Genomic DNA, 144,179 nt, shown 5'->3' on the forward strand with positions numbered 1-144,179 from the left:
CTCCAAGGGCGAATTGTAGAATGGCCATCAGTGTGTCTATGTGTTTACTCCTCTTCCATTTCACGTGCTCCTGTTTCTCCTTTCGACGGTGGTTAAGGCTCCTATTAATGGGGACGTGACAAGTGGACTCGAAGACCAGTTACCGAGTGATTTAGCAAAATCTACTTTCCTGCCCTTTATCTGCCACTTAATTTACATAGCCTTTAAACCACTTGCTTCCACACCGAGTCTCCTGCCTAGTCTCACTTATCCCTTGTTAATCGGCTACTTTCTAAAGACGTTGAGCCATTCGTTTCCTGTTGCTGCTAACCACTGCCAAGCAAAGCCTCTTCAGAACCCCGCCTCCGGGGGCCCCGCCCGCCAATTTGACATGGTGGATTAGTGCCGAGAATACTGAATTTTATTGGTGTAATGCTTTTGAATTTTTTAAGACCTCTTCATAGACCTGCCATTGCCTTCTCCAGAAGAATGTATACTGCTAAGTCACTTAAGTCGTGTCCGACTCTGTGAGACCCCATAGATGGTAGCCCACCAGGCTCCGCCGTCCCTGGGATTCTCCAGGCAAGAACACTGGAGTGGGTTGCCATTTCCTTCTTCAATGCATGAAAGTGAAAAGTGAAAGTGAAGTCGCTCAGTCGGGTCCGACTCTTGGCGACCCCATGGACTGCAGCCTACCAGGCTCCTCCGTCCGTGGGATTTTCCAGGCAAGAGTAGTGGAGTGGGGTGCCATTGCCTTCTCCAAGTAGGAGAGTAATACAACCCAGAGAGGCCTGGGGTTGCTACAGCTGAACTCTCAATTGGGGAACTCTCACCACCTAACTGGTTTGAGCAGGGCTTACTTACAGTACAGAGACCTGATACACTGAAAATTTTTCTCATTTATTTATTTTTTAAAAATAAAAATACAGGAGTCCTCTGCTGACTTAAGGTTCAGTCATCCTTAAGTCATCTAGTCAAAATTGTTAAATATAAAACTCTTATAAAATGTGCTTGCATTGCCTCTGCTATATTCATTTCTGTACTCTACATACAAATGCAAAGTGAAGTAGAAGAATGAGATCACTCTCCAAACAACATAAAACAAAAATATGTTTGGCTACTTAGAAGCTTCCATTAACTCAAATCTTCTTTCATTTTGTATGTGAAGTAAAGCCACACTACTTTTCCAAAATTGTCTTGCGTTAAAATAGTGATTGAAATAGAATCTTAAAAAAATTCTAATCCGAGTATAGAACAGGACTGATGAGGTTATCTACATCTCTTTTAGGAACAGGTATTTCTCAAAAAAGGAGTATGTCAAGGCTGTATATTGTCACCCTGCTTATTTAACTTATATGCAGAGTACATCATGAGAAACGCTGGACTGGAAGAAACACAAGCTGGAATCAAGATTGCCGGGAGAGATATCAATAACTTCAGATATGCAGATGACACCACCCTTATGGCAGAAAGTGAAGAGGAGCTAAAAAGCCTCTTGATGAAAGTGAAAGAGGAGAGCGAAAAAGTTGGCCTAAAGCTCAACATTCAGAAAACGAAGATCATGGCATCTGGTCCCATCACTTCATGGCAAATACATGGGGAAACAGTAGAAACAGTGTCAGACTTTATTTTTGGGGGCTCCAGAATCACTGCAGATGGTGACTGCAGCCATGAAATTAAAAGATGCTTATTCCTTGGAAGGAAAGTTATGACCAAGCTAGATAGCATATTCAAAAGCAGAGATATTACTTTGCTGACTAAGGTCCGTCTAGTCAAGGCTATGGTTTTTCCTGTGGTCATGTATGGATGTGAGAGTTGGACTGTGAAGAAGGCTGAGCAACGAAGAATTTATGCTTTTGAAGTGTGGTGTTGGAGAAGACTCTTGAGAGTCCCTTGGACTGCATGGAGATCCAACCAGTCCATTCTGAAGGAGATCAGCCCTGAGATTTCTTTGGAAGGAATGATGCTAAAGCTGAAACTCCAGTACTTTGGCCACCTCATGAGAAGAGTTGACTCATTGGAAAAAACTCTGATGCTGGGAGGGATTGGGGGCAGGAGGAGAAGGGGACAACCGAGGATGAGATGGCTGGATGGCATCACGGACTCGATGGATGTGAGTCTGAGTGAACTCCGGGAGTTGGTGATGGACAGGGAGGCCTGGCGTGCTGCAATTCATGGGGTCGCAAGGAGTCGGACACGACTGAGCAACTGAACTGAACTGAAACTCAACTTTGAATATTGTTTTAAGCACAGAACTGGGGGGAGCTACTTGACTCCAATCTCTCAGCTGAATTTTCAAAACAAGTCATTTCATGGACATACTTCATTACTTATAAAAGGTGCAAAAATGTAATAAGCAATAACCTTGTAAAATAATGTAAAGAATCCAACCAGAATTATATTCCCTCAATTATGTAAGCAATTTAAATAATATAAATAAGTGTACCTTTACTCCTGTAATGTGACACCAATGAGGAAACAGTGACTTGTCTAAGGATACATGGGTGAATTCTTTATTAATTCAAAACATTTTTAAAAAGTCAGTGTGTAATACATGTGTTTTACAGTAATGTCCATGGGTGTCCACAGTGTAGTCAGATGAAAACAGCTTTAGTTTGATTTACTTTGAAAAGTCAAAGATATATACTGTTTGAGATTTTTGAATTTTCTTACATTATTGTCATGCTCAACTTCTATTATATGTTGAAAATTCTAGCATTTTCAGGAAGTCTTCTTGTACATAGGTAAAAATAATAAAATAGATTCAAGGAAGGAGGAATAAAAACCCAAAACAACTTAAGTTAGAGGAAAAATAATCTGGATTATCTATTCAGTTTATAAGTACCTACAGTTATTTTGGCATTTCCAAATAACCAAGCATGGTATCTCAAGTTATTCATGCATTCAAAACTTCTTTATGGTCCATTAATAAATATTGATCAACTCCAAAATATGGATATAGATTATTAAGTACAATGAACATAGTAGCAAAAATTTACACGTTCAATATGATAAATTTTACAAGAATCGAATACATTGAAATTATTTTTAATATTTAGCAAACATCTGAAAATCATATACAAGAAACATTGTATTTATGACAAATAGGTTAAAGCAAGACAGAAAAAATCAAGTCTTTTACATTATTCCAGTATTCGGTGTTCATTGTTCAGTGAAAGGCAATATAGAAAAGTACTCACCAATATGACCATCAATTGAGATTACCTTTTAAGACAGCAAGACTAAAATCTTCACTACCCAAGAGACGTAGAGGATTAAGGTAATTATACACGTAATTCAAGAGAAGAAATTCACTTTCACCCCCATTAAGTGAATATTCAACTTAACACTATTTTGGAGTTTTACTTTCCTATATCAATTTCCAGCTCATTATATTTTCTTCATAGTGTTTGTTAGCAGTCATTTAGTGGAAACTAATAGCAGTGCAGAGGAATCTGCTCGGAGTATTATCTCAGTGTAAATGTCCAGTAAATTTACCTCCAAAATACCCTCTTAAAAAATGTATCACTTTACAGTGGGAAAATCTAACAGACACTACCTCAGTCAGACGATGAAGTTCAACATCAACAATAAGTCATGTTGATGATGGTATGTACCTTTGATATGGTGTGATATGAATGGCACTTCTGTGGTCTTTCCTCCAAAATCTGATAACACCTGTCTAATCTGGGAAAATGATCAGAAAAATTCTAGTTGAGGGACATCTTACAAAACACTAGGCCTGTAACTCCCCAGTACTGCCAAGGTTATCAAAAACAAGAGAAGTTTGAGAAAATATCATAGCTAAGAAGGTAACATGATGACTAAATATAATACCGTATCTTGAACAGAATCCTGGAACAGGAGAAAAAAAAAATTATGAAAAGCAAAGAAGGACAGGGAAGCCTGGCATGCTGCAGTCCATGGTGTCTCAAAGAGTCGGACATGGCTGAGCAACTGAACAACAAAGGAATCTGAATAAAGTGTGGACTTAATAATGCATTGATATTGGTTCACTGGAGAAGGAAATGGCAACCTACTCCAATAGTCTTGCCTGAAAAAAATCCCAAGGACAGAGGAGTGGTGGGCTACAGTCTTTGGGGTTGCAAAGAGTTGGACGGGACTTTGCAACTGAACATGCATGTATTGGTTCATTTATTGTGACAAATGTTTCATGGGCGTGACATGTATGGATCCTATCTGTACTATCTTTTCAATTTTTCTGTAAATCTAAAACTATTCTAAAATAAAAAGTTTAATAAAAATTTTTATGAACACACAACTACCTTTTATTCTCTTACTTTCATGATAAACTTATTTTAAAAATCATACTACCTTAATAGTAAAAAGCATGCTTTCTATTCCATGGCAGTGTCAATGTTTTCTACTGGCTGTCTTTTTCAACTTGGGTTTTAGCTCTAACTCCTATATATTTACTTGGCAAATTAACTGAAAAATTCTTCCTATGCTTGGGAATGATTATTTCCTGTGGAATTTAAATTTTCAAATGATTTCTCTTAAACTTTGATTTAAACCTACAATATTGTACACACACACACATCTGCATACACACATCTAAATATATCTCTGTGTGTGTCATTGAAAGAAATATATTTCTTGTTTGTAGATTGAGTGTGATGTTGGTGAACTGAGAACAGTGATTTTGAATCACATTACTGAACAAAGCAATAACATATTCATATATTCTTCTGTCTTAAAATGAGCTTGATTGTATTTTTTGAATGAATAATTCAATCAGATTTTTAAAGTACAGTTTCAAAAAAATCTGGGCAAGTGCATTGAAGGCACTTAATGCATACATTCTTGAAATGGGAATTACTGAGCTAGAGAACTTTGATAAACTAATAATATGTAACTGTTCACTCTTTCCATGTTTAATTCATTCTCATGGCAATCCTGTTAATTGTTATATTCTTCATTTGAAGAGAAAAAAACAGGTTCAGAGAGGATAAATGATTTGCCCAAAGTCACATGAGATAGAAGTATAACTGGAAGTCAAATTTATAATCAAAGCCTGGTATTTGGAAAGAAAATATATTCCTCTGTGGACTGTTGTGTGTTACAAGGATACTACTAAGAGTGCTGCAAGGAAGATCTGAAACAAGTTTTTGATATAAGTTTCACTGGTAAATATTTGCAGTTGTAGCAAGTAAGGAATAACTAAACTTTTTACGGATTGTTTTCTCAGAAGAACAAACATTTTATAGTGGCCAGAGATTTTAAAAAAAACTGAAAAGGGCATACAAAGTGTTTGCAAGTTATACTTTGAAAACTAAGGTCATAAACTGTCAGCATAAATATAGGTGAAAAAACAATTCTAGGAATATCTTTCCCACTTTTCAAAATAATTTGTCATCTAATGCAAAGTTTTCAAAGCTTGTGTTTGATAGGGCTCTATCCATAGGCTTTTTAGGTGGCTTATTTTCTATTTTCTGACTGTCTTTTAAATTTCTTCCTTGTTTACTTCTTCCTCAAAGCATCTGGTATATTGCCATTTTGTAAATGTAGTTTGTTACAACTTCAATTGTACAACATATTTTTTCAATATAAGCTGAAAGTATATAGAAAAAAAGGATACATTCAAAAATAAGAATCAGGTATTATTTTAAATCAGCTTAATGGAGTGAAAGTGTATTTTTGCCCCTAATAAATAAATACTATTTACCTATTTCTATAGTCCTTTTGCAAAACTGAACTCTCAGGTAAATACATGATACACATTTCATTCCACACTAACAACCTAGGCAGCATGAAAGGATACTAATAAACACCCCATGCACCATGACCAAATATCAACTGGTCATCTTATGTACATATTTTAAGATTAAAAAAAGTGACCACATTACGGCTTTAACTTTTGCACTTCATAGTGTTGACATCAAAATTGTGTTTTGCTATTGTTCTTTTGCCAGTGCACCTACTGTGCTTAGAGCTGCCCTATAACACTGTTGGGATATCTGTATTACCTTTGGGTAACATAGTAACAATTATTCAAAGTAAAGAAGTGTCATCCATTCATTTTTAATGTGATCTAAGTTCAAAATGCATCTCTGAACAAATCTCTCCAATTTATATAAATATAGATGTATATTTATATATGACCTATATCCTCTACTTTTCTTTCCATTATAGACACATCTGAACTTAGGCATTATTTAAAGAGCATTAACCTCTTTCTGTGTACATTAGCAGATTCTAACAGTATACAAAGATATCTTGGTAATGTAAAACATAAAGTGTACCTTCTAAAGTGCTAATTTTTCCTCAGGGAGGAACTTACTCTCTAGAAAAGATCAAACTCTACCAAAACAAATATTGTGCTCTTAGAATGGTAGCATAGACACCAGTTGAGGGCTATTTTTGTTTGTTTGTTTATTATAGCTCTGTAATTAAAACAGAAAGAATTACACCATACTTTAAAAATTGGTAGAGTTGCAGATACATAGACATACTGTTAGATACACTTAAAACATTTTGAAATTAAAAGAGATGCTCTCCCCTCCCCCCTGAAAATAGGAATTTAGCACAGAAGTCCTCACATAGTGTGGTTATCAATATTTGAAGTGTAAATCTACCCTAAACTCATTCTCAACACATTTCTAATCAGGTTTCAAAAGGGTATATCAGCTTCAAAATCTGTATTCTACAAATGCCCCGGGTTAGAGATTAGGACTCTTTATAAGGGCCCTATCTTTTACATTTGGTAAAATATTAAAAGTATTGTCAAACAGACAATTCATCTAATAGTCCAAAGTATCTTATAAAGATAACTTATGACTAGCAGGTCACCATCATATATAGTAACAACAAGAATATAAAGTCTACACTTAAAAAATTTGATTCATGCGGTGTATCTTAGTATATTACATGTTTTCTAGTCATGTATACCATACATTGTGCCTCAAACACAGGAACAAATATGATATTACAACATATATGTGTATACATCATTGTAGCATAACAAACTCAACTCTAATCAAGAAAAAAAGTAAATAATTTAGGAACAATAAACTTCACGATAGAAGTGATGATTCTTTTAGGTTTTTCTTCACTCGTTAGGAAAAAAATATGACTTTTTGTAAACGTCTTCGTAGCTCTCTTTTCCCACTATGTTACTGAAAACTATTATTCAAACAGTAAATATTTAATTGACATGGATAAAGCATGTCTTAACACTAACACTTTCAGACAAAAACAGGCATTTGTTAAAAGAAATGTTTATTATAAATATTTTCTATCTTTTATTTTAACTACATTTTCATAAAGAATGTATTTAAAAGTGCTGAATATGGTAGGATAGTCAGCAACGCCAGTGTAAACAGGATGCTTTGTTTTCTACTCTGCAAACGTGTTTTTTTAAATCCCATTTTGTCAAACACTGCAACAGTTAAAATATTTGCATAGGGAATAGATTATAGCCCTTTTAATCATATCTCCTGAATGCTATACAAATTAGAAAATCAAATTCACATAAAAAAATTCTTGAAATGTTTACCTTTATGGAAAAAGAAAATTACGATGCCAACCTTTCAAGTAAAGTAAATTTTAAAAAGAAAACCCCAAACTTGTTTTTCTTAAAAAAAAGTTTAATAAATTAAAAAAATGAGAGGTAGTTAAAAAATGACAAAGGAAACTTATAATTTTAATATCATCCTTAATATAAGGCCAGTATTCTTAATGGATATAAATATTTTTAAAACTTTCATTTTAGGTTACTCAATATTATACTTATTAAGTTTAAGATTAAAAAAATAGCCTCCAGGGGATATTAATATTCAAATGTAACACTTTGATATAAATATGACACTGTTGTTTGTGTGTGCAGGATAGGATACTGTTTCCTTGAATGTCAAAAGTACATGCCAAGGTCAGGCAAGTATTTTTTGTCTTAAAAGATTTAGTGGTACTTATACAAAAATAATATGGCAGCGAAAACGTTTGAGCACTGTTCTGCCTTTCAATTAGGGATGAGAATTAATAGTTTGGTTTTAACATATTTTAAATAAGTTATTTTTAAGATACTACATGAAAACAGTTAAGGTCTGAAGTAGAGAATTATCTTCTAAAGAACCCCTATAAAACTTTTCTTCATTAAAAACCTTAGCTTTTACTGGATTTCACTTTCAACGAAAATATGCCACAGTCCAGATGCTATTCATCCAAAGTTTTAAGATGCTACATATAGGCATTCCTTTATTAAATCTTTTCTTTATATTCCAAAACTAAGTTATCAAGCTTTTTTTTTCTTGCTAAAGTACATACTTATGCAACCATTTTAGAACTGGAGAGCCAGTCTTTAATAAATTAATTACAGTATTGGACATCTGATATATACATAGATTCATTTTCTTGTATTACAACTAAAAACAATATCACTCTGATTTGTCACTGAGATAGAATATCTTCAAATTGTTTTGTGCTTTTTTCTTTTTTCCTCATATATATATGTATATATTATTTTTTACATAGCAAACTCTTCTGTAATGAAAATGCCACAGTTTTGGCAGTGAACAACCAGTGGAATTCCCCATGAGGATCTTCCAACGAACAGAGATAAATAGCTCTTTTTTCATGTACAGAAATATTGGCTTCAAAATTAGTGTACTGAACACAGCATATAGCATGTTGACTATCAGAGTTACAATTTTAAAATTGGCTTTTTCTGTCTTAGAATATATTTTAAAATGCAAACCACAGCCAACTTTTGGGCAATTATTTCTATAAGACCATATTGCACAAAAGTCCTTAAATACAGATATAAGTTATGCCATTTGGATTTAAGTGTTGCGACAACTATATGGCAAATGAAGCAGGTTTACTTGGCACATGCAGTCTCTGGGTACACTAGGAGACTGTTCATAGGACTACAAATACAGTTTGCTTGCAAGTAGGATGAATGCGTGTTCAACAAAATAAACTTAATTTGGCAATTCATTGTTTTATGTGGTATTTTCTCCAAAGTAACCACGGATAAACCTTGATAAAAATGGAGACAAAGACCATATGGTTGTATTTTCACAGTAGCCTGAGGAATGCTAAACCGTAGTTCTCCAGGAACTCAGTTTCAGGTGTTACGTAACTACTTTTATTTCTCATCGCAGCCCTCCAAAATGATTTTCTTTAATAAAAGTTAAGATTCAGAAGTAGAGCTGGCAGTACTTTCAACAAATGACTTATAAATTTGAGAGTTCAAAAACCTGGGGAAAGAATCTCTGTGCATTAAGGTATATATCTGCAGTTGGGCATCTTCATACATGTGAGGATTAGGATCCAACAGATTTCTATTGATCACCTCTCTAACACGAGAATCGAGACTGACCTAAAAAGAAATAAGAGCAGATACATTAAATAATATTTTTTCAAAAGATCTCAATCAAGTAACTATACACTCACGACATTTCAGAGAAACCTTAAAGAATAAATCTAAAAATCATGAGGTTATGTTTTCAAAGCTTTCATAACCCTGCATACTTTTTTCCTTCAAAAACTGAATTAAACAAAAACCAACTTTTAAACCAAAATTTGAGTTCAGATATCTTGGCTTTCTTGGATGTACCTCTTCTATGCATTCATTCAGGAGTTTTTGACAATTTCTCTCATTGTTGCAGTGCTAGAGAGTCCCCTAGCTAGAATACAAAGTTGCGCGCGTTGTGTGTGTGTGTGTATGTGTGTGTGTTAGTCGCTCGGTTGTGTCCAACTCTTGCTGACCCCATGGACTGTAGTCCACCAGGCTCCTCTGTCCACAGAATTCTCCAGACAAGAATACTGGAGTGGGTTGCCATTCCCTTCTCCAGGAGACCTTCCTGACCTTCTTCTCCTGGGTTTCCTGAACTGCGGGCAGATTCTTTACGGTCTGAGCCACCTGGGAAGCCCCTAACCAGAATACAAAGTTACCTCCTATTATGCTGGGCTGACTCTCTTCATTGAACAAGATAAAAATCTAGCAGAGAGTAGTTCTCTGTCAAAACAACATGTAAATTACATACTGATACCTGAGAGTTTCACGTCCCAACAAGTCACATCAGGAGGACACCAGGAACGTGGAAGGGCTGAGCAAGCAGAACCAGAGCACGTACTCTTCAGGCCTTACAACTATAGACCTGTTCACATAGAACACGCTACAGTCCTTCCCTAGGAATACGTCCAAATGACTCTGTACTAAAGATTAGAAGAACAACTTTTTGAAATGCAGTCTTTGAAAGGAGAAATGTCAGTAGGAACTCAGAGCACCCATTAAAGTAGCCATACAGTGTTATCTGAAAAGTGTAAAGAAATTTTAAGAAATTAAATTCTGCAAGTGATTCGTTTTTTTGTTTTTGTTATTTCTCCCTGAATGCTAATCGTGTTGCAACTGGTAGGGTAAGTTGGAAAAGGAATGGGGAGGATTAAATAGCAATAAAGGCATGCTATGGGGAACAGAACTAAGCTCTTTTCCTGAAATGAAAGGAAAAAGCCCTCCAAGAGGCAAAACACCTCTGAGTCTGATTGGTGTCTAACGCTCTCACTGTTGAACAAAGACTAAGGCATGGTGATCCACAGTTACCCGCTTCATGATGTACTTCTATACAAACCCTTTACATTTATAGCTAAGGTTTTGTCACAAGCATCTTGCAAAAGCCTTTTTGGTTCTGGCTTCATTTTCCACCCATTCTTTGTATAAGCCTGGGATCTGAGACGGTCCCAGTGAGAGAAGCACTCATATCCTCTCTGGTGTTTCCGGATTCCTAAGCTTTATAGCCCATGTGGAGCTGAGTTCATAGAAACACCCCAGGATGACAGCGAGCAGGGGAAGATATATCAGGAAGTGGTGATCCAGACTAAATTTCTGTGGTTTTGCTAGACTAAGTTATACAAAGACAAAAGTAAACGTTTCTTGGCCGAACTATGTGTTATTCTCTCTGGATTCTAAAGAAAGAAAAATGTTCTCGAAATGGGTCAAGTTTTATTCTCTGTGTTATTGCCACGAGGGTCATCATCAAGTATAAAGTAAAAAAGTACACAATTTTTCACTAAACTTCTTATTAAAAAATATTTGTGTCTCACGCGCAACAGGAAAATGTTGACATTGAAGTTTAAACTGATAGGTCTTGTTTTGAAATGTGGTATTATGATAAAGTGAATCTTAACAAACATATTCTACTATTTTTTGCAGATGGTACTTTTACTTTCAAACTTGTGTACTTTTTGTTTCATTGGAGAAAGGAACACTAGATTAGTGATAAACAGATAAAGAGGTCTTTATTTCATAAATAATAGCATACTGAATATATGCTATTTAACACATATGTTCCCTAATATATATATTTAACATATGATAAACTGATAACAGTTTATCCATTGCTGGAATGATATTCATTATCTTAAGACAGAAAGTAAAATAATTTGAATTATTAAATGTGTTGAGTCTTCACTGTATAATTTAAATTTTATTTTCGAACTAAAAACAGTAGTGAAATATCATAGAGAAAGTAGTACCATTCAACATTTAGTAATCTGTAACAAAAACACATTTGCTATTTCCATTTAAAAAATAAAATATTTACCTTAATATCTGGTGGTTTGTTTGAAAAGGTTGTCTGTCAGTCAAAAGATGTGTAGAGAGGTCTAATAATAAGGATAAACCTCATGAGTATGACAATCTATAGTTTCACCTTGTGGCATCTTTGTGCTTCGACTGTGGAATATCTATAATACAAATTAGTGCGGGTGGATCCCAGCATGGGCCTGAGCCTAGGCCCCCTAGGATTCACCCCTGAGTAGTGCCATCTCATCTGGGGTCCAGTGCCTAAGGCACCAGGGAACTTCCTGTACAGACTTGGAAAAGAAAGCTGAGTAGCACTAAGACAACAGCTATTCTCAGGTAATGCAAATTCTTTTCTTAGTCTTCCCAGACTCCCGTTTAGGGGGTGAAGGAACCATGTGTGCACAGTCGAGCCCCACACTGTGCGACCCTTTGGACTGTAGGATGTTTCAGGCAAGAATACTGGAGTGGGTTGCCATTTCCTGCTCCAGGGAATCTTCCCAAGTCAGGATGGCTCAGACGGTAAAGTGTCTGCCTGCAATGCAGGCGACCGGGGTTCGATCCCTGGCTTGGGAAGACCCCCTGGAGAAGGAAATGGCAACCCACTCCAGTACTCTTGCCTGGAAAATTCCATGGACAGAGGAGCCTTGTAGGCTACAGTCCATGGGGTTGCAAAGAGTTGGACACGACTGAGCGACTTTACCTCACCTCAGGGATCAAACCCATGTTTTCTGCATCTCCTGAATTGCAGACAGATTCTTTACCACTGAGCCACAGGGAAAGGGAGCAAAGCAGTGTTGCAGTAATAGAGTTAAAAGACAACCTACTCCTGTGGGGCCGGGCACGAGACAGCCCTGACGGATTTGGCAGCCCTGACCAGCAGTCTCAGCAGTCCTGGAAAAGCTGGGAGTGTCGAGAGGTGGCAACTGAAACTAATGAACGCGGGACCGCCCATGCCCCAGGGAGGAGACAGGGAGGAAGAAAAGCACGCGGCTCACAGACATACAAATATCCACCAGCAACTCCACAAGGAGAAGGCGATGGCACCCCACTCCAGTACTCTTGCCTGGAAAATCCCATGGACAGAGGAGCCTGGTGGGCTGCAGTCCATGGGGTCGCTAAGAGTCGGGGACGACTGAGTGACTTCTCTTTCCCTTTTCACTTTCATGCATTGGAGAAGGAAATGGCAACCGACTCCAGTGTTCTTGCCTGGAGAATCCCAGGGATGCGGAAGCCTGGTGGGCTGCCGTCTATGGGGTCGCACAGAGTCGGACACGACTGAAGCGACTTAGCAGCAGCAGCAGCAGGAGCAGCAACTCCACAAACTAGCTGGGAGGAAAATGAAATGAACGCTAAAGGTTCAACAAGAGTGGGGGGTAAAATGGGGAGAATGAAAACAGAAATCTTGTTTGTGTGACTGGGGTAAACCTGGGTCAAACTGAATTATATACAATGCATGGAGCTAATTCACGTGAAGTAGGTGGATATGGCCAAAAGGCAGCCCACCAAGTTTTGAGCCTGACCTCCCCTTCTGGCCATAGAGATGCAATGAAAATTTTGATTCTTTGGACATTGTTTTGGTGGAATTATATTGAAAATGATGAATTACCACTGAAAGTCTTTTATCCTCATAAAGACCCTCTTAAGTTAATTCCTTGAACATTTTTTTAATATACCATGATTTAATTTTCCCACACTTTTTCATTTTATTTTTAGTTTTACTGAAGCCGCTTTATTTACTATTTTTTTTCTAAGTAAAATACTGATTAATTTTTTTTCCTTTGTAAGTTCATGTTAAATTTTTACCAACTATTGTTTCTGCTACTGGAGATGTTCTTTATAATTTTAACTAACTTTGGTTTTCTCATGTAAAATTTTGTATATTTGAAGACTATCTGATTCTCCTATCTGTTTTAATACACTTTTTACCACACACATTTTTAGCCATATGACTTTGTGTTGGTTATTTCTATGGAAAATAATTATACATTACAAATAAGACTGATTGTTGGAATGCATTATTTGAAGCAAAGATCGTTGTTACAATAAAGTGGAGTAACCATACTCCCGGTGGCATATAAACGGTGGGAAAGTTTATCTTGCTTCTGAGGGACAGTTCAGACATGTGATGAAGGTTGCTAGTTCTCACTGTGTCTCAAATTGTAAGTTTGGGTTCATAGAAGTCCAGAGTTGTGTCATGAATAGAATACTAGACAATGGAATACTAACAAGAATATTGTAGTTGGAAGAGCTGCACTTGGAAACAGAAGATCTTGGGCTTGTATTCCCTCTCTACCAGATATAATTCTACTGTCCTTGCTTTACTTCTTCGAGTATCAATTGGTTTTGCTATAAAATGGTGCCATCTGTCCTAGAGGCTAAAGGATTATTGTGATTTATATTTTAATAGTATCCATAGAGCATTTTATCAACAACAAACTTTAAGCCCAATATAAACTATGCCAAAGCCTTTGACTGTGTGGATCACAATAAACTGTGGAAAATTCTGAAAGAGATGGGAATACCAGACCACCTGACCTGCCTCTTGAGAAACCTGTATGCAGGTCAGGAAGCAACAGTTAGAACTGGACATGGAACAACAGACTGGTTCCAAATAGGAAAAGCAGTACGTCAAGGCTGTATATTGTCACCCTGCTTATTTAACTTATATGCAGAGTACATCATGAGAAACTCTGGGCTGGAAGAAGCACAAGCTGGAATCAAGATTGTCAGAAGAAATAGCAATCACCTCAGATATGCAGATGATACCACCCTTATGGCAGAAAGTGAAGAGGAACTAAAAAGCCTCTTGATGAAAGTGAAAGAGGAGAGTGAAAAAGCTGACTTAAAACTCAACATTCAGAAAACAAAGATCATGGTATCTGGTCCTATCACTTCATGGGAAATAGATGGGGAAACAGTGGAAACAGTGTCAGACTTTATTTTGGGGCTCCAAAATGACTGCAGATGGTGACTGCAGCCATGAAATTAAAAGACACTTACTCCTTGGAAGGAAAGTTATGACCAACCTAGATAGCCTGTTGAAAAGCAGAGACATTACTTTGCCAACAAAGGTCCATCTAGTCAAGGCTATGATTTTTCCTGTGGTCATGTATGGATGCGAGAGTTGGACTGTGAAGAAGGCTGAGTGCCGAAGAATTGATGCTTTTGAACTGTGGTGTTGGAGAAGACTCTTGAAAGACCCTTGGACTGCAGGGAGATCCAACCAGTCCATTCTGAAGGAGATCAGCCCTGAGATTTCTTTGGAAGGAATGATGCTAAAGCTGAAACTCCAGTACTTTGGCCACCTCATGTGAAGAGTTGACTCATTGGAAAAGACTCTGATGCTGGGAGGGATTGGGGGCAGGAGAAGAAGGGGACGACAGAGGATGAGATGGATGGATGGCACCACCGACTCGATGGATGTGATTCTGAGTGAACTCCGGTAGATGGTGATGGACAGGGAGGCCTGGCGTGCTGTGATTCATGGGGTCGCAGAGTCAGACACGACTGAGCGACTGAAGTGAACTGAACTGAACTTAACTGAAGGTAATAATAGTACTACTACTACTCATTGATCATGTGTATAACAACACCTTTTGGTCAGACCCAATGCGTGTAGATTTCATATCAGCTTGAATTTTCCCTTCTCAGAGTGACCTTATTGGACTAACTTTATTCTAATGACATCACTTTGACCTCCATGCCATCATAATGTTTATCACGATTTTTAATTACTTGTCTTTGACATGATTTGTCTGTCTTCCTAAGATGAAAGCTCCTTAAGGTTCACCATCATACCCCTAACATCTAGGCCAGTACCTGGCTCACAGGAAGTACTCAATGCACATTTTTGAATGATAATATGTACGCACAAAGAAAACTAGAAAGGTACAATCAAATGAGTCCTGTTAGGAAAAACTGATTTAAATCATCAAAACTGTTAAATTCACATAATTTTGCATGAAGAGGCATCTGTCTGTGTGCACACATGGGACCACATGTCTATCACATATACAATATTTTTAGATAATTCTGGTTTTTAAATAGGCTTTTTGCTTTCTCCTCCTAGATAGCAACTATGACTAGAGGGAGTTTAGGGTGAAATGAGAAGAAAACAGTAACTACTACTATAAAAACTATCATTCAGCAGAACCTGAAAGTCATAGATTTAGTGGGTTTTAGAGCTTTTCCCCGGAGAAGGTAATGGCACCCCACTCCAGTACTCCTGCCTGGAAAATCCCATGGACAGAGGAGCCTGGTGGGCTGCAATCCATGGGGTCGCTAAGAGTTGGGCATGACTGAGTGACTTCACTTTCACTTTTCACTTTCATGCATTGGAGAAGGAAATGGCAACCCACTCCAGTGTTCTTGCCTGGAGAATCCCAGGGACAATGGGCCCTCGTCTATGGGGTCGCACAGAGTCGGACACGACTGAAGTGACTTAGCAGCAGCAGCAGCAGCAGCAGCAGCAGCAGAGCTTTTCCCAGGCCATTATTCTATAAAATGAGGAAGCTGAGGCCTCAGAACACTGAATTGAGTTGCTTAGCGTTGGATGGTTGAGTGGCAGGCCTAGATTGCAGCCATGGTTAAGGACAACACCATCACCAGATATCCAACACACATGCTGCTGCTGCTAAGCCGCTTCAGTCGTGGCCTGCCGGGAGCCAGCATGAGGAGTCCCGCCCGTGGCAAAGGTCATGAGGTTAAGGGGCCGATTCTGTGCGACACCATAGACGGCAGCCCACCAGGCTCCCCCGTCCCTGGGGTTCTCCAGGCAAGAACACTGGAGTGGGTTTCCATTTCCTTCTCCAATGCATGAAAGTGAAGAGGGAAAGGGAAGTCGCTCAGTCGTGCTCGACTCTTTGGGACCCCATGGACTGCAGCCCACCAGGCTCCTCTGTCCATGGCGTTTTCCAGGCAAGAGTACTGGAGTGGGGTGCCATTGCTTTCTCCCCTGAACACACATAGTTTTCTGTAATTCTGATAAGTCTTACAGTTGTTGCAGGATTTACAATTATCTCTTTGTTCAATAGCTCAATGTTGCTTAAGCTGGTTACAACTTTTAATCAGACTGTTAAATTATTTTGCTGAGCTTATCTTTTCAGTACTTAATATGAGCTGTCACTGGCAACTGCAATGCATAGCAAGGCTACTGTTCATCTTAAATCCCTCTCTATGACTTCCATTTGAGCTACCTTTGAGGACCTCACATAAAAAGAAAACTTACTTTTGAAAGAAATGACATTTTTTGTTTTTAGATTTTTTAAAATTTAAAATGTGGTCATTTCCCCTCTTGAAATGGATGCTAAACCAAAAATGAGAGATATAGTGAGTCCCGATTGTCAACATCTATCTTATAAGATAATGTTTAAGTTGTCAAAAATGCATATAACATAATCTTAAAACAACGAAATGTAATTTTCAGCACACTGGCTTCATGAAGGAAATATGCTATGTTGATAACATTTTAAGAATGCGGACCTCCTCTACATTTAATAAGCTTTCCTGAAGACTCTTGAGAGTCCCTTGGACTGCAAGGAGATCCAACCAGTTCATCCTAAAGGAGGTCAGTCCTGAGTGTTCATTGGAAGGACTGGTGTTGAAGCTGAAACCAATACTTTGGCCACCTGATGCGAAGAACTGACTTATTGGAAAAGACCAGGATGCTGGAAAAGATTGAAGGCGGGAGGAGAAGGGGATGACAGAGGATGAGATGTTTGGATGGCATCACCAACTCAATGGAGATGAGTTTGGTTAAACTCCAGGAGTTGGTGATGGACAGGGAGGCCTGGCATGCTGCAGTCCATGGGGTTGCAAAGAGTCAGACACGACTGAGTGACTGAACTGAACTGATGGCTCAGTTGGTAAAGAAATGTCCGCAATGCAGGAGACCCAGGTTCTATCCCTGGGGTGAGAAGATCCCCTGGAGAAGGAGATGGTAACCCACTCCAATAATCCTGCCTGAAAAATTCCATCAACAGAAAAGCCTGGCAGGTTACTGTCTATGGGGTTGCAAAGAGTTGGATATGACTGTGCAGCTAACAGTTTTCTTCATTTGACAAAGGAGAACACGATGACCCAATCAAATTACAAATTACGGTAAAATGAAAGTCTGGTGAAGAAAACTGAGGTTCTGTTTAAGAATAAAGTCCTGACAACTTGCAGCTATTTAGTTACTACCATTTTACAAATGATTCAAATGTTTACTTTCTTTAAAAAATATTCTAAGTAGAAACCGTTTTAGAGTTTCAGAGGTAGAGCCTAATTATCTAGCTCCAAAGTAGGAAATAGATTCCCGACTCCATTTAGTTTGCAGTGGCTTCTGTGTAGACCGTGTTAAGAGAGATTGTAAGGTTGAATCTGGGTGCAAAAGGGAGGATCATGGTGTGTATGCATTAGTCTCACAGTCGTGTCCAACTCTTTGTGACCCCATGGACTGTAGTCCACCAGGCTCCTCTGTCCATGGGATTTCCCAGGCAAGAATACTGGAGTGGGCTGCCATTTCCATCTCCAGGGGATCTTCCTGACCCAGAGATCGAACCTGAGTCTCCTGGATTGCCGGCAGATTCATTACCACCTGAGCCACCAGGGATGCCCAAGATGATGAGTAACTGACCATGTCATTTGCTGGGACACAAGGGCCTTAACAGCTGTCATTTTGGATTTGGTTCACTATCCTCTGTGCCCCTTTATACTTTCAGTTTTGTAAACTAATCAGCTGAATACAGAGGCCCAGATAAAGGTGAATTAATTTATCCCAGGCCACACAATTAAGTTGGAGCTGAGTCAGGACTAGAATCCTATCCATCTGAGTGTTAATTTAGTGTTCTTACTACTATATAGTCAGGGATCTCTGAAGTTGAAATTAATACATTAGTAAAATTCAAGTAGAACTGATGAGATGCTGAGGTTCTAAAGAGACCAGAAACCTGAAGAATGTATTTTTAGGATGCAGAATTTTAATGGTGTTAGAAATACAAAGTGGCATCAGTAATACATGTATGGAGGCTATAGAAAAAAATCATCCCCACCTGGTTTCTATGACTACCTTTTTTTACCTTAATGCAGGAAATAAAAAAGTAAGACAATCTTTTGTGTATCCAATCCAAGGTTTCTCATTTTACAGAGACAATACTACTGGGGTAACTCTGGAATACCAACGGCACTTATAGAATGGCTGATACATTAAAAAAAAATTACTTAGGAATACTTGATGGGAAGTGAAATGGCTTATATAATATTCCAAATACAGTCAATAGACACAGTGAAAGTGAAAGTCACGCGGTCGTGTCCGACTGTTTGTGACCCCATGGACTATACAGTCCATGGAATTCTCTAGGCCAGAATACTGGAGTGGGTAGTATTTCCCTTCTCCAGGGGATCTTCCCAACCCAGGGACTGAACCAGGGCTTGCATTGCAGGCAGATTCTTTACCAACTGAGCTATGAGGGAAGCCCAGAGCAGACACAACTCATCTTACAGATTTCAAGGTAAGGAGTGTAAGACAGGTTGGGGCACATCAAGTGTGGTAGCAGGTCGATGCACACGGCCTGTTTCCAGGGAACATAATAAATGTCTGTGAGCAGGAGAGGGGAGAGAAGGATAGAGTCTGGGGGCAGAAAGTACCAGGTCAGAACATTTACATGGATGAGTGAAATCATAGTGGATTAAGAGAGACAGAAAAGACAAGAAGAGGGTGACATGCAGAAGAGAAGGCATTCCAGGAAACTAAATTCGCATTCTTAAAAGCCCTGGTGGAACTCACTTACTCAGCACTTCAGAGGCTGGGCAACTGTGAGCCACTCCCCCTCCAGGTGCTTGTAACTCTGGGAGCTGGATCCTTTCTCAGGAGCAAATTGATTTTTAAAAAGTTAATGGAAAGGTATTAAACTGGTTGTTTGAAATGTTCCCTATTTATTAGGAACATTCTAGCGATGGGAAGAACAGCTCGCACTTACCAGTAACAGGAAAGCTAGAACAAGTGAAATGATGACCATTACACATCTCTCCCCCAAGAAGAGTATCGGGGTGATGGATGCAGGCTCAGTCACTCGGTCTTGTCCGACTCTTTTCAACCCCATGGACTGTAGCCCGCCAGGCTCCTCTGCCCATGGGATTTCCCAGGCAAGAATACTGGAGTGGGTTGCCATTTCCTCCTCTAGGGGATCTTCTTGACCCAGGGACCAACCCTGCGTCTCCTATGCCTCCTCAATTGCAGGAGGATTCTTTACTGCTGAGCCACCAGGGAAGCCCAGTGGGTCACAAATGGTCATTTTTCAGTTCTATAAAAATTCTAATATAAGCATCAACATCAACATGCTTTTCTGAAGCATCAACATTCCCACCCCTCCCCAGACCTACTGTTTTCAAACAGTAGGTATGTGGGACACTAATTAAAGGCACAGATTTCTGGGCTCTATTTTCCAAAATTCAGGTTCAGAAGTTCTGACTCGGCCTCGTGAACTTGCTTTTCAAACAAATGCTCTAGGAGAGTCTCAGACAGGTGATCTGAGGATCACACTTTGAGAAACATTGCCCCAATGTAAGTTCTTCTTTTCCATTTTAGTTGAACTCTTGGCCAATTGTATTTACCAGGCTTCCCAAGGTTAGTTCTGAAAAGCAAGTCACTATCACAGGAGTCAGCCAGAGATAAACGATCAAAGCACAGTGGGAAAACCTAACCTTGAAACTCTTGCTCAGGTAGATTCTTAGAATGGAATCTAGATTTTCTACCCAGACAAATCTTCTAGCCTCTCCACACCCAATGCATTACTCAATTCAGACAGAGGTCCTTTTAGGTTCATCCTTGGTCTTAAGTAGCCCACATCAATCCTTTACAGATTTTTACCTCTTTTGGTGAGAGTATAGAAATGTAATCGTCATATATCATCCTGGCCTTTTCTTCAATTACTTTTTTGTTCTGCTCTTTCTTTAAGTCTTCACAGGCAAGCCAGAAAAGTAGGTTCTCCTCACTGTATTCCGTTCGCAGGAACTCCCTGAAGAGGTTTCTTCCTGCCGGGGCCTTCATCATCTTGTCAAAATTTTGAGACCAGGACAAGACTTCATCTGAAGTGGGGTTTTGGCTGCAGAGACAGAAGGGGGCCATTATCAAGAGCAACTTTGGTGCAGGAATGAGAAGTAGATAGAAATGCTGCCATCTAGTGGTCATATAGACTCAGTCTAGCTGGACCTGGCAAACATCTGCCAGGACTGGGCGAGCTATTTCTGGGTCTTGACAAAAATTATTGTAGGTATAAGCTCTGTGTTTGGGAGCCAAGCATTCAAATAGCAAAGATCGATACACACTGTGCACATGGTCAACATTAGTTCAGTTCAGTCTCTCAGTCGTGTCCGACTTTGCGACCCCATGGCCTGCAGCACGCCAAGATTCCCTGACTATCACCAACTCCCAGAGCTTGCTCAAACTCATGTCCATCGAGTCGGTGATGCCATCCAACCATCTCGTCCTCTGCCGTCCCCATCTCCTGCTGCCTTCAATCCTTCCCAGCATCAGGGTCTTTTCTAATGAGTCAGTTCTTCCCCTCAGGTGGCCCAAGTATTGGAGCTTCAGCTCCTGATTTCCTTTAGAATGGTCATCAAAGATTACTAATGAAGCCGGGACATTTTTGAACTGTAACAAACTACTGCAAATCTATTACATTACTTTGAAAGGCAAATTGAACTTTTTTGGTTGCATCTGATGTAGATCTTAGTTTCCAAGCCATAAGATATAGTTTCTCATCTCTGGTCACTGTATTTTCACTTTTCACTGAATCAAAAATAAGAACACATTGTGTGCCCTTTCACATATTTACCTAAACTTTAAGAATTATTCTGGTAAATATTATGAATGAATTGTTACCATTGAATGGAGTTACCACAGCTTTTGAGCCGTGGTGTTGGAGAAGACTCTTGACAGTCCCTTGGACAACAAGGAGATCAAACCAGCCAATGCTAAAGGAAATCAATCCTGAATATTCATTGGAAGGACTGATGCTGAAGCTGAAGCTCCAATACTTTGGCCACCTCATGTGAAGAGCTGACTCATTGGAAAAGACCCTGATGCTGGGAAAGATTGAAGGCAGGAGAAGAAGGGGATGGCAGAGGATGAGATGGTTGGATGGCATTACCAACTCAATGGACATGAGTTTGAGCAAGCTCCAAAAGATGGTGATAGACAGGGAGGCCTGGCATGCTGCAGCCCATGGGGTCTGCAAAGAGTCACACATGACTGAGTGACTGAATAACAGCAATGACAATTAAAAAGCATAGACCATTTACAATGACATCGGGGACTTTTTAGATATCTGTATTCAAGTTTTTTAGCAACTATTTCCCTGCAAAACCTCCTTTGCCTATACATCAAAGAAGTAAAGGAGAGAAGTAAAGATAATTCTATGGCTAATTGATCCCTATTTTGCTTTCCTATGCCTTGGTATATTTAATAATTTTCCAACCTAAAATACATTTGGTTAGAAAAGTAGTCATATTTATTTTTTCCTTACCTTTTGGACCACATATTTTAAGTTGATTTACTATTATTCCAAGATGTCTGAACTTTCTCATTTGTTTTAAAAAATTTAAAAGACAGAAAAATCACTATGATGCCTCAATATTAAAACCTTCTCCTGAGCAGCAGAAAAAGAAAGCACCTGTCATTATACAAACAATCTACTTGTGCTTCAATTCTGTTCTGTAGATGCTGTGTTTCGACTTCTCATTTTGGAGAAAATACTTGGTTGGAGTCTGTTCCAATGGAAATGGGACCAAGGACCACCTAGGTGCCTTTTCTGACTTAGGTAATTTCATATATCATTTTTGTTTTAGACTCTACACCTATAAAGAGAAGGACTTAAAAAATTCTTAGAAAAGAGAACTAAAGAATTAAGGCAATTTTGGGGGGGGCATGGTTAATTCATGTATCAATCATTATTTTTGGAAAGATAAGGATAAACTCAAGCAATGTTTTAGCCAATAGTTGAACAGAGCTAACAGAAAGAGTGATAAAAAGGGGTTGCAATCACAAAATAAGATCTGCCAGACGGAGCGGGCATGCATTTCCCAAAACCGTTTTGAGAAGTACCAGGAAGCAAGAGACGATGTTTAAGCCCTGGAAAGAGGTAAACAGCACAGACATGCAAGACACAATTACTGCACAAACCACTCACCATTCCTCTAGGACCTGGATACTCTCCATCTTTGTGGTATGCGTGGGTCTTCCTGCATTTTCCCCTCTTTCTTCATTCCTAACAGTGAGGCTGTAATGTAGTATAACACTTTATTTTGTCAAGGGAAAACCAATTATTTAAAGAAAAGAAAAGAAAAAGTTCTAGGACAACAGTTCATGGAATAATTTTATTGTCAACTATGTGAGCGTATTCAGAGTGCAAAAGGAGCAGCACCATTTTTAAATGACAGGCAAGCCCACGTCAACGAAGGGAAAGAGAATTATCATTTAATAAAGCAAGCCATAATCTCAAGAATGGGTGCTGTTACACCTTCTGACTTCATCCTTGCAAAATTTGAATTACTTAAAATCTTTGCGACATCCTAGGTGATTAGATGCCTCAAAATTCGATATGTGTCATTATGTTACTCTTTGGAGCAACGCTATTTTGATTTGTGGTTAGTTCTAGTCTTAATTTGATTTCAGCTGATTCTCCCCCCTTGATAGCTCTGCAGACCAGGCTTTCTGTGACTCTTCCCATCATTCCTCCACCCACTCAAGTCTGAGCGACAGCATTTGTATTTGACATTTTCTTTGCCCTTTTATCGCTTCAATCAAACCTACAATAATCCTAGAGGGAAAGCCAGTCACTCTGAGGGTCTGAATAGGAGAGCATTGGGTAGGAGGCCTTTCTGTGTCTCTGGGACATAAATTTGGGAATTCTATAGGATTATAGGAACTAGGTTATTAATATTTCTCCCAGCAATCTTGATTCCAGCTTGTGCTTCATCCAGCCTGGCATTTTGCATGATGTACTCTGCACATAAGTTAAATAAGCAGGGTGACAATATACAGCCTTGACGTACTCCTTTCCCAATTTGGAACCTGTCCGTTTTTCCATGTCTGGTCCTAACTGTTGCTTATTGACCCGCATACAGGTTTCTCAGGAGGCAGGTCAGGTATCCCATCTCTTTAAGAATTTTCCAGAGTTTGTTGTGATCCAAACAGTTAACTGAGGGACTGAACTGAACTGATAGGAACTAGGATAATCCCAGGGGCTTTAGTAACCCAGAACAAGAATAAGAATTCTCTGATTCAGGGAAACCAGCCAAGCAGCATCGTGGTTCTAGGTGTAGACAATGTGATAGGGAGGTTATGGGCAAACAGGAAGAAGCAGGGTGGACAGAATAACTCATTGGCCTTGGAAAAGTCAAGCTATTGAATCAGCCAGTTGATCCCCTCTGTCTAGAAGCCAAGAAGCTTCACAAGAGCCTATTAGAGAGCAAAGGAAGTTGGGACGAAATCTCGTTCAGTCGTTATTTATTCAACAAGGGGAAATAGAAACCATTATTTTCTAGTGCCTATTATGTGCCAGCCACTGTCGTTTAACCTTTAATTTTACTATCCCCATTTTATAGATGAGCAACGAGAGGCACAGGGCTGTCTGTTAGTCACTCCATTGTCTCCGACTCTTTGTGACCCCATGGACTGTAGCCCGCCAGGCTCCTCTGTCCATGGAATTCTCCAGGCAAGAATACTGGAGTGGGTTGCCATTCCCTTCTCTAGAGGATCTTCCTGACTCAGGGAACGAACCTGGGTCTCCTGCATTGCAGGCAAGCTCTTAGCCACCAGTGAAGTCCAGTTGGCCCAAAGGCAGGCACTAAATATTGCAGTGTGATTGGAATTTGAACTCAATTCTCCTGAACAACCCTGTAACTTATTGAGTGCCTGTGTCTGTTATTATGAACCATGCTCTCTGATAGACACTACGGCAATAGACTGCTTATGTGAACGCAGAAAAGTGCCACTAAATACGGTGGTAGCTGAGTGCATGAAGGCTTCCAGTAATTAGCTGTTGTTAATCTGGAACATCTGGGGAAGGAAACTGAGGCAGTATCTCATTAATTCATTCTCAGGTGCCAGGGTGAGGGTGGGAGAATGTAGCAAAGATTTGAAGGCAAAGGAGTCAATCTACAAATGAAAGTGAGACTAGATGGAAAATTCAGTCAGAGAGAACTTTCAATACCCGGAGATAAACGGTAATGGAAAAGAATACTAAAAAGAACGTGTATGTACGGGTTTACGTGCATGACCAGCCGCTCAGTCGTGTCCAGCTCTTTGCGACCTCACGGACTGTAGCCTGCCAGGCTCCTCTGTTGGTGGAATTCTCCAGGCAAGAATACTGGAGTGGGTTGCCATTTCCTTCTCCAGGGGATCTTCCTGACCTAGGGATTGAATCTATGTCTCCTGCATCTGTGTGTGTGTGTGTGTGTGTGTGTGTGTGTGTGTGTATAAATCACTTTGCTGTACAGCAGAAATCAGCACAACATTGTGGATCAAATACAATGAAAAAATGTAATCCTAAAAAAAAAAAACAAAAAAAAAGTGGACGATCTGGAGAAAAGAGAAACCTATAGGAATTAGAAAGAATGCTTCAGTCAGAAAAAGGACACCTCAGTGAAAACAGTCATAATGAAATAATTTCAGTTCTTCTCTATCAACTTCTAGGGAAAGTGGCAGATTTTATTGGTGTAGAAAATCTCTCACAAAGTGGTGTGGCCCGGGGAATTCTAGCCAAGTGTCACTCAAACATCCAGAAAAATGAGGCATGCCCTGCAGAGAGGCAGCAATTAATTCCTGACTGCTCTCAGCCTTCAATGTAGGGGAGCCTGAGGAAGTGGTGAGGTGGGATTCAGAGAGCCCCCCAGTGGGTTGGGGGGCTGCCTGTAGGCATTGTGAACTGGCTGCAGCTCAGGAATGTGTTGGAGGAGAGCATCATTAACTCCTCCAAGTGTCTTTGAGGAAGAGTGACTCTGGAATTTGACATATTTCCAGTAATGATGGGAAAGTGGGTGGGGAGGTAGGAATACACCACTGATAATATTACGTGAAATTTCCTGGAAGAAGCTAATGACGGGAAATGTATAAAATATGCAGTTTAGGGTGAAAGTGAAAGTTGCTCAGTTGTGTCTGACTCTGCCATCCCATGCACTATACAGTTCATGGAATTCTCCAGACTGGAATACAGGAGTGGGTAGCCTTTCCCTTCTCCAGGGGATCTTCTCAACCCAGGGATCGAACCCAGGTCTCCCGCCATTGCAGGCGGTTTCCTTACCAGCTGAGCCACAAGGGAAGCCTGCAATTTAGGAGGTAAATTCTAAATAGAAAGATCACATTTAAATAGAAAATTAGTACTCATTCTGCCAAGCTTCACTGAGCTCTTATGTGTGTGTGCACACACAGTGGGGGACTATAAAAATATTAGGACATGAGGTTGTTTTGCTGATTAAATAATAAACCCCTTAAGAATTTATTTTGGTTACATTTCCATACTGTGTCCTATGGAGTGTGCTACACCAATGCAGATATCCTTAATTTCCACATTTGTGAAAAAAAAAAAGTGTTTTCCATTGTGTCTTCGCTGTAGAGCAACAAGTCTGGACTCCACACACATGATTCACAAGTTTCTGAACATGAATTCTGGCTCCTGTATCTGTTTCTGTGATATTTACAAACATCCCAAATGCCAGCATACTAAAGTGATCATTATGAAATATTGGGTTGTGTGTGTATCTTTCATTTCTAAAGATGGCAAAATATGGACACATATTTGTACTAAAACTACTTATAACAGACATTCATTCAGTAAGTGCCTAACTGTTCACCGTTTGCTCCATTTCTTTTTTTCATTTTTATTTTAGTTTTGGCTGTGTCGGGCCTTAGTTGCAGCAAGTGGGATCTTTTGTTGCGGCACTTGGATTTAGATCCCTGACACATGGGATCCTAGTTCCCCGACCAGGGATCAAACCTATGTCCTCTACATTGCAAGGCGTATTTCTAACCCTGGACCACCAGGGAAGCCCCTTGCTCCATTTCTTGATCTGGTATTGAACACAACATAGTCCTGCAGACAGAAATTGACTTTAAGCAATCAATGTGTCTTTTTTAATCAACTCCCCTTTAGGACCATTCTCTAAAAATTGGTTTCAAAGTTTCAATTATCAAGAACTACCGATGATGTCATTTTAAAAGATGAAGAGAAATGGAGACAATGGTAGAAGACTTGATATTAGACTATTTTCTATCTATGTCTTAGACATGTCTGTCCCAAATTTCACTCGGTCTTGCTCTAAGTAATACAGTCAGTTTTTGTTTGTTTGTTTGGTTTTTTTAGCCTGGCTGATGATGGGTTTTTTTTTTTTAAGGTAATAAAATACAGGACATATTTGCTGTGAATCAACATATAAGTATAATATGTGCTTAAAAAAGCTCTAAAAGGGGGGAAAAAAAACAGTCATGAGGGGTCACGTGGAGACATGTTATTTTTCACTTTTACACTGTCCGTAACATTTTAAACTAACATTTCCACTTTTTAAACAACTAAAGCTATTGAAGAGAACAGAATTCATAAACAATGCTCACTGTGGGAGTCTTGATCAAAGCTTAAATATTTTATGGGAGAAAATGCCAGCAGTCTATGCTAAGAATATTAAAATAAGCATACAAAATCTCGTTAGAGATTTCTTCAAATAGTGACTTTAGGAAGAGAAATACATTTGGTATATTTTAGAAAATAAGGAAATAAGTCTGTCCTTTTTATGTGTGGGTGGGTTTCATGTTTGTTTACTGACGAGTGTGGATAGCGGGGTGGAGAAAATACTACATACTACTCTTGATTCAGTTTACCTTCTGGTTCTTCATCATGGCTATGTATGGGACCTATTTTGGAAGAAGGTCTACTTTTTAAAGAAAAACAACTGGTTCTTAGGGAAAATCCTTGAGATGGTTGTAAACAAGATGAAAACTTTATAGTAGCCCTGTTAACTCTGAGATAAAGGCTGAGGACAAAACCACATATGTCTTTACACAAACCATCAACTGAGGAATTTATTAGATGTTTTAACTTACTACAGAAAGAATCAGTCATTGGTAAAAGGAACTCATTATTTTGATATTCTCACATTTTACCATCAGCTTTTCCTTTATATGTAACAGTTCTACCTCAAATTTCCTAGTGCAAAATGGAATCAAGTTCCTCCAGGTTCTGGAAAAGAATTGGTAAGTTATTCTTTACATGTTTTATTTTTCTCAGTCAAAACATCATGGTAAATCAATACTACAGCTTTACTTAGGAGTCAAAGACAATTTACAAATGTGTATGAGACACTTGATTTATGCAAGAGCGTCTGAGTTGGAAAGTCAAGATGGACAAGACAGAGGCTCTGAAACTGAGGCATTCCGACAGGTAAATAGGCATCACAGAACACTGTACTGACAGTTAGATGTACTGTACTCAGATGACTGTACTGAGTTAGATGTGTTTGCCAGATGGAGACCGAGGCAAAGGGAATTCCAAGCAGAGGGGGAAGAGTTGTGTAGAGTTGTGAAAAGGCATGACATCAACATAGTGGACAGATCATATGTTTCAAGATGGGAGCGATAAATCAGAACAGGCAGTGAGGCGTGATTAGGTGATGAGCCAAGAAAACAGTGAGCTGGAATCCAAATCTCAGATAGATTTCCTTTGAGATGATCTTGGTTTTCCAAGCTTTAGTTTCCCTACTCACAATGGGAACAAAGACTAAACACATAGCAAAAAGGCAAATTATTACACATGCTTAATTCAGTTCAGTTCAGTTCAGTCGCTCAATTGCATCTGACTCTTTGTGTCCCCATGGATTGCAGCATGCCAGGATTCCCTGTCCATCAATGGAAAGCCAAACTGACTGCATACTTAAATGACAATTTAAATGACTGCATATTTAAATGACAAGTTTACCCAAGTTTTCCCTTTCAACTTGAGAGAATAAACCCTTACACCTTGCTGTCATCATACAACCCATTTCTTCTTCGCAACAGTCCTGGAAAGTAAGCAGGGTTTTTTGTTGTTTTTTTTTTTTAATTAATCATTCCAATGAGTCAAGAGGAAGTACTCGCTGAGGTTGACTTACTGACTACCCACAACTAAAACATATCAAGCCTAGCAGTGGAACTCCTGCCTTCCGCCTGGTTTCACACTCATTTTTGCTGTGCAGAGTTTCTTTTCTTGATACAGAGGAATGAATCGTGGTATTTTACCTTTTCAGGTATTGACAAAATGGGTTGCTCTTCAATGTTTGGAAAGGGTACAACCTCTTATTGCAAATCGTCTCATCACAGCTCTCAGTCTCTAGGAGGTATTGCCAGGAGGACTGAATATGCAATAGATATTGGTAAGGAACAACTTCTCAGCTCCCTGGGACTTGAGACTGCCAGGGAGAAAGGAGCTGTTCTAGAAGCTCTGACAAAGCCTGACAAGGGAAAGAAGGGGTGACGCCACTCGTCACTACAGAACAGGGGTCGCTACTGCAAGGAGCCTCCACGGGAGCCTTTGCTTCCACCAGCAAAGACAACTTTGGGGAGAAGCGGATTGGGAAAGGGGAGAAGCACTGATGCATTGCTTAGGAAACACTATACAAAGGAAGAAAAATGGGAGCCGAAGGGGCATAATCATTTCGGACAAATACAAATCCAGTTATAATCAAACGTATGACGTGAACCTCATCTCCTTGCTTTCTATACTCCGGTGAAACGACTTGGTTTTGAATGGGGTGTGGTGAGGATGGGAATGGCGGTTAGAAATGTGTCTGGAAAGGTTATACAAGACTTGTCCCCCAAAAACATTGCCCCTAGAATTACTCCTCCTATTTTTCATAATGAGGTATCAAATATTATAAAATAAATGTTCATCTGGCTTAAGCTTTTATTTCATTGAGTTAAAACCTGTCAAAAGTAAAATAATCTGCTACTAACACTCTGACCGGTAGAGGGCAGTGTTGCCTTTATAAACAATGTTTTCATCACCAGAATAAAGAAAAAAAATGAAAGTTTCTGAGTTTATCCTTATTTGGAAAAAAAAAAAAAACTATCCTTATATATATGGGGTTTATGTAATTACATCTTTCTAAGGACTTTGAAAAGAGTCAAATTTTCTGTGAGTGAAATAAACTCAAAAGCGATCAGTTTAATTTTGGGCTAAGTCGCTTCAGTCGTGTCCGACTCTGTGTGACCCCATAGACGGCAGTCCACCATGCTCCGCCGTCCCTGGGATTCTCCAGGCAAGAACACTGGAGTGGGTTGCCATTTCCTTCTCCAATGCATGAAAGTGAAAAGTGAAAAGTGAAAGTGAAGTCGCTCAGTCGTGTCCGACTCTTTGCGACCCCATGGATTGCAGCCTACCAGGCTCCTCTGTCCATGGGATTTTCCAGGCAAGAGTACTGGAGTGGGGTGCCATTGGGGTGTGTACTCAGACGGTAAAGCGTCCCGCCTGCAAGGCGGGAGGGATTCCATTCCTGGGTCGGGAAGATCCCCTGGAGAAGGAAATGGCAATCCACTCCAGCACTCTTGCCTGGAAAATCCCATGGATGGAGGAGCCTGATAGGCTAGTCCATGGGGTCGTAAAGAGACGGACACGACTGAGCGACTTCACTTTCCTTTTTGCTACTTAGGAAGTGTTCTGGATACTTCCCACTCTAAGTCACTTTAACTTAGGAGTATTTTAGTCCTAAAAAAGGGTCAGGCATAATCCTATTAACATTTGTAGGTATTCTTCCCAATGATAAGCTGTTTGAACTCTTAGTATGTCTCTTGCTGGGGTAATATGGCCTGAAGATACATTCTTAGAATAAATTAATTAGAAAAGATTTTAAACTACCAACAGGCAGGAAATTTTTTTTTTTTCCTTAAAATGTGTGTAAAGAGCCATTGTGAAACTGGATCCCAAAGGATTTCAATGCCAGTTTGGGCTGTATGTTAATTACTTCTTTCGCTGCGAGGTAAAGACAAAATCACTTCCTCTTCTCACACTCGGTCTCTTTGTTACCAATTTCTTTCTACACCTGCTTCTGTTTGAAAAGATAGGTTTCCAAAACTTTTTTTTTTCAAAACTCTCTTTTTCTATTGGTATTAAATTTTTGTTTCTATCGGTATTAAATATTTATTTCTATTAGTATTACATTTTTATTTTACTTTATTTATTTCTATTGGTATTACATTTTTATTTTTATTTCCATGTATTTTAGGGTTATGGACATTCAATTGGTTTAGGATGCCAACTGCATTTAACAAGTTATTACCTGGTTAAAATCTGGATCTACTATGTTAGCTTATGTTTAGTTAAATAACTGAAGCCTCCCATTTGGCATATATATAGTTTCTTTTTTTCCCCCTTGAAATTAAAAGAATTACAGAACTGAATATTTAGATGTATTTCAAATAATATATGCCAATCATCAGAATCCTCGACTTCAGTTCTCAGGTTTATTGAAACCCTATTTTAAGCTCTTCCTTCAGCCTACTGTAATTTTCGCTATAAGTCATAATTAAGTTAGTTGATGCATCTGTGGGAAAGCAAGTATCTAGGATGTGAAAAGACCAACTGGACTTTTATTGAGTTAGTAGACACTGTTATTAAAATGGCATGTGATCACCCATGTCCTTAAATGCTTCAGTTAAGTTGGAGTCAGGCTTCTCGTTTTAGTTAACGTGTGTCTATTATAAAAAGCAGAATGAAAAGGTTAAAACACCAGCAGTTAAAGGTTAAAACACCAGCAGTTGATACTCAGAAAAACATCTGCTAGCTGTCACTTACCCATCCATGGCATCCATTCCTTCCCAGGGATTTTCCAGTTACTGTGTGTGTGACTATGTGTGGGATTAACAACTATGATTGAAGGTGATAATCCTGATCTTTGGGGAGACTTACTTAATCTCAGGATATGATGAACTTAGAACACTCTGGGTATCAATGAGTGTGTGGGCCCTGCTCCATAGAACTCAGGGAATACTGAGTTCTATCTGTACTCCTTTATACGAGAGTTGGAGAGAAAGGACCAGGGATACCCAATGTAGAAAATAGGTTCTGTTGCATTAACTGAGATACAAATAGAACATGCTAAGCACACAGTGGCCAAATTCTACGAAATCGGAAAATCTCCTGTCAGCCTGAGACTTGCAACTAATATCTATCAATAAACGATTATTTAGGGATTCCCTAGAAAGTACTGAACCCTAAAGTAACAGGTATAGGTATGTTGTGAATCCCGTCTTAACAGATGAAGAAACTGAAGCTCAGAGAGATTGAAGTGAAAAGTCGCTCAGTCATGTCCGTCTCTTTGCGATGTTATGGACTATACAGTCCGTGGAATTCTCCAGGCCAGAATACTGGAGTGGGTAGCTTTTCTCTTCTCCAGGGGATCTTCCCAACCTAGGGATCAAATCCAGGTCTCCTACATTGCAGGTGGATTCTTTACCAGCTGAGCCACAAGGGAAGCCCCAGAGAGACTGAGAAACTTGCCAAATATTTCATAGTCATATGTTATAAAACCAGGATTCATCCAAGTCTAATTCCAGTGTGGTTTTCTTCCCTCTCCCATGCTGCTTCTTGAAAGTCGGCTTTATATGAGGAAGGGATGTTATTAGAATTTGTGTGTCATCTTTAAATATGGCCACACCACATCTATTTAGAATGAAACACACGGAGTTATTATTCGACTATTACTTATGATATTGGTCAATTAAAAGTTTCTGTGCTTTTTTTTTTTTTTAAATACAAAAAAGTAGCAGTGAAATATACTTTCTGCTTAGGAGCACATGCTCCCAGGCATGAAAGTGAAAGCGTTAGTCATTCAGTCCTGTCAGACTCTTCTAATTTCAATCAGATGTAGAGAAATTACGACATTTTCCAGATAAGCAAGGGGTAGCAAAAATGTCGTGACTTTAGTTTTCATATTATTATTGATTTGAAGAGGCTGGGAGGAGTGGAGGAGACAGTTCTTAAATATTGTTCAGGTAGCTAATATATTTGGCTAGGATTTACAAGGGCTGGATTTCATCTTGTTTTAGAAATTGAATAATTTGATTAAATCAGAAAGGGAACCCCAGCTTCCCTCATCTTGAGTCTTCACTCCAAAAGATCAGGGTGTCTCAGAGCCTTTGGAAAGGGGTGCACTCGGCAGCGTTTCTCTCCAAGTTTTTCCTCCTCGTGCACCTTAAGGAGAAGTTTGATTCTCCGAGTTCACTGGCCACCTCCCGGTGGACCAGACGACATGATGTTTTAGGATCCTTATCCCTTTGGACCTCCCTGGTGTGTTTGCAACACCCATCATTCCCCTCTGTGTGAAACTCTCCATTCTCCGGGCTGCTGTGCCGGCCCCGTGCTGTGTGTTGTATGTTACCTCCCAGACCATCTATTCTGTCTTCTGTGTTTGCAGAGCTGCACCACTCTTCCCTGAAAGGCTGGCTGGTATTTCCCGAGGTTTCAGCCTGTAGTTCACTGCTCTACATGCTAGGTCATCTTTATCTCCTGTCTACTGTGTGCTGATGACTCCCTGCTTGTTCTGTCTAATCAAGACCTGCCTGCAAGCTTCAGCATCATTTCCACAACTAATCCTTGGATACCACCAATGGAGCGAGTCCAGCCGGGCCTAACCGCATCCTCTGCCAACACGCTCCCCGCTCTCTGAAGGCTCCGTCTCTCTACACCAGCGAAGACAGCTCCTCCATACCGCCACCACGGGGCCAGGTCAGGGTTGGCAGCCCCCCCCACCACAAGCTCTGAGGCTTCTACCCTCTGACCTTTCCCTCCCCACCACCCCGCTTCATCCTCGCTCCCCTCCCAGGCTCTTCACACGTGGACTCTGCCCTCTCCATCTTCCCTTCCACGTCATGGGAACCATGACCCAGGTGGCCCCACAGGCATCCCCAAGACACCCAGCAGGATGCGTGTGTCCCTGGTTCCTCCCTGAGCTTAGGCTGTGAGGGCCTGACATTCCTGGCTGGCTCTTGCTTTCTTCTAGCTGGACTTAACTTAATCTTTCTCCATTCTTTTTTGGTTCATTCTTTCTACTCTTTTCAACAAGATTGGCTATAATGTTTTCACTGAGTATTTTATTTTCTCCATACCCATCTTTCCACTGATGGTCTAAGTGCTGCATATGTGACTCAGAAAAAATATATATACATTTACAGTAAACAAAGTGTTGAAAAGGAATGGATAAAGAAGATGTAGTTCATATATACAGTGGAATATTACTCGGCCACAGAAAAGAACAAAAGAATGCCATTTGTGGCAACATGGATAAACCTAGAGATTGCTATGCTAAGTAAAGTCAGACAGAGGAAGACAAATATTGTATGATACCACTCATTTGTAGAAATTAATTTTTAAAAATGATATAAATGAATTTATTTATAAAAGAGAAACAAACTCACAGAGTTTGAAAACAAACTTACCAAAGGGGGAATGAATGTTGGGGGAGGGAAAAATTAGAAGTTTAGGATTAACATACACACAACTACTATTAATATATATATAACAGATAATCAACCAGGATCTACCATATAGCACAGGGAACTCTATTCAATATTCCCTAATAACCTATATGGAAAAAGAATCTGAAAAAGAATGAACAAATGCATATGTATAAATGAATCACTAGGCTGTACACCTGAAACTAATACAAGGTTGTAAATTAACTATGCTCCAGTACAAAAAAAAAAAGAAAAAGAATGGAATGCCTTCAGTGGCAAAGGGTCAAGGAAGCCTGATTCTGGCAGTTTTCCAATAGATAGCACTCAGAGGTAACACAGACTCGGCAGAGGCAGCCTCAATACTAAATTTTTCTGGAGGGTGACCTGGGGAATAAAACCAAATATTCGCGTCTAGATTCAACTGCTTATTGAGAGTCTGTTCCCTGTCACACTGAAGCAGGGAAAATCCTGTGAAAGCTAATGACGTCAACAGCACCAGGCAATAATCAGCCTTCAACTTTAAATGAGTGAATGAACAAGGCATGACTTAGAGAAGGTCCATAACCCCAGTGGCCTCTTGTTGGTTTTGTGTATACGGCCTGGGAAACCTGGGTTCATTTTGGTCCAAGTCTTTTGACTGTGTGTGTTTAAAGATCATGATAAGTTATAGAAACTTACTGATGAAATTTACCCATGACATGGTGAGACAGAATTTTAAAACTAGAATTCTTTGCAAGTGGTGTTTTTGATCGTCTGGTTACAAGTCCTTTGGAAGTCCCATGTAGCAAACCTGTGCTCCCATGTGAGATCAATCAGGTCTCTGAGGGTGACAGGCAGAGAAAAGACTGCTTTTTCACTGGGGCCTCAGATGAAATGACTCAACTGGCATGTGTGAGTGGATTTATTTCCAGGGGGATGGTTTCTTTACCATGGAGCAGACATGGATTTTGTTTTCCTTTCAAAAAATATCCTTTGGCTTTTAAAGCATGCCTTTTAGTATTTCCACTGGCAAAGAGCTAACGTGTGACAGCGTCAGAGGATAAAATAGGACATTATTTTTGCACTGTTTTGAATTATACAGGCTGTGGTACTTGTTAAAAATGGAGGGAGGGGTGACCAAAAGTATGTTGATGAAGTGTTTATGGTTCACTTAGTCAGATCTGTTCCATGGTCTGGAAACCAGTGTGTGAAATGGGATATAATTTTAACTTTCACAAGGCTATTTAACAGATTCATATTTTGACCAGTTTCTCCTGAGAAGGATGAAGACTATCCAATGCAGTGGACCAAATACTGTAGGCAGCACACAGTAGTGAGTGGGACTGTGAGCTCCATCTGAAAAGTTTTAGTTAATATAATTCTTGAAGAGTTTACAAAGTAAAAAGCTTTGGAAACGGTTCATATCCGGCCTGTAAATGAAAAGTATGGAAGTGTCATCTTAAAGTGGACAAAACAATGGATTGGGATACTAAGAGACTGGCATTTTAGTCCCCTACTATCATCAAAATGGCTCTCTGAGGAGGCCTTACAAAGAGCTGTGAAAAGAGAAGTGAAGTCACTCAGTCATGTCCGACTCTTTGAGACCCCATGGACTGTAGCCTACCAAGATTCTCCATGGGATTTTCCAGGTAAGAGTACTGGAGTGGGTTGCCATTTCCTTCTCCAGGGGATCTTCCCAACCCAGAGATTGAACCCGGGTCTCCCGCATTGTAGGCAGATGCTTTACTCTCTGAGCCAGCAGGGAAGTAGAAAAGAAGAGAAGTGAAAAGCAAAGGAGAAAAGGAAAGATATAAGCATTTGAATGCAGAGTTCCAAAGAATAGCAAGAAGAGATAAGAAAGCCTTCCTCAGTGATCAATGCAAAGAAATAGAGGAAAACAACAGAATGGGAAAGACTAGAGATCTCTTCAAGAAAATTAGAGATACCAAGGGAACATGTCATGCAAAGATGGACTTGATAAAGGACAAAAATGGTATGGACCTAACAGAAGCAGAAGATATTAACAAGAGGTGGCAAGAATACACAGAAGAATTGTACAAAAAAGATCTTCATACCAAGATAATCATGATGGTGTGATCACTCATCTAGAGCCAGACATCCTGGAATATGAAGTCAAGTGGGCCTTTTTTTTTTTAAAGTGGGCCTTAGAAATCATCACTATGAACAAAGCTAGTGGAGGTGATGGAATTCCAGTTGAGCTATTTCAAATTCTAAAAGATGATGCTGTGAAAGTGCTGCACTCAATATGCCAGCAAATGTGGAAAACTCAGCAGTGGCCACAGGACTGAAAAAGGTCAGTTTTCATTCCAATCCCAAAGAAAGGCAATGCCAAAGAATGCTCAAACTACTGTACAATTGCACTCATCTCATATGCTAGTAAAGGAATGCTCAAAATTCTCCAAGCCAGGCTTCAGCAATATGTAAACCGTGAACTTCCAGATGTTCAAGCTGGTTTTAGAAAAGGTAGAGGAACCAGAGATCAAATTGCCAACATCCACTGGATCATCGAAAAAGCAGGAGTTCCAGAAAAACATCTATTTCTGCTTTATTGACTATGCCAAAGCCTTTGACTGTGTGGATCACAATAAACTGGAAAATTCTGAAAGAGATGGGAATACCAGACTACCTGACTTGCCTCTTGAGAAAACTATATGCAGGTCAGGAAGCAACAGTTAGAACTGGACTTGGAAAAACAGACTGGTTCCAAATAGGAAAAGGAGTACGTCAAGGCTGTATATTGTCACCCTGCTTATTTAAATTCTATGCAGAGTACATCATGAGAAACACTGGACTGGAAGAAACAAAAGCTGGAATCAAGATTGCCGGGAGAATATCAATAACCTCAGATATGCAGATGACACCACCCTTATGACAGAAAGTGAAGAGGAACTGAAGAGCCTCTTGATGAAAGTGAAAGAGGAGAGCGAAAAAGTTGGCCTAAAGCTCGACATTCAGGAAACTAAGATCATGGCATCTGGTCCCATCACTTCATGGCAAATAGATGGGGAAACAGTGGAAACAGAGTCAGACTTTATATTTTGGGGCTCTAAAATCACTGCAGATGGTGACTGCAGCCATGAAATTAAAAGGGGGCCTTATTCTAAGCTTACTCCTTGGAAGAAAAGTTATGACCAACCTAGATAGCATGTTGAAAAGCAGAGACATTACTTTGCCAACAAAGGTCCGTCTAGTCAAGGCTATGGTTTTTCCAGTGGTCATGTATGGATGTGAGAGTTGGACTGTGAAGAAAGCTGAGCACAGAAGAATTGATGCTTTTGAACTGTGGTGTTGGAGAAGACTCTTGAGAGTCCCTTGAACTGCATGGAGATCCAACCAGTCCATTCTGAAGGAGATCAGCCCTTAGATTTCTTTGGAAGGAATGATGCTAAAGCTGAAACTCCAGACTTTGGCCACCTCATACGAAGAGTTGACTCATTGGAAAAGACTCTGATGCTGGGGGGATTGGGGGCAGGAGGAGAAGGGGACGACAGAGGATGAGATGGCTGGATGGCATCACTGACTCAATGGATGTGAGTCTGAGTGAACTGCGGGAGTTGGTGATGGACAGGGAGACCTGGCGTGCTGTGATTCATGGGGTCGCAAAGAGTCGGACACAACTGAGCGACTGAACTGAACTCAACTGAACTGTCATCAAGGAGCTTAATAATAGCAGGCAAGTCTTCAGTTGCCTTATCTGTCAAATCAGACATGGAATTTTCCAAATACTAGTTTTTAGAAAAACCATTTTTCTTTCAAACAAAATCCTGTATCTTAATCTGATGAATGAAAAAGCTGAATAGAGAACCATTCCCTTGGATACTGTCAATGGGGAGCTTGGGACTGAAGCCAGTGACACTCCCCACCCAAACCCCCCAGAATCATCGTCTCACCATCACACAGCAGCAGGAGGAGTCAATGGAACATTCTGGGCACATGGTATCTGAAATCTGTGCAGTTCTCATCTTTTATGAGTAAACACAGAAATCAGTGTTGCTTGCTAGGACACCCCCAGCAGTAATGGAGAATTAAAACGGAAGTGGATTAGCACCTAGACTTCCTTGAAAAAAACACAGTCTGGGTTATTTTAGTGTAGCCTCTGAAGTTAAGGGAGAGTTCATGGAACAATTTGGAAATTAGGTTTAAGCTCTCAGTGCATTCTGAAAGCTCACCCCTTCTGCCTCCTTTTTGAGGCACCTTGTTTTGTTATTAGCACAAGGCAACACACTTTCACAGGTGTCTGAATGATCTCATGGATTCACACTGTGAGTGGTTTCGTAATGAGTCCAATCTTTAAAAGCATCCTTTCTCATAAAGGAAAGGGAAGGGGGTTAACTACCTGAAGAGGTTGGTCGCTCTTTTCGAGTCCTGATATAAGGGGAAACACTATTTTGACAAACCTGAAGCTCTAGTCATGTGGTCTTGACAACACTGTCCTGGTTGGGAACAGCTTGGTCCCCTGTGCAGAAGGGCCTCCAAGTTTATAGGCTGTCTGCTCAATGGCCAAGACTCGGACATCCGTGACTTACTTGTGTAACACAGGTTAAAGAGGCTAAACCTGATTCCTTTGCTTTCTTTTCTTGAAATGGAGGGCACTGGGGAGAAAAGGGAGACAGGTGGATTTGGGAAAGGAACTGAAGTGGTTCTTTGACAAGGACAGAGGACATCGTGAAGTAGTCCTAACTGTTGAGATTTTTGAAGGAAAATATGGGAATACTCAGTACTTATGTATTTATTCTCTTTATTATTGCCCCAAACAAAACATAGTGGTAATTTATAAGGACAGAAATAAATTTAAACATGAGAGAGGAGCTGACGATGAAGTGCAAAAGAGAAATGCAAATCTGAGGAAATACTAAGTTGTTTCAAAAAGCTATAACATGGGAGGCCCCAGTGAGATATTTATATTTATTACTAGACAGAGAAATTTATTTTCTTGGTACTCTATTTCCTTAAAAGGAGGTAAAATCAGCTACATGACAACTGTTCCTACTTAAGAATGACCGTTACGTCAGACTTTGATTGCTAACTTTTTTGTACCTAAATTGCATTTTTTGGTGTTTCTTCTTGTTCTACTCCTTTGACCTAGCCTGGAAATTTTGAAGAAAACTCCTTTCTTTTTATTTTCCCTCTTAATAAGCTTTGACAATTTCTTGCCCTAAACTCAAAGTATAAAAGTTATGATATTTAAAGAATGGATGGGTAAAGGACATCTCCATTTATGAAGAGATAACAGTTCCGATTAGCATCCAACTTAACTATCATTCTTTTTAAGTAGTTGCTTACATTAGAAACTACCTGTGTGAGCTCAGTCGCTCAGTTGTGTCCGACTCTTTGAGACCCCACGGACTGCAGCCACCAGGCTCCTCTGTCCGTGGAATATTTTAGGCAAGAGTCCTGGAGTGGGTTGGCATTTGCTGTTGGAGTGGGTTGCCATTTCCTACTCCAGGGGATCTTCCTGACATAGGGAATTAACCTGCGTCTCTTGCACTGGCAGGTGAATTCTTTACCACTGTGTCACCTGGGAAGCCTCCATACTATCTTGATCTTAGCCAAAAGGCTGAGAAGCGATTACATACTATTTATCAAAAGAAGACTTGTATGCTTGTGGACTGTGCATTTTATGACCTAGACTCGGGTATCCATGACTCACTGATAGCAAATACAGCTCTTGACAACAGTGCTCTCTTGTCTAAAACTAATACAATGCTCATCCAAGGCACCATATGTTTAGGGTCCAAATAGCAGGTTGGCCAAAAGATCACTCAGGTTTTCTGTAAAAACCCAAAAGAACTATTTGGCCAACCCAATACTTGTCACCCTAGAGGTGTGGAGAGTTATTGCAGCTTCCAAAAGCTAATCTGTTCTCCACCCACAGTCTGTGTTCTGAGACAATCTGATGCTCACGAGCTCTCATGGACTATTTTGCTTAATCTGCACCTGAAGAATTAATAAAAGCAAGTCTTGCTAAATATCTGAAGGACAGATAAAAACAAACTGCCCAAAACACCTGTTTGACAACAAAGATTACACAACAAAACTTCAGTGTTTGGTATTTTAATCCTGAAACAATTCAGAAATGAGTTCCTGCAGGCAAATACACTCATATCCTAATTACTGGAACATGGCATAGAGCAAGTGAGAAATAGAAGTCTAATTGTCAACAGGATGTAACAAAATATTTGCAATGTTTTATACAGACTTTAAAGTAAAACAGTTTTCCTTTCCAAAATAATTTTTTTATTATATCCACAAGCTGACAGTTTTTTAAAAAAATATGCATTATTTGAAGCTAGGTCTTCTGTAAAGAGTTTTTATTTTTCCAATATGAAATGTTCCATAGCCCAGTGACCAACTCTTATTTAATGTACACTATGGATCAGGCGCTATTCTCAGCTAGTACGTGTTTTATCTCATTGAATGTTTAAAATGACGTTATTACGTAGGGATTCTTATCACTGTCATCTGATAGATGAGAAATCTGAAGACACTAAGCAACTTGTTGAAGGTCAAACAGACAGTGACAGATGAAGAGTTTGAACCTAGGCAGTCTGACTTGGTGCTTTTGAACTGTGGTGCTGAAGAAGACTCTTGAGAGTCCCTTGGACAGCAAAAAGATCAAACTAGTCAATCCTAAAGGAAATCAATCTTGAATATTCATTGGAAGGACTGATGCTGAAACTGAAGCTCTAATACTTTGGTCACCTGATACAATGAGCCGACTCATTGGAAAAGACCCTGATGATGGGGAAGATTGAGGGAAGGAGAAGAAGGGGATGACAGGGAATGAGATGGCTGGATGGCACCTCCGACTCAATGGACATTAGTTTAAGCAAACTCTAGGAGATAGCGAAAGACAGGGAAGTCTGGTGTGCTGCAGTTCATGGGGTCTCAAAGAGTTGAACATGACTGAGCGACTGAACAACAACAAGTCTAACTTCAGAACCACCATATTAAGTTGTTCCCCCCTAATTCACGGATTAAGGCCAGAGCTAGATGATCTCCTGAAGAATGAGACAGAAAAAAAAATTTACACAATTGCACTGAAATACTTCCCTCTTCTAGAACTCTCTTCTTCCATCTGAAATACTTAATTTACAGCTTACGGTTGAAAGAAAAAGGAATTGTAGCATGACTTTTCCCAACAAGGGACCATCATCTGGGATGCAATTTTGATATTTACAAAAACTATTTTAAACCTTCTAGATTGCTACAGTATTGGATAGTTTTCTGGAAATGAAGTCTCCTAGAGAGTTGAGAGTGTGTTCAACACCAAAGCTGCTACTGGAGCATCACATGTTTCATCTTCTGTTTGGGCCACTGTGATGATGCCACTAGATTACAGGACCAACCTCCAAGGATGTTGGGAAACTGTAGCAATCATGCACAGGAAGATGACTCCAGCAGCTGGGCATTGCCTTATTTTTTTTTTTTAAACATTTATTTAAATTGGAGGCTAATTAATTTATAATATTGTAGTGGGTTTTGCCATACATTGACATGAATCAGCCGTGGGTGTACATGTGGGCACATGTGCTTTATGGTTTTGAAACAGGTCGGGGAGATCCAACACACCACTGCTAACCCAGAAGATCCACCTATGAACTGGATCTTACAGAACCCCGAAACGTGCGGTTCTACGGAAATTTCATTAAGTCTAGTTTGGCTCCTCCAACCTCCCAAGGGATCTCATCTTTGTAAATCTCGGAATTCTGGGTCCCACTGATTTTCTTTTCTTTTTTTTTTTTTTTTGGAGGTTTTAATATTTGTAGTTTTATTAATGTCTTCTCTCTCTGTTGCTCTTTCATAGTAATATCACTTCACAATGAAATGGAACAACATGGAATTCAAAAATGGAAGCTCTTGGAATCAAATATTTATCACAAAATGAACACTTTCAACTTTAAACATACAATCACTTTTCTCCATACTTAACTCAAAATTAGTAAACAGAATTTTATTCAAACTGTACAAATACCCTTTACATTTAGCCTGAGATTAAGCATGAGAAAGTTCAAGCTGAAGTTAGACTTCATTCCCCAAACACTTAAGCATATGAAAATAAAGCTGAGGATGAATATTCATTTGTCAAACATAATTTAAGCATTCCGATGAACTCTGACAATGAATAATGACCCAAACCAAACTTTAAACTTGCTCTGGTCTATATGATCTTCAAGAGTCTAAAAGTACTACTGTTTAATAATGACTTATAAAAGTCTTCAAATGACAAATTATGAAGATATGTCCAGATGCAGAATTTTAGTTCAACATTTGTATAGCTGCTGCTTTGACTAGTATTAAAAAAACAACTTCCCAATTCTTAATATTCAACATGTACTTGAAAAGATGTAGCAGCATGGTATAGTTTATTTTATTATAAATATTAGTACCTGTAGTAAAATATAAAATACAGAGTCTCCCTTTTTCAAATAGTAAGTCTCTGAATGCTTCATTCATCCTTTGGTTTCAAACCTATACAATGCGCTCCTGTGACATTGTAGATTTTGCATCTAGACAGAACACTGTACATCTGTTGGGAAGGAGGGGTGCTGTGGGAATACCAAAGCACCACATCATACAAAGTAAACGCTGAAGCAAAAATACTTTCTGAATATATACTGTACATCATGTAAACAAACATTCATAAGAAGAATCAACACAGGCCAAAATATCATTTTCTAGGAAATCAGAATCTCCTTTCTTTTAAATCACACACGCTGAAGATGCTTTTTGTTAGGAAGAGAATGGAGCCTGTTCCTGTATTTGTTTATGTGCTTAAATATCTTGGAAACAAGTAATTGTTACATTCATTTGCTAACGGTTTGTCCTCTTCGTTGGCTGGCTGTTGCAAACAAGGAATACAGTACTATTTCAGTACCTATGTTTCATGTAAATACTAGCTATGTAATATATAATGAACTCATTTTTATCAGTCCATATTAATAATATAAATAGATTCAATGAAGCAGTGAATTTAAAAATTTGTGCCGGGGAAACTAGTTGATAATTTGTTTCCAATAAGGCTAGTAGCAAGATAATTACTACAAAGTTAGTCTGAGCTAGTAGTAAACCCCTGATTTAGCGAGCTGAATCAAAGTCTGAAGTTAGGTCATTTTATTTCCTCTATTACTGTGCAAATCTAGAATTTCCTAAGTAAGAGAGAGTGCTGGCAGTCTTGCGATAAGCAAATGAAATACTGCTTAGGTTTCTGAAATGCAGAGACACTATATGAAGAAATCTGAATGTCTTAATGATGGTGTCACAGCAGTGACCTTAGGATTTCCTAAATGAATCAGAAACTAAGAAAGACAATTCAATCATCAATCAAAAGCCTACATGTGAAGCAAAAAAAATAAAAGATACAAAATCAAAGATGCATTTTCTGCTATGACCATATGCAGCAGTTTCAAGCTGTATGTCAACCTTGTGTACCAGCAGCAGCCCCCTCTAACAGGAAAAAAAGCTTAGTCATGACTGTCTCTCTCTTTTCAAAGCTTCCAGTCTTTGAAGGAGCGCATTTCCAAATGCTTCCCGGTACGCAGGGCTAAGCGTATCCAACAGGGAGTAGACTGTTTCGTGGTAGGGAGTCTGTAAATGATCATCCACCTGGTCGAAAGCATACCCTACCACCCTGAGCCCTGCTTCAGTGAGCTCCAGGCAGTATCTGTTCCTTTCTCTTGTTTCCACATTGATATAGGCCACATCGTCTGCACAGCGCAGGGTTTTTGAGACAAACATGGTGTTAACAGCAAAGAGAACATCATTTACAACTGCTTCGGCTTCCAGCCTCATGTCTTTCATATCAGTTCCTTCAAAGCCATTAAGCTCAGCCTCTTCTTCAAATCCTGACACGCTGCTCAGCTCCATGGGATTACAGTCTGTTTCCATTCTGCGCGTCCCAAGTCCTCCGTCTCCTCCCTCCCCCGGAGTCTGGAACCGACCCGCGGCCCCGCCCCCTGCCCTCCCCGCCCTCGCCCCGTCCCCTCGGAGCCGGAACTGCTCCCTTCCTGGCCCTTTTCCCCGCCTCCCCGGCCCCCCAGTGTCTGATTTTCTTATTTGAAGACACTTTGTGGGTTTGGAATGGAAACAGGTTTTCTGAAGTGCCCCAGTCATGGACATTTAGCACTAGACTGTACCTTGAGAATCAACTTTAACTCTTCATCACTTTTCTAGTGAGGAAACCACAAACCAGAGATTACAACTTTAATGTCGAAGAAGCTGTCAGACAACACTGCATTGGTGGCAGGTTCTCCGGCTCTAAGTTCAGAGTCTTTAACAAACTGGCTTGACCTTCATACCCAGCATAGCCCCTGGCCTTTTAGATTTGTGGGTGTGAGTCTGTGGCACTTCTTTATCCTTTTTAGGAGTCTGTGGCTGAGGCTGCCACTCTAATCTGCGACAGAACAGTCAATCTCTCATGAAAGCACATAGAACTAAACCACTACACGGAATTCAATACTGCTAGAGATTACCTTAGTGTTCTTGTACCTTCTATAATATGGGAGAATGCTGTTTACTGTTCAACAAATACATAGCCACAAATCTTATTTTTACCCAGACCTTTAAGAAGCACGGGTGGAAAAAGTCATGATACAAAACAATTTTTCATTCTTTACTACCAATTTCAGTATAGATTCAGAGGAAGCATTATATTCTGCTTAGGGAAAGGTGTGCATTAAACCAACAATCATCTCCAATAACTACTGCTTGTAAAGGGAATAAAAAGACAGATCGAGAAGTTTCTATGGTTGCAAGGGCTGACACGCATGCTCACGCCAGTTATGACGCAGCTCAGGTGTGGTATCACACAGATAAGAGGACGTACCAGGAGCAGCTGCAGCAACAGCACCAACAAAAGCAGCACGTGTTGTTGGGCCTCTGGTTTCCAGGTGCCTGAGACACAGCAGGTGTTTCTTCATTCTGTGACTGCTGCCTTTTGCGCATTTCAGCTACTGCAGTGCCCAGCTGGCTGAAAGAAGAGAGAAAACATGAGATTGGAAAAAATTACAAGGGTAAATTGCCTCTGCTGAAGGAAGCATACCTTAGTTAAGGGGTTGGGCAGAAGACAATTTGAGAAAAGGTAAACACGAATAAGCTTTAGCAGTCAAGTTGCCAATTCTCCAGAAGTTATTTTAGGCGAAATTCTAAAAACTTTGGGGACAGACTACTACCATTATCGGCTGCATACAATCACAGTAAGTGTTGCCACGTAATCAGAATCAGTTGGGAAGGTAAATATGATAAGGTTTGAAAATGTATTTTTCACTTCCTTCTTTACTCAAGGATGACTACACCTGCTTTCCTTTATGGACACCTTTACATGGTTATAGTGGGTGTAAGTAACTCTTTTCTCCACTGCCGTTTATAGTAAGGTTATATAAGTGTACGAATCATTGCTACAAGGTTTCTAACTCTATAACATAGTGAAGAAGTACAGTTTGATTTTGGCCCTCTCTTACCTTTTTTTTTTTTTTTCTCATCTCTTTTTAAAACATACAAACTCCTTTGTGGCACTTCTGGCTCACCGTCCAGGGACTTGATAACATTGGCAAAATTCCTTATTCTGGTAGCTGTCCCTGTTGCAAATGCATCAGCTCCCTTTCCTCCAGCACTCAAAATTTATTTTCATTTAGTAGATACTTGTGGAAAAATAAAAAGTTATCAAACCCACAAGAATCATCTTAGTGGAATTTATATATCATGGCAGATAAGAAAAATGCTGGTGTACAGACCGTCCTACCAGTGACCTTACTGGTAGGGTGAGTGGCCACATATTTATAAGCCAAGTGAGTTGCCACATATTTATAAGACCAACTCTAATCCAAAAGTTATTTATGATAAAAAATAAAGTTTTCTTTTATTAGACTAAAATAAAAGATAGCATAAACTTCTAGAAAAGGGAATGATTCTACTGAATAATATTTTCACAAATATGTAATGTATAATGTATGTAAACCACACATATATATTATCATATGTATGACTGTGAGCAGTATTTGTTAATAACATAAAGTACTTTGGACTTTTTTAGCATTGTGATCTCATGCTTTAAAAAACATTTTCAGTTCTGAATACAATGATAGATACTTAAAAAAATACCATATATTTTTTTAAAATTTTATTATGTTTTGCTGGAGGATAATTGTTTTACAATGTTCTGACAGTCTCTGTCATACATCGATATGAATAAGTTATATCTATATCTATATAGATATATAGATACAGATATCCCTTCCCTCTGGAGTCTCCCCCTCCCCACCCCACCCCCTCTAGGTTATCCAAGAGCACCAGGCTGGGTTCCCTGTGTTACAGTAGCTTCCTGCTAGTTATCTATTTTAAACATGATAGTGTATATATGCCAGTGCTCCTTTCTCAAGAGCAACCCTCTCCTTAGACCAGAAACAAACAAGAAAACCACAGTGGTAGATAAACAGGGGTAAAGTCACAGTAATTCTGTAATTCAACTAAGGGAACAGAAAGCAGCAAAGGTTCCATATTCTACTGGGGTAAAAAACGCTCCACTGTGAGTAGTGGAAGACCAGACTTCAGGTCACCTGAATAAAATCAGGGGTGGTGGTTCCGTCACTCATAAAAAGATGCTAAAAAAGTGATCTGTACTATCAAGGTACCTAGTTGCAGGAGTGGGAGGATGCACAGAGAGCCCACCTGACCTGACCTAGGCCAAGCAGCCCACAGGTTCTGTGACCGGGTTAAGGATATCTCCAAAACCATTCCTGGATGAGAGAAAATCCTGAGATGCCAATGAAAGAGCTCCTTTGGAACTGAAGGTCTTGAGGGACTACAGGAGATAACTGAGAAGCATTATAAAGAGAGAGAGTGAGGAATACACCTGTTAGTGTGTTGCCTGAAAGCAAAAAATCCAATTAACACTAAAACCAGAAAGTCACTCAACAATCATGAGATGACTATACTCCTGATCAAATGCAAATAATAGAATCATCTAAAATTAGTTTAATGAGTATATATTTAACATAAACAATATGACAAAGGAAAAAACTGTTCATATAAGAGAACAAGAAATTATAAAAACAAATATAGGCAAAAATGAAACATGAATAGACAAAATAGAAAATGTAGAAACAAACAACATAGCCATTAAAAAGATTCAAATGAAATAATCTCTTCCCATAGCAACCCCCAGAAGAATAAGTATCAAGGACTGTACTCAGAATTCAACAAAAAGAGAAAAGTTGAAACATATAAAAGGGAATTGAGACAAGTATAGCAGTAACATTGAAAGATTCCAGTATATGTCCAACAAGATTTTTATCATAAGGAAAGAATTAACAGACTGTCAGGGAAGTATTTTCAAGGAAGTTTTATTGGAAGAAAAAACAAAAAGCAAAACCAAAAAGACTCACAATGAAAGAGCATACCACATGCTTTAGCAGAATTAATAAAATCCACACATACATGCATTAAAATATAATCACAGAACTCTAAGATAAAGATATAAGCTGAATTACCCACAGAGGAGTAACAATGACTGACATAAGAATAGCCACATCAATCAGACAAGAAAAATAAAAGATCAAAATTGGGGACTGACCTGGTGGTCCAGGGGTTAAGAATTTGCCTGCCAATGCAGGGAACATGGATTCGATCCCTGGTCTGGGAAGATTCCACATGACATGGAGCAACTAAGCCCATGTGCCTCAACTACTGAGTCTGTGCTCCACAATTATTGAGCCTGAGCTCTAAAGTCTGTGAGCCACAACTATTGAGCCCATGTGCTGCAATTACTGAAGTGTGTCTAGAGCCCGTGCATTGCAACAAAGAGTAGCCCTCACTCACCGCAACTGGTGAGACAGCCTGGGCAGCAAGGAAGACCCAGGGCAACCAAAAAATGAAATCCAAATGGGAAGGGAAGAGGTAAAATTGACTACACAGGAAAACTACCAGAACTAATAAACAAATTCAGCAAGGTAAGAATCCGCCTGGAGTGCGGGAGGCCTGGGTTCGATTCCTGGGATGGGAAGATCCCCTGGAGGGCATGGCAACCCACTCCAGTATTCTTGCATGGAGAATCCCCAATGGACAGAGGAGCCTGGCAGACTACAGTCCACAGTGTTGCAAAGAGTCGGACATGATTGTGCAACTAAGCACAACACAGCACACAGCAGGATACAAGATTAACATGCAGAAATCTATTGCATTTCTTTATGCTAACAATAAAATATCAGGAAAAAATTGCTTAGTTGCATTTGCTTCCTGTGTGCCATGATAAACAGTGATGCTGAAGGTAATTCATGTGGTTTACCTATAAATACAGAAAGAAAAATTTGTATGTCTGTTACAGTTTTCTCTGAGTTCATCAATCAAGTTTTAAGCAAAACAAGTCTTCTTAATGTTATACAAGTGAAAAAAGGGAAAAAAAAGTTTTGCAAAATGATCATATCTATGGACTGAAACTGTCAAATACTTTTGAATATGTGGAGGTCAATCCTTCTTCTCTTCGACTCCATAGGAAGAAAGACTGTCAAGAGATCACTTACTTTCAAAGATAGAGGAGAATGAAGTAGGAAAAATTCTCCTTTACAAACAAGAATGCACCTGTGCACAAAATTGGGACTTCAGGCTTTGTGAAGTGTGCAGCCCCAGCAGGACGCAGGATCCAGGGGCAGAGCAGGGCTGGGAGCAGGTGTGGTGGCCTCTCATTGCTCCCCTCACACTGGCTGACTTGAAAACACCTCACTTAGGGCTTTCCTGGTGGCTCAGTGGTAAAGAGTCTGCCTGACAACGCAGGAGACACGGGTTTCATCCCTGGTCTGGGAAGATAATACATGCAGAGCAACCGAGCCCACGTGCCACAACTACTGAGCTTGTGCTCGAGAGCCCAGGAGCCACAAATATTCAAGCCCTCGGGCCCTTAAGCTCAGCAACAAGAGAAGCCACTGCAATGAGAAGCCCACGCACAACTACAGAGAAGCCCCTGCTCTCCGCAATAAGAGAAAGCCCATGCAGCAACCAAGACCCAGCACGGCCAAAATAAATTAGAAAACAGAAGTACTTCATTTAGTTCTCACTGAGGTTCTGGGAATGCTGCTATGGAATAAGATTAATGGCTCCAGCATCTTCATTTCCCCCTCCATGGCTTAGGCAAATTTATTAACAAGGAAAACCCGTAAATCTAGATAGTGATCAGAGAGGGCTTTCCTTCTGTTGTGAATTATTGTTATCTTCCAAGAAATGAAGAGAAAATTCTGCTCTCACTTCCAGTTGTATACAATTTTATCCTATGTTGCTCCTTTCATTTTTTCTGGATGAGATGTAATGATCAAAATCATCTATGCAAAAAAAAGCAAAAATCAACATGCAGAACTACAGCAAACCAAAAAGCTTCTGCACGTCAAAATGAAAAGTCAATCTACAGAATGAGGGAAGTATTGGGGGACAACAGGTCTGATATGGTCCCCAAGTATTTCCCCCGTCCTGTAGACTGACTCAGTGATAAAGACCCCACAAGCAAGGCAGGAGTCATAGGAATTGTGGGTTCGATCCCTGGGTCAAAAAGATCCTTGAAGGAGGAAATGGCAACCCACTCCAGTATTCTTGCCAGGAAAATCCCATGGACAGAGGAGCCTGGTGGGCTAGTCCATAGGGTAGCAAACAGCCAGACATGACTGAGCGACTGAGAACATATGTCTGATAAAAGGTTAATTTCCAAAATATACAAAGAATTCCTACCATTCAATAACAAAAAGACAAAAAAATCTGATTTGAAAATGGGCAGAGGAATTGAACAGGCATTTTTCCAAAGGAGACATACAAATGGCCAAACAGATGGCAAGATGCTCAGCATCACTAATCATCAGGGAAGTGCAAATCTAAACCATAATGAGATTATCACCAAACACTTGCTAGAAGGGTTATCATCAAAAAGACGAGAGATAACAAGTATTGTCCAAAATGTAGAGGAAAGGGAACCCTTGTGCGATATTGGTGGGAATGTAAATTGGTTCAGCCACTAAGGAAAACAGAATGGAGGTTCCTAAAAAAATTAAAAGATAACCATATGATACAGCAATCCCACTTCTGAATATATGTCCAAAGGAAATGAAAACTGGATATCAAAAAGATGTTTGCATTCCCATGTTTACTGTAGCATTATTCACAAAGGCCAGGATATGGAGACGACCTAAGTGTCCATCGATGGATGAATGAATAAAGATGTGATATATGTATACAAACAATGGAATATTATTCATGGATAGTTCTTAAGGGCATTATGTTAAAGGTGATAAAGCAGACAGAGAACAAATATTGCATGGCATCACTTATATGTAGGCTTCCCAGCTGGTTCCGTGGTAACAGAATCTGTCTGCCAGTGCAGGAGAGGCAGGAGACACAGGTTCGATCCCTGAGTCGGGAAGATACCATGGAGGAGGAAACGGCAACCCACTCCAGTATTCTTGTTGGAAACTTTTATGGATGGAGGAGCCTGGTGGGGTACAGTGGGGTCACATGGGGTCACAAAGAGTTGGACAGGATTGAGCGACTGAGCAGGCATGCATTACTTATATGTAGAATTTTAAAAAGTTGAATTCATAAAAACAGAGAATAAAATCAGAGGTACCAGAAACTAAGGTGTGGGGGAACTGGGAAGATGTTGATCAAAGGGTACAAACTTGAAGTTAGAAGATGAATCAGTTCTTCTTATTCACAGAAGATGAAGAGCAAATACATGGCACTGTGATTATGGTTAACACTACTATATTGCCTATTTTGAAGTTGTTAAGAGACCTGAGGATGAGATGGTTGGATGGCATCACCGACTCCCTGGACATGAGGTTTGAGCAAACTCCAGGAGATGGTGAACGACAGGAAACCTGGTGTGCTGCAGTCCATGGGGTCACAAAGAGTCAGACATGACTGAGCAACCGACGATGACAAAGAGACTTGATCTTAAATACTCTCACCATAAAAAAAATGATAATTATGTGATGGGATGAAGGTATCAGCTAGTCTACTCAGGTAGTCATACTGCAATATATAAATGCATCTGATCAACACATTTTACACCTTAAATTAACACTGTTATATGTCAATTATATCTCAGTTTAAAGAACATCTTTACAGTTTGAATAATGAGTCAAATAAAACAATATAAAATTTAAAAGGATACATACAGCATCTAAAAAACTGCACATGACAAGGATGGGAGAAACATGGCTTAATAGGCTCATAACAAGGTAATTTATTGGACAATAAATTCATTATTAATCAACAGTATGATATAAACAAAATCATTTAGAATGCATTAATAAGAATATGGTTTGTAATACAAACTGGTGATAGGTCTTCTCTGGGCTGGTTAAATGATTACGTTCAATTTTGGCCCCCACAACATAAGAAGGAAAGTGGAATTTGCTCAGAAAATCAGGAAAGTTAAAAAAAAATACTTAAAAAAAATCTCATGAGAATATTACACTTAGAACACAAGTGTTTAAAGAAGATTCAGATAAATCAGAATCAAAATTACCTAGTATTTGAAGTAACATTCAGTAGAAGAAAATGTCCATCTGCTTGTAAGATTCCTAATGTTAGAAGATGGATTGATAAATAGAAGCAACCGAAAGAGACTTGCTCTCATAAATAGAAAGTCTGTCTGATATTCAGGTAAGACCTTAATTTACCTGTGAGGTTAGTATCAAGTCAAGCTTTCTTGAACTTATTCAAGCTAAGGCTGGACATTCTGAAAGAGGTTGATGTACAGGGGCCTTAAGTTTACATGGATGGTTAGGTTACACTGAGAAAAATGTTCTTAGTTCTAAAGTTGTTATTCTTAAAATGGGCTGCCCAAGCTGAGAACTGTCTTTAAAAATACAGTTGGGAGGGAGATGAAAAACTGTTTTAAATTTGTTCTCTTGTGGATAGCACTGTCAATTCCTGAGTATGTCCTGATATTATTCTTTATCATTTTTGCTTATATGTTGTTTCCCAATTGAATTATAAAACTCTTATGGGGAAGGAGAGAAAAATATATTTAATATATATTGGTTTCCCCGGAATTTAGCAGTGTTTTCTGTCAACAGCAGATGCTCATGATACTGTATCAGCTATACTTCAATAAAAAACAGTGGATTTTTTACAATAAAAATACAACACAATAAATTAAAATAAAATAAAAATTTGTATTTTATCCTCTTAGAAACATTCATATCTTATCTTAGGAACACAACTCAGGGATTGAAGCTGGGTCTCCTGCCTTGCAAGTGGGTTCTTTACTGTGTGACCCACCAGGGAAGCCCATATAAAACTTCAGTTCAGTTCAGTTCAGTCGCTCAGTCGTGTCCAGCTCTTTGAGGCCCCATGAACCGCAGCACGCCAGGCCTCCCTGTCCATCACCAACTCCCGGAGTCCACCCAAACTTAGAAATATACAAATGACAATATCCTCCATCCCTCCTGCTAAGCTGCAGTACAATATGGTGGTTAAACCATCTTTGGAGTTGGGCTGTGTCCCGATCTTCCCTCTTGTCATCAACTGTATGCCCTTTGGATAGTTATTTAATCTCCTTGTGTCCAATGTCCGTATCTGAAGGTAATTATTGATAATTACAGAACATATCAGTATATCATTACTACTATAAGGGTTAAGTGGATTAAAAATTTAAAATACTTGGAAAAAAATCATCATATATACAGTAAGTACTTGAGTACTTACTTAAGTACGTTGTACTCAAGCACAATGCTTGAGAGCATTGTACATAAGGTCACCAACAAGCTGGTGTGGTAAATATTTTCAGGCTACAGCTGCTGAAGATTTCCATCACTTCCTTCCTCCTGAGAGATCACTCCACTTTATATAGGGTGGATTGTACTGCTCTTGTGTCCATTGGTTAGACTCTTCCTAGATCAGAGATCTACACAAAGGCTTACTCAGTGAAGAAAGAAAACTAATGGTTTGAATTTTCACTTCGCCACAAACACTGTAATTTTTATCACATGTAAATGAACTGAGTCTGAAGTGACTCATAGTATCCACAATCCGATCCCTACCCCACAATCACACTTCGTTATAATTGAAGCCATCTTGTCATGCTTAGTGAAAGCATTGTTTGGTCATATAGTTGTTGATTCAGTGTTGAGCCCCAAAAAGGTATTTGCTAAATAAGCCAAATTTGTGAGGCCCTTTTTAGCATGAGGGTGGACAAGGAAGCAATTCATCATATTTATTCCTAGTGGTGATATATTTCCCCTGTGAAGAAAACAACCCACTCCTCAATTTAAAACTTCTGATAACTATCCTGCTTCAGCTAAGCTGCATATATCTATGTAATGGAGCAAGCTTTCCGTGCCACCTCCTGTTTCACGACTTATTCTTCTAAAAAGGGTGGTATTCAAAACAGCTTTTCCCCCTTTTTTGGGGGGGGGAGAGTTTTTGGTATGCTTTTTTCAAAACTCACCATTTGGAAAAATCACCATTTTATGATTACATTAAACTATGAAACATTCAAGAAGTAAACTGTGCATTCAGAGCGAATAATCACTAAGAACAGGATTTGGTCCACTCTTGGCAGTTAGAATCTGGTTCCATCAGTGAATCCATCCATTCGATTCCTTTTCCTTAATGATATATGAAGCTTGCTAAAATGCCACATTATGTTGAGTCAGCAATTCTCTCATGTTCATATTTTCATACATATTTATAAGTACATAAATATGTATCATAACATATAAATCTATAAAAAGACTAGAAATTTTTCCTCCTGTGCTTTCCTCTACCATTAAAGTAGAGACCCAGAACCTTGTTAGTCCTCTTCTTCTTTCGGCTCATAAGCATTTTTCAGACACACTGAAAAGCAGTAGTTCATGGAGCTATCTAAAACAGCACCTTGTACAGCTCAGCTGCTAATTTTTGTCCCCCAGAAGATTCAATCATTTCCATCTGACAGAGCATCACAATTTCTACTCTTGTGATTCTGCACTTCTATCAATTTTCTATTTTCTTCTTTTGACTATGATTTTTGGAGTATAGTGTCTTTGGAGTAAAAGAGCTCTGGACTGGAATCACAAAGAGCTGCCTGTACTGGCTACGTGGCATTAAGGTACTTAATCTCTGCCTCTGTTTGTAAAATGGGGCATACCTGCTTCACAGGTGCTGCAGCGGCAAAAAATCTGCCTGCAACACAGCAGACACAGATTCAGTCCCTAGGTGGCGAAGATCCCCTGGAGGAGGAAATGAGAACTCACTCTAGTGTTCTTGCCTGGAAAATTCCATGGACAGAGGAGGCTAGTGGGCTACAGTCTATGGCGTCGCAAAGAGTCAGACATGACAGCACGTACAGAAACACACACACATATCTGTAATTACAATAGTAATAATTGCTCCCACTTTTATTACCTTTAGACAAATTACTGTCTTCATATTTATTTACAAACATACTCCTGATGATTTCCTTCAAAATTGTATGATGGGTTTTTAAAATATAACTGCAGGGATGAGAGATTTACTTAGCAGTTGCCAAGGTTTTCATACAAAGAGTTAAAACTTGGGTGCTTGCCATTCAAAGTGTAGTCTGTGGACCAGAAGCATCACACCCCTTGGGAGGTTTTTAGGAAAGAGGATTTCAAGTCCCACATCAGATGTGCTGGATCTGATTTTGCATTTTAACAATACAAAACAATATGGAGATACCAATGATGGGTGTTCTTAGAGCCTGGGAAGCGCTGGTTCAGGCCACACTAAGCTGTGAACTTGAAGCATCGTGGTTGTCGTGTAGAGGAAGTATATTCACAAGAGTCAGAAAGACATCGTGTGTTCAAGTGAAGCACCAGCTGGAAGGAAAGATCACCAAAGGCTTGTTCAACTGCTCCCTGTCAGGCTCATTCACTTGTTTTCCTCTCTCTAGGGCTTTCTTCCCAAAAGACCCTGATGTTGGCAAAGGCTGAAAGCAGGAAGAGAAGGCGACACCAGAGGATGAGATGGCTGGACAGCATCACCGACTCAACAGATGTGAGTTTGAGCAAGCTCTGGGAGATAGTGAAGGACAGAGAAGCCTGGTGTGCTGCAGTCCATGGGGTCACAGAGAGTCAGACATGACTGAGCAACTGAACAACAACAGGTGCTTTCAGTGTCACAAAGAACTGTGTGCCTTCCTCTTTGAGCTATGACTTGTCTACAAGCCTGTTTATATGAGAACTGGACTCTGACACCCTAAAGGGTCTCACTTTTTTTGGTATCTCCAGCACCTGGTGGAGGTACTTCCTCCAGGAACCTTTGCAGAACTTTCCAGCCTGTGGGAAGGTGCTGGGCACTGCTTACACTTCTCTGACCTGTAATTCCATATTGTTTTAGAGCTTTGCCATTTGAGAGCTTTTCTTACAAGACTGTGAGTTCTTTTAGGGCACAGTCTAGACCATTCACCTCGGTACTTTTGATACACATGAAATAATACTCATGTGTCTCGATTAAGCTTCCACTAAGGACGGGTATTTTGCGAGCTGATGGAGGTCATAGAACCAACCCTCTATTTTACTCTCAGCACAAGAGTTATCTTCATGGGGAAAATTTTTTCTCATAAAGTTTATCCCTTTTTCCTCCTTCTTCACATGTTGACACCTGCTCATGTTTGTGTGTTCTGGAATCTAATATAAGTGAAAGTCACTCAGTTGTGTCTGACTCTTTGTGACCCCGTGGACTGTAGCCCCCCAGGCTCCTCTGTCCATGGGATTCTCCAGGGAAGAATACTGGAGTGGGTTGCCATTTCCTTCTCCAGGGGATCCTCCTCGACCCAGGGATCGAACCCCGGTCTCCTGCATTGCAAGTAGGTTCTTTACTGTCTGAGCCACCAGGGAAGCCCATGTGAAATTTAGTTATTTGGATGCTAATATCATCAAAATGATATGTGGTAAAAGCACCATGTTTTCCAGGAATTTCACCACACACAAAAGCTTGAGAACTAGTGAGGTTGTCACTGTTTGTTAAATGAGTGAAACAGAGAAAGAAAAGGCTCTTCTAGTGCAAGTGAGTAGGCAGATGCTCTAACAGAGGCCAGAGTTGCAGAGTTAAAATGAATGGAAAGGTTATTCAATTACTGGGTAATTTCAGAAAGTCTAGAGGACCAGTACAGACAAAGCAGCACTTTTAAAGGCCCAATTTTTACCTGACTCATTCAAGCTCTGCTTTAGTTTAAAACAGCAGCATTAGCTTAGGGTGAATGTTTTTGAAATGGGACCAAAAATACATTACAGTAAGAGCAATTCTGTCATAAACACTGCCTGGTGACAATGAGACTCCTTAACATGGCCTATTACTGTCATTGTGCCATTCGAGAAAATACCAGTGATTAATATGGAGTCATAATGTGTTTACTTAGGAAAGCACTGATAGCACTTTCATCTCTGTGACATATTCATTTTGAGATTCATCAAACTGCTTTTCAAAGAGCAGACATGCTCATTATTTCAATCCACAGAAAGAAGATAAGCAAGTTAACATGAGGAAAGGGAAAAAAGACCGAAAATGTGAAAAGGAAAAAGAATGCAGTAGAGAAAACAAAATCACAACATTTGGGAAAAGGGTGTGTCAGAGACAGCGTCTCTGCGTAGAAATTATTCATATAATTATTTAAGATGCTTATACAAGCAGGGATAATTACTATGGAAATTCAACATAGGGCACTGTTTATCTAAACACGTTAAACAAGAATAGACATTAATACCATGTGGAAGCATTCCCAAAAGGACCTAAAACATACAAAATATATCTCATTTATGTTTGTGTTTCATGTTATATCTCTGCGTGCTATTCAAGCAATTTTCCACAACTAAGCCGACATGGGTTCCCTCTGATTCTCTCTTGCATTTCGTAACACACCCATATGGAACAATCGTCAACTCAGACATACTCAGCATATGAGGTAGTATACTATCTGTTCTTCTGGAAGCTACATTCTGTATATTTTGCCTTATACTCATAAACACCTAAAAAAGAACTTTAAAAATATATAATCAGGTAACCAGTAAACTTGCTCAAAAGTCAGTGTTCTACTCAAGGTGAAAATTTGTCAGAGAGAATGATTTGTGGTCATCATTCCCTTCGGTACATTTGCTCAGTTGCTAAATCGTGTCTGACTCTTTGTGATCCCACGGGCTACAGCATGCCAGGCTTTCCTGTCCTTCACTGTCTCTCAGAGTTTGTTCAAACCCATGTCCATTGAGTTGATGATGCCATCCAACCATCTCATCCTCTGTCACTCCCTTCTCTTCCTGCCCTCTCAATCTTTCCAAGCATCGGGGAACCTTCCAATGAGTCAGCCCTTTGCATCAGGTGGCCAAAGGAATGGAGCTTCAGTATCAATCCTTTCAATGAATATTCAGAGTTGATTTCCTTTAGGATTGACTGGTTTGATCTCCTTGCTGTCCAAGGGACTCTCAGCACATTGCATCTATTTAATCAAAATAATGACTTCCCTTTACTGTCTTTAATATAAGTAATTTCAGCAAACGGATGCCTATTATAAAGTTCATTTCAGTTCAGTCTTTTTTTTTTTTTTAATAAGAATGCTGACCTCCAGGAAGTACACAAGTGATGGAATCAATTCAGTCAGCTCTCTTCAGTTACACAGCAAAACATTTTTACTCATTGCAGGGAGAGTGGGCAGCTGCTATTAGAAAGGCTGAGTACAAGGATGAGGCTCTACTCAGGAGCCCTTGACCTGGCTGCTCCCAGTCACCCACCAAGGACCCTCCAAGATACAGAAAAGAGACAAGAAATGACAGGTTTTATTTTGGCAGGGGGTGGGGAGGTGAGGAACCATAATTATTTTTCACCTTCATATATCCATGGAAGAGCACTGGTAATGAGAGAAACTATTAATTTAATTTTTAACAAAGACTAAATCTGTGGTGAAAAAAAATAAAAATAAATCTGGGGTGAAAAGTGAACACTGGCATTAATATCCAGAACAAATAAGAGTCAGGTCTAAATGGATATTGACTAATGATAAATGATAGATGATATTGATAAATGATAAAGATATTTAATAAATGATAAATGATATTGACTTCAAAGTTCTAGGGTTATTATAAAGATATTTAATACTCTCTATACACAGATATACACATAGATGGTATATATACATAGATAGCATATATACACATATGTATATAATATGTATTTTGATATGTACATCAAGATATATATGCATATAAGTATATGACATTGGTTGTTCAGTCACTAAGTTGTGTCTGACTCTTTGTAACACCCATGGACTATAGCATGCCACGTTTCCTTGTCCTTCACTATCTCCCCAAGTGTGCTCAAACTCATGTCCATTGAGTCAGTGATACCATCCAATCATCTCATCCTCTGCTGCCCACTTCTCCTCTTGCCTTCAATCTTTGCCAGCATCAGGGTCTTTTCCAATGAGTCGGCTCTTCGCATCAGATGGCCAAAGTATTGGAGCTTCAGCTTCAGCATCAGTCCTTCCAATGAATATTCAGGGTTGATTTCCTGTAGGATTGACTGGTTGGATCTCCATGCAGTCCTAGGGACTCTCAAGAGTCTTCTTCAGCACCACAATTTGAAAGCCTCAGTTCTTAGGCACTCAGTCTTCTTTATGGTCCAACTCTCACATCTGTACATGACTACTGGAAAAACCACAGCTTTTATTTTATGGATCTTTGTCGGCAAAGTGATATCTCTGCTTTTAATATGCTGTCTAGGTTTGTCATAGCTTTTCTTCACATACACTCACACACACACACACACACACACACACACATATATACAGAGAGAGAGAGAGTCTAAGCAGAAAGATAGATACAGTAGTAAGCAGTCAATTTTCATTAGCTAGTTACACTGTCATCATAATTACCACTTTATCAGTGACACTTTCCCAGCTTGCTAATCCTCTAGTTTAGAAGAGGGACTCTTGGGACTTCCCTGGTGGTCCAGTGGTAAAGAATCTGCCTTGCAACTCAGGGGACATGGGTTCCATCCTGGTTGGGGAACTGTGATCCCACATGCAGTCGAGCAACTAAGCCTGCATGCCACAACTAAGACGTGATGTAATCAAAGAAAAATATATTAAAAAAAGAAAAAGAGTGACTCTTACATTATTGAAGGTAAAGAACCAGGATGTTTTTTTTGTTGTTGTTGTTTTGTTACTCTGTTTTTAAATTTTCAAATCAGTCTTATAGCAATATTTTGGTCAAATATAATAAAAATAAATAATAAAATGAAAAAAATGTACAAGCCCCAATTAGTCTGTGCTATTAGGTTTGTGTGTGTGTTAGTTTTTCAGTCTTGTCTGACTCTTTGTGACCCCTACGGACTGTAGCCCACCAGGCTCCTCTGTCCTGGGGATTTTTCAGGCAAGAATACTGGGGTGGGTTGCCGTTTCCTTCTCCAGGGGATCTTCCCAACCCAGGGATCGAACCTGGGTTTTCTGCTTTGCAGGCAGATTCTTTACCATCTGAGCAACCAAGGAAGCCCTGCTATTATATTTAACAGATCTAAACTCACTCTGTTAAATTGCTGTAAACATTTCTAAATGCTTCCTTTCCATTCCATTAGTTACTTTGTTGGGAACCAATAAGAAATGTTTTGCAAATTAGCACATGGATTGCACGTGGCCACACACTGGGTAGCAAAGTTCTAACACTTACTGTCTGGACCAAATGTCAAAATTAGCTTTGTTGTGGGAAGATATTGGGCAAATGATGGCTATCGAGCAGTGAGGGTTGCTCTGTTGGCTCATGTGTGTCCTGTGTACTGATTGACTGATGATAAAATGTACTGAAGTAGTTCACGCATCTTTGCTAAGGATGATACCCAGACCTTGCTGGGAAAGATTGAGAGCAGGAGGAGAAGTGGGTGACAGAGGATGAGATGGTTGGATTGATCACCAACTCAATGGACAGGGGTTTGAGCAAACTCTGGGAGATGGTGAAAGACAGGGAAGCCTGGCCTGCTGCAGACCATGGGATTGCTAAGAGTTGGGCACGACAGCGAATGAACAACACAACAAGGTAAGATGGAAGTGAAACTCGGATATACCTTAAGAGATGTGTTAGAATTCACATGTATTTTGTGATGTCTATTAACATAAGTGTTTCATGTCATTCTTGAGATCTACAAAGAAGGAATTTTTTCCAGCTTTTAGAACATTTTTGAGGAGGAAATGAACTCTGCTATTTTCAAGAAAAGAGCTGCCTCTATGTATAAGGCATATTTCCAAAACTGACAGTGTTTTCTATATAATTGGTACTGTATAACAGTTTACTCCTGTCTGTTCAATGACACACAGCTAGTACAGGCAAAAGTCAGCAGAGTTCTGCTGCTTGCAAGTCAGCATTTCTGAGTTTTAACACACAGACCAAATTAATTCAACATGAGTGGCATTTCTAATAATACATCCCTTTCATTGTGTTTGGCTCTGTGCCCTTTTTTTCAACTAGTCACATAAAATGTGTTAAAAACACTATTCACTTTCAACAGCTTCTGCACAACAAAACTCCCTGTTAAAGCAGAATGGATGTCAGAAATACTTGAAGCTCTCTAGTAACCATGTTGAATCGACTGTGGAGTAGAATGAAAAAAAAAGTCTCCTTAGTTCTGTAATTGGGAGGAAAAAGGCTGCCTTCCTGGTTGCCAGGTATATAGATGTTATAAACAGGATGCACTTTATTAGAAACTTCTCCTGCGGCTTAGTTAATTGGATGTTGTGATCAATCTTTGGTCTCCTCATTAATTGCATTGGCAGAATTTTAAAAAGGATTTCTGTACAGTCATCTATGGTTTATATCAAAGATATATTTTATTGATTGCCTTTCATATGGAACCCTCAGGTTGGGAAAGAAACTCAGATCCACCCTTTGCACTTTTCTTTTGAAGTATACGATTAAGAGAGAAAGGGCTTCACAGGTGGCACTAGTGGTAAAGAACCCACCTGCCAGTGCAGGAGACATAAGAGACGTGGGCTCGATCCCTGGCTTGGGAAAACCCCCTGGAGGAGGGCAAGGCAATCCATTTCGGTATTCTTACCTGCAGAATCCCATGGGCAGAGAAGCCTGGTGCGCTACAGTCCACAGGGTTGCCAAGAGTCAGACATGACTGAAGTGACTTAGCACACGGGCACATTAAGAGAAAAAGGCTTGGCAAAGCAGAGATCATCATCTGTTCCCCTGTTAGTGCAATTCAGCATGAAACCACGAGCTGCCCTCCCTGGATGCCGATCAGAATAAAGAACAAAACTGGGCTGATTATTTCAACTAGATGAATTTACAAAATGATGAATAAATAACAATATAAAGAAACAAATCTATACATTTCATGCTGTGCTGTATTTGAAATGACTTACACAGATCAGGTTAGGTGACCTAGCTTTAAATAAGCTGAAAATGATTTGATTTGTTATTTTGTAAGGTCCACTCTTATTTGTCATTCACGGGTAAACCTAGTTCAACACTGATCCCATGCACAGAGAAAAAAATAAATAGAAATTTAGTATAAAGCAAAAATGAAAAGGATGCTTTTAAATTGTACTAGAAGAAATTAATTTCCATTTGGAAAGAGATAAAATTAATTAAGAGGTTTACATGAAGTGAAAGTGAAGTCGCTCAGTTGCCTCCGACTCTTTGCGACCCCATGGACTGTAGCCTACCACGCTCCTCCGTCCATGGGATTTTCCAGGCAAGAGTACTGGAGTGGGTTGCCATTTCCTTCTCCAGAGGATCTTCCCAATCCAGGGATCGAACTTGGGTCTCCTGCATTGTAGGCAGAAGCTTTACCATCTGAGCCACCAGGGAAGGACAAGAGGTTTACATATGGGGTCTCAAAAGAGTAGGACACGACTTAGTGACTAACAATTATATAGCCGACTGTGTTAGCTGGCTAATTTTGTTGGACTTACAAACAAATGGGAGTTACAAACATGCTTTTGGAATGAAATTTTTTGTTTGTAGGGAAATTAGTGTATATAGTGAAAGTGTTAGTTGCTCAGTCGTGTCTGACTTTTGTGACCTCATGGACTGTAGCCCACCAGGTTCCTCTGTCCATGAAATTCACCAGGCAAGAATACTGGGGTGAGTTGCCATTTCCCACTCCAGGGGATCTTCCCAACCCAGGGATCAAACCTGCCTTCTGTAATTTTTGAGTTGAGATGTTTCAACAGAAGCAACAAAAGCTGTTAAATTTCACTTATACACTGCTTTAGTTGCATTATAAAAATTATGCTTTTATTTTCATTTAGCGTCAAACATTTCCTACTTCTCTTGTGTTTTTTTGACCCATAGTTTGTTTAGAAGTATGTTAATTACTAAATATTTGAATATTTTTCAGATATTTCTCTTTTGTTAATTTCTAATTTAATTCCATTTTGTACTGAGAACATTTTGTGTATATTTTAAAATTTCACTTTAATTTTTAAATTTAATAACTACTTATGGTTCAGCAAATGCTCTATCATAAAGATTCTGTGTGTATTTTAAAAGAATATGTATTGTGCTACACTTGAATGCAGTGCTTGTAAATTTCAGCTGGTTGACAGTGCCACAGAGTCTTTTATATCCTTTCCAATTTTCTATTTGTTCCACCAATTACTTACAGAAGACTGATGAAACCTCCAATTATTATTGCCAATTTTTTCTTTCTCTTATCAGTTCTATTAGTTTCTGTTTGGTATTGTGAAGTTTCCTTATTGTGGTTATACACATTTATCATTGTTATTTCTTCTTGATGAAATGTCCCTTTCTATTTCCAATTATACTCTTTATTCTGAAGTCTAGGTCTCTGACAGTAACATAGATTTCGTATAGTTACTTATTTGACAGTATATCTTTGTCTATCCTTTTACTCTTCATCTACATGTACCTTTATATTTAAAGTGAGAGTTTTGCGGTAATATATATAGCTGAGTCTTGCTTATTTATGCAGCCTGAGGATATCTTCTAAGTGGAATGTTTAGACCATTAATATTTAAAATAACTATTGACATGGTTAGTTTTAAATCTATCATATTTCTCTGTTTTCTGTCTCATCTCTTCTTTCTCCTTTTTCTCCCTTGACTATACATCCCTTTCATATGCCTCCATTCTTTGCGTTATTATTGCTATGCATTTTATTTTTACATATTTTATCATATAAATTTATTTATTAAAATTGGAGGCTAATTACTTTACGATATTGTATTGGTTTTGCCATACATCAACATGAATCCACCGTGGGTATACACGTGTTCCCCATCCTGAACCCCCCTCCCACCTCCCTGCCCATATCATCCCTCTGGGTCACCCCAGTGTACCAGCCCCGAGCATCCTGTATTATGCATTGAACCTGGACTGGCAATTCATTTCACCCCATAATACACTGCTAATACTTTTGCTTTAACCAATCAATAAATATTTAAAGGAAGTGAAAAACAAGAAAAAGTATTTCATATCTACACACATATCACCATGTCTGGCCAACTTCACTTCTTTATTCTGGCTGAATGACTGTCTTTAACACTTCATGTAGCACAGTTTGGTATGGCACACATTTTCTTAGTTATTGATTATCAGATTGAATTTTAATTTAGATGTCAATCTTCGAAGATAGTTGGGGAGTGTAAAAATTCTAGGTTGACTTTCGGTATTTTAAAATGTCATTCTAAAAAATAAATAAATAAAATGTCATTCTATTATCTTCTGACTTGAATAAGGTTTGAAAAAAGTTTGAAGTCATATTGATCTTTGTTTCTCTGTATATGGTGTGCATGTGTGTGTGTGTGTATCCTGGCTGCTATTGTGTGTGTGTGCTAAGTCACTTCAGTTGTGTCCAACTCTTTGGGACCCTAAGGGCAGTAGCCCAACAGGCTCCTCTGCCCATGGGGTTTCTCCAGGCAAGAATAGTGGAGTGGGTTGCCACGTCCTTCTCCAGGGTATCTTCCCAACCTAGGGATCAAAAACATATCTCTTACACCTCCTGTATTGGCAAATGGGTTCTTTACCCCTAGCACTACCTGGGAAGCTAATGTTAGGATATATATTTATTACTAGCTTTCATATTATGATGTCTGTTAGTGTGGTTTATTTGGCTTGAGGTTCACCGAATTTTTTTTCTGTGAATTTATACAAATTCATCAAATTTGGCAACTTTTAGTTATTATTTCTTCAAATATCTTTTGTGCACTGTCTCTTCCAAACTCTGGAATTCCAGTTACATATATATATATATATATATATATATATATATATATATATATATATATTTCATAGCTTGGCATGGAGGTCTGTTCCTTTTTATTTACTGTATGGAAGGCACTGTATTTTTCATCTGTGTGTTCCATTTGGTTATTTTTTTCTATCTCTACTTCTTCTCATTATGTTCATGTTTTCCTTTAACTCTGAGTACAGCAAAATAGCTATCTTAACATTTTTTACTAGTTCCATCATCTATGCCCTTTTAAAATTCCGATTCTGATAGTTCTGATATTTCTCTGGGTTATGAGTCATGTTTCATTGTGTCTTTGTACATCTAGTAAGTTTCTGCTGGATACTGAACAAGGTAATTTTATACTGTTTGATGCCTACATTTTGTTTTCCTTCTTTAATGGGAGCTGGACTTTGTTCTGGCAGGCTATTAAGCTACTTGCAGATCATCATAATCCTTTCAAGGCCCCTTTTAAAGCTGTGCTACTCTAGGTTTATCATTCCAGGGGCAGTTTAGTGCTGCTACTAATGCCTGATACAACCGGGGTCCCCACTGAATGTTCCACGTGACTACTGTGAGCTATCCATCTATTCTGGCTGGTTCAAGCTTGAGTGACTTCCTGCCTAGTTGTAAGCTCTGGGAACTGTTTACAAGTCTTCCCTCTTTTCTTTGACTGCGGAGAGTCACCTTAAACATATATGGGCTAGTACCCAGCCAAGACCTAAGAAGTCCTCTGCAGGTTTCTGAAGTTCTTCATCTGAAAAGTTACTTCCTCTATGAAACTCACAAATTCCAGTCTCTGTCTCCTCCAAGATAAGACCGTATCTCTAATCGGATGCTTATATACATTCTGTGTCTCATTTCCAAAGAATACTTTCATGAGACTGAGAAAGTTAGCTTTTGTCGCGTTTTTAAGGAAAAAAGATGAAGAAATAGTTATTAGAGCTGTCAGCACAGCTGGATTTAAAAAAAATCCTCTTTTGGGAAAATGCTAGAACAGATTAAGGTCTATGCCATGGCCAGCTTTATAGGAGGCAAAGGTTTTCTAATTTCTTTTATTTTTTAAACAAATGGATCATTTCCTACAGGCAAGCTTTCAAAAGGAAAAGCTGGTAAAGTGTGAGTCTATTTTTATGGAAATAAGGTCATTAGTACTAATATTTGATGCACACTATTCATTAATTCTTCGACAATCTTGATGGAGGATGAGAGAAAAGAGAAACAAGCAAGAAACAGAACCAGTAAATATTATTCCATGGTTAGAGTTTGGAACTGAAATATAAAAACTGCTACAAAATGAATTAAGTTTAAACCCATAGTGCCACTCTTGAACAACGAAATATCTGAATCACAAGCTAAAGTCACTTGAATATGTTGATACTGGAACCTATAAAATGGCATGTTCATTTTGAAAGGACAGTATCAGTTTTACCATATTAAAAACTGTAATACTTATTTCCAGATAAAGGGTTTATATTTTTAAACATGTGCACACACACATATTAAAAATATCATGTTAGACCTTATTATCATGAACTAGGAACGTTGACAGCATTCATGCATAACATTCAGGTATGATGTGTGATCTTGGGTTGTGAGAATTAATGATAAACCATTGAACATGCATGAATGACTAGTCTATTTATTTAGCAGAGGGAGGAGACTGCATTGAAAAGACTTGATCTTCTGGCATGAAGGTGGTAGGAAGGTCTGGCAATTCCTGGATAGGAGAAGCAGAGTTTCTACCATAAGCTGGATGTTCTGGGACTGTTGCCTCAGCTGGGCCTTCCTCCTGGATATTTAGCTAGAGTCTGTCTCACTGGCCCTCTTAGAAATCTGTGTGCTACTTAAACTCCCTTAACAAATTTGCTTTCTCTTTTATTATAGAGTGAATCCTATACCTGAAACCAAGAAAATTTACTGAATTTAGCTACATGGTGGCGGGGGGTGGGGGGAGGTGGTCAATGACAATCAGATGACAGGCCATTTGAGTATAGTCCTAGGATGGTGGATTAATTCAGTTCAGTTCAGTTCAGTCGCTCAGTCGTGTCCGACTCTCTGTGAACCCATGAACCTCAGCACGCCAGGCCTCCCTGTCCATCACCAACTCCCGGAGTCCACCCAAACCCATGTCCACTGAGTCGGTGATGCCATCCAATCATCTCATCCTCTGTTGTCCCCTCCTCTTCCTGCCTTCAATCTTTCCCAGCATCAGGGTCTTTTCCAATGAGTCAGCTCTTCGCATCTGGTTGGAGGAGTGTGAATCGCTCAGTCATGTCTGAGTCTTTTGTGACCTTATGGACTGTAGCCCACCAGGCCCGTGTGTCCATGGAATTCTCCAGGCAAGAATCCTGGAGTGGACAGCCATTCCCTTCTCCAGGAGATCTTCCTGACTGGAGGGATTGAACCCAGTTCTCCTGCATTGTGGGCGGATTCTTTACCACCTGAGCCACCAGGGTGAGGCACAAACTCGAGGTAAGGAAAGGAAGTCAGACAGCTTAAACAACTCTTTCAAAAGTTTGGCTGCATTAATCCCATATTCCTAACTTGTCCTGCCTTGGCTCTCCCGTTTGGTAACAAGATTGTCTTCTATGTCTGTGAGTCTGTCTCTGTTCTGCATATACATTCATTTGTATTATTTTTCAGATTCCACATATAAGTGATACATACAGTATTTGTTTTTTTCTGATATATTTCACTAAGCATTATATTCTCAAGTCCATCCATTTTGCTGCAAATTCAAAATCAACTACACTACAATTTTAAAATTTTGGTTGTGCAGAGGAGAGGAATGGAAGAGAATAAGTTGGAAAAGGATACAGAGTCAAGAGAGGGAATTATAATTTCTAAAGATGGAAATGATTAAGTCTTCTGAGAAGATTGGAATGTAATATAAAGAACAGTTGGAGGTAGTCTTAGCTAGAAGTTGGTCCTCCTTTAATACAATAGAAGGCTGGAAAGATTGAAGGTAGGAGGAGAAGGGGACGACAGAGGATGAGATGACTGGATGGCATCACTGACTCAACAGACATGAATTTGAGCAAACTCTAGGTCAGAGAAGTCTGGCATGCTGCAGTCCACGGGGTTGCAAAGAGTTGGACACGACTTGGAGACCGAACAATAACATAGGTACTGTCCAGGGAAAAGCTTCTTTGACTCCAGAGTGGCTGGAAGTATACAAATATTTGCTCTGGAAGAGCCTCAGCTAGTACAGGAAGAAGGAACTGAGAAGCGCTGCAGGAACATTCATTAAAAGACATCAGTCCTGAATACTCACTTTAAGAACTGATGCTGAAGCTGGAACTCCAACATTTTGGGCACCGGATTTGAAGAAATGACTCACTGGAAAAGACCCTGATGCTGGGAAAGATTGAGGGCAGGAGGAGAAGGGTTTGACAGAGGATGAGATGGTTGGATGGCAACACTGACTTGGTGGACATGAATTTGAGCAACCTCCGGGAGTTGGTGAATGACAGGGCAGCCTGGCGTGCTGCAGTCCATGGGGTCGCAAAGTCAGACATGACTGAGCAACTGAACTGAACTGATATGGAGAAAAACTCAAAATTTTGTAGCTGTATAACATTTAATTGACTGCATTTGCATGCTATTCACCATTTATATTTGTGAACAATATAACCACTTTATAAAAATTTAGGTAACAGAGGGAAAACAAAGTCAAGGTACAGGCCTCATAGTTTCACAATGCTTTTAAAATAGTGTTTTTTAAAAATTTACACTTGGTTGTTTGCTTGTTTCCATCCTATGCAGTATTCATAGTCATTATTCTAATACTAGACTATTTAATCGCTATAATTTACGTAGTCTTTTCTCTATTGCTAGCCATGACTATATCTAAACTTAATCAATGCATATATGTAAATTACAGCTCTAAGAAGGAGCTCAGGGATTATCAGATGCCACATCCTCTTCACATAGAGGAGAAAACGAAGATACAAAGTAGCTGAACATATTCCATCAGAATCACACAGCAAATGAGCAGCCAAATCAGGACCAGACCCCTGAAGCATGACACAGACAGAAGGCAGGCTGGCAGAACTGATGGGACCTGCTATACTCTTGCTCAGTGTTTTTCAAAATTCTAGTCTGGAAAATGTTCGCTACTGGTCACCCTGAGATAAAGGGCTTATGAAAGAATGGAGAGAAAAGCACTGATTTATATTTTGTCACTGGTCAGTTACTATCAGCTCCCTATCAGCATTAATCTGTATATCAGCCTTTGAGTAGGACAGTGCTAACTGAAAAATCACTCACAAAATCTCTGGTTCTTTCTACATCTCTCACTAGCATTAGTAAATATTATGTTGGAGTTTCATAGCCACATTTAATTTATATCTTTCCTTACAAAATCAAAACAAGTGCCCAAAGACTGATGTCTTGAAAGTGAAGCACTCATACTCGGTCTGGAAGTATGAGCATGAAGTGTTTACTGGGCAGTTTACATGACTTCAGCTGAAGAGATTCACATATGAACAAGGAGTGTACAGGAGATGGGCTGTCCTTTTAATCTGGTCCATTTTCTTGTTTGGTAATTCAGCAGAGTTCTTGGGGTTCATCTTCTCCTGTGTTGCTGAGAGAAGAATATGTGTACTCCTGATAACTCATAGGCTTCATTCATCCCTGACCACTACAGAAATAAATATTTCAAGAAATGTTTTATGTATTTAAACACCAAATGCTCATGATAACTGTAACCTTCCCCCCTCCCCAACAGCAGAAAATGACAATACTAAGAACGAAGAAACAAAAAACAAAATAAGCAAAAAACTCAGGATGGCATGATGCCAAGATTCATCAAACATGATGTCGACTGATTTTCAGAACTAATGATGAATTTGGATACAGTGCTTTAAAAAGTAACGTATAGGTTATACCTTACAGGTATAACCAGTGCTTTTAATGTTATAACTTATAGGTTATCTGGAAGTTAATTCTAAACCCGAGAATAATTACTACCAAATTACCAGGTAACAGAACTCCAGCGGTCATTGATTTCACTTCTCACTTTATAACTCAGTAAGCACATCAATTACATGAAAAGAAACTATTAATTTTCTTTCCAAAGATCTCTAAAGTGATGCCACTCTGGTTGTGGTAGATAACATATTTATAGCTACCCTGATTCCTACAGCTCTTTCCAAACTAGGTTATCTGTTTTCAGTTCAGAATGCTTAAGCATCATTATTACTACCATTAGAGGCAGCACACTGAATATTCTAAATCATTTAATTGTCACAAATATCCTAAGAGGAAGGCACTATTCTTTAACTCTGTCATATAAAGGAGAATGGGCTCCAAAATCACTGCAGAAGTGACTGCAGCCATGAAATTAAAAGACACCTGCTCCTTGGAAGAAAAGCTATGACAAACCTAGACAGCATATTAAAAAGCAAAGACATCACTTTGCTAACAAAGGTCTATATAATCAGAACTCCAGTAGTCATGTATTGATGTGAGAGCTGGACCATAAAAAAGGCTGAGCACTGAAGAATTAAGGCTTTCAAATTGTGGTGCTGGAAAAGATGTTTCAGAGTCCCTTGGATTGCAAGGAGATCAAACCAGTCAATCCTAAAGGAAATCAACCCTTAATATTCTTTGGAAGGCCTGATGCTGAAGCTGAAGCTCCAATATTTTGGGCACCTGATGCAAAGACCAGACTCATTGGAAAAGACCCTGATGCTGGGAAAGATTAAGGGCAGGAGAAGAAGGGGACGACAGAGGATGAGATGGTTGGATGGCATCGCCAACTTAATAGACATGAGTTTGGGCAAACTCCAGGAGACAGTGAAGAATAGGGAAGCCTACCGTTCTGCAGTCCATGTGGTCACAAAGAGTCAGACACGACTCAGTGACTGAACAGCAACAATAAAGGGGGAAACTAAATAAGAGGTTTGTAACATGACCTGCTCTAGACCAGCCATACAGATGTCAGATGTGCACCCAGGTTATCTGGCCTGAAAGCCTGTGCTCTTAACTACTAACTAATTGTTTCTCAGTGATTCAGGATGAGTTAATTCATGACAGTACCTGGAAGTTCAACTGAGCAAATTCCAAGGTTCTTTTGATCTTAATAGTCTTCTGAGCTGTGCAAAATGGTAGCTACAAGCCACATGCAGCTACTTAAAATTAAATTAATTAAAATAAAATACTATTAAAAATTGATTTCTCCAGTCACATAGTTAGTTGTTACTGGGACAGTGCATTTCCATCACAAAGACTTTCACTAGATGGCACTGGTCTATAGTAACACCAAAATTCTCAACAATGGACCACCTACTTTACGTTTATAGATCTTTTTCTTTTGTAATGCCCTCTGCAAATAAAGATGGCAGGTAGAAGTGGCAAGGCTTATAGAGGAATAAGTCTACCAATGTCTAAGTGACTAAAATCTTAAAACAGTAATTTAGGACGTGCAACCAAAATATTTTTAGTAGGTACATGGGAGGTAACAATAAAGCAACTTAACACTCAGAGTAAAATTAGTGAAAATATAAACATAAAAGTATTCATTATTTGCAAGGATGAACCCCCAGTTTTTATAAACATGGGGACAGAGCAGTTTAGGACATGACACAAATGCAATTGCATTTTTTAAAAAAAATGTTTATTTATTTGGCTGCACTGCATAGCTTGTGGGGTCTTAGTTCCCCAATCAGGGATCAAACCTGCGCCCCTGCAGTGGAAGTGTGGAGTCTTAACCACTGGACCACCAGGGAATCCCTGAAATAGTATTTTAAAGGACTGTAATATAAACTACTGAATTTCATTCTGTGAGAAAAACTGTAATAACAATCAGGAGATGGTTTCTTTACCCAGAAAAAGTATATTTGACAGGCAAAATCAGCCCAGTTCAAGTAAATGTATGGCTTGATAAACTGACTCAAAATAATAAAATTTTCCATAGCAGAAAGATTTATCAACTTAGCATGAGGGCAAGAGTCGCTTATCCTAGCTCTTGTTCTAACTCAGTGCTCACCAAGCAGTTATCATGGACTTCCCTGGTGGCTCAGACTGTAAAGCGTCTGTATAGTGTGGGAGACCCGGGTTCGATCCCTACGTCGGGAAGATCCCCTGGTGAAGGAAATGGCAACCCACTCCAGAACTCTTGCCTGGAAAATCCCATGGATGGAGGAGTGTGGTAGGCTATAGTCTGTGTGGTCGCAAAGAGTCAGACATGACTGACTTCACTTTCTTTCTTTTCTTTAAGCAGTTATCATAACCAAGAGTGCTTATTTCTACAACAGGTAGAGGAAAAACGTTCACATTTCACTCCTGGATTTTAACACCTACAATAAGGCCATTTAATAATTAATAAAATAATAAATAATTGAAGCAGTAATTTAAGCAAAATGTAAGTATTTATAAAGACTAGTTTTAAATATTTTAAAGAAAAATTTAGTATTTAAAATTATCTAATTCTACTTAGTATGATAATCTCTAGGTCAATCGATCATTCTTTTTTATGGCTGAGTAACTTTCCATTATTATATCTATATATATAATAGAATGCACACACACACACATACACATTGTGTGTGTGTGTGCATACATGCTTTTTGACCCAGGGATGGGCTCTGCACCTCCTGCATTGGCAGGCAGATTCTTTACCACTGAGCCACCTGGGAAGCTGTGTGTGTGTGTGTGTGTGTGTGTGTGTGTGTGTGTGTGTGTATGTGTGTGACATCTTCTTTATCTATTCACATGGTACTGGCACAACAACAGAAATATAGATCAATGTTACAGAATAGAAAGCCCAGAAATAAACCCATGCACCTATGGTGAATTAATCTACAATAACAGAGGCAAGAATACACAATGGAGAAAAGACAGTCTCTTGAATATGTGCTGCTAGGAAAATTATATGTAAAATAATGAAATCAAAACATTCTCTAACACCATATACAAAAATAAATTCAAAATGGATTAAAGACCTAAATGTAAAACCAGATACTATAAAACTTCTGAAAATACAGGCAGAACATTCTTTAACATAAATTGCAACAATATCTTTTTGAATCTCTGTCTTACAGTAAAGGAAATAAAAACAAAAATAAACAAAGGGGACCAAATTAAAAGCTTTTGCATTTCAAAGGAAACCATAAGGACAACCTACAGAATGGGAAAAAACATTGGCAAATGATGCAGCTGACAAGGGATTAATCTCCAAAACATTCAAACAGCTCATATAGTTAAAAAAAAAAAAAAACCAACCAACCCAATCAAAAAATGGGCAGAAGGTCTACATAGACATTTCTGTCAAGACATACAGATGGCCAAAAAGCACATGAAATTGCTAATTATCATAAAAATGCAAAGCCAAACTACAATGAGGTACCACCTCACACTGGTCAAAACGGCCATTATCAAAGGCATGCAAATAATAAATGTTGGAAAGGGAATGGAAAAAAGGTATCCTCCTACACTATTGATTGGAATGTAAACTGGTACAGCCACTATGACAGCAGTATGGAAGTTCCTTAAAAAACTAAAAAGAGAACCACCATACAATCCAGCAAACCCAGTCCTGGTCATATATCTAGAGAAAAACATAGCTCAAAAGCATATATGTACTCCAGCATTCATTACAGCACTATTTACAACAGCTAAGACATGGAAGCAACGTAACAGATTATCATACCAAATGAAACAGGCCAGAAAGAGAAAGACAAATATCATATGAAATAACTTATATGTGGAATCTAAAAAAAGAGATACAAATGAACTTATTTCCCCAAAGAAAGAGACTCACAGGTATAGAAAACACAATTATGGTTACCAAACGGGATGAGACAAATTAGGAGGTTGGGATTAACACATACGTGTGTGTGTGGGTTAGTCACTCAGTCATGTCTAATTCTTTGAGAACCCATGGACTGTAGCCCGCCAGGCTCCCGTGTCCATAGGATTCTTCAGGCAAGAAAACTGGAGTGGGAGGCCATTCCCTCTCCAGGTGATCTTCTTGACCCAAGGATCAAACCCCCAGGTTTCCTGCATTGCAGGCAGATTCTTTACCATCTGAGCCACCAAGAGAAGTGCAACGTATACATACTATCACCTATGAGACAGATAAAAAGCAAGGGCTTACTGTAGAGCACATATTATTACTCAATATTTTGTAATACTCTATAAGGGAAAAGAATCTGAGATATATATATGTAACTGAATTGCTATGCTGCATACCTGAAATTAACACGATACTGTAAATCAACTATATTGTAATAAAACAATAAAAAAGAAAGTTACCTGATTTTATAGGTCAAAAAGTCTTTAGGAAAAGAGTTGGTTAAGAAATAGCATGAATCTGGGATAGATTTCTACTAATTAATCTCACTATAAAATAATATTCTCATGTTGCTGCCTAGCAATACAATCCAAAAGCACAACTGATTATAAATGTGTTCCATTGGCTTATTGAGACACTGTATTCTACTCTTGAACGTGAAAAAAAATGGCTGTTTTGTAAAGTGCAAATCCATAAATATTTTTGAGAAAACATCTTCGTTAATAGTCATGGTGCTCTCAGAGCCCCATAATTACATATTAAGCAAAGACACAACTCTGGAAAAACCCAGACTTCAAGTATAATTATTCTAATGCAAACATTTGACTTCAAAATGCTGTTTCCATTAAATCTGGTCAATTTGGGGGAACCAAAAAATGAAAATCAATTTTCAATCAGTGTTTGACAAGACATATATTTTTAGATTAAGCTATCACTGCAGATGGTGATTGTAGCCATGAAATTAAAAGACGCTTACTCCTTGGAAGAAAAGTTATGACCAACCTAGATAGCATATTCAAAAGCAGAGACATTACTTTGCCAACTAAGGTCCGTCTAGTCAAGGCTATGGTTTTTCCAGTAGTCATGTATGGATGTGAGAGTTGGACTGTGAAGAAGGCTGAGTGCTGAAGAATTGATGCTTTTGAATTGTGGTGTTGGAAAAGACTCTTGAGAGTCTCTTGGACTACAAGGAGATCCAACCAGTCCATTCTGAAGGAGATCAGCCCTGGGATTTCTTTGGAAGGAATGATGCTAAAGCTGAAACTCCAGTACTTTGGCCACCTGATGCGAAGAGTTGACTCATTGGAAAAGACTTTGATGCTGGGAGGGATTGGGGGCAGGAGGAGAAGGGGACGACAGAGGATGAGATGGCTGGATGGCATCACTGACTCGATGGACCTGAGTCTGAGTGAACTTCAAGAGTTGGTGATGGACAGGGAGGCCTGGCGTGCTGCGATTCATGGAGTCACAAAGATTTGGACACGACTGAGCGACTGAACTGAACTGAACTAATGAGAGTTTTAGACAAAAAAAAAAAGAGAGTGGTTTAGGGAAACTGGTTGAAATACAATGTCCAATTCAACTGGAAGTATCCTAAGATGGATGGTCACTACTACCGAATGTAAAAATCTTAATTTGAGCCAATCATTAAAAAATTTCCCTCAAATCACTAGATTTACTTTTTGTATATTTTTATTTTAAAAAGTCCAGACACAGTTTATCTTCTTTTAACCCACAGTATATGATTATCCACTCTGGATAATTCTTGGCTTGAAGAAAATGTTCTCTTTTTGATACAGCTAAACATTAAAGCGTAATTTTAACTTTCTGATTTTCACGGCACTAGTTAGGTAAGACTTAGGCAACATTTCTATAGGATGGCCAAAAGGGTCTTGCTGTTCATTTTTCAACACTGAAGCATTTATCAATATCTGTTTTATTAAGATCTCTGCAAGAAACTACAGAATTTTGGTATCAGCATTCTAAAGTAATGCCCCATTAGTTTGGTTGTTTTGTCATAGTCTTCATTCATCTTCAACCTCACCTTTACTTATTCTGCCTTTTGAAAAAAAAATGTACAATTATACATGGCCTAGAGCAAAATGGGCTTGGGATATCACAAAATTAAAGTGACAGTCCTCTTAAAAAAATACCTCTCAGCTACAAAGTCAAGTGAGACTTGGAAATGCTAGAGGTCAGAACATTGCTCACAAATTATCCCAGTACAATTTAGCTTCTCAGTGTTTTAGAATTAGACAAACAGCATCTGATGACTCATATAACTTGTACCTTAAATGTGTTTTGCTGGTGTGCATTCCTTTTAGTCCAAGTACCCCCTGAGGAACAGAGTGTAACAGAAGCAGTTACGGTTTCAATTTCCCCTGTATGATTTGCTTTCATTTGAAAACCAGTAAAAAGTGGGGAGGAGGTTAGGGGAAATGGACTGGCCAACTCTTGACATTATCAGGGCTTCAGAGTACCAAGTTTCCACTTTCCTTTCATCAGGGTAGAGAGCCGTTCCAATGAAAATAAATAACATGGGGAAACCAAGAAATATGAGGATGTTACTTAGGAAAAGTTATTATCAACAGTAATTAATTAGTTTTACCAGGTTCTATGTATTTTAGACATTATTTTTTAATTTTAAAACTATTGCACATCTAGTGTTTCATTTGATTCCAGATTTGGGGTTGGTGTCCTTCAACTTGGATATTTTTATGGTATGCTCAAACTGTCTACCGGCAGATGAACTGCATTTTAGATTATCTGGGTAATCTGACCCGATTCCTTCGGTATCTCTGAAACTTACTGTTCTCCAGGGAGATCTTCCACTGATATCCAGTACGGTGATTCCTTTGCTGAGTTAATAAAGCATGTGTGATTCGAGTGCTGGTTTGGTTCTTCTTTCTTTTTTCTACCAGGAGAAAGTTTACTTTATCTTTCACAAACTTCTTAACTAACAACTCATAATTAAGATCATTCCTCAGCTTTCTCCAAGGATGAGGAATAAACAAGGGGACAAGTGCTAGGGACGCTGAGACACATCTGGAGAAGGTAATTAAGGGTAGGGTACACGGTGCTATACTTTACAGAGTCTACAGAGACGGGGAGAGCAGAGAGGTACCCCGAAGACACCTACCCTCTACAGTCTTGACTTAGAAGGTAAGGGGATGAACATACAACGAGTTTTCATTTATAGCTTTCTGGGGACTCAAAGTGATCTAGAAAAAGTCTTGGAACCAGAAGACTTGAGCTCCAGCCCTTGGCATACTAAATGACTGGGTAACATTTGACAAATCTCTTAATGGTACCGTGCCTTGGTTTCTCCATCTGTGAAATAAGGACAAAATCCTCTAGTACCTACAGGGTTGTTCTCAGGTTCAGATGTCACAGTGTGTATGAAAATGCATTATGCAAATATGATTATGTTACATCTGGTTTCATCAAGGGATGAGATTTCCTGTGTATGTATGTGTGTGCGTGTGCGTGCATGCGTGTGCTCAGTTGTGTCTGACTCTTTGTGACCCCCATGGACTGTAGTGCGCCAGGCTCCTCTGTCCATGGGACTTCCACGGCAAGAATACTGGAGTGTGGATTGCCATTTCCTTCTCCAGGGGAATCCTTCCGGCCCAGGGATTGAATCAGCATCTTTCATTTCCTGCATTGGCAGGTGGATTCTTTATCACTGTGCCACCTGGGAAGCCCTGACTTTACAGTATATACTCGTCAACAATGATATACACATCCATGAATTGGGAGGTACGTGGAACTATCTATGTGATACCCATTTATAACTGATAATTAGAGAAAAAAAATTCCTGTTGTACTAAGGACAACTCCTAGGTCTCTGAGTTTCTGTACCTAATTTCTATGTTTTCATCATGATACTTACTCTGAAAATGAAATAAAATTCAGAGCACTGAACACAATTAAGGAGGCTGGCTCCTTGTTACCAGAATATAGATGAGCTTCAGTTAAATTACTTTAATTCTTTGTCACATATTTTTTTTGTAGCTCTTTGAGATGTTTTCAATATATTGGTAACTTGAAGATTATATAAGCAATCAATGGCAGAAGGGAAGATGTCTCCAAATAACTCTCCAGCCTTCTTTCTTCCTTTCCATTCTTTATCTACTCACAGCTATATATTTTTAGTGAGGGCTTTTATACCTCTCCCAAATAAAATATACAATTTTGTTATCAATTAAAGATCTGTTAAAATTTTTGAATTAGGATGCTCAATTTAAAAAAATTAGCCTTTTTAATAATTATCACATTTACATATGAATATAATATTTTCTTTTTTTTATTTTTAATTTGAGGACAACTGCTTTACAATGTTGTGTTGGTTTCTGCCATACATCAACGTGAATCAGTCACAGGTATGCATATGTCCCCTCCTTCTTAAACCGCCCTCCCACCTCCCACCCCATCCCACCCCTCTAGGTTATCACAGAGCTCTGGGTTGAGCTCCCTGTTTCACAGCAAGTTCCCACTGGCTGTTTTATACATGGTAATGTAGCAGTGCCAGTATTTGTCCCACCCTCTCTCTTTGCCCCGCTGTGTCTACAAGACTGTTTTCTCTGCATCTGCATTGCTGCCCTATGAATAGATTAATCAGTACCATTTTTCTAGATATCATATATATGCATTAATACACTATATCTATTTTTCTCTTTCTGACTTACTTCACTCTGTATAACCGGCTCTAGGTTCATCCACCTCACTAGAACTGACTCAAATTAGTTTATCAATACACGTATGAGTGAGCTTCCTGGGTAGCTCAACTGGTAAAGAATCCACCTGCAATGCAGGAGACCCTGGTTCGATTCCTGGGTTGGAAAGCTCCCCTGGAGAAGGGATAGGCTTCCCACTCCAGTATTCTTGGACTTCCCTGGTGGCTCAGATGGTGAAGAATCTGCCTGCAATGCAGGAGACCTGGGTTCAATTCCTGGGTTGGGAAGATCCCCTGAAGCCTCCTTCAGGCTTCATGGCAACCCACTCCAGTATTCTTGCTTGGAGAATCGCCATGGACAGAGGAGCCTGGCAGGCTATGGCGTTGCAAAGAGTTGGACATGACTGAGTGACTAAACACTCAATACACATATGAATATAACTTTGTGGTTAACATAATCTTTATAAATAAGAAACAGTATCTCCAAAAATAGCAATAATAACATAGTATCTAAGATATGTCCTTTAATAGTTTGATATTTGTTTGGTATGTTTTTGTGGAAATTAAAGAGTCATCCTACTTTTTAAAGTATGCCTATCATTTTTATCAGTCCATTATGGATATGCTATTTATTTTTGCATAAGGATTCCTATGAGGAGGGCATGGCAACCCACTCCAGTATTCTTGCCTGGAGAATCCCCATGGACAGAAGAGCCTGGCAGGCTACAGTCCATGGGGTTCCAAAGAGGTGGACATTATGGACAGCACAGCACATGGATTCCTCTGTTCTCTGTAGCATGTCTGTTGTGGAGTGTGAAATTAATAATGCAATTAACATGTTTTTTTGATTAAACTATCATCTAAGAGCTAAGCAGAAAGCTGGACATAAAGTGAGCAATCAATAAATAAACTGAATTAATAATGACAGAGTTGAAATTAGAGCACCATATTTTTTAACTGTTTTCAATAAGTTCTGACAAAATTTTGGAGAAATACTGAGCAACTCTGATTTCATGTTAAACTTTTCCCCAAGGTGAACAAACTTTTAGGTGACTCTTACAACTTGATTTTTTCCTAAATTTTTTAAATTGTGGTAAAGTATACAAACATAAAATTTACCGCCTTAACTATTTTCAGTATCAGTTCAATGGCATTAAATAACACTCATAATGTGCTACCCTTCCTGCTGTTCTCCTCCAGAACTCTTTCAACTTGAAAAACTGCAACTCCATGCTCTTAAATAATTATTCTCCATTCTCCCCGCCTCCTTAACCCCTGGCAACTACCATTCTACTTATTGCCTTTATTATTTTGACTACTAGTAATTATTGTACTTTTTCAGAAAAACAATGAAAACAGTTTGGGAAAAATAGAAATTTAATTGACTTGTTCTCTGAGGGAACATAATATTTATGAAATTCAGTCTTGTTCAATTACTGGCAAATTATTCAGAGATCCTGAGTAGCAGAGAAAGAAAACTATCATGTTTGATAATGAAATATATTTTGATATTAAAGAGAGTCTACTAAAAGGAATTTAAGGGGATATATCTTAGCCATTCTGCGATAGGTATTTAAAAAACAACAACAACCAAACAGAATAGCAAAAAAGACAGAATAAAATAGGATAAATATTTCACATTTCTGGAATAGTATTGTTATAATAATTTTAAATATTTCTACTTTGTATTCTGGAAAAATGTTACAATTTAATAAATAATAAACTGAATACCAGATGTATTTACTATAGAAAAATCTATTTCAATATTTAATAACTGAATTTGTAGAACAGCAGGCTTTCAAATTATATACACTATTCTATAGAAATACAGAAATAACATTCTAAAACTATTCCAAATGACTCTCTGAAATAAGCATTTTAAGAGAAAGGATCTCAAAGTGTTTATTTACCAGAAAGGCATTTCTTCCATTTTATTGGAAGATTATGAAAAATGATCTAATTATATTATATATTACTCATATTTCCTGAGTCGTAAAATGAGATGCATAACTCTCCAAATGGAAAGGCACGTGATTATTTAGTCTATGAGAAAGACTTGTAGCTTGGTGTGCAAATAATTACAAACAATACTTAAGGTCCAAATTGTTCCAAGCCCCTGAAAACCTGCATGTATCAGCTCAGGCCTTTAAAACACATAGTTTGTCTTTGAATTTAGTTATCCAACTGACAACTGTTAGACATCTTCTACATCTTAGATAACTGTTAAATCCAAGAAATATAATTAAAGCAGAGTCTTTAAGAAGCTAATAGTCTTGTGAGAAGAAAGACACATGAAAAGATAATTTATAATGATACAAAATAAGGGCTTTGATAGAAGTGTGAACAGTGTTACGGGAATCCAGAAGAGATGGCTGGAATGGCTTGTGAAAAGTACTGACATTTCAGTCTCTTTTTTAAAATCGTAAAAAAAAATTTATTTATTTAAATTGAAGGCTAATTACTTTACAATACTGTAGTGGTTTTTGCCATACATTGGCATGAGTCAGCCATGGGTGTACACGTGTTCCCCATCCTGAACCCCCCTCCCACTTCCCTCCCCATCCCATCCCTCTGGGTCATCCCAGTGCACAACTCTGAACACCCTGTGTCATGCATTGAATCTGGACTGGCAATCTGTTTCACATATGGTAATATACACGTTTCAACCTAAGGATGGGGGGAAGAGACCTACACCAACAGGACTTCCAGGCAGCAGAAACATGAACAAAGGCACAGGGATGGGAAAGGCATAAGGTGCTGGGGAAACGAGAGGTCAGTGTGGCTGAACCTCACTTGCTGTGTAATAGTGAAACATTATTTAGCCTCTCTGAGCTGTTTCCTCATTTGAAAAACAAATAGGGCTGATGGTAATAAGACTTACCTCACCACCTTGTTGTGAGGATTTTGTGATGCATGTAAAATGCTTGGCAAAGTGTTTGCTCCCCACTTACATGCTCAATAAGCATTAGTGGCTGTAAACAGGAGATCCTGGGTGTCAACCTGGGTTTACTTCCTTATCACATTAAGCTGGCCATTTAATCTCATTGGGTTGCTCCTTCCTTTCTTTAACAGCAGAAGGATCAAACTAGATGATAGACATTGACCTCTAGTTTTTTCCACGTCACAGACAACTACAGTTATATGGCCACTGCCGCATAAATAATAGTCCACTTAACATCTAAAACTTAAAATTCTGTTTCTATCAGGAAAATTTTCCTTTATAAAAATTTGACAAGTAAATGGATGCAGAATTGGCTTTCAAGTCTTCAGGTTGAATTAATTAAAACTGAAAACCTCTGATTTTCATGTTTATTTCAGATAAATTTAATTTTAAATTTATATTAGAGTATAGTTGATTAACAATCTTGTGTTCATTTCAGGTGTACAGCAAAGTGATTCAGTTATATATACATGAATCTATTTTTTTCTAATTCTTTTCCCATTAACTTTTTCTTGAAGGATTTCAGAATGATGATAGAAAGCATCTGAAAAATGTGGCCAAAGGTATAGACTGTCCCTTTATAACACAGTCTCTTTCTCTATATATAACACTGATGGTAGGGGAACAATCTAGAATTTGTTTGTTTTGTGGCTGTTTCAACTTAGCATCATGTCGGATTTTAACTTAAGAATGAAGTGTAACTGCTTAATGGGCACTCTGACTTATTTGTTCCTTGACAAATCATGGAAAAAGCAGTGAACAAGTCAACTGTAATTTGTGGTTTTAGATAAAACAGCATTGTAACTGCATGAGAGAATGGTCAAATGTTTCTTTTTCCTTCATGGAAAATGGTTTTTATTACTCTTGGTCAAAGCAGGATGATACCTGATGGGTTTGTTTATAAAATTAAGAACAAAAATAGCTTTAGTATCAAACAATATACTGTTGCAAAACTAAATTTTGGTTTTCTCTCTCTTAAAATGACATTTTTTGGATTACTGGTCTGTTATATTATATATTTATTTATTTTAAATTAACTTTTACTGAAGTATAGCTTCTTTATAATGTTGTTAGCTTCTACTGCATAACAAAATTAATCACAAATGTTTCTTAAAAGCAAAAGCAGAAGAGGTGGTATGAATACACAGAAGAACGATACAAAAAAGGTCTTAGTTACCCAGAAAACCACAATGGTGTGGTCACTCACCTAGAGACAGACATCTTGGAGTGTGAATCAAGTGCGTCTTAGGAAGCATTACTACAAAATCAAAGCTAGCGGAGGTGATGGAATTCAGCTGAGTTATTTCAAATTCTAAAGGATGATGCTGTTAAAGTGCTATACTCAACATGTCCATAAATTTGGAAAACTCAGCAGTGGCTATAGGACTGAGAAAGGTCAGTTTTCATTCCAATCCCAATGAAGGGCAATGCCAAAGAATGCTTAAACTACTGTACAATTGTGCTCATTTCACATGCTGGCAAGGTAATACTCAAAATCCTTCAAGCTAGGCTTCAGCTGTATGTGAACAGAGAACGTCCAGATGTCCATGCTGGGTTTAGAAAAGGCAGAGGAACCAGAGGTCAAATTGCAAACATTTGGGTCACAACAAACTGTGGGAAATTCTTCAAGTGGTGGGAGCGCCAGACCACCTTACTGTCTCCTGGGAAACCTGTGTGTGAGTTAAGAAGCGCCAGTTAGCAGTAGACATGAACAACTGACTGACTCAAAACTGGGAAAGAAGTTATGGTAAGACTGTATGTTGTTATCCTGTTTATTTAACTTACATGCAGAGTACATCATGCAAAATGTTGGGCTGGATGAAGCACAAGCTGGAATCCAGATTGCTGGGAGAAATAGCAACAATGTCAGACAAGCAGATGATACCCCTCTAATGGCAGAAAGTGAAGAGGAACTAAAGAGCCTCTTGATGAAGGTGAAAGAGAAGAGAGAAAACCTGGCTTGAAACTCAATATTGTAAAAACTAAGATTATGGCATTGCGTCCCATCACTTCATAGTACATAAAGGGGAAAACATGGAAGCAGTGACAGATTTTATTTTCTTGGGCTCCAAAATCACTGCAGATGGTGACTGCAGCCATGAAATTAAAAGATGCTTGCTCCTTGGAAGAAAAGCTATGACCAACCTAGATAGCATATTCAAAAGCAGAGACAATACTTTGCCAACAAAAGTCCGTCTAGTCAAAGCTATGGTCTCTCCAGCAGTCATGTATGGATGTGAGAGTTGGACGACTATAAAGAAAGCTGAGTGCTGAAGAATTGATGCTTTTGAACTGTGGTGTTGGAGAAGACTCTTGAAAGAGTTCCTTGGACTGCAAGGAGATCCAACCAGTCCATCCGAAAGGAAATCAGTCCTGAGTGTTCACCAGAAGGACTGATGTTGAACCTGAAACTCCAATCCTTTGGCCACCTGATGCGAAGAGCTGACTCATTTGGAAAGACCCTGATGCTGGGAAAGATTGAAGGTGGGAGGAGAAGGGGATGACCGAGGATGAGGTGGTTGGATGGCATCACCGACTCGATGGACGTGAGTTTGAGCGAGCTCCGGAGCTGGTGATAGTCAGGGAGGCCTGGCGTTCTGCAGTCCACGGGGTCACAAAGAGTAGGACACGACTGAGCAGCTGAACTGAACTTTACTGAATCCAGTGATGATTTTTTTTTTAAAGCCTCAGCAGCCAGGAGTGAGAGGACATTAAGGGTATGAAGGACAGTGAATCAACCAAGTTGTAGCCCCCATGTGGTCAAAAGGTTGCTGAAATCTGGGAGAAGAATGAACACACGATGCAGGCAATGGGGTCAGAGAAGATGATGTCCAACACTGAGATTATGGAGGAGGTGCAGAAATTGGCCACGTGTCAGTTTAAGGAGGAATGGCATGAAAGCGCGTATCTAGCACAGGATGGGAAACAAGATCACTGGGAAAAAGGAGGGCAAGGAACTCAAGGAGGAATCTTTAAAATTATTAAGAACAGAAGTAAGGCTGTGAGAGGGACAGTACACCAAGAATAACCCTGGGTGAGAAATGAGGGGGAGTGATCCAGGAGTTAAGTGGATGAGAGTATTGAGTGGTAGAGGGTTATGTTATCTGATTCCCTTCTCCAGGGGATCTTCCCAATCCAGGGATCGAACCCAGGTCTCCCACATTGCAGGTGAATTCTTTACCAGCTGAGCCACAAGGGAAGCCCATCTTATCCAATTACATGAGGTTTAAACCTGGAGATTTTTAGGGAGGAGGGGGAGAGACTGGTCTGGAAGGCGAAATGGTGAGCAAGAAGGATGGCCCAGGTATAATGTTCCTAGGAATAATTATAAGGAAGTGCATCAAGTGAGTGAGAGAAAGAAAGGCCAAAAATCCCAGAGTGGGAGATTGTTAGAGTCACTGTTAGGAGACCCATTCATTCTGATTTGCATGGAACTAATCATATTCACATCTTAGTTCAAGGTAAGAGTCTTTCTAAAATGAAACTAACTTGGATGATAAATTTTATGATGTGATCTAGACATAGTAGATTGTAGAATGAAGGTGAACCCACCCACATCCATGTGGCATTTAGTTGAAATAAAAATTTAATTCACTCACTCCCTTGAGCACACTTTTCAAATGAAACCATGATTTTTGGAATGTTCCCTCTCCTTCTAGCAGAGTTGAATGAAAAGTGACTTTGTCTTTATTTTTAATATTTAATGTTTATTGATTTACATTTAGATACTCCAGAACTTTTAATTAATCTATTTTCTAACATTGAATGGAGATTTGGACTAAATTTTAAATAGCTCTTGGCACGGGATAAAGTTAAAATAAGTATAATCTGACTTAATTTGAATTATGTTTCTGCCCTCTTAGTAAAGAAGCATATTATGAGAAAACTGTTCTAAAATAGCTGTATCTGTCTTTGGGGAAAGTGTGCCATTCTGTCCACATCAAATTTCTCTCTCATTGTAATCTAAGTTACTTGTATTTTATAAGTCTCTTTATAAAGAAAAATAAATATGAGATTGTGTGGGGAAAAAAAAAAGATTAGGCTTTTGAACCAGAAGTCCTGGATTCAAATTCTACTTACACCATAACTTCAATAACTGTAAGCAGATTACCTAAATTGTCTACACTTTCATTTCCTCGTCTGTCCAATTATTACTCCACAAGGGGAATATGCATGAAAGGACCCACATAGCACTTGGCACTCAGTTCCTCAAATGTTACTGGGCTCCAGGTGGCTCAGTGGTAAAGAATCCACCTGCTAAGGCAGGATATGCAGGAGACGCAGGTCCAAGTCTTAGATCAGGAAGATCCCATGGAGCAGGAAATGGCAACCCACTCCAGTATTCTTGCCTGGGAAATCCCACAGACAGAGGAGCCTGCCAGGCTACAGTCCATAGGGTCACAAACAGTCAGACACGACTGAATGACTGAGCACTCCACCTTTAGCTTCTTCTGTTTAAATCTATAACCCTTTAAATGAGAACAAGTTTTAATAATATTTTTGAAATGCTACCACTCCCCATTTATATTCAGGACATTCTTCTTGAGAGGGCAGAAAAGTGAATGAATACATTTTCAATTTGACAGGATTTTTCCCCAAGAAATTAAAGGAAACTTGTTGAGCCTTAATTAACCTAGCAGATCATTCACCTAGAGGCTTCTTTCCCTTGAGGGTTCAGATTAATCAAATTTTTATGTAAAAGTAGTATCAGATAATTTGTGTATTTAAAGACAAAATACTTTTGTGTTTCATATACAGCCATGTCCAAATCTTTTTGATCCCCTGGACTGTTACACCCCGCCCCCAGGCTCCTCTCCGTGATTCTCCAGGAAGAACAATGGAGTGGGTTGTCATTTCCTACTCCAGGGGATCTTCCTGACCCAGGGATCGAACCCACATCTCCTGTCTCCTGCATTGGTAGGCGGATTCTTTACTATATACTGCCATAGAGTATGTATTTTTTTTTTTTCGGTAAGAGGCAATAATAGGCTCCTATTTGTCATAGTTTTTCTGTTCTGTCTTGTTTATGAAAGTGAAAGTCACTCAGTTGTGTCCAACTCTTTGTGACCCCATGGACTATACAATCCATGGAATTCTCTAGGCAAGAATACTGGAGTGGGTAGCCTTTCCCTTCTCAGGGGATCTTTCCAACCCAGGGATCGAACCCAGGTCTCCCGCATTGCAGGCAGATTCTTTACCAGCTGAGCCATAAGGGAAGCCCAAGAATACTGGAATGGGTAGCCTATCCCTTCTCCAGCAAATCTTCCTGACCCAGGAATTGAACCCGGGTCTCCTGAATTGGAGGTGAATTCTTCACGAACTGAGCTATCAGGGAAGCCGTCTTGTTTATATTCCGATGTAATTCTCCATATCAACTTTTCTCTAGAATCAAATGTTATAACTGGGGTTAGAATTCAGAGAGCAAAAAGAAATAGAAATAATAGTTTAAGTACTAAACATATGGGACATTATTGCCTGATGTTTTAATTGACCTCATTTATTCCTTTTAATTCTATCACATAGTCTCTCCACTTTAAAAGTGAAAACTTGAGCTTCAAAAAATCTAAGCAATTTGCCCATATTCTAAATACTGGAGTTAATATTCAAACATAGTCTTGTAGGCTTCAAATTCACGCTTTATTCTACTCTATATTGTACACTATTGCTTTAAAAGTAATGGTAGATGGTATTTCTATTTACAGCAGAATCCCTTTATAAAATAAAAATGGAGACTATAGGATTGACCTTACCAGTTAATAGTATATGCCACCCTTGGTGATTACTTATGTTGGATGGTTATAAGTGGTAACTACCAATGGAATACAAACTTCATTGTCTGGCTTCCATTAATATAGTGACCTGCCTTTATACTTGAAGATATTTTGCTCCTTTGCAGTTTTCTATTAAGAGGAGTGATAACAATGATCACCTAAGTCCTCCAGTAAGTCCTAACAGTGGACAGTAGATGATGCTGTGAAATGTCCAATGGGACACCAGTAGGGAGGATAGGAAATATAATAATGCCAGAGACACACTGTGTCATCTTCTAGAAGGGTAGAGCTGGCAAAACTCAGACATCTCCCAAGTTACGCAGAATTACAAATACAATGTGTGTGTACAAACATATGTGAAGTACAAACATATGTACAAACAGGAAGACTAGTTCTAAAGTTGCTACACTCCTAGAGATATGAAGAAGTAGTATAATGAACTACACTGGAATTTTTTACTGGGTACAAATCTTTAGACTTTTCTAGTCAAAGAAAAAAATGTCTTTAGCTTCCTCACTGAAGTCACATCCACATCATTCTGTAATCTATTTTCATTTTTATTTAGGGAAGAAGCATACCCAAATGGAAGCTAATACTCTCATTTTTAACATACAGATCAAAGGGGGAAAAGAATGGAAGAATCAGTTGGCATGGGCTCATGACTTAGAAGGGCTTCCTATATGTTGATCCGGTTAATCACTTCTTCATAGAAAAGAAAAATGAAAGTAGCTGAATTATCAAGGCTTTGCAACTAGATGAATGGAATCAGATGTTCCTGAGTCTAAAAATGTAGATACAGAATCTAATACATGTACACTTGAGTTTGGACTTTGTCCATAACCTATTAATAAGCACACAGTGAAACCATTAGGATAGGCAACTATTCGAGTCCCCTTGAAATGATTCAGGGATGGTTCAGAGACATTTTTTTAGTCCATCTCATTCCTGTGGCTATAACACAATGTCACACACAGCAGTGCCCCTTAGGGTCCCTCCAGACACTCTGTGCCTGTGGAGGAATCTAATCACAGTTGCCACCCAAGGGCTGGCTTATGTAGATGGATGCCCAAATATTTATCTTTCTGAATATTAACTTTCTTTCAAATGCTAATAAGGGCTAAACCCAAAACATTTTGGTGCTCTCCTCACATAAAGGAAAAGTACAATGCAAACATTAAGCATTCTGTTTTCATTGTGTATGTGTCTTGTTTCATGTGTTCTAAAATATTTAATTTTAGCCACAGCCCTGACACTTACTGGCTAGTACTTGGTAGAATTTCAACCATAATGGCTGAATGAATACAATGAATTGTGCAATGAGTTTTTCTCAATTGAAAGTCATTATGGACATTTACTACATCCATCTCAGAATTTTTATGGCTTGGTGAGCAAAGAATATGGCTAATGTGTGCAGAATTTCTTGCAATAACCCATATAGCACTCCTCTTTTTCAATTCTGTTCACTGGAAACAAGGACACTACACAAGCCCCAAGATATAGGATGATGTAATATTTGAGGAATGACCTACTGCTAGACAAGAAACCTGGATTATTTGTTTTCAGCTTAAGAAAAGTGTATGAGGAATAATGGGCTGAAATGTTGCCTATCTTTTGATGACATCTTTAGCAGTAACTTTTTCATTCCCTTTGTGTTTATATTTTATTTAAAGTAAAGTATAAAATATTACTGCCATTGATGGAGGGCAGTTATGATAACAGTGTTCTATTTCCATGCCCTTCCACAGAAGGCGTGGTGGAGAATGCTGCTTCTATCTGTGGGTTTCTGCCACAGCCCACTGGCTCCTCTGGGATGACAGCGCCACGTGTGCTTTTCAAGTGCAGCTACTACCCTTTTCTCCTAGCAACCATATTATGTTAAAGTGTGGTTGCCGGGGTTGCTAGGATATTCTTCTATTCTTGTCCTCCATGACCAAACCAAAGGGAAGAGAAAGTGTAAACCAAATCAGAGTTGAAGATATAAGGAGAGACTCAGGAAAACAAAGTGCCCTCCTCTTATTTCAAAAAAAAAAAAAGAAAAAAATAAGCAAATTACTTTGCAGTTAATGCCTTAAGTAAATTAATAATTTCTTTTCTTTGGGTAAAATCAGAAAAAGTTTAAAGACAACCTACAAAATAATGGCTATTAAATATTTTAAGGTGATATGACTACTTTAACATTATTTATTGAAGGCCACTTTTTTCCCAATAGAGGAAGAGAGGAAAGTATCTGTTTTTTAAAACTTTATGTTTGTTTGGGGAAGGCTGAGCATCAAAGAATTGATGGTTTTGAACTATGGTGCAGGAGAAGACTTTTGAGAGTCTCTTAGACAGCAAGGAGATCAAACCAGTCAATCTTAAGGGAAATCAACCCTCATTCCTCTTTGGAAGGACTAACGCTGAAGCTGAAGCTCCAATACTTTGGTCACCTGATGCAAAGAGCCAACTCATTGGAAAAGACCTTGATGCTGGGAAAGATTGAGGGCGTGAGGAAAAGGGGGTGACGGAATACGAGATGGTTGGATGGGATCATCGACTCAACGGACATGAGTCTGAGTGAACTCCGGGAGATGGTGAAGGACAGGGAAGTCCGGCGTGCAGCAGTCCTAAGGTTGCAAAGAGTCAGACACGAATGACTGAACAACAACAAATAGCCAGTTAGGGCTTACCTGGTAGCTCAGTTGGTAAAGAATCTGCCTTGAGTGCAGGAGATCACCTGCAATGCAGGAGACCCAGATTCAATCCCTGGGTCAGGAAGATCTCCTGGAGAAGAAAATGGCAACCCAACTCCGGTATTCTTCCCTGGGAAATCCCATGGACAGAGGAGTCTAGAAGGCTACAGTCCATGGGGTTGCAAAGAGTTAGATATAACTTAGCAACCAAACCACCACCATTGCAGATTAACAATGGTATGATAGTTTCAGGTGAACAGAGAAGAACTCAGTCATACATAAACATATAGAGAGGAAAATATCTTAAAATTGTCAGAGTGATCTGAAAGATTCTGAACTATAACTACCATCGTGTTTCACATGTGAAAGGTTTGAAATACCTTGCATTGCTGAACTGAAGACATCATCACTATATAGTGCTGACTGATTTCTGAAATGTTGAAATGTAAAAAAGTGTGCATCTTATTGTTGAAACATGGCACACTATGCTACTTCATTTGATATTTCAATCTATTCTGAGAGAAAACATCTTCCTTATTTATGGAAAAGGAGGCAAATTTTCTCAAGAGTCATATGCTAACAAGTGCTAGAGTCAGAACTCAAATCCCTATCTGTTTAATTATGTTCAAACTCTTCATTATGCCATGCTGCTTCTTTGGCTTTTCACACAGATAATAAATAAAAATAGTTACCAACTAGCATGATTACAGAAGTTTATAATTTGTCATATTCCCAGTAATTCATTAGGTGTTATTAGCCCTGTTTTTAAAAAATGAGACAAACTGGACCCAGCAAGATGCAATGACTTGTTCAGTGTCACATAATTAGAAAGTGACAGAGCCAGGAGTGAAACCTAAGCTAAATCCCTCTAATCCAAACCATGTTTGACTAAGGTCAGACATTAACTAACCACTAGGCCTGAAATTGGATCATGGACATAAAGTTTATTCAAAGAGAAATATATTTGTTGGATATACAAGAAGAGCTGTTGCATGTATCAAATGGCTTCATTGGTTTATTCAATGAATATTTATTGTACAGCTACTTTGAGATTGGCTCTGATAGCTGGTATACAGGAGTGAATAGATGACATAAAAATCACACAGAACTTCTGAGTACTATTTAGAGGAACAAGGTGAAAGAGAGGAGGAGCTTGCAATTTTAAACAGTGGCATAAGAAGGTGTCCCTGAAAAGTGACATTTGAACAAAGAAAGATAAAGAAGGTAAGGGAGTAAGCCACATGGATGTCTGTGGGAAGAACATTCCAGGTAAGAGAAACACAGGGTCTGAGTTGGGAATAGTCTGGCCCACCGCATGAACAGACAAAAAGCTGTGTGGTTGGGCTAGGGCTTTCCTGATGGCTCAGTGGTGAAGAATCCGCTTGCCAGTGCAAGAAACTTGGGTTTGATCCCTGGGTGGAGAAGATCCCCTGGAGAAGGAAAGGGCAACCCACTTCAGTATTCTTGCCGGGAGAATTCCATGGACAGAGGAGCCTGGCACAAAAGTCAGATGTAACATAGTGACGCAAAAACAACATGGCTGGGCCAAGCAGCAAGGGTGGAGAGTGGAAGGTGATGGATTCTGAGAAATGGGGTGCGGGGGAAGGGTTGGTGTGGGAGATGTGCACAGATCACACAGGGCCTTGAGGGCCAATGTAAGGATCTGGGGATTTGCTCAGAACAAGAGAATAAAACTTAGGCAGAGGAGCATCATGGAGTTTGGAATTTGATCAACGTCAACAGATTGATCCTAGGCATCCCAAGAATGTCTACTTCATCAGGCTATATAATCTTGGGCTAGCTGGCAAACAGATGTTACTCTGTGTCTACCTTGCTACTGGATTACAAGGCATGGCTTATTTCAAAAAGGATTGACAGATAAACTTCCTGATTCACAGACAGTGATGGACAGGGAGTACATAAATACTTATTCAGTACATAAATACTTATTCAGTTCAGTTCAGTTCAGTTGCTCAGTCATGTCCAACTCTTTGCGACCCCATGAATCGCAGCACGCCAGGCCTCCCTGTCCATCACCAACTCCCACAGTTCACTCAGACTCACGTCCATCGAGTCGGTGACGCCATCCAGTCATCTCATCCTCTGTCGTCCCCCTCTCCTCCTGCCCACAATCCCTCCCAGTATCAGAGTCTTTTCCAGTGAGTCAACTCTTTGCATCAGGTAGCCAAAGAATTGAAGTTTCAGCTTTAGCATCATTCCTTCCAAAGAACACCCAGGGCTGATCTCCTTTAGAATGGACTGGTTGGATCTCCATGCAGTCCAAGGGACTCTCAAGAGTCTTTTCCAACACCACAGTTCAAAAGCATCAATTCTTTGGCACTCAGCTTTCTTCACAGTCCAACTCTCACATCCATACATGACTACTGGACAAACCATAGCCTTGACTAGACGGACCTTTGTTGGCAAAGCAATGTCTCTGCTTTTCGACAGGCTATCTAGGTTGGTCATAACTTTCCTTCCAAGGAGTAAGCGTCTTTTAATTTCATGGCTGCAATCAATATCTGCAGTGATTTTGGAGCCCCCAAAAATAAAGTCTGACAGTGTTTCCACTGTTTCCCCATCTATTTGCCATGAAGTGATGGGACCAGATGCCATGATCTTTGTTTTCTGAATGTTGAGCTTTAAGCCAACTTTTTCACTCTCCTCTTTCACTTTCATCAAGAGGCTCTTCAGTTCCTCCTCACTTTCTGCCATAAGGGTGGTGTCATCTGCATATCTGAGGTTATTGATATTTCTCCTGGCAATCTTGATTCCAGCTTGTGCTTCTTCCAGCCCAGTGTTTCTCATGATGTACTCTGCATATAAGTTAAATAAGCAGGTGACAGTATACAGCCTTGACGTACTCTTTTTCTTATTTGGAACCAGTCTGTTATTCCATGTCCAGTTCTAACTGTTGCTTCCTGACCTGCATATAGAGACCTATTATTTGTGTGGGACATTTAAAGCAAAGCTTCTGCACCCCTCTAAAAAATTGATCCCTGTTTTCAATAAGCTTATAACCTGGTTGTGAGATCATAAAAGTCTCTACCAAATTTTCATCTGTGGAGGAGTAAGCACAGAATTATGCTGGGGGTAGCTAGAAACAGTTCTAGTGAAAGCAATGTGTGAGATTTTCCAAGTAGATAAAGGCAGGTAAAACATTCCATCTAGAGGTAATACTATAAGCAAAACCCAGGAGACTTATAATAGCATGGCCTGTCTTTTAAAGATAGATTCATTCATTGATTCAATGTGACTGGGTATTAGGTGCCTGAGAATAAAAACCAATCAGGGACAGACAGGCAGGCAGGGAGGAATCAGGGAGTGAGACATGCAAAGTATTTGAATTTTATCTGTAGGTGATAGGAGATAGTGCATGCTTCCTAACTCTAGGGCAGCATCAGGAGTAATATGCTTGCTCATCCTGGCACTGGCGTGGAGGACAGGTGGACAGAGAATGCTGCCAAGGAGCCCAGGCAAGATGCGGACAGTGAACTGGAAGAGCAAAAACGGGGAAATGGGGCAGAGGTAAGAAGTTCCCAAGAGGCAGAGTAAGCCTTGGTTGGGGATAGTTAGATATGAGCAAGGGTGTGATGGCTGTGGTGGGGGAGGATCAGTCAAGGTTGACTGCTGGAATTCCATTGTGGGTGACTGTAGATGCCACCCTTGGATAAGAATGTGGAAACGGAAAGGATTTGCTCATGCAGAAGACAATACAAGTGTCTAAATGAAAAAAAAATAAACTATGGAGAAAAAAAGAAAGAACATGTGTCATTGTTATGATACAGGCAGTTTCCAAAGAGAGGCCACTTGGAGGAGGCCAGATGAGGGCTCGTGAAGGTCTTCGGACTTGAGCTTAGACCTTCAAAGATGGTCGGGATTTAGGAATGTGAAGGGACATACGTACAGCGATCCAGGCAGAAATATGTCGAGCAAAGGCACAGACGTGGCAGAGCAGAAATCACTTTCTGGAAGTAAGCATATATATCGGTCTTTGCAGGTAGAAGTGGGAGGGGAAGAAAGAAAAGGAAGACGTTCATCCTCCAACAGTGCAGAGTCTGCCTCTGAAATCCTCCTTTAGGAGGAGGCATTCACTACTTTGTAAAGCATCCAGATCCATGGTCAATCAGCAACCCCAGATGACTAGTGGGAACCAACATAAACATTGTGATGGCATGACAGTGATCTCATCTGAATCTTACAGTTCTTAGGCATGCTAGGATTCAGGAGTTCACAAATTAGCTTTACGGCCATAGCTAGGATTCAGTTCTCCAAAATCCCACCTCAAGATTAAACACACATCTTAGCAGTATAGTATTATATACTAGGAGAAAGCAATGGCAACCCACTCCAGTACTCTTGCCTGGAGAATCCCATGGACAGAGGAGCCTGGAGAGCTACAGTCCATGGGGTTGCAAAGAGTCGGACGTGACTGAGCAACTAACATACACACACACACATACACTATATACTATAACCACTGGCATGTCAAGTTTTTTGCAAACACCTCTTAACAGTATTACAGTTATATTTAAAGTGTCAAAAAAAAGTTTAACACAAAAGTAATAATTTATTTAAATTGATTTCATTTTACTATGAAGTCTGTAATTGTTCTTTTAAGTTAAACTAAATTATAATTTTCACATTGTACAAAACAATTACTGGTAAAAATAAACTTCTTAAAGTATGTATCATATTTTTTATCAGTATGTATCATATTTTTTATCACATCAGGCACTATGATAATTACATTTTAATTCCCTCCCCAAACACATAACTTTAAAACTTATTATTTTAAAGTCTCAGCTGTAAAAATATCCCTTCTTCTGTTGTTGTCCATTCACTCAGTCATGTCCGACTCTTGCGATCCCATGGACTGCAGCATGCCAGGCCTCTCTGTCCTTCACTATCTTGCAAGTGGATATGGAATACCCACACATTTGTAAAGTCCATCATTGTAAAACAAATAAAACCAACCAAAGCATTAGCTATAGTTACTTATTTTCTTAGAATACATTCAGATTTCTTTGTTTCATTTCCCCTTGGTAACAATCAAATCCCTAATAGCTCCTGATAAGTCTTCATTTCTTGCTTCAATGCTATCCTTGAAAACAAAGGCATTCCATGATTCTGTATATGTCATTATGAACCAAAATAAATCACAGATACAAGAGGAGGTCAGATTGCTCCACTTTAGGAAATATTGTTTCTCCTATAATTGGAAACTTTGCATACATGTCAGTTACAGGGAGATCTGCTAAACATCTGTCAAAAAAAAAAAAAAAAAAGAGTGCCATATCCTTCCTTGTAATTTTAAGCTGCCTTTGGTTCTTCTCTGTTACAGCTTTATTCATTTTTATTCACTTCACTTCCATTCTGGCTCCACACACTATACAGTTACCATATATAATTTTTCCAGGAGCGTAGACACAGTAAAACTGCATTCCTATCTTACTACCTAAATACGCATTTCAGGAACATATTTCTTTTGATTTTCTACCTCTGTTAAATATGATCTAAATTTTCTGATGCTCCTCAAAATTCTTTATCAGTTCATCATGCTCTCAATTCTCTGAAATGTACCTCAGAGCCCAGAACACAGGGAAGCAAGAGCAAATGTGAGAAAGAGCTAAGGGATGAATATAAAACAGGCGGCTCATTCCTGGGAAATTCCTAGAGGGAAGTCCGATTTCTTGCCGAAGAAAAATAAGCTCACTTCTCCCCCTGGTGCCCGGAACTTGGGATGCTATCAGCTTTATTTCCTTGAATGAGGGAAGGCAGGAGCATGGACTCTTCTTCCTCTGACCTCTCATTCCAGGATTTTCTGAACTGCAACTAATGTATTTGGAGTAGTACAATACATTGGTTTGAAATGGACTGATGTCATGTCAGTTTACAAAGAATTAAATGTAGAAAATTCCTTTCATACTTCAGTTAGATACAGCTATTATGCCTTTCAGTTCAGTTCAGTTCAGTTCAGTCACTCAGTTGTGTCTGACTCTGCGACCCCGTGAATCGCAGCATGCCAGGCCTCCCTGTCCATCACCAACTCCCAGAGTTTACCCAAACTCATGTGCATCGAGTCGGTGATGCCATCCAGCCATCTCATCCTCGGTCGTCCCCTTCTCCTCCTGCCCTCAATCCCTCCCAGCATCAGGGTCTTTTCCAATGAGTCAACTCTTTGCATGAGGTGGCCCAAGTATTGGAGTTTCAGCCTCAGCATCAGTCCTTCCAATGAACACCCAGGATTGATCTCCTTTAGGATGGACTGGTCGGATCTCCTTGCAATCCATGGGATGCTCAAGAGTCTTCTCCAACACCACAGTTCAAAAGCATCAGTTCTTCGGCACTCAGCTTTCTTCATAGTCCTACTCTCACATCCATACATGACCACTGGAAAAACCATAGCCTTGACTAGATGGACCTTTGTTGGCAAAGTAATGTCTCTGCTTTTCAATACGCTGTCTAGGTTGGTCATAACTTTCTTTCCAAGAGTAAGTGTCTTTTAATTTCATGGCTGTAATCACCATCTACAGTGATTTTGGAGCCCCCCAAAATAAAGTCTGACACTGTTTCCACTGTTTCTCCATCTATTTGCCATGAAGTGATGGGACCAAATGCCATGATCTTTAGCCTTATTTATTTGCAATTAATGGAGGAGTAAAATAAACTATTAAAATACATAAACATGTATATTATACACAGATATCTATTTGGTAGCCCTGCTTTACAAAGGACCCTGAATGCCTTACAAAGGATTCCCTTTATGAATCAATTAAAAAAATCAAAGATCAAACATATATGCCTCCTAGAGACAGGCATTTTTGTTTGTTTTGTTTTTTAATAAATCTGAATCTCCCAGAACAGAGCCTGTCACTTAATAGATACTCAATAAGTTTGGCCACCTGATGCAAAGAGCTGATTCATTGGAAAACACCCTGATGCTAGGAAAGATTGAGGGCAGGAGGAGAATGAGATGGTTGGATGCCATTACTGACTCAACAGACGTGAGTTTGAGCAGACTCTGGGAGGCAGGGAAGGACAGGGAAGCCTGGCGTGCTGCAGTTCATGGGGTTGCAAAGAGTAAGACATGACTGAGTGACTGAACAACATCGACAAAGTATTTGTTAAAAGAGAAACTTCCCTGGGTGAGTCATACACAAAAGTGTGCTTCTCATTCGGCATCAATTCTCTTCTACGTCACAACTTTTTTTCCAAAATCACTTGTTCTCTATCCCCAAATTATTCCTACAGAAGCCAAATGCAGTGGGACATTAGAAACAAACAACCCCAAGACATTACACAAAGTGAAATTGATTTCTGCTTTGTGGTTTGAAAGACCTGCAGTTAAACACTGATTCCTTCCTTTCGTTTTTATGATCTGAACTTTAGTTTTCTGTTTATCTCTCTACTTTTGAATGACAGTTCACTACTCTGCCTTCAAATAAGAGAATGAACATAAACAGAAATTAACCTTATTTCATATCACATTCAAAAGACTGCTTTCCCAGTGAATTTGTGACTTTTGGCACTCAGTTTCATTTTGAAATTTGTATTCATAGCTGGTCAAAACTATGGTAATTTACTTTTGCTCATTACACAAGGCAACACTTATTAGATTGACAGCCCCTTGTGGAACAAGTTAACAAAATATAAGTAGAAAACTCTTTGTTCACATTTTTACGAACTTTTTTAACAGCCAAACATTTGGTCAATTGACTAAATAATACAGTTAATATTATGATCAAAATTCCTCATTCAGCATGCAAGGAAAACTAGATTATTATTTTTATTCTGTCTTCTAAGCTGAAAAAACTTTTTGTCATTTTGGATGTTTCCAGTAAAACCATTAGGAAAAAAAGCAATTTCTAACATTTTTTCCATAATTTCATCTTTCTTCTATCGATGAGCTAAAATATTAGAGTTGAGATGGTAGAAAAAAAATTATTTTTGTGGACTCAGATAGTTTCAAGGTACCTTTTGAGCTTATTATCCTCCATGATTCTAAACTTCCTTGTCTGTCTATAACCTTGGGGAAATTCCACTACTTCTAAAATGCTATACTTGTACCCTAGAGTCTGGAAGCAAAGCCCAAAATGGGGCTCAAATAATCACAGTTTCTTTCAAGGATTAGGTCTAACCTTGAATGAATGAATGATGAATAATATATGCTATTTCCCAATATTTGCTTTTGTTTCCATATAGAAACATTTTACATTTCTCAGGGATGAATAAAAGCGATGCTCCAGGAAATTTCATGGCATTCCCCCGGAACTTTCTCCGTTGATGATTTTGCTTCTCACAACCAGCAAACCTAGTCCTCTGTAAACCTAAAATAAATGTTGAAAAACACTTTTCCTGGGTTCTGCTACCCACCTCAGGCTGCCATGCCCTCTTCTCTATTTAGTCCTCACCTCTCCATAGTTCATTCAAACAACTAGTCTACATTCCTCGTGTCTCGGGTTCACCTTTCATTCTGGCTTCAGTCTTAACATCAGTTAGGTTCATTTTCTTCTCCAATACACAGGTGCTTGCTTCTTTCAAAGGGCACCTTTGCTTTTCTATTTGGATGTCAGTGAACTGATTTATACCTGAGGCAATTATTATGCGTTTCTTGGACCACCCACATACACTTCCCCCAACAATGACACTCCCCAGCATAATAGGGGTTTTATTGTTAGCTGTCTGGAGGGACCCATAAAAGGAGGTACAATTAATAACAAAGTACTTTAAAAAAGAGTCCTGCAACATTATTTATGCCAAAATAGCAAACAATATTTTTGAAAGATATTCTTCAAAAGTTAAGAGAGTAAAGTTAAACAGTCTCATCTCAAAGGAGAAAAAAGAGAATTTGCCACAAAGTAGGGCCCTTTGTGGGCTTCCCAGGTGGTGCAGTGGTAAAGTATCACCCCCTAATGCAGGAGGCACAAGAGACATGGGTTCAATCCCTGGGTCGGGAAGATCTCCTGGAGCAGGAAATGGCAATCCTCCAACATACTTTCCTGGAAAATTTCATAGACAGAAGAACCTGGCAGGCTACAGTCCATGGGGTTGCAGAGAATCAGACATGAATGAGTATGTGTGTGCACCCCCCAACCCGCCCCCCCCCACAGGGCCCTTTGTGCTCTTCCCACTTATGCTCCACCCTCCCTTAGAACCTTGATCAATGAACGAATATACATGAACATAACATTCATATTAGGAACCCTGCTTCTTATAAGTGGAAAGGCAAGTGTACAGAGAATCTGTGCTCTTCTTCCAAGTCCGAGTGTTCTTAAAATTCCCAGAACAAAATCTGTCATGATGATAATCATCCTTCTCAGCTAGCACTTTAGGGAGAATTTATTCCATCCCCAGAACCACCATTCGTTTAGTTTAGCCCATCAATACTGAGCTGAGTTCCTCCCTATCCACGAATCATTCATTCCTTCCACACACGGTGCACCTGCTCTGTTCCTGGCATTTCCCGGTGTACTAATTTGCATTCTCTTTGGAAGAAGGAGGGAGACATGATAAATCAAATAACAGTACAGTAAAGGCTGTGGGTTAAATAAAGTAGGCTATTATTAAAGAATGACAGACCAGAGGAGGAATAAGGATGGGCCAACATTAGAGAGTACAGAAAAGGTCTTTAAAGAGGTGACATTTGAACTGAAGTGTAGGTGATGAGAAAGATCAAGAGGAGAGTTGTTTCCGTCCAGGGAGTGGGTGTGCAGAGGACCTGAGGCTTCAGGGCATGTGGTGTCTTCTCTCCCCTGTGTTCCTGGAATTACCCTAGAGTCTCCTAGTGAGAATGCCCTTCCTTCTAATGCTACCTCACATGCTGATTTTTCAGACTCAAGAGTAACCAGACGCCTGGCTCGTCTCAAATTATCACTGCCTTACTGGCTTTTACAGACTTCATCCTAATACTACATACTTGACCTTCAAGGGCTTAAAAAAGAAACTAATTCAAAGCAAGCCAGCATCTGATTCAGCAGCATCATGGTAGTGTAATATGCTACCGTTCCTTAACTGAGAATCCATAGGATATACAAGTCACAGAAATTCATGCCAGGGGAAAAAAAAGACTTCTGAAAAACTGTTTTCTTCGTTTACCAGTGGGTTCCAGGTAACCTGTCTGCTTAAACCTTATTACTTTGGTGGTTGGAACTTGAGAGCTGAAACTGAGCGCTTCTGTTATGACAACATGCCCATCCATGTTCTGGGCCATGCTTACTGCACACCCCGCCCCCCCCCCCCCCCCATTTACTTTTCTCTGTGGCTTCTTACCTATATATTGTTTACTTTTCATTGCCCTCTGTGAAAGTGCTTTTGTTTAAGTTGCCCCAAACCTTCTGGAAACAGAAAGTATATAAATCATTAATCACAAGTGCTTTCTAGACAATCCCAAGGAATTTCCTGATCTTACCCTCTCTGCCACATGACAAAACCAGCTGCTCTTCCTTCCCTGTCTCTTCTCCAATCTTTTTTTGGGAGAGAACTATAAATATGAATGAAACTGGCTAAGAGTAATTCCACTTTCTTGATTTCATGGTATACTACAGTGCCTTCACTCTCTTTTTTAAATTAATTTTTACTGGAGTATATCGTTGCTTTACAATGTCATGTTAATTTCTACTGTACAGCAAAGTGAATCAGCCATATGTATACATATATCCCCTCTTTTTTGGATATCCTTCTCATTTAGGTCACCACAAAGCCCTGAGCCGGGTTCCTTGAGCTACACCGTAGCTTCTCATTCATTATCTATTTTATATTCAGCCATAAAAAGAAATGAAGTTGGGTCATTTGTAAAGACATGGATGGACTCAGAGTCTGTCATACAGAGTAAAGTAAGTCAGAAAGAGAAAAACGAATACCATTTTCTTTTTAACACCTTTTTTTTCCCCTATTCTGATCATCTTACGAATGAATGTATTGATATATATGTGCATGTATTTTAGTTTCCTTCTTTTCCCACGTGCCCATTCAACATAGATACTCTACAGGATTCTATTCCAGGTTGCTGCTGCTCCCTAAACATTTTTTCCTGGTAATCACTTACTACCACCACCAGTGATAAAAGATTTTCAAGGTTTATCTCTAGCTGAAACCTCTCTTCTGAGTCTATATTCCAAATTCCCCGGAGCCATTTGAACTGTGGAGTCAGAATGAGGCCTTGCCGTTCTTTTACCCTCCAAACCCTTAACTCATCTCCATAATATCTCTGCCAACTGTTTATCCACTGAACATTTGGCAGTAAACTCATCACTTTTCAAGGTAGCGCATCTACCAAGCTGGCTTTGACTGTTAAACAGTTATTCTCAATAGGACAGCAAAATCTATCTCAATGACATGTGCCCACTGGTTCTAATGCTATTTTTAAGACAGTGGTAAAGACAGTTGGTGATGGAAGCCTGCCGTGCTGCAGTCCATGGGGTCGCAAAGGCTTGAACATGACTGAGCAACTGAACTGAACTGAACTGAACAACAGTGGTTCAGTGGTAAAGAATCTGCCCGCAGTACAGGAGATGTGGGTTCGACCCCTGCATCAAGAAGATCCCCTGGAGAAGGAAATGGCAACCCACTCCAGTGTTCTTGCCTGGAGAATCCCACAGACAGAGGCGCCTGGCAGGCTATGGTCCATGGGGTTGCAGAGTCAGACACAACTGAACAGCTAAACAACAATAACAAACAGCTAAGTTACATTAAATGCCAAATTTACATTTGATACAGGGCAATGTCTGTATTAGCTCCTTACTACTCTGCCATGTGGTTTTGTTATTCCTGTTATGTCACTGGGGCAATTTAAAATGAGTCTAATCATTTCACATGGCTCTTCTCCAAATGGAGAAACATACATATTCTCTAGGGAAACCACTCTACTCCAGGTTAAAAAAGTACAAATACCTCCAATAATCACTTCTCCCATGAATAACTGGTTTCTGTTCATTTTACTATTTGTATCACAAAACTCTAACGAGGGTGTCCAGAAGGAAAGAAATTCAAAACAGCATTCTAGTTGTGGTTTCGGAGAAGGCAATGGCACCCCACTCCAGTACTCTTGCCTGGAAAACCCCATGGATGGAGGAGCCTGGTAGGCTGCAGTCCATGGGGTCGCTACGTCGGACACGACTGAGCAACTTCACTTTCACTTTTCACTTTCATGCATCGGAGAAGGAAATGGCAACCCACTCCAGTGTTCTTGCCTGGAGAATCCCAGGGACGGCAGAGACTGGTGGGCTGCCGTCTATGGGGTCGCACAGAGTTGGACATGACTGAAGCGACTTAGCAGCAGCAGCAGCAGTTGTGGTTTGAAAAATGCAGAACAGTACAGAAGTGTCCTTAACTTCCTTCTAGACGCTCTGTGCCTCTACTGACATAGCTAAGAGCAGACTTGTTGCTTCCTACTGAATCAATCGGGCTTTTAATCAACAACCCTGATGGATCTGGCAAAACCTTCCCCAAGTTGAACTCAGCCTCTTCATCAGTTTGGTTTCTCCAGGTCTTAATGGCATCGGCATTACCTAGATACACAGGCTCAAATCTACATTGGCTTTAAGGGTCTTTTCACATCTTCTAAATCTCAATGGTGACCAAGTCTTGAAAGCTCTGAGTGGAACAGGTTTTCATGATATCATCTTCCCAACTGCCTTCAGTTAGCCTTTGGATATTTTCCCAGTTCAGGTCTCATCTCCTCTCACCCGAAGAGCTGAAATCGTGTTCCTGCTGCCTTCTCCTCCTCTCTGCCCAGACCTGACATGTCCAGTCTTCATCCTGTGATGTCCTATTTATTTGACACCCATGGCACTCTGCCCCTATCAAGGACGATGCTAGCTTTTCATTTGGATATTAATACCCACCAGTATCTGTCTCCTTCTCAGCTTTATCCTGTGATTTCCTGCCCGTACTTTGTACTTCTGGAAAACTGTGCCACAAAGTATTTTTCGACTTTCCCTAGTTCTGTGCCTTTCTTTCTTTACATTGTCTCTGAGCCTGGAAGGCCATTCGTTCTCAAATTTCCATCTTTCAGTACTTTGAAAAAATGTTACCGCCTCCAAAGAATGTTTACCAGATTCTGGTCTGAGCACCTAAAATGAATCGAAAGTTCCTCACAGCATTTTATTTCTCTCCTAGAACAGAATAGTAATAGCAATTTACATATCTATTTTCTATCTTCAACTAGTCTTTAGGTTCCTTCGGCCTCGGCAGTGACTTATTTAATGATACTACTCCCAAGTCTCAGTGGTAAAGAATCTGCCTGCTAATGCAGAAGACGCAGGAGACTCAGCTTTGATCCCTGGGCTGGGAAGATCCCCTGGAGGAGGACAAGGCAACAAACTCCAGTATTCCTGCCCGAAAAGTCCCATGAACAGAGGAACTTGGCAGGAGGGTACCGTCCACGGGGTCACAAAGAGTCGATCATGACTTAGCAACTGAGCACACATATTTCCAATTGCAGAGTAAGGCTCCAGTGAGTTGCATTAATTGTGAATAAAGAGGCAGGAAACAAAAAGAGTGAGAGGGATGAGTAGCTGAACCTGAAGGCTAGTTGGGAACAGAATGCAAATTCTTGGAAAACCAGACCCATGTGGGCCATTAACAGGTGCACCAAAAGACCGCTCTTTTCCCATCATTTCTGCCTGTTCATAATTTAATTTTCTAGATTGTAGGGTCCAATGTCAAGCACAGTTCCAGTTCTTCCTTCTTTTTGCATGAGATCTAACCAGACTTGACCAGACTTGGACTTTCCTGGGGCTAGTGGTCAGGGGCCAGAGCACTCAGTGCAACATAGATTTTGGTTGTAATCAGCAGCTTCACTAAGTAATTACTTTCAGTGTTTCTGCTAAGCCATAAATCCACATTCCCTTAAAAATAATCTCCTCCAAACACACTTGTCACTCCCTCAAAGTCTTAATAAATAGTTTGGACGTTAAGTCATCGTACCGTCCATTGCTCAATAAAACAATGTGCATTTATTCATTGCTGGTATTTTAAAGCAAAATGTAAAGATCTCTTTGTTACACACACAAAAAGGTTAATTTTATGCAAGATGGACTTAGGAGTAGTGACATTTAAAAAGAAAATTTGGAGCAGATTTTCTATCAATGCAGTTGAACTTGAGTATCACCTACAAGAATTTTTAACTATTCAACATAACCTATGTCAAGTCAAGAAAAGTGCTCTACATTTTTTTCCATCCTGGAATTAACACTTATTTAATGAAATTCTACCTCATGAAACACCACTTGTATTACTCAGATGTTCAGTCAATGAAAAAACTGAATTAAGGGGAAAAAAATTACCTTCTTAAGATTAGACCGCATGAATTTACAAAACTGGAGGTGGTTACATCATACAGCGGAGTTACATAACAATGTACTGAATGACATTATACCTTAAGAAGTACTAAGTTTGTAGCTAATAGTCTCGTTTTCTGAGCCCAGTCTTTCTGTTTTTCACTTGACTTTCATTCTTACCTCAGTGTACCTCCCCTTGGATTTTCAAGAATGTATTTTCCCCTCCCAGCATTTGGCTATGACTACACAAGCATCACGTCAGTTATTTCCTGCTCTCAACTCATAAAAAAAAAGGGAAACCATACCCATATACTCAGACGCTGAGACACAAAAATCATCTTTTTAAAATATTAAACTTTGGTGACAATTCCAATGTACAAGAATTTCTCTATCACTTGCTTTTTAGCATAAAAAATTATACAGAAATATATAGCATAGCTATCCCTTAGTGCTTTCAAAAAAGATACTCATTTTCCTTTGGTTTTATCTAGTGAGTCTTGACCACACAAAACTCGTAGGTCACCAGCAAAATGTTGTATAGTAGTTCTGAGTGAAATAAATTGAGAAATAGGTTCAAACCCCAAATTACTACAAATGGTTACTTATTAACAGCCCAATTAAAGCTTTGAAGATAAGCCAAGTTAAATCTGGTGGCTGAAATGAGGGTTTAGCTATTTTCAAGTTAATTCATTCATAATGCCAATTCTTTCATTACTATATATAGCTAAATTAACTGTACATTCATAGCATTTTGCTAGGAAGGACTTAAAGCCTTCACCCTAGGATATCAAATCATCCTAGATCAGGAAAAATCTAGTTGCTAGACTTAGAGATCACATTAGTGATTTCAACAAGTAGGTGCTGAAGATGGCTTTCTTTAAAAACAAATTTCTTTTTTTTCATATCTGAAAAGACTATTCTGGATTTCTGGTCAATCGTGTTGGTTTAGTTGCTAAGTCATGTCCAACTTTTTTGTGACCCCCATGGGCTGCAGCCCACCAGGCTCCTCTGTCCGTGGGATTTCCGAGGCGAGAATACTGGAGTGGGTTGCCATTCCCTTCTCCAGCGGATCTTCCCAACCCAGGGATTGAACCCAAGTATCCAGCATTGGCAGGCCGATTCTTTATCACTGAACCACCAGGAACCCCCTTCTGGTCAATTTACTATATTACAAAAAGATTATCAGTGAAAGAACTGCAATCATATTGGGGAAAAAATGACAATATATTTATTGTATGGGAAATGTGGGTCCTGAGGAAGGGTAGGGTTATCACTTCCTCTATCTCCCTTTGCTTACCCCTCCCCCAACATACCAAATAATATCCCAATGATCACCCAGGGTAGCCTTTAAGTGAGGGGGAGAGGGGTAGGCACAGTGCGCCTGTATGCAGACAAATGTGGTCACTTTAAAGAGGGAGATTTGGGAGTTGGGGTGGGTCCACAAAGATGGCTGAGCCTCAGGTCTTCTGTGGTTTGGACTTGGTGGCTGGTAAATCAACCACAGAGCTCCAGAGAACCACTTCCTATTTTCCCTTCCCCTTATCTGAGCCTCTGCTTAGAGCTTTCTTTAGCAGCAGAGATTTCTACACCTGGAAGTCAATGAGCCTAAAATTCCTAAATCCTCAGGAGATCCTTTCTCATTACTTCCACATCATCTCTAGTTATGACTTGTAAACTTAGAACAACCAGGGCTCAACTGATGCAAACAAAATAATACTAAGTTGAAGAAGCTTCTATGTGAACTTGCAGAAAGAGGCCATGTTTAATCTTTTTTTTTTTTTTTTGTATCCAAAATCATATCGCAGGGGCTGGTACATAATATATGCTTGAGAATGTTTATGAATGAATGAATGTTCACTTAACAGGTTGGTTAAACAAGCTGCTCTGGAAAAAATAACCCAGCTTTCATATTAATTAAGGACCCATTAGTCAAGACAAATACTGACAAGAAACAAAAATGCCTTAAAGCACTTACCATCTACTGGATGCTTCTTGGGTTTATCTTAATTATTTTAATTATTCTTGGGTTTATTTTTCATTCTTTAACTCTAGTACAGTATATAACAGTTGCATGTGTGTCCAAAGTCACTTCAGTCATGTACTCTTTGTGACCTTATGGTTGTGACCTTATGGACTGCAGCCCAACAAGCCCCTCTGTCCGTGGGATTCTTCAGGCAAGAATACTGGAGTGGTCTGCCATGCCCTCCTCCAGGGATCTTCTCAACCAAGGGATCAAACCCGTGTCTTTTAAGTCTCCTGAACTGGCAGGCAGGTTCTTTACCACTAGTGCTGCCTGGGAAGTCCCATAACAGTTGCATAGTGATTGTCAATACATGACAAATTATGGACATCATTTCATTTAATCACTCAACATTTTTAAGATATACACAATCAGTCTTTAATTTACAGATAATGGTACTAAGACTCAATAATGTTAAGGGTAAATCTCTGGCTGTTTGAATCCAAAGTCTGAACTCCTTCTACCAAATTGCATTCACTGTTTCTAAAGTCTCTTTCAAGGGGAATTTTCCGTATGCTTTTTCACACCCTTTAAATTAAATCACACAGTTGCCACTCTTGTTACAGCAGACTTTCGAACCTTTGTTGATTTTGATTAACTGAAGCCTGAAAAAGGAAAAGAGTTGAGGGAAATAGGGTGGAGATATGAGGTAGTTTTCCTAGAACCAAAATGGATTTGTAAAATCTCTAGATTAGATAGCCTGTCATAATATGCCAAAAAAACATAAAAACTGAGCCCCTACCATTTATTGAAATACAGACTGTTGTCAACTTTCACAAAAGAATTTTCCTTGAATTTAACTCATGATGCCACTGGGAAGTCCCAAGATAATTAAAGAAATGAAATAAACACTTACCTGCTCATTCATTTATGTCATAATTTCCCCTGGGTTGTGTCTGTTTAATGTAATGCCATGGCTCTTGAATTATAACCTTTGTATTTCAACAGCCAATCAGAAGTTCCTTGAAAAGCCTGTGACCTAATCCAAGGAAGTAAATATTTGCTTTGTGAACCACATTCATTGTCTATAATAAAATTATATTTATTGACACAGTTTTTTTTTTAATCTCAAACACAAAGTTTAAGGAATTCAGAGAGATTTTAGATGTTTATTACTCATGCTAGAATTTCAAGAATAAAGCACTTACAGAGTTTAGCCAATAAAGCCTGCACATCTAGTACACAGTAGAGCAAGAATGCAAATCCAGTTCTGTTTGAAACTTTGAAGCTTTTCTGTTCCACCAGACCTCACTGTTCCTCCCACAGGGGCCTCTTGTTCATTATAAATTCCAGGTTCACACATTCTGTATTACTGAAGCTTTACAATATTTGATAAACTGCACCCAGTAATAATTATAAAAAATTTTACACTTTCTAGGTAGTTTAACAGCTAAGGGGCTTTACAGATTTTCCAAGCTAAATATTTAAGCTTTTGAAACCAACTGTCTGTAGTCGCAGAATTTAAAAATTCAAAACCAGGAACTTATCAGAACACTCAATCACATGAAACACTACAGCACAAACTCATTAAGGTACCAGATTAGTCTCATCTTTTAAATATTTAAGTTTCACCTCCAGTTAAAAAATGAGGTAAGTTAGGTTTCCAATACAACATGGCCTTATAATGAAACTCACTTGATTTCATTCTGGTGAGAAACTTCAATTAATGCTCTGGAGGACCTCTATCGACTTGCCTATTTCCTTTCAATCTCACTTATCTCAGGAAATCTCAAAAGTTTACACTGGCAACTGGCAACAGTCAATGAAAATCTAAAAACTTGTCATGTCGTGTGTTGGGTTGGCCAGAAAGCTCAAGCTCTTCTGTAAGGTTCATCCTTCCTGTTAGTAAGGTGTGAGTGTAGGAGCGTAGTACACAAAAATGATAGACCTCAGCGAGTAAGAGGAAATATGTACTTTGGAAGGACCAAGCATGGTGGCAAGTGGCAGTGAGTTATGGGCACCACAGCAGCCCTAATCGCATGGCTGATCCTTCTCCAGCCTTTGGTGATGTTTACTTCACTCCATGTGAGAGGGAGTCAGTTCAGCTACAATAATCCCAGCAGTCTGCCTCTTGTCTTCTTTGTCACTAAACACTTCTTTCTTTGTTTGCTTGTGCCTTGTCTCTTAAAATTAACATTAGCATTTCAAATAAAATCATTCAGAATACAGTGGACAAGGTGGCAGAGACTTGAACAAGTGATCCTCAAGACAAAAAAAAAGCTGCTGTAAGCACGTCAAATAAAATTATAAGCATTCTTAGTTAACCAAAGAAATAAAAGTTTGAAAATATCATTTTCACACATCAAATTAGTAATGATTTCTTAAAAGATGATATTGCTTGGGAGAGATCTAGATATCCTAAGTATCAAGCCTAAAGGGGAAAAATGCCATAAAAACCTATGTCTAAGAACACACATCACTTAAAACAGTAAAATATTGGAAATAACATAAACATTGAAAGATTAACTAATAAACTGAGATGCATAAGGTGAACTATTTTGCAGTCACTAAACTATATTAAAAATACTGATTTCAATTTCTTGGAAAATGCCAACAAAGTAATGTCTGCTGTTTGTAAAAGCAAGTATGAAGCTCTATAATGTGATTCTAATTCTTAAAAAAAAAAAAATGCCTGTTGATTCATAGGAAATGAATTGGTCGTAAACTGCCCCATATTTCAGTAGCAGTTTTTTAGGCTTTGGAAGACATGCTAGGCACATACCCAGCACTTTATATACACTGTACTATACTTACGCTTGCAAACGTCTCAGGAAGTGGGTGTTTATCCCTGCTGTTATATCTGAAGAAATTGAGGCTCAAAGCAGGTAAGTGACTTGACCACGGTGACAAAGCTATTAAACAGAGGAGCCAGGACAAAAACTAAAGTCAGCTGGCCCCAAAGCTTGTGTTCATCATGCCCATGCCTGCCCACAGGTAATTTAATCAAAGTTTGAAACAGATCAACAATAGCAGTATTATGGAAAAAACATGAATATTCACAAAGTGACAATTCTAAAAATGGCTTCCTCCAAAGATGCAGGACTATGAACCTGATCTTTAGAATTTCAAACTACTATATTTGGTAATGAACATGAGCACTCTTCTAAACTAATGTAAAAATCAAGGAAATCTTTTGTGATCTTTGCCAACTCTGCAAAATTCATTCATTGAATAAGATCTTATTTAATATTTGCCTGTTGCCAGATATTATGCTAGGTATTGGCACAGCAGCAGGAATAACAAGAGAAAGGAATTTTGGGGGGATATCAGGGAAGTCTTTGGGGGGAAAGTGGAGATGGGAAGAGATGGTGAGGGTAAATATAATCTAACATTAAAAGACCTGGCTACCTAAATCTAAGGACTGTTTCATTTCTTTAACCCTTCCATAAACATTTATAGTATTTCTGAGGATCCAGGTCACTCCCTGGAAATAACATATAATTTTAAACCTCTATAATGAATTCACGCTTATACTCTACCTGTAATAATCAAATGAAATAAAATACTTTTTACTATCATGTTACCTGATGGCTCAGTGGGTAAAGAATCCACCTGCAATCAGGAGACACAGAAGATGTGGTTTTGATCCCTGGGTCAGGAAGATCCCCTGGAGGAGGAAATGGCAGCCCACTCCAGTATTCTTGCCTGAAAAGCCCCACAGACAGAGGAGCCTGGTGGGCTACAATCCGAAGGGCTGCAAAGAGTTGGACACGACTAAGCACAGCACATAAGCAACTTTATTCGCATCCACTGTGTGTACAGTGGTCCTTGTATTTGCCCTTCTGGGTGGTACAATATATTTTCATTGTCAAGTAAGCAGAGTTGGGCTATCCGAAAAAGAATTCTCAGCAGAAATGCAGTTGGATAGGTTTCCATCTCTTTTGGCTTTCCTTATCCATGCCGACCTTTCACTTTTCCAGAAAAGCCTGTGTATTTTAGCAAATGGATTTCTAAATGAAGGCCACTATCTCTACAACTGGAAATTAACAGGTAAATGCTTTCTTACTTTTAATCCTCAAGTCAACCAGAATTTTTATCAATTTACTTTTGGATTTGGCTGTTATAATAAGGTCAAATGGGTGAGGATATAAACATTTCTCCTTTTCTTCAAAGGCCCTGGCCCTAGTGGTAAGAAATGTTAAGGAATTTTTAAAAATTATTACTATTATTATTATTTTAAAAAGCCTAAGACGTTTAGGACACTGTAGTGAAACTGTCAGTCGCTCAGTCGTGCCAAATTCTTCATGAGCCCACGGACTATAGCCCACCAGGTTCCTCTGTTTGGAATTCTCCATGCAAGAATACTGGAGTGGGTAGCCATTCCCTTCTCCAGGGGATCGTCCCAATCCAGGGATTGAACCTGGGTCTCCTACATTGCAGGCAGATTCTTTACCATCTGAGCCAACAAGGAAGCCTAGATCTCTGTAGAAAGATCCCTAAAGGCAGAGAGATATCTATTTGAGCAGGAAAAGCTGGATGCCTTATTAATGAGCAGGAATAGCAAATTAACTCTTTTTGTTAATTCTCTTTTGTAGGGACTGAAAACCAAGGAATAGTTGAAGAGCCAGAGCAAGAGGGTAGAATTTGGCATAACAAACACCTTCTCTTGCTTGTTTTGTAAATTAGGTGGGTCTCTTAATCTTTCAGACTACAAATTCAGGAAGAAGGATAAAGTGCCCATGGCTCTGAGATCAGGTGGCATTGTCATGGAGATTCATCTCATTTAATAAATGATACCATCCAATCCTTTGTAAATAAACACTTTTCTCATCTCCCAAAACTGTTAAATAAACTACCCTACCATGATTTCTTTAAATACAGTTTTTTAGATGATTAAAAGAGTGAATGTCTACTCTCCCATGAGTGCGCTAATTATTGTTTTAGTTAATACTAACAGAAAAAACAGCTTAATAATAGTAACTTAGTTGGAGGAGGTCAAACGGCTCATTCATTTGAATTAATGAATACAAATCAGCTTTTCATTAGGTATTAGTGCAAAATGTATGTTTCACAGATAACTGCTATTGTTGTCACAAGAAACAATACAATTTACCCAAAGTGTTTCACAGTTTTCGAAAGTATTTAATACACATACTGTCTAGCAGCTATGAAACCAAGACAGAAAGATTATTTCTCATTCCAAGAGTGAAAACTGTTTCTCATTTCTCCAATTAAACGATTTTCAGAGGGTTCATCACCCGGAAAACCAGTGTATGTGAATGCCGGAAATGCAGACGACAGTCTCAGAAACGCTTATTTTAAACGGGAATCAAACTACAAGATTGCTCTCATTATTATTTGTGACAACCATCCCATGATGGAAAGGGTCTGGATGTATAACAATTTTTAAAAAGAAAAAGAAACAACTGTGGGAAGACTGCAAAGTTCTCTAGACAAACCTTCGAGTGCCTCTTTTTAAAGAAGGAAACGTTTATGTAAAGGTCAGAGTGGCTAGGAAAGCTACTATGCCAGGAGCCAGGGTCAGTCTTGCCAGAGCGACCGAGATTGTCCCAGGTGAGTGGGTGTCCCTTCAGGGGTTCCGGACGGAGGTGGGGGGCGCAGGGCGTGTCTCCCGCACAGTGGGCATCTTTTTTGGCGAAGGCGACCCCTGCCCTGTCTCCAGGAGCCCAGGGACTCCCGAGGCTGGCGCGGGCTGCCGGGGAAGCCCTGCCAGCAGCCTCCCGCTCGTCAGGAGCATCTCCCCATCCGTGGTTTCCGAGACCAGCTCTGTCTCTCCGCCATCCTCAAGTCCTCCGACATTTTTCAGAGACAGGGAGGCAGGGAGTAGAGGAAACGGCCGAGTGTCTGCACCCAGCCTCTGCCGCAGCACAAGAAGAGGCAGAGGAGGAGGAAGGCTGGCGAGTCCGCCGCTATTAAACTGGAATTCTAGCGATAATGGAAAGAATCAGCATCACCTATAGCAAGAGTCCCGGATACACCCACCCGGGCAGCAGCTAGGGGTTTGGTGGGCGTTCCACCTCCTCGCCCCTGGATGGCTGTGAAATCTACCCCAAGCAGTGCACATTGGAACTCCCTTTCCTCCGACCAAAAGGAGGGGAAAGAACAAAAGAGAGGCCCCCATCCCCTACACACACACACACACACACACACGCGCGCGCGCGCGCACACACACACACACACACCTCAGCTATTTTACCGACGCTCAAGGTATGCATTTTTGCACCGACTCCACCCCCCTCCCCTTACACCTTCCCCACCTGCATTTTCCCAAAGGTAAAGAAGGAAGAAAATTCCACCCCGAGGTGCTCGTTCGATTGGACACTGTTAATTTCACATTCGGTTTGCTAACAAGCAGCAGACCAGATCTGTGGGACCTTGCGCCCCCGCAGGGGTCTCCCGCCGCCGCCGCCGCCCCCCGGCCCTCGCTCGGATCCCCAAGGCGCCGGCTCTCCGTTGGGGGAACCCGACTCGAGGTTCCCGGGGCGGGCAGGACACTCGCCCAACGGGTCCGCAGCAGCCGGAGGGCGACGAGCGCACCGCGCCGAGGCTGCAACGCGGGATTCAACTTCCCAAACCGCGGCGCGGCCCCCGCTTCCTCCCGCGGAGCCCCGGGGCGGCCCAGAGACCCCCCGCGCCAGCCGACTCCCCAGCCGGCGCACCGAGTTGCACTCTCCGCCCCCTCTTTCCTTCCCCTCCGCACCCACCCCCTGTTACCTTAAAAAAAAAAAAAATGCACCCATCGGTGCAAAGCAGACATTTTGATGCCACTGACTTAGCACCGCTCAGGATCGGAGGCAACATCTTACCCAGTCGCCTGGAGGTGTGGGCAGCGCAGCGATGGGTCCGGGGGCGCGGGGCTGAGCGGCTCGGTCCTCTAGCGGAGCCGGTTTGCTGCCATCCGCCCAACTTCAGCACCCGGCGGGCGAGGAGAGAGGGAGCCAGGCGGGGATGAAGGGGCGGGGGGGAGGGGGAGGAGGGAGAGGTGGGCGGGGAGGGAGCGGGCGCCGCTAGGCAGCGCGCATGCGCCCCGCGGGCGGGCGCAGCCCCTCGCCCGGCTCGGCCGGAGGTGCCGCCGCGGCCCCCGGCCGCGTGAGTCACCGCCCCGCCCCTCCCGGGCCGCCGGCCCCCGCGCGCCCGCCTCGCCTCGGCGCCCGCTGAGCTCGGGGGCTCGGTGCGGAGCTCTGGGTCGCCGCCCCTGGGGTCCGCGGCTTCGCGGGCACCTTGGGAGACCTGGGAGCCTCCCTGGATGAGACAGGCTCTCGCGCCTAGACGCCTTCCAACTTCAGGTTCCCCCGCAGCCAGCGTTCATCTTGCGGTTTAGGAGATAATGTGAAAGCAGAAGCCTGTCTTTTAAGAAACAAAACAGGTGCAAGAAGGGGAGGTGGAGGGAGGGGGGGGGGGAGTGTCCCATTGGAAGCCGTCCCTGGGGGTTCAAAGAAGTATGAGGTTAAATTAAGCAAGTGTTGCTTCCCAGGGGACTCTACTTTTATCAAGGGTTCTTTGTTTTACTGAAGTCCTCGGCCCGGAATCTGACCCTCTTCCCTAAGAATGATCGCAGGTGCTCTCTCTCGGGCCTGGGCATATGTCTTGTCTCGGACATCAGGACCCCTGGAGCCAGAGTTTTGAGTGAGAGAAGCTGATGACAGGGCAAGAGTCCTGGATTACTAGCTGAGGTGTTGATGCTCAGGCTGGAAGCAGCCTTCCAGGTCAGCTCCATAGCGATCAGGTCTGATAATTGTGCAGTCCGCAAGCGGAGCCCAGCTTGATAGTGAAGGAGCTTTGGGTACTTACTGCATCCTGAGCGTTAGATTGCATCTCCAGTGATTAGATTGAAGTGTTTGTGAGGGTAAATTAGGGAAGCGGGTGTCTCTCTCTTAAGATGTGACATCTGTGGGAAGAGAAGTGAGTTCCTGGCAGGAATGATTAGGCTTCCCCCACCCCCCCCATTCTTATTTAAAACTGATTGCCTGTAAATATGGGCTTCCCAGGTAAATCAGCCCGTAAAGAATCCGCCTGCTAATGCAGGAGATACAAGAGACCCGGGTTCATCCCTGGGTGGGGAAGATCCCCTGGAGTAGGACATGGCAACCCACTCCAGTATTCTTGCTTAAAAATTCCATGGATTGAGAAGCCTGGCAGATTACAGTCCATGAGGTTGTACAGTTAGACTGGACTGAGCACCCTGCACCCTGTAGATCTATATGGTTTCCCATTGCTGTGTGTTCATACATTCAAACACTGTTATTATTTCAGTCTCCTTTACTGAACACCCACCTAGACTCCCGCATCCACCCCCTTCTCCACTGAATTGTGTCTGCTTGCTCCAGGGCCTTCCTCTCTAGCTAAACCTGACTTTGAGTACTAGTGCTCTTCACAGGGTATTCCCTGGGTTTGTGCTGGTCTGCAGATTGTTCCATATTCATCTGTGGTGAGAGATACCTATAGAAATTGAAAGGAAGAGAAGAAATTGAGAAGAAAATGATAGCAATTTGGTATTGCCTTGGCATCCAAGCACATTAGTTAGTTGGACTTTATTTTGTTTTATTCGTAAAGGTTTTTGTTGAATTTTACTAGAATATTGGTCCACACAGGGTGCATCGAAAATAAAAAAGTTGTCCAAAAAATGGTTTGAGTAGCACTACATTCTGGCAACCCACTCCAGTACTCTTGGCTGGAAAATCCCATGGACAGAGGAGCCTGTTAGGCTGCAGTCCATGCGGTCCCTAAGAGTTCGGCACTACTGAGCAACTTCACTTTCACTTTCATGCATTGGAGAAGGAAATGGCAACCCACTCCAGTGTTCTTGCCTGGAGAATCCTAGGGACGGGGGAGCCTAGTGGGCTGCCGTCTATGGGGTCGCACAGAGTTGGACACGACTGAAGCAGCTTAGCAGCAGATTTATATCTCCATCTGACCTCTCACAGAGCTCTTTTACATCCTCAACTGCTTTCACATCACTGTGTTTGTGCTTAGTCACTCAGTTGTGTCCAATTTTTTGCAACCCCATGAATTGTTGGCCTCCAGGCTCCTCTGTCCATGGGGCTTTTTTGAGCAAGAATCCTGGAGAGGGTTGCCATGCCCTCCTCCTTTTACATCTCTACTTGAAGATAATTATGATAGTTTTAATGAACAGTTACTATGTGCTAGGTACTGAGTAAATGTTTTGCGGATACATATCTTATTTTCTCTAAAAGATTGATATTCTTACTATGTTTAACAAGGCTCTCAGAAGCAGAACTTTAAATATCCACCCCCTTCCAAACCTATTGCTCTTCTCATTGTTCCTACCCAATCACTCCAGCCAAAAATTTAGAAATCATCTTTGTTTTGTCCCCTTTACCCCTCAGTTCAGTTCAGTTGCTTCAGTTCAGTTCAGTTCAGTCGCTCAGTCGTGTCCGACTCTTTGTGACCCCATGAATCGCAGCACGCCAGGCCTCCCTGTCCATCACCAACTCCCGGAGTTCACTCAGACTCACATCCATTGAGTCAGTGATGCCATCCAGCCATCTCATCCTCTGTCGTCCCCTTCTCCTCCTGCCTTCAGTCTTTCTGAGCATCAGGGTCTTTTCAAATGAGTCAGTACTTCACATCAGGTGGCCAAAGTATTGGAGCTTCAGCTTCAGCATCAGTCCTTCCAATGAATACTCAGGACTGAGTTCCTTTAGGATTGACTGGTTGGATCTCCTTGCAGTCCAAGGGACTCTCAAGAGTCTTCTCCAATGCTTCAAAAGCATTGATTGTTCAGCGCTCAGCTTTCTTTATGGTCCAACTCTCACATCTAATTTTTTACTCCTAGATCCAATTAATTAACAAGTCCTGTCATCTCTAAAAAGGTGTCCCAAATTCATCTACTTCTCTCCCGTCCCATTGCTGTAGCCTCAGTCTAAGCTTCTGTCGACCCATTCTCCAAACAGTAGCCAGGTAATTAAAAAAATATATAACCAGGTCACATCACACTTCTCTTTAAACTCTCTGGTGAGATTTTGTTGCGCTTTAAATACAAACCCTAGTCCTTACCACAGCAGAGAGGTTTCTATTTAATCTTGCCCCAGCCTGGTTCTCTTATACCATGGTCGAATAGGCCATAGCTTTGAGTGCTAGAGCCACATTGCCCTGTGACTTTTACTTTCCTGAATAAGTCTACTCGCTGTTCCTTTTTTCTGGATGCCTCTGCACCCCCACTACCCCTTTGCATAGTAGGCTCCTAAATACCCCACAGGTCTCTGCTGAGATATCACCTACTCCAATAGGCTTTATCTAACCAACTACCCAGTGTAATCTACCCCGGCATTCTTCTCTGTTGGATCCCCTTGCTTTATTATCTTCCACACATTATTCACTCTCTGAATCAGCTTGTATTTGTTTACTTGTGTATTATCTCCTCATTCCCCTCTAGAAGAGAGTCTTTCATTGTTTTAACAAGATTTGACACATCCTACATACTCAGTATTTAGTGAATGAGTGCATGATTGAATGAATAAATAATACACTGAGGAAGAATATTCTATTTTTCCTGACACTCGTCTTGGGTCCTCCTTGCTGCTGGTCAGAATCTCTTGGGTCCCAGAAGTGCAGAGATAGACCGTTTTGTTTCCTCTGTCCCGTCATCAAAGACAGCTCCATGGAATGACATGCGTTTCCACTCGATGCCGGAGTAGCATTCCTAGAACCAACTTTAAAGCAAATATACTTGATAAGAAAGAGATCCTTGCTTCTGTGAACATCCCTAAATTGTAATCATGGCTGTTTGGGCAGTTGCTTGCACCTAGGACAACTTGACTCTTCTGCTGATCATTTACTTGCTGAATCCTAATGTTACTGCTTGGTGACTTCCTTTCCTAGTTGTTGGGTGTTATGTCATCCTTTATATATTAGCCAGAAGCTTCAGTGACAGCACTCTAGGAACTGGATGAGTTGCCACATTCTAAGTGTTAGAGAAATGAGTGGAACCAGCCACTTCTTAATGATGTTCATCACTGCAGCCTCTTGTGTGTATATCTGGGTCTTAAGAACCATCCAAAGTGCCAGTGATAGCAAATGATGGCCACGTCAATATTTCAATTAAATAAACTTTATTAAGGCCTATGATAGCCTGGAATTATGTTTTCAAGTTTATTTCACAAAATGTTGTATAAAATGATTATAAATGACTCAGAAATGGATTTCAGTTCATTTTGGACATAGAGATGCCTTCTTTTCTTTTTATGTGGAATTTCAGAGCTCCCTTGGCTTAGCATCATTAAACAGCTGTGTGGTAAATATGAAAAGCAGCATTTGATCATGAATATTTCCATGATATTCTGCACATGTTTTTCACAGAATCTGGATACAGCAGCAGATTTTGGTATAGGAGGCACACAGGAGATTTGAATACAAGGTATTTGCAGACAGGAGGAACTGGAAAAGTACAGAGCATCAGACTATTTACAGTACATTTACTCATAATTAGGAATCCATCTCAGTTAATTTGGTATCCTTCATCTTTACATTTTATTCTCTCTTTTCTCCCATGCTTGCTTATTTAATGATTGCTTTTCTTTTGAAAATGGAGGGAAGAGGGAGAAGTTTTGCTTGAATCTAGGAAACCCTGATTGTTCCATCCAGACAAACTTCTCCAGAGTGGATTGTTTCATCCAGACAAAATTCTCCAGAGTGGAATGTAGAAGGATAGTTTGACTGTTTAAATACCTTTTTTTCTTTATTTTTAGTAAATGGGGCTCATTATGTTTCTTCAGTTGGTTTTGATCAAACTTCAGGGACAGGCTCTTCTTAGGGAACTTATTTAGGATGGAAACCGAGTCACTGTGCTAGACACCTGAAACTGACACACCTTCGTAAATCTCCTATACTTCAGTGAAAAAAAGGGAAGTCATAAAGCTGAAAAAAGAGAAGTGTGCAGGATGAATCAGAGAAAACAGAAAGATACTTGTATTTCTTTGTTAATATTTGGAGATGAGAAAAAGGAAAGAAGACAGTCTGTTTCCCAAATATATAAATGAGATGTAGAGTTACACATTTCATATATATTTTATTTTTTAAATAAATCATTGGTTGTTAATATCCCTTTAGTTGTTTAACTGATCGTTATTGAACTTAGAAAGCTCAATAATATTCTTTCAGAGTAGCATGAGTGAATTTATATTTCAGTGCCATTGAATGAATCCACAGAAGTAGATATAAACACATGTGGTTTTTATCAGTTATGCCCAACTCTGCACACCACACGTTCCTGCAATGGCTTGGCAATATAGAGTTGTTTTTGAGTCATAACATCAATAACCTCAGATATGCAGATGACACAATCCTTATGGCAGAAAGTGAAGAGGAACTAAAAAGCCTCTTGATGAAAGTGAAAGAGGAGAGTGAAAAAGTTGGGTTAAAGCTCAACATTCAGAAAACGAAGATCATGGCATCTGGTCCCATCACTTCATGGGAAATAGATGGGGAAACAGTGGAAACAGTGTCAGACTTTATTGTTGGGGGGCTCCAAAATCACTGCAGATGGTGATTGTAGCCATGAAATTAAAAGATGCCCACTCCTTGGGAGAAAAGTTATGACCAACCTAGATAGCATATTTAAAAGCAGAGACATTACTTTGTCCACAAAGGTCCGTCTAGTCAAGGCTATGATTTTTCCAGTGGTCATGTATGGATGTGAAAGTTGGACTGTGAAGAAAGCTGAGCACCGAAGAATTGATGCTTTTGAACTGTGGTGTTGGAGAAGACTCTTGTGAGTCTCTTGGACTGCAAGGAGATCCAAGTAGTCCATCCTAAAGGAGATCAGTCCTGGGTGTTCATTGGAAGGACTGATGCTGAGGCTGAAACTCCAGTACTTTGGCCATCTCATGTGAAGAGTTGACTCATTGGAAAAGACCCTGATGCTGGGAGGGATTGGGGGCAGGAGGAGAAGGGGACGACAGAGGATGAGATGGCTGGATGGCATCGCTGACTTGATAGACATGAGTTTGGGTGAACTCCGGGAGTTGGTGATGGACAGGGAGGCCTGGCGTGCTGCAGTTCATGGGGTCGCAAAGAGTCGGACACGACTGAGTGACTGAACTGAACTGACTGAAGTACTTTATAGAAGTTCTCAGTAGATGAAGGCCACATACTCACGTTCTGTTTGGTACAACAGATCTCTCATGTAATGTTGGACAACAGTCCTCTGCTCCACCATGGAAAAATAGTCAAGTGTTTATCTCACTTAGAGCACACGATAGTCATCAATTATTACAGTTAGATTCTTTGCAGATGGAGAAAAGTTCCAGAACTTAATGGTCAATATTGTATTATTGTGAGATTTTTAAAAGTCTCTAGATAATGATTGCCTGATTGAGGAACAGGCTTCTTCTTTGTCAGCCCTACTTCCAGAGCTTAATGAAGGAAGAGGGGAGAGAGGCAGTGATTTAATTTCTCATCATCTTTTCTAGGTTTGGCTCATGGCAGGGCAAGATCAGAGATGCAGAAAGCCAACACAGATCTTTGTATTTATGTGTATGGAGAGGACTAGTTTTCTAAAGGTGTCTAGTATTCAAAAGGGTCCAAGTGATTAATTTTTGAGTCCCATATTGAAATATACTTAAGTTGCAGATCAGAAAATCGATACTCACATTGCCAAAAGCTTCTTAAAGTCTCCATGATTTCTTGATTTTCTTTGAACTAGTTTTATAGTATAGATATGTTTGATATAGTATTGAAAATCCTGTACAGTCTCACCTGTCTTCACACTTGAATATTAGTATCATTTACCTAATGCTAAATGATTGCCTATTCAAGTTTCTTCCATCTAATCATTCATTCATTCATTCACCCATTCTCTTAAAATGCTCTTGGAAAGCATCTGTACTGGCATCATGGGGAATAAAAATACAGTGGAAAATATTGTAGCGCTCATTGAGAATTTATGATCTAGGTGAGATAGGCTTTACTTCCATGAAGTTACCAGAAGAAATCAATGAAAACACTTAATTTATTTTTATCTTTTTTCCAGGAAGGAGACAAGAGAATGATGAAAAAGGAAACTGTATGTTTTGCAATCAGAACTGTCAACTTCACAGCATAGAAATGACACAGGATCAAAGTAGCCCGTTAAAATGCACCCAAAGAACTTTCTTTGTATTGCCCAGGACTGATTTTGAATGGTTTTCATATTTGCAGTAAGAATCCAAAGGAAAGATTGAGAATATAACATATTTAAATAGAAAGTTACTTGATATACTTTTGGTTGACAGCCACTTGGAAAATATTAAGGACCTTCAATACGCAAGGCCTTGTGCAAGGCTCTGTGAAGGTTGTATAGATGAATCAGAACCTAAGAAATGAAGTGGTGATCATGCTGGGGAGCTCAAGGGTGACTGTGGCCCCTTGAATGACTAGGAAAAATCAGAGACCATTGGTAATACATGCTGAGATGTGAAGAAGGGTATTTGGGTTAGAAATCATAGTGTGGTGAGAGAGGCATTAAAATCTCAGATGTGGCAAATTCATTTTATCTCCACACCAACTCTAATTAACATCTGCTAGTATTGTGTTGGGGAGAAGGCAGTGGCACCCGACTCCAGTACTCTTGCCTGGAAAATCCCATGGATGGAGGAGCCTGGTGGGCTACAGTCCATGGGGTCACTCAGAGTCAGACACGACTGAGCAACTTCACTTTCACTTTTCACTTTCATGCATTGGATAAGGAAATGGCAACCCGCTCCAGTGTTCTTGCCTGGAGAATCCCAGGGATGGGGGAGCCTGGTGGGCTGCCGTCTATGGGGTCGCACAGAGTCGGACATGACTGAAGCGACTTAGCAGCAGCAGCAGCAGCAGCAGCAGTGTTGTGTTGAGTAGAATTCTGAGGTCACACCTAAGATTAAGAAAGAAATATGATGGTAATTGTTAGCAATATCTGGTATGTTTCTAATATGTTATATCTGTCTGGTCTTTGAAATCCTTGTTCTAGTCAATAGGGAGTCCAATGAATCTGAATAAGGGGCAGCTGTCTATATTCAGGACAATAGGTCCTGAAACTCTCAGACTGTTGTTTTCCCTTTAACATCGGTACTTGGGAAACAATGAATTCACTTGATAAATAAACTAGAATAATGGAAATTGATCTCTAAATTTCTTTCCTGGGATTTGGCAAATGCATATTAAGGGCTTTGAAAAGTTCCTTAACAAGGAAAAAAAAAAATAGAAATCCCTAACCACATGGAGCTTATATTCATAATGATGGAGACAAACAAAAATCAAGGTTAAAAAATAAAATGTCTGGTAAGTTAGACAACTGTAAGGGGAAAGCTTAAGAGGACCTGTGATTGTGTGAGGACATCTGAGTTGAAAAGGATTCTGAAATTTTACACAGGGTAACAAAAAGGGTGGCTCAGATGGTAAAGCATCAGCCCACAATGTGGGAGACCTGGGTTCAGTCCCTGAGTCGGGAAGATCTCCTGGAGAAGGAAATGGCAACCCACTCCAGTATTCTTGCCTGGAAAATCCCATGGATGGAGGAACCTGGTAGGCTACAGTCCGTGGGGTTGCAAAGAGTTGGACACGACTGAGCGATTTCACTTCACTTCAAGGAAGTGATATTTGAGTAAAGACATGAAGGGAACAAGACATTGAGTTAGTGGATCCCTGGAGAAAGAACATTCCAATAGAGCTATCAACCAGTGCAGAGGCCCTGAGGTGAGAGTGTGTGTGTCAGTCACAACAGCAGTGAACACCCGAGGGAGGGTGGGCTGGGGGTTGTGAGAGATAAGGTTAGAGAGAGAAGGAGAAGGTAATCGTGTCCTGCCTTGTAGCTCAGGATGTTGGATTATACTTTTGGAGAATTGAAGAGCCATCAGAGGATTTTGAATAGTGGAGTGCTGTGAAAGAAGGCAGAGCCTCTGAGAAGATTGTTTGCAGTGTGTATATAATACAACATCCTGAAAGATTGTTGTTGTTCAGTCACTAAGTCATGCCCGACTCCTTGTGACCCCATGGGCTGCAGCACACCAGGCTTCCCTGTCCTTCACTCTCTCCCGGAGTTTGCTCAAACTCCTGTCCATTGAGTCGGTGATGTCATCCAACCATCTCATCCTCTGTCTCTCTCTTCTCCTCCTGCCCTTAATCTTTCCCAGCATCAAAGGGTTGCTAATTATCAGTAAGAAAATGATAACAACCAAAAAAAGAAAAAAGAAAAAGACAACAATCAAATAGAAAATGGGGTGAAATGAGAATAGGACCACTCTGGCTATGACCTAGGGAGCAAGGACAAAAGCAGATGCCAGGAGTGGGGTTAGGGAACAATTGTAATTAACTCTGTGAGGGATGATGGTGACGTGGATCAGAGTCGTAGCAGTGGAAGTCTTCAGGAGTAGTCAGATGCTTGATACATTTTCAAAGCAGCACTTATGGGATTTGCTGACTGCTTGGATGTGTGGTATAAAAGAATTTGAGGAATCAAAGATGACTCCACTGGTTTTGGCCCAATCACAGAAACTTTCCGTTAATAAAGATGTGCCTGACTTCCTGCTTCCATAGCCCGCCTATCCCCAGGGCTGAGACCAATAAATTGCTGTAAACAGGCTTAACCAACAGTTTATGCAGGGCCTTTTGGTCCAAAGAGCAGAAGGGATTCCAGAAAGAGGCAATCCAGAGAGACCTGTAGGCACAGCCCATGGGCTCTTCACCTATCAGAGCTCCCCAAGGTGCAGTTCTGACCTTGGATCCTGGCCTCAGATCACCTCCTTTGTTTTGCTCCTGTTGCCTCTGAATGCCTGCTTTGGTTGTCTGGAATGAAGGGCCACTCTATTATCCAAGTGCTTAAAAGCAATGAGGTCCCGCTTTACTGGTGCACGACCAGCTACCTGCTTCCAAAGTCCTTGCTGCCAACCACCTGCCTGCCTGCTTGTCCATCCGTTTCCCATTGCCAAATCCTTGACACCAAGATCTGCCTAGCTGCCAGGACATCTGCCTGTTGCCTACTGTTGGACCTCTCTGGCGCAAGCAACTTTCCATTCTGGCCTGGACCTTTGCCTGCTCCCCACTGTACCCAACTCCGCTTTTCCCATGTGTTTACTTCTTTCTGGTTCTTAAGAGAATTCATTCATGTAAGGATTCGTTCATTCATATCTGCATTCGGGCTTTCAAATTAACATTTAATCGGTGCTAACTCTGAGTCATCTATCTGTTGGAGACTGTAGGTAATAAGTGAATAATACATAAGCTCTATTTCCTATGTCATAGAGAATCTCCCAGAGTCTAGGAGGATGTGGACTGAAGAGGGAGAGAGTCATGTGAACCATATTTATAGAAAATTGTGATAATTGCCCTCCATCTACCATTACCTTTTTAAAAGTGGGATCATTTTGCTGCTATCCAAGAGTGTCGTGGGGCTTCCCCTGGCTCAGTTAGTAAAGAATCTGCCTGCAATGCGGGAGACCTGGTTTTGATCCCTGGATTGGGAAGATACCCTGGAGAAGGGATTGGCTCCAGTATTCTGGCCCGGAGAATTCCATGGACTGTATAGTCCATGGGGTTGCAAAGAGTCAGACACGACCTTTCACTTTCACTTTCAAGAGCCTCTTGCAGTGTTTTACAGCCTGGGATTCAAGTTCATATGATGGAGACTGGGGTTTTTGCTCTCCCCATCGTTAGTGGATGACACCGGCCAATGGATTCACCTCTGTTAACTTGAATTTTTCACCTTTGAAATGGGAATAACTCGATGTCTTACAGGATTATATAAAACCTTCTTGGAAAGTGCTTTATCATAACTTTTGACACAGACTAAAGCACAATCAGTTTTATCATGTCTTCCTTTTTTTCTCTTCCTTCTCTTGCCTCTCCTAGGAATCTAAGTGAGAGTGTCAGGAACCAGGAAGAGAATCCTTGGCTTGAGGGAAACATTCTCTGATCCCACGGGTTTAAATTAGAAGTCGAGGACTCTCAGGGAGCCCTAGGACTACTGATCTGAGTCCTAATACTGTTTAGTCATTACCTATTTATTTGGCCATCTCCCTCGAAGACTTTCACTCTTGTGGGCAAGGACTTTGCTTCCTCAGCATCTTGCTCAGTGCCATGTATGAAGAAGGACCAGTAAATATTTGTTGACCTTGAGCAAAAGGATGCCAGGTCTTCCCAGTGGTGGTGCCAATTGCATTAAATTTGAAAGAAGGCATTTATCACATGAAAGAGCAATAAGACTGTTTCAAGCATTAAGAATAATGTGAGTAGAGCTCTGTGACAGGGCACCACTAATGTATTCGGGAAATCTCAGGTCATGCTGGAGTCATCTATCTATCCGTCTGTGCATGGCATATGCTTTTGAATTTTGAAAAGTGGGCAGAAGCCCAATCTAAAAGAACTTTGTATGTATAATAACTGAAAAGTTTGGACCTTTTACTGGGATGCAGAGCATGGAAGAATATAAAGAAGGGCCCTTGAGGCTTTTTGTGATCTAGTCCTCATCTGTCTTTTCCAGACCTGTCTCTTTGACTGACAGCTTAAACGAGAAAATGTTTGTACACCATCCCTTCCCCACCCCTGAAACATCACAATGCTTCTGTTTCCTGCTTTCTTTGCTTATACTGTTCTCACTGCCTGGAATCTCCCTCTCCTCCTGTTCACCAAGGCTTCCAGGGGACCCTCTCTGCAGGCTAACCATTATTCATCCTATATCCCAGAAGTCACCATTTCCAGAAATGCTTGCCAAGTTCTGAGTTCCATAACTCTTAGGCTGTTACTAAAGTTCACATTCAATGAGCACACACTACATGTCAAGTACCCTGGTGTTTACTTGGTGTCTATAATTTGATTTAATCCTTACTAGTCCCACACTAAATACTATAAAATAGATGCTATTTCCTTTTGTTAGAAAACTGAGCAAACTGATATACTTTTGGACAGCATTTAGTCTACATTTTAGATGAGTTAAAAAAAAAAAAAGCTTAGATAAATTGTCTAGGGTTCAAGAGTGGCTGAGTCACAACACTAGATGTAAGGGCTATACTCCCCACTGTCTTTGAACTTGAACATGACACTTCACTACCTATGTATTTTTTAAAAGTGATATCAGTTTGGTGGAATATTCAGTTGACACAGCTTTCTTTTTTCAGTTACAGTCTTAAAACTTTCTGTGTCAAATCCCTTTCCCCTATTCCTTGATGATATCTTGGCCAGGTTCTATAATTATCTGGTCACTTTCCATTATTAAACTGACTTCCGCCCAGTTTAAGTTTTCCATTTATCTTTTTCAAAATCTTTTTCTTCCCATTGCAGGACAGGCTCTTGGCATAAAGGACCTGGAATGAAGACTGGGCATGGTCTGCTCAGTCACTGTCTCCCCACTTCCTCTATCTAAGACCCAACTTCACTGGGTTGGAGGGAGTCAGGGAGGAGAAGAATAGAGAAAAGGGCTCACATCTCTTGACTGCTGGTCTTGGCTACTGGTCTCTCCTTGTTGACTGTATGTGCTTTGGAGACAGACACTAATGGGCTGGCATTTTCATTCGTATGGTACATGTCCAGTCACTGGTTGTCTGTGAGCACGCATGTAGGTTCTTAGGAGGTCCATGCAGGAGCACCCACATGCAATTCCCTTACATTGGCTCCAACACTTCCCCAAGTCCTCCAACACCAAATCCTGCCACTCATGGTCTCCCCACACGCTCGTGTGGATGAAATGTTCTCACTGAGTGGGCAGTCCTCTTAGCTGGGATGCCAGCAAGTTGGCTCAAACGCAGGTAAGTTTCACAATGTCCGCATGATCGTGAGAAATTCCCACGACCTTGTTATCCTCAAGGGCAGAACATGCAGAAAGGTATCCTGGCAATAACTCAGATTCTCATCCATCTAGTCATGGGGTTGAGGTGTCCACTCAGGGTGTGAAGTGATGCCCTGCCTATAGCATCACCCCTCGCCTATGGCTTTGCCTTTAAAAGCATTCTTACATATAAAATATTCATAATAAGTTGTGTGCACAATTTAGTGACCAATAGTAAAAATAATGACTGCCTTGCATTTACCATTATGAGAATTAAAACATGGCCTAGTGCCTCAGTTGTCCCTGAGTATATACTCTGATTGTGGGGTTTTGTTAATTCATTCTTACACATTAAAAAAAAAATATCTTAGCACAAGCATATTGTATTCATTTTGTTTTGCTGGCATAGTAAATTAGCACAAACTCACTCGTGGCTTAAAAAATGTAATCTGTAGGTTTGGAGTCTGACATGGGTCTCGCTGGCTATAAAATCAAAGTGTTGATAAGGCTGCTTTTCTTTCCAGAGGCTCAAGGGGAGCACCCATTTCATGCCTTTCCCGGTTTCTAGAGACCACTCACATTCCTTGGCTCATGATCATCTTCCATCTTTAGAGTCAATGATGTTACATCTCTCTGGATTTCTTCCTTAGTCACACTCAGTCTCCCCCGAAGTGACTTAGTCGCTTTGTCTCCTTCTGACCACAGCAAGAAGAGACTCTCTGTCTTTAAGGATCCATGTAATTATTGCCTGGGTCAAAAATTTCATTTGGGTTTTTCTGTAAAATGTCGTAGGAAAATCCGAATGAACTTTTCTGGTCAAACCAATAGCTGAATCTACCTGGATGAGCCACCCATCTCAAGGTCCTTAACCACATCCTCAAATATCTTTTCCCAAGTAAGATACATATTACCAGGTTTTGAGGATTACAATGTGGACATCTTTAGAGAGAGCATTATTCTATGTACCATATAAATATATTGCTGAAAAGCATTTTGTATAGTTTTACCTGTTTTCACAGTTTATATAAACAAGATTTAACAGTAGGTATTCTTTTATGAGGCTTCCCTGGTAGCTCAGCTGGTAAAGAATCCGCCTGCAATACAGGAGACCATGGTTCGATTCCTGGGTTGGGAAGGTCCCCCTGGAGAAGGGATAGGGTACCCACTCCAGTATTTGTGGGCTTCCCTGTGGCTTAAATGGTAAGGAATCTGCCTGCAATGCTGGAGACCTAGGTTTGATCCCTGGGTTGGGAAGATCCCCCTGGAAGAGGGCATAGCAACCCACTCCAGTATTTTTGCCTGGAGAATCCCCTTGGACAGAGAATCCAGGTGGGCTTCAGTCCATGGAATCAAAAGAGTCGGACAGGAGTGAGCAGCTAAGCAGACCACATTCTTTTGTGACTTGCTTTTTCACTTAATATTAGGTTTTGGGGTTATCCACATTGATTCAAGAGATATAGAACATTTATTTTTGTTACTATGTAGTATTCTATTGTAAGAATATACTATGCCATGATATGACCATAATATACCATTAATGTATCAGTTCTACTGCTAATAGATGTTTTAGACAGTTGTCCCTCAGTGTCCATGGGGGATTGATTCCAGAATCCCCATAGATGCCATAATCCATAGGTGTGCAAGTTCCTTATGTACAAGTATATCTCGTTTCTCATTTTGTAGTGCTTTGTTTTATTGCATTTCTCAGATACTGCATTTTTTTTTTGTTTACAAATTGAAGGTTTGTGGCAACCCTGCCTTAACCAGATCTGTTGATGTCATTTTCCCAAACAGCATTTGCTCACTTCCTGTCTCTGTGTCATGCTTTGGTTTGGTAATTCTTGCAATATTTCAAACACTTTTGTTTTTTACTATGCTTGTTATGGTGATCTGCAATCAGTAATTTTTGATATTACTATCATAATTATTTGGGGGCACTACGAACTGTGTGCATACAAACTGGGAAACTTAAGTTTCGTGGATGTGATGACTGACCCATTCACCAGCCATCTCCCATCTCCTTCTCCGCAGCACCCCCTGTTGCCTAATACAAATCAGTATTAACATTAGGCCAATTAATAATCCTACTGTGGCCCCTAAGTGTTTAAGTGAAAGTTGCACGTCTCTCACTTTAAATCAAAAGCTAGAAATAATTACGTTTAGAGAGGCAGGCATTTTGAAAGGTGAAATAGGCTGAGAGCTAGTCCTCTTGAGCCAAACAGCCGAGTTGTGAATGCAAAGTAAAAGTTCTTGGAGGAAATTAAAAGTGCTACTCCAGTGAACACACAAGTGATAAGAAAGTGAAACAGCCTTATTGCTGATTCGGAGAAGGTTTTAGTGGTGTGGATAGAAGATTAAACCAGCCACCGCATTCCCTTAAGCCAAAGCCAATTCCAGAGCAAGTCCCTAACTCTCTTCAATTATCTGAAGGCTGAGAGAGGTGAAGCAAAGTATGAAGCTGCCAGAGGTGATTCCTGAGATTTAAGGAAAGATGCCACCTCCATAATGTGAAAGTGCAGAGCGAAGCAGCAAGTGCTGATGTAGAAGCTGCAGCAAGTTATACAGAAGATCTAGTTAAGATCATTAATGAAGCTGTCTGTACTGAACAACAGATTTTTTAACGTGGGTAAAATAGCCTTCTGTCAGAAGATGTCATCTAGGACTTCTGTAAACAAGAAGTCAATGCACAGCTTCAAAGGACAAGGTGACTCTCTTCTTACGGGCTAATGTAGCTGGTGACATCAAGTTGAAGCCAATGCCCATTCACCATTCCCAAAATCCTAGGGCCCTTAAAAATTATGCTGAATCTGCTCTGTGCTGAGTCATGTCTGACTCATTGCAACCCTATGGACTGTAGACTGCCAGGCTCCTCTGTCCATGGAATTATCCAGGTAAGAATACTGGAGTGGGTTGCCATTTCCTCCTCCAGGGGATTTTCTTGATGCAGGGACTGAACCTGCGTGTCCTACATGGGAAACCCAAATCTGCTCTACCTGTGCTCTAGAAACGGAACAACAAAACCTGATGTCAACAATCTGTTTACAACATGGCTTACTGAATATTTTAAGCCCACTGATGAGACCTACTGCTCAGAAAAATAGATCACATTCAAAATATTACTACTCATTGACAAAGAACCTGGTCACCCAAGAGTTTTGATTTAGATGTACAGTGAGGTCAATGTTGCTTTTATCCCTGTTAACTCAACAGCCATTTTGCAGCCCATGGATCAGAGAGTAATGTTGACTTTCAAGTCTTATTATATAAGAAACACATTTTGCAAGGATACAGCTGCCACAGGGTTCCTCTGGTAGATTTGTTGTTGTTCAGTTGTTAAGTCATGTCCAACTCTTTGTGACCCCATGGACTGAAGCATACCAGGCTTCCCTGTCCTTCACTATCTCCCAGAGTTTGTTCAAACTTGTGCCATTGAGTCAGTGATGCCATCCAATAATTTCATCCTCTGTCGTCCCCTTCTCCCCCTGCCTTCAATCTTTCCCAATAGATGTCGACAGAGTAAATTGAAAACTTCTGGAAAGAACTCACCTTTCTAGATGCATTAAGAACATTTTTGATTCATAGAAAGAAGTCAAAATACCAACGTTAACAGTGGTTTGGAAGAAGATGAGTCCAACTCTCTTGGATAACTTTGGAGGATTCAAGACTTTGGTGCAGGAAATAACTGTGGATGTGATGGAAACAGTGAAGAACTTGGGAGGGGTTTCATGTTTTGGAATGCATGTACACCCGTGGTGGATTCATGTCAATGTATGACAAAACCAATACAGTATTGTAAAGTAAAATAAAGTAAAAATAAAACTTAAAAAAAAAAAGAAAAGAAAAAAAAAAGGAGCCTGAAGATATGACTGAATTGCTGCAATTTTTTGATAAAACTGTAATGGATGAGGCGTTTCTTCTTATGGATAAGCAAAGAAAGTGGTTTCTTGAGATGGAAGCTACTCCTGGAGAAGGTGTTATGAAGACTGTTGAAATGGCAACAAAGACTTTAGAAGATGACATAAAACTTAGTTGATAAAATAGTGGCAGGGGTAAGAAGATTGACTTCAGTTTTGAAAGAAGCTTTGAAAGAATTAAAAAGCTATCAGACAGCTTTGAGTGCTACAGAAACATTGTTCATGATAGAAAGAATCAATTGATGTGGCAAGCTTTATTGTTGCCTTATTTTTAAAAAATTGTTACAGCCACCCCAGCCCTCAACAATCACCACCTTGATCAGTCAGTAGCCATAAATAATGAGATAAGACACTTTACCAGCAAAAAAGATTGCAACTTGCTGAAGGCTCAAATGGTGGTTAAAGTTTTTTAGCAATAAAGTATTTTTAAAGTATGTACAGTAATTTTTAGATATATGTGTACTGGGAAGCAAAAACATTTATGTGACTTGGTTTATTTCTGTACTCGCTTTATCATGGTAATCTAGAACCAATACACAATCTCTCTGAGATATGCCTGTGAAATGGGGTAATGGTTGGCCCTTTATATCAATGTGTTTTGCATCCACAGATTCAATCAACTGTGGATCTATAACTGTGGATGCAGAGGGCCAACCATATTTTTAAGTTTTGGGCTATCATATACATTACTGATATGAATATTCTTATACATATATCCTGATTTATGTGAACACATAGGTCTTTAGGGTTTTGTTTATGTGTGAGATTGAAGAAATGTCAAATATTTCTGTTTCATATTTGCTCCTGAGAAGTCAGTCATCAGTCTATTAGTCCTTTTTCTTTTATGTTATCCAACTTTTTTCTGGATTCTTTTAAGAATGTCTCTTGTCATTAGTTTCCTGCAATTTTACTACAATCTTGCTGTGATTTTTTTAAAAATTTACATGTTTGAAATTCATCAGATTTTTGGAGCTGAGAAAGGCTGAAAACAAATATATTAATTTTCTCTTTCAAAATGTTATGAAAAAGGACAACATAATCTGAAGAAAATCAGAGGAAGAAATTACTAAAGAAGTAAGCAGAAATAATTAAACCAGAACAAATAAAAAGCAAAACAAACTAAAAAATTGATAAAAATCATTAAAAAAATCAGAAGTAAAATTAATGAATAAAAATAATGTGCAAATACTAAAAATATGGAATGACAGGGAGAAAATAACCATCAAAACAAAATAAAGTTTTATAGATCACAAAAGGTGTCTTTGTACAAGTTTATGCAAATAAATTTCAAAATCTAGCCAACTGAAAAATGATTAGACAGTTTTTGGCAAAATTATAGATGAGGCACAGTGAATTTATTAAACTGTGCATTTAAGCATTTTTAAAAATTTGTGATAAATGAAATAATAGCATATATATGTGTGCTTTGACAGTATAAAAACACCTGAATTGACAAAAAATGTAGGGTTGAATGGGAAGAGAATTTGGAAAAGGAATGAAGACACAAACTTCTTCCTAAATAATAATAGAGAATGAAAGACCATCATTTAAAATGACAAACCAAATAGCAGAGATCTGACCATATTTAAGTGTAGTGCTGAGCACTAAAAAAGACAATGAGTAGATTTAGATGGTGAAGGAAAGGAGGGAACGACTAGAAGAGAATTTTATTATTTCTAATTATATAAATGTCCACACACATCAATATACTCAATAAAAAACAAATTTGTATAGCACATTTGAGACTCAAAAGGGCTTTCACATTAATGCACGTAAATAGAATTATCACCCTTATCACAAGAAAAGATTTCAGGTTAGATCATAGTAAACCCAAAATCTGAGATATGTGCTAACAACATGACTAAAACAGAGATATTAAAAAGATAAGGAATATATAAAGTAAAGTTATTAAAATGAAAGGGGTTGTCTCAAACTTGGCATTGGACAAAATAGAATTCAAACTAAAATGCACCGACTGAAACAAACAAGGGTACTATATAAAGCTAAAGAACAAATTCAAAATAAGTTCAAATAGCACAGTATTATTTTTAATGCTACAGAAATTATAGAAAATGCAAGAAAAATATTTTGAAAAAGACATTAAGAATAGTAAATTGTAACTAAACTTAGATCAAGGTAGAAATCAAAAAGTAAGCAATAATAAAGATTTATTTTTATTATAAATATTTGAGCTCATAAATTTTATATTAAGGATTGTTGAAGTGATGTCACCAACATTAGAGCAATTTTTATTATATTTTTTCTATTATAGCAATTATAATTTAAAGTTTCTATTTCCCCTTTGAAAAAAAAGAATTTGTAGGCGAAAAATCCTTTTTGTACACTAATATTGTTATCGATAGCATCACTGACTCAATGGACATGAGTGTGAGCAAATTCTGGGAGACAGTGAAGGACAAAGAAGCCTGGTGTGCTGCAGTCCATGGGGTCACAAAGTCTGACGTGACTTAGCAACTGAACATCTGTTATCAATTGTGTCTTACTGCCTTGTGATAAAAGAATGTGTTCTATATTATTCCTCATTTTCAATATATTTTCCATTTTTTTCAGTTCTTAAAAATAATGTCTGATTTATATTATCCAAGCTATGATGTTGATTATGTCATTATAAAATGTCTTTCTTTGTCTCTCAGAACAGTTTTTTCAAGTCTATTTTTTTCATGTTACAGCCACACAGGTGTGTTTTTCTTTTTTGGCTGTTCTTTGCATGGTATGTATTTTTTCCATCCTTTTACTTTCAAACTATGTATGTTTATAAATCTGAAGTTTGTTTCTTATAGACAGAATACAGTTGGATTATTTTTGAAAATTTATTTTGCCATCCTCTGCTGTTTAATTGAAGAGTTTAATGCATTTACATTTAAAGTAATTACAGATATGGTAGTGTTTACATCTTCCATTTTGCTGTTTCTTTTCTGAATGTCTTATATCTTTTTCGTTCCTTACTTCCTCCATTACAGTCTTCATTTAGTGTTAAATAGATACTTACTAATTAAAATTCCCATTTGTTTTAAATTCCTTTTATTATTTATTTTTGAGTTATTAGTGATTGTCCTGCAGATTACCATTAATATCTTAATTTGCAGCAATCTATTTCATATTAGTATCAATTTCAATAATACTTCTAAAGTATGTTATTGTTGTTGAGTTGCTAAGCTGTGTCTGATTCTTTGTGACCCCATGGTCTGCAGCTTCCCAGGCTCTTCTGTACTCCACTGTCTCCTGGAGTTTGTTTAAACTCTTGTCTGTTGAGTCAGTGATGCTATCTAAGCATCTCATCCTCTGCCACTCCCTTCTCTTTTGTTGCTTTCAATCTTTCCCAGCATCAGGGTCTTTTTGAATGAATTGGCTCTTCACACCAGGTGGTCAAATACTGGAGCATCAGCTTCAGCATCAGTCCTTCCAATGAATATTCGGGGTTGATTTTCTTTTGGATTGACTGTTCGGATCTCCTTGCTGTTCAAAGAACTGTCAAGAGTCTTCTCCAGCACCACAATTCAAAAGCATTAATTTTTTAGCACTCGGCCTTCTTTATGGTCCAACTCTCACATCTGCACATGACTACTGGAAAAATCATAGCTTTGACTATACAGACCTTTGTTGGTATATTGATGTCTCTGCTTTGTAACATGCTATCTAGGTTGGTCATAGCTTTTCTTCCAGCAAGTGTCTTTTAATTTCATAGATGTAGTCATGATCCACAGTGATTTTGGAGCACAAGAAAATAAAATTTGTCACTATTTCCACATTTTCCCCATCTATTTGCCATGAAATGATGGGACTGGATGCCATGATCTTAACTTTTCGAATGCTAAGTTTTAAGCTAGCTTTTTCACTCTCCTCTTTCACCCTCATCAAGAGGCTCTTTAGTTCCTCTTCACTTTCTGCCTTTAGAATGGTATCATCTGCATATCTCAGGTTGTCAGTGTTTCTTCTGGCAGTCCTGATTCCAGCTTGTGCTTCATCCAGCCTGGCATTTCACATCATGTACTCTGCATATAAGTTAAATAAGCCAGGGAATAATATACAGCCTTGATCCACTCCTTTCCCAGTTTTGAACTAGTCCATTGTTCCTTGTCTGGTTCTAACTGTTGCTTTTTGACCTGCATACATATTTCTCAGGGAACAAGTGAGGCGGTCTGGTATTCCCATCTCTTTAAAAATTTTCCACAGTTTGTTGTGATCCATGAAGTCAAAGGCTGCCATGTAGTCAATGAAACAGAAGTTGATGTTTGAAATTCTCTTGCTTTTTCTCTGGCCCAACAGATGTTGGCAATTTGAACTCTGGTTCCTCTGCCTTTTCTAAATTCAGCTTGTACATCTGGAATTTCTCAGTTCCTGTTCTGCTGAAGCCTAGCTTGAAGGATTTTGAGCGTTACCCTGCTAGCATGTGAAATGAGCACAGTTGTATTGTAGTTTGAGCATTCTTTGGCATTGCCTTTCTTTGGGATTGGAATGAAAACTGACCTTTTCCAGTCCTGTGGCCACTGCTGAGTTTTCCAGATTTGCTGGCATATTGAGCGCAGCATTATAACAGCATCTTTTTTTTTTTTTTTTTTTAGGATTTGAAATAGCTCAACTAGAATTCCATCATCTCCACTAGCTTTGTTAGTGGTAATGCTTCCCAAGGCCCACTTGACTTCACATTCCAGAATGTATGACTGTAGATGAGCAGCTACATCATTCTGGCTCTCTGGGTCATTAAGTCCATTTTTGTGTATCCTTGTCACCTCTTCTTCATCTCTTTTGTTTCTGTTAGGTACTTACCATTTCTGTCCTTTATTGTTGAGACAGGTAACCAATTTTAATAGCATTGGAATTATCTCCTATTAGCCCAACCTCTAGCTTTCACTGAGTGGTTGATCTCCCTGATCTTGCAGTCATTTGGTCATGTTTCACCTTTTTCTTGCAGTACTTAAGGTTTTAGACATTGTGAGAATGTCCCAAGTTGCATGTGTTCTTTCTGCATTTGAGTCCTAACTTCTCTTTTCTCCAGGGAACTAATAGTTTTTCCAGGAAACATTATCAGCCCAAGAACAGTTATAAAAACAGTGAAATAATCTTCTACTTTAAAAATCTAGAAAAATAAGAGTAAAATAAACCAAAAGTTACAAGGAAAGAAACAATAAAGTTTAGAGAGAAAATCTAGAGAAGGGAAAACAATAGAGAAGACCCACAAAGCAAGAATAAGAATTTTGAATTCATCAATAATATTGGTAAACTTCTTCTTTCATGTCTTAGCAATGAAAAATGAGAGAAAACCCAGTTATAAAAATGAAAATGAAAAAAATTAAAATGAGCCCAGATAATTTTTCAGATGCATAGCAATTAAAAGGATATTGAAGGAATGTAACACGATTTTTTCCCAATAAATTTGATAGCTCAGGTGAAATTGACAATATCCTTGAAAGACACAAACTATCTAATTGTATATAAGAAGAAATTTAAAATCAGGACCTTTCTATAATTTATGAAACAATTTAGTACGTAATTAGAATTTTTCCCCACAATAAAAATCTTTGCCCAGATGGCTTCACCAATGAATTTTACAAAATCTTCAGAAACAAACAACTCTAAATGTTTATCAATGCTTTCAAAAAATAAAGGAAGATTTTCCTCTATTTCAAACTGATTTAAACCTACTGATTTTTCAACTAAAGTAAACTTACTCTGATACAAAACCATGATGTTATTTAAGAAAAAATACAGTTACATGCCAATAACACTCATTAAATGTAAAGATAATATTGTCAGTTCAGTTCAGTTCAGTTCAGTTGCTCAGTAGTGTCTGACTCTTTGCAACCCCACAAATCGCAGCACGCCAGGCCTCCCTGTCCATCAGCAACTCCCGGAGTTCACTCAGACTCACGTCCATCAAGTCAGTGATGCCATCCACCTATCTCATCCTCTGTCGTCCCCTTCTCCTCCTGCCCCCAATCCCTCCCAGCATCAAAGTCTTTTCCAATGAGTCAACTCTTCGCATCAGGTGGCCAAAGTACTGGAGTTTCAGCTTTAGCATCATTCCTTCCAAAGAAATCCCAGGGCTGATCTCCTTCAGAATGGACTGGTTGAGTCTCCTTGTAATCCAAGAGACTCTCAAGAGTCTTCTCCAACACCACAGTTCAAAAGCATCAATTCTTCAGCGCTCAGCCTTCTTCACAGTCCAACTCTCACATCCATACATGACCACAGGAAAAACCATAGCCTTGACTAGACGGACCTTAGTTGGCAAAGTAATGTCTCTGCTTTTGAATATGCTGTCTAGGCTGGTCATAACTTTTCTTCCAAGGAGGAAGCGTCTTTTAATTTCATGGCTGCAGTCACCATCTGCAGTGATTTTGGAGCCCCCCAAAATAAAGTCTGACACTGTTTCCACTGTTTCCCCATCTATTTCCCATGAAGTGATGGGACCAGATGCCATGATCTTTGTTTCCTGAATGTTGAGCTTTAAGGCAACTTTTTCACTCTCCTCTTCCACTTTCATCAAGAGGCTTTTTAGTTCCTCTTCACTTTCTGCCATAAGAGTGGTGTCATCTGCATATCTGAGGTTATTGATATTTCTCCTGGCAATCTTGATTCCAGCTTGTGTTTCTTCCAGTCCAGCGTTTCTCATGATGTACTCTGCATATAAGTTAAATAAGCAGGGTGACAATATACAGCCTTGACGTACTCCTTTTCCTATTTGGAACCAGTCTGTTGTTCCATGTCCAGTTCTAACTGTTGCTTCCTGGCCTGCATACAGATTTCTCAACAGGCAGAGGGATACATAAATCCATAAGTTTATTTTAGGAAGGTAAAGTTGTTTTAACATTAGTAAAATCTATATAGTTTACCAAATTAACAGAATAAAGAAGAACAAACAATCATCTAAATAAATTGAGATAAAGTGTTTGAAAAAATGCAACACCTGTTTATGATTAAACGCTCTTAGCCAACAAGACAAAATAAAGAACTTTCTCAGTTTTACAGGAGATTCTGCGACTATTATGCTTAGTGGCGAAACTGTAAATGCTTTCCTCCTAAGATTAGGCTTCTCCTTTTCCTCTCTTCTTCTTCAATCTTGTTTTCATCCCCTTCTTCTTTCTTCTCCTTCCCCGTTTCATTTTTTTCTTTTCCAGAACCACAAGTGGCATCCATCGCTTCTGTCCATGTCCATGTGTTACATGGACCCAATCTAAATGCACACAAGCTGAAAAATTCACTTGTTGCTCATTTGAGCTTTTTCTTTTTTCAGTGAATATCTCTTTGAACACTTACTACTTTTTCAATTTTTATGTGTAGAAATTCTTTATATACTCAATGGACATGAGTTTGAGGCAACTCCAGGAGATGGTGAAGGACAGGGAAGTCTGGCAGGCTGCAGTCCATAGGATCACAAAGAGTGACTGATCACGACTGAGTGACTGAACAACAATATACTCTGATAAATACATTACTGCATATCATATATATTTCAGACATTCCCCAGCCTATTGTTTGTTTTTAAATCATGTTTAGAGTTACTTTTGTCATATGGATATGCTAATTTTGTAGTGGATTTTTCTTTGTAATTTGTGCTTCCTATGTCTTAAGAAATTTCTTCCTGTCTTGATGTCATGAAGATATTCTGCTATATTTTCTTCAAAGAGTTCTAAATTATTTAGTTTGTTTCTGCACTTGCTTATTTAAATCCATTAGGGATGATATATTATTTTTCCCTGTGACCTAGTTTGTGATACCACTTCTGCCATATGTCAAGTTTCCATGCTATGAGCAGCTTCAGTTTTTGTTTCTATTGTTTTCAAAGTTACTTCCATTGATATATTTGTCTGTATCTATGGAATAAAATGTTTAGTTGCCATAGTTTCAAAATAAGTCTGATTCCTCATTTTGCTGTTCATTTTTTAAACTTCTTGGCTATTTTCCTACATTTACTTTCTCATGTACATATGTCTTTAATGATATTTACCAATTTTCTCCATGTAGGTGTTATTTATTATTTGTTTGGTTCATCCTAGGCTATTCATGGACTTCCCAGGTGATGCTAGTGATAAAGAGCCTACCTGCTAATGCAAGAGATACAGGAGACGTGGGTTTGATCCCTGGATGGGGAAATCCCGTGGAGGAGGGCATGGCAGCCCACTCCAGTATTCTTGCCTGGAGAGTCCCATGGACAGAGGAGCCTGGGGGCTATAGTCCATAGTGTCACAGAGTCAGAGAAGACTGAAGTGACTTAGCAGACACACACCCAGGGGAGCTATTTATACATTTATATCTGGGGCTCAACTCTTAAATTCTATATTTTCTTTCTGGATTTCCATATTTGCAGGCCCATTATTTTATTATATATGTTATTCATATATCCTATTGTTTCCTGGACTTTTAAAAATTATAATACTTTGTCCCCAAAATTATTTTTTGGTAAAGGATATGTTTGTTAGTAATCTCTTTTATTAAGATACTGTATATAAACAGCTTAGAAAAGTGCCTGATACAGAAGGGGCTTAATAAATGTTAGATAGTATTATAATTGTTTTCATTACTACTGTTTTTTTGGAACATGAACTTTTCACCTGCAAATAATGACATATTTTTCTGTAACATTTTGTAGTTACATCCTGTTTCTTTTTCCTGTTATATTGTGTTAGTTTGGAGTATCTTGAGTGATAGTAGGAATTCACCTATATTTCAATCTGAAATGATTTTTGCTGTGATGGTTGGCAGATTGTTTTATCAGGTTAAGGAGGTCAACTTCTATTTCTTGTTGGCTAAGAGCTTGATGGTGACTGCGGCCATGAAATTAAAAGACACTTACTCCTTGGAAGAAAAGTTATGACCAACCTAGATAGCATATTCAAAAGCAGAGACATTACTTTGCCGGCTAAGGTCCATCTAGTCCAGGCTATGGTTTTTCCAGTGATCACGTATGGATGTGAGAGTTGGACTGTGAAGAAGTCTGAGCACCGAAGAATTGATGCTTTTGAACTGTGGTGTTGGAGAAGACTCTTGAGAGTCCCTTGGACTGCAAGGAGATCCAACCAGTCCATTCTAAAGGAGATCAGCCCTGGGATTTCTTTGGAAGGAATGATGCTAAAGCTGAAGCTCCAGTACTTTGGCCACGTCATGTGAAGAGTTGACTCATTGGAAAAGACTCTGATGCTGGGAGGGATTGGCGGAAGGAGGAGAAGGGGACGACAGAGGATGAGATGGCTGGATGGCATCACGAACTCGATGGACGTGAGTCTGAGTGAACTCTGGGAGATGGTGATGGACAGGGAGGCCTGGCGTGCTGCGATTCATGGGGTCGCAAAGAGTCGGACACGACTGAGTGACTGAACTGAACTGAAGAGCTTTGAAACAATCATGAATACTAGTTGATTTTTGCAGACATTTTTGCATCTATTGAAATGATTTCTCCTTTGGTATGGTAATATACAAATTCCACTGCCAATCACTGAAATACAGGAAGATAAGCTTGAGGGAGACTGCAGTGGGTGTTGAGTGAACGTCATTTTCTGCATGGTACACCTCTTTGGTTTTCAATATTCAACTTCTAGCCATCTTCTAATATTTAAAATTGCAAATAGCCTCACAGTAACTTCTAAGTGCTACTGTCTAACATAATATATTCATTCCTGTACTAACAAAAACAAATCTTCCCTGAAAGCGATGGCACAAAGTCTCATCAGTTCCTGCATTAATTTCTGCTTTATGTTCATTCTTCTTTTAGTTCATAACTTAGCAGCATCTTTATATCCTGTAATCTCTGCACTGAGGAACCATTACTCACACATCCTGTATAGTATCATAGGTAAAAGTGAGAGTGGAAAAGAAAAAAATCATAGGCAAATATGAACATACCAGAACAAAGGAAAAATATGGGCAATCACTATGGACTTCATTTACAAAGCTGCACAAAAGGTCATATTTGATACATAATATTTATTTCCCAGGTTACCCTAGTGGTAAAGAACCACCTGCCATTGTAGGAGACATCAGAAACTTGAGTTTGATCCCTGGGTCCAAAAGATGCCATGGAGGAGGATATGACAACCCACTCCAATATTCTTGCCTGGAGAATCCCATGAACAGAGGAGCTTGGTGGGCTGCAGTCTATAGGGTAGTTAAGAGTTGTACATGACTGAAGCGACTTAGCACACAGTTATTTTCTGAACTACTCCGTTTTTTCCTTTGCTTTTAGCCATTATCTTTACTGGGAAGTTTCTGTAGCTGACAGGTGATTTAATTTTTTTTCCTTAGAGATTTGAACTCTTGACAATCCCCCCTGTTATTAGGGTGCTGGATTATTTCTGTCTCTTGTACAACTGCACGTGGGTGCATTGTGGGTAGTGGAAGGCCCAGCAGAATTCCCTGAATAATGAACATATCCCTCCTTATGGTATCTTTAAAAATCCAGAATACATTTAGTTACACTCCTCTTCAGGTTATCTATTTCCATTTATCAAGCAAAGATTAAAGTATTTATATGGATTGATGCTTAGAAACACCTTTATTTTGATTTTCTTTATTTGTGGTAAATGAGAAACTCCAAGTGATGTACAACAATTGACCAAAAAAATCCTGAGCACCACTCTCTGTTAGAGAATGGCTTGAATATTTACAAGTGAGCTAGTGACTTATCACAGCCATTTTCTTTCAGATAAGCTTTTGAAAGACTGTGTATGTGTGTGTGTGTGTATGTGTGTGTGTGTGTGGTGTGTGTATTCATGCATGCGTATGTTCCTCGGAGTTTCTCAGATATCTCCCGCACTTAGCTGAGAGCAGAACCCCTTATCACTTAGATGTTTTCTTTGCAACCAAGAGGCTTGGGAATTTCCTGCTTTTGTTCCATAGGGCTTGTGGTCACGCTCAGGAGAAGAACTGAGATGGAGCTTTTTAAGAACACCCCTTGCTGAGTGTTGGTAGTGAATCAGGCGTTGCATTTTTCTTGGACATGGGCATGGTTAGGGGCAGTCTAAGTACATCACTCACTTAGATGCTGAAAGAACCCAAAGGAGAGGTTGTCGGGTAGTCTTGCCTTCCATCATTCCATTTTCTGGGGTCCGTCTTTCAGATTCAGACATCGCTTAAGCATTTCTTGCAGTATCAAAGACAAATATGACTCTAAGGTTACATTTTTGTTGCTTATTTTGTTGTTGTTAATAAGACTACACATGCTGTCAAGGAACTCAAATGTTTATATACTGTTCAGAAAATAATAAATCTCTTCCTTGGTAGCAAGTCTAACTGAGAGAAGAGTACAGTGCTTGTCAGTTTTTTAGATCAGCTATTTCTACCTATTTTCTGTCCTCTTAGTAAATGTTCTGTTAACTACTTCCACTATTATTTAAAAAATTATTAAGAAGAGGCATTATTAGGGTTTTCTGGACAATAAATACTCCCAATTTTAATTAACAGCTAGCACAGTTAGCTATTTATTAAAAACTATTAGTTAAAACTTCCCCTCACCTTATTCAAAGTTAGAGCTGTTCAAGAATCCCTCCCTGTTTTACTAAAATGACTCGTGTGTGAGTGTATGTTTTGAGAGAGGAGATTTTTTTTCTGTGTATTTTTCAGGATTAGTATCAGTTTAATCCTCTAGAAGGAGATGGAAGTGAAGCAACCCACTCCTGTTTTCATATCACAGGGCATATATCCTTTTCACATTCTCAGCATGTCTATTTCCACGCTTTTGAGTGGGAGAGATTTGTTGGTGAGCATGGCTTGTTGGAAACAGACAAGAGAGAAAAACTTAAAGATAAACTGGCAATCCTTTTCCTAAATGACTCCATTAAAAAACCAGAAAATAGAAAAACTCCCATTGCTCCTTATTTTAGAACTTTTTATGGAATGCTATTTAGAAATGAGAAATGTTTAATAGTCATTGGACTATTGAATATAATTTAGTCATAGTACATACATGGATCCATTACTCATTTTTTCCTCTACAGTAATGTGAGTTAGGAAATAAGAACAGGAAATAGCAAATTAATATATACTTTTATGGTGAATGAATTTTTACACTGTGGGAAAAAAAACAATATAAAAACAGGAATGAATTAAAAAGAGGATTAAGTAAAAAGACAGGCAAATATTTTTATTTATGTCTTACAAAGTCATGTAGATCAGGTAACATTCTGAAGTTATTTTAAAACAAAGGTATGTTTTTAAAATAAATAGCCTATAGTTTGATAAATAGGACTTCCCTGGTAGCTCAGATGGTAAAAAAATCTGCCGCTAGGGAAGATCCCCTGGAGAAGGAAATGGATACCCACTCTAGTACTTTTGCCTGGATAATTCCATGGACAGAGGGGCCTGGTGGGCTACAGTCCATGGGGTCACAAAGAGTCAGACATGGCCAATAAACTTCGATAAACAGATAATTCAAGGAAAAGTTTCTTTACAAAATGTTTTAAAAAGTCTCTCACAGGACTAGAACAGTTTTATATATTATTTAAATCAAATGAATAAGAACCTTTAATTAAAGAGTTAAAAAATATCTGGACATTGAATATGTTCTCTGCTGTTGTCAGTTTTGTTTGAAATACTCCATGTTGTTGAGAATACTGTGAAATCAGAACCTTCATTCATTGCTGGTAGGAATGTAAAATAATGCAGCCACAGTGGAAAAATTTGATATTTCCTCAGAAAGTTAAACATAGAATTATCAAATGACCCAGAAATTCCACTCCACTTTCGAACAATTGACAAGGACTCGGATACATGAATAGCAATATTCTTTGCAGCGTTATTCAAAGTAGTCTAAAGGTGGAAACAAGCCAAATGTTCATCAACAGATGGATGGATAAAGAAAACATTAAATACATATATAAGGAATATTATTTAGCCATAAAAATGAATTAAATCTTGATATACACCACAACATGGATGAACCTTGGAAATAATATTATGTTAAGTGAAAAACAAAGACACAAGATGGTGAAATATTGTATAATTCCATACATATGAAATCTTTAGGCAAATTCATAGAGACAGAAAGCAGACTTGAGGTTACCAGGGGATGGAGAAGGGAGGAGTGGACAGTTATCATTTAAAGTAAAGAATACTATTTTGGGTGATGGGCTTCCCAGGTGGTGCTAGTGGTAAAGAACCTGCCTGCTAACGCAGGAGATGTAAGAGATGTGGGTTTGATCCCTGGATTGGGAAGATCCCCTGGAGGAGGGCATGGCAACCCACTCCAGTGTTCTTGCCTGGAAAATCCCATGGACAGAGAAGGCTGGAGGGCTATAGACCATAGGGTGGCACAGGGGTGATGGGAAAGTTTTGAAAATATTGGTAGTGGTTGCATAACACTCTCAATGTAAGTAATGCCACTGAATTATGCATTTTAATATGGCAAATATTGTGTTATGTTTTACCATAATAAAAGTATTTAAAATAAATAGTTTTAAATGAGAATATTGTTTTTGTAAATGTTCATTCTCAAAGAAGGAAACAGTATAAGAATGTAAGGATGAAAAATAAGGGTTGACCCCAGGTGAGGTTTAATTTCTATAAAGATACTGTTCTTCCTTACATATGACAATATTTTCCTATGCTATTCTCACGTATATCATGAAAATTTCCTTGAGACATTTAACTGGATTCTATCTGAAAATAATCTATATGAGAAATGAAAATATGTACCTCTAAAAGTATGTATCTCTAAAGCTGTGCTTATGGTGTTCTTGATCCCCATCCCTTCCAAACTGTTCTTACAGCATAAGGAAGAATTCATAAAGAGAACTTACATCAACAAACTCTGGTTTTAGTAACTTTAAAAGTAAAAAAACATTTATGTGGTCATGAAATCCTAAGCATCTGATACTTTGTGAGTCCTTGAAAATTAACAAAATGTAATAACAGGGAAGAGTTGAAAGAAAAAAGTTTAGTCTATTTCATATTATCTGCATAGTTGGAACAGGTAACAGAACAGATAATCTTAAATGGATGATAATACATAAATCTATTATCTTTGGTATGGTGTTTCTGAATTTCCCTTTGAATATGAGTGGATCTGGCAGTCTGGAAATGTAAATACATAATAGAGCCAAGTAAAAGTATGGCACCCAGCTTTCCCATCCCACGCTCTGTGATAAACAGTACCTCAGTTATTCAAATTTGCATTGATTTGCAATGATTCTTTCAGCCCACGTAATTGCTTGTCTCTACTGTTGCTTTCTAAGTTCTCTTCCTAAGTCTTCTCTTCTGAGATCTTCGTTTTCCACAGCTGAAGTCAGGATATTCTCATGGCCTTGATAAAAAGTGCTCATTACTAAGGTCTAGAGTGGTGGAAGAGTAAGGAGCGGTGGGGGGTTAGACACAGTGAAACAGCTGGTTCTCTTGTCTTAGGCTGCTATTTTCCTGAGTTCATTGAAATAAGCTTTTAAATGATTTTGTGCTCTTTACTCTTTTTTTTTTAATTTATTTTTAATTTTAAAATCTTTAATTCTTACATGCATTCCCAAACATGAACCCCCCTCCCACCTCCCTCCCCATAACATCTCTCTGGGTCATCCCCATGCACCAGCCCCAAGCATGCTGCATCCTGCGTCAGACATAGACTGGCGATTCAATTCACATGATAGTATACATGTTAGAATGTCATTCTCCCAAATCATCCCACCTTCTCCCTCTCCCTCTGAGTCCAAAAGTCCGTTATACACATCTGTGTCTCTTTCCCTTTCTTGTATACAGGGTCGTCATTGCCATCTTCCTAAATTCCATATATATGTGTTAGTATACTGTATTGGTGTTTTTCTTTCTGGCTTACTTCACTCTGTATAATCGGCTCCAGTTTCATCCATCTCATCAGAACTGATTCAAATGAATTCTTTTTAACGGCTGAGTAATACTCCATTGTGTATATGTACCACAGCTTTCTTATCCATTCATCTGCTGATGGACATCTAGGTTGTTTCCATGTCCTGGCTATTATAAACAGTGCTGCGATGAACATTGGGGTACATGTGTCTCTTTCAATTCTGGTTTCCTCGGTGTGTATGCCTAGAAGTGGGATTGCTGGGTCATAAGGTAGTTCTATTTGCAAATTTTTAAGGAATCTCCACACTGTTCTCCATAGTGGCTGTACTAGTTTGCATTCCCACCAACAGTGTAGGAGGGTTCCCTTTTCTCCACACCCTCTCCAGCATTTATTGCTTGCAGATTTTTGGATCGCAGCCATTCTGACTGGTGTGAAGTGGTACCTCATTGTGGTTTTGATTTGCATTTCTCTAATAATGAGTGATGTTGAGCATCTTTTCATGTGT

The 144,179-nt window shown here is 39.5% G+C and overlaps 1 protein-coding gene and 1 pseudogene across 1 annotated transcript; both read right to left on the bottom strand.

The window, feature by feature from the left end:
* Positions 1 to 8,344: 8,344 nt before the first annotated feature.
* RGS17 (regulator of G protein signaling 17) lies at positions 8,345 to 112,226 on the bottom strand. Its single transcript, XM_069598917.1, has 5 exons — positions 112,068 to 112,226; positions 44,806 to 44,949; positions 22,693 to 22,782; positions 20,373 to 20,607; positions 8,345 to 9,319 (listed from the first exon to the last, which is right to left on the bottom strand). The coding sequence occupies exons 2-5, from the start codon at positions 44,922 to 44,924 to the stop codon at positions 9,131 to 9,133; spliced, it is 633 nt and encodes a 210-aa protein (XP_069455018.1). The 5' UTR covers positions 44,925 to 44,949; positions 112,068 to 112,226; the 3' UTR covers positions 8,345 to 9,130.
* LOC138445370 (GSK3B-interacting protein pseudogene) lies at positions 41,914 to 43,958 on the bottom strand (annotated as a pseudogene).
* Positions 112,227 to 144,179: the final 31,953 nt, after the last annotated feature.

This window comes from Ovis canadensis, chromosome 8 (assembly GCF_042477335.2).
Source record: "Ovis canadensis isolate MfBH-ARS-UI-01 breed Bighorn chromosome 8, ARS-UI_OviCan_v2, whole genome shotgun sequence".
In the NCBI taxonomy this organism is placed as follows: domain Eukaryota; kingdom Metazoa; phylum Chordata; class Mammalia; order Artiodactyla; family Bovidae; genus Ovis; species Ovis canadensis.

Excerpts from the sequence above, each read along its gene's own strand:
- RGS17 (XM_069598917.1), bottom strand. The coding sequence starts at position 44,924 with ATGCGCAAAAGGCAGCAGTCACAGAATGAAGAAACACCTGCTGTGTCT. Across the intron at positions 22,783-44,805 it reads TGTTGCTGCAGCTGCTCCTG|CCTCACTGTTAGGAATGAAG; the intron begins GTACGTCCTCTT and ends ACTACATTACAG. Across the intron at positions 9,320-20,372 it reads CTATACTCTCACCAAAAGAG|GTCAGTCTCGATTCTCGTGT; the intron begins GTAAAAATCTGT and ends ATTTCTTTTTAG.